Consider the following 136,685-nt stretch of genomic DNA (forward strand, 5'->3'; position numbering starts at 1 on the left):
TATAAGGATTGCCACTCCAGTTTTCTTTTGGTGTCCATTAGCATGGTAAATGGTTTTCCACGCCTCACTTTCAATCTAGGGGTGTCTTTGGGTCTAAAATGAGTCTCTTGCAGACAGCATATCGATGGGTCTTGTTTTTTAATCCAGTCTGTTAGCCTGTGTCTTTTGATTGGGGCATTTAGCCCATTTACATTCAGGGTAACTATTGAAAGATAGGAATTTAGTGCCATTGTATTGCCGGTAAGGTGACTGTTACTGTATATGGTCTGTGTTCCTTTCTGGTCCATGTTACTTTTAGGCTCTCTCTTTGCTTAGAGGACCCCTTTCAAGATTTCTTGTAGGGCTGGTTTCATGTTTGCAAATTCCTTTAGTTTTTATTTGTCCTGGAAGCTTTTTATCTCTCCTTCTATTTTCAATGACAGCCTAGCTGGATATAGTATTCTTGGCTGCATATTCTTCTCATGTAGTGCTCTGAATATATCCTGCCAGTGCTTTCTGGCCTGCCAGGTCTCTGTGGATACGTCTGTTGCCAATCTAATGTTTCTACCATTATAGGTTACATATCTCTTCTCCTGAGCTGCTTTCAGGATTTTCTCTTTGTCTCTGAAACTCGTAAGTTTTACTATTAGATGTCGGGGTGTTGACCTAGTTTTATTGATTTTGAGAGGGGTTCTCTATGCTTCCTAGATTTTGATGCCTGTTTCCTTCCCCAAATTAGGGAAGTTCTCTGCTATAATTTGCTCCATTATACCTTCTGCCCCTCTCTCTCTTTCTTTTTCTTCTGGGATCCCAATTTTTCTAATATTTCATCTTATGGTATCACTTATCTCTCGAATTCTGCCCTCATGATCCAGTAGTTGTTTATCTCTCTTTTTCTCAGCATCTTTATTTTCCATCATTTGGTCTTCTGTATCACTGATTCTCTCTTCTGCCTCATTTATCCTAGCAGTTAGCACCCCTAGTTTTTATTGCACCTCATTAATAGCCTTTTTGATTTCAACTTGGTTAGATTTTAGTTCTTTTATTTCTCCAGAAAGCGTTTCTCTAATAACTCCCATGCTTTTTTCAAGCCCAGCTAGTATCTTTTAAGTGATGATTCTGAACTCTAATTCCGACATTGTACTAATGTCCATATTGAGTAGGTCCCTGGCAGTCGGTACTACCTCTTGTTCTTTTTGTTGAGGTGATTTTTCTGCCTTGTCATTTTGTCCAGAGGAGAATAGAAGAATGAGAGAACAAAATGCTAACAGGGTAATAACGTCCCCAGATAATATACTCTAAACAAATCTGAAAAGACCTGAAGCACGGGGAAAAGAAAGGGAAAGAGAGAAAAAAGAAAAAGAAAAAGAAAAGAAAAGAAAAAGATGAAGATAAAAACAAACAGAACAAAACAAAAAAAAGAACGCAATATGATCAAATATGATCAGGCTGGTACATAGATCAGTGCTGCACACTAGATTTTGGGTGTATTTTGGACTGTTAGAAGAAAGTGCCTCCCAAAATTTTAAAGAAAGAAAATCTTATATATGTACAAAAAATAAGGGTTGCTATGATGAAGGGATGGAATATGACTGTAAAGTTGAAAATTATAAAAAATTTTATAAAAGGAATTCATAAGAAGTTGTTTGAAAAAAGAAAGAAGAGGATTTTAAAAAAATGAAAAAAAAGGGGGGGAGAGAAGGTGATCAGGCAGGAGAGTAGAAAAAAACCCTACACTAGAGATTTAGGGTATATTTTGATCTGTTAGAAGAAACTATCTGAAAATTTTAAAGAGAGAACAACATATATATATATATATATATATATATATATATATATATATATATATATATATATATATATGCCAAAAATACGGGTAACTAGTATGAAGGGATAGAATATGACTCTAAAAATGAAAAATAAAAATGTTTTTTTTTTTTAAAGATTTTATTTATTTATTCGTGAGAGACAGCGCGAGAGAGAAAGGCAGAGGGAGAAGCAGGCTCCCAAGGAGCAGGGAGCCTGATGTGGGACTCGATCCCAGGACCCTGAGATCATGACCTGAGCCGAAGGCAGACATTTAACCATCTGAGCCACCCAGGCGCCCAATAAAAATGTTTTTTAAAAAGGGGATTGATAAGATGTTGGTTGAAAGAGGGGAAAAGAAAAATGAAAAAAAAAAAAGACAGTTAAAAAAAAATTAACTTTGAAAGACTAAAGAATCATGGTAAAAAAGGCCATGAATTCCATGTGTAGTATTCCCCTAGCTCTGGAGTTCTGCCATTCTCATTGATGGGTAAACTTGGTCTTGGCTGGCTGCTCTCCCTGATCTTCTGGGGGGGGGGGGGGCTGTTGCCATTGTTCCCAAATGTCTTTGTCGGAGGCAGAATTGCCCCGCCCTTGCCCGGTCCAGGCTAGGTAATCTGCTCGGGTTTGCTCTCGGGAGATTTTGTTCCCTGCAAGCCTTCCGTACAGCTCTGGAGGCTGAGAGTGAAAATGGCGGCCTCCCAATCTCCACCCCGGAGGAGCCGAGAGCTCGGGGCCCTACTCCTCAGTATGCCCCCAGAGAAAAGCAGTCAGTCACTCCCATCTCCCCGGTCTCTGGCCGCACTCCGTGCTCACCTGGCCTGTGACCAAGTGTTTCTGTCTCTGGCACCCGACCCCGTGTGGAGTCTCCAAACCCAGCAGATCCCTGCGGTGCACTCCCACACCGCTCCTCCTGGGGGAGGAAGGGGAGTCTCCCTGGATCTGCCACTTGTTGGGTCCCTGCTGGTGGAGCAGTGGCCCGACTGTGCTGTGGATCATGGTTTATGGCAACCCCGAGCTGAGAGCCTGCACCTCAGCTCCATCTCTGCAGCTGGCTTCCCCGCTCCGATACCTGGGAGCTCTGCCACACTCAGGCACCCCCGGTCTTTCTGTGACCCCGAGGGTCCTGAGACCACACTGTCCTGCGAGGGTTCCATCGCCGCTTAGCCACTGTAGTGACGTCCCTCAGTGGAGCCGACTTCTAAAAGTTCCAATTTTATGCTCCATGGCTCTATCACTTGCCAGAAGCGGCGGACAGAGGCCTCCTCCCCCGCCGTCTATTCTCCCGAATATTGCCTCGGATTCCCTTCTCCACATGTCCTACCTTCCAGAAAGTGGTCGCTTTTCTGTTCAGAGAGTTGTTGCTATTCTTTTCTTTGAACTCTTGTTGAGTTTGTAGGTGTTCAGAATGGTTTTATCCCTATCCAGCTGAATTCCTGAGACCAGACAAAATCCAGGTCTTTTACTCCTCTGCCATCTTGCTCCGCCCCCCGAGACTGTCTTTTTTTCAATTGAATATTCTTTCCTTCTTTGGGGAGTATTAATTGACCACATAGTTGTGGGTTTATTTCTGGATTTTCTATTCTGTTCTACTGATCTATGTGATCTATATTTTTGTTCTAGTACCATATTGTTTTGATCTCAATAGCTTTGTAATATAACATGAAGTCTGGAATCATGATGGCTCCAGTTTTGCTTTTCTTTTTCAAAATTGCTTTGAGTATTTGGGGTCTTTTTTGGTTTCATACTAATTTTAAGAGTGTCTTTTTTCCAGTTCTCTGAAAAATGTTGCTGGTAATTTGTAAGTATTGCATATAATTGTAAATTGTTTTGGGTAGTACATTTTAACAATATTTGTTCTTCCAGTCCATGAGCATGGAATGTATTTCCATTTCTTTCTGTCATCTTCAAGTTCTTTCATAAGTGTTATATAGTTTACAGAGTACTGAGATTTTACCCCTTTGGTTAGATTTATTCCTAGGTATCTTATTATTCTGGGTGCAGTTATGAATGGTATGGTTTTCTTGATTTCTCTTTCTGCTGCTCCATTAACTGGTGTATAGAAATGCAACAGATTTATGCACATTAGTTTTGTATCTTGTAACTTTACTGAATTTGTATCAGTTCTAGCAGTTTTTTGATGGTCTTTGGGTTTTTTAAATAGAATATCATATCATCTGCAAATAGTGAAAGTTTTACTTCTTCCTTACTGATTTGGATTCCCTTTATTTCTTTTCGTTGTTTAATTACTGTGGCTTTCAGCAATATGATAAATAAAAGTGTTGAGCGTGAACATCCTTGTTTTTTTCCTCACCTTAGGGAGAAAGCTCTCAGTTTTTTACACACTAAGGATTATGTTAGCTGTAGGTTTTTCATTGATAGCTTTTATTATGTTGTGGTATGTTCTCTTTAAATCTACTTTTTTGAGGGTTTTTATCATGAATGGATGTTGTATTTGTCAAATGCATTCTCTGCATCTATTGAAAGGGTCATAAGGTTCTTATCCTTTCTTTTATTAATGTGGCGTATCACATTGATTTGTGAATACTGAACCACACTTGGAACCAAGGAATAAATCCCACCTGACGGTGGTTAATGATTTTTTTTCTTTTTTTTATGATGTTCAGTTAGCCACTGTATAGTACATCATTAGTTTTTGATGTAGCATTCAATGATTCATTAGTTACATATAACACCCAGTGCTCATCACAGCATGTGCTCTCCTTAATACCTATCACCCTGTTAACCCCTCTGCCCACACCTCTCCCCTCTGAAACTCTTACTTTTTTTCCCCAGGGTCCATAGTCTCTCATGGTTCTTCTCCCTCTCATTTCTCCCCCATTGGATTTCCCACCCCTTCCCTATGGTCCTCTGAGCTATTGCTTATGTTCCACATACGAGTGAAACCATATGACAATTGTATTTCTCTGCTTGACTTAATTGACTTAGCATAATCCCCTCCAGCTCCATCCATGTCAATGTAAATGATGGGTATTCATAATTTCTGATGGCTGAATAATATTCCATTGTATATATGTACCACATCTTCTTTACCAATTCCTCTGTTGAAGGGCATCTCAGCTCCTTCCACAGTTTGGCTATTGTGGACATTGCTGCTATGAACACTGGGGTACATGTGCCCCTTCTTTTCACTACATCTGTATCTTTGGGGTAAATACCTAGTAGTGCAATTTCTGGGTTGTAGGGTATCTCTATTCTTAACATCCTGAGTAACCTCCATATTGTTTTCCAGACTGGCTATACCAGCTTGCATTCCCCTTTCTCCACGTCCTCTCCAACATTTGTTGTTTCCTGCCTTATTAATTTTTGCCATTCAAACTGGTATAAGGTGGTATCTCAATGTGGTTTTGATTTGAATTTCCCAATGGCTAATAATGTTGAACTTTTTTTCATGTATCTGTTAGCTATTAGTATGTCTTCTTTGGAAAAGTGTCTGTTCATGTCTTCTGCCATTTTTTGACTTGATTATTTGTTTTTTGAGTGTCGAGGTTGAGAAATTCTTTATAGATCTTGGAAATCAACCCTTTCTCTGTAATGTCATTTGCAAATAACTTCTCCCATTCTGTGGACACCCTCTTTGTTTTGTTGACTGTTTCCGTTGCTCTGCAGAAGCTTTTTATCTTTTTTTAAAAATTTTATTATGTTATGTTAGTCACCATACAATACATCATTAGTTTTTGATGTAGTGATCCACGATCCATTGTTTTCGTATAACACCCAGTGCTCCATGCAGCGTGCCCTCCTTAATACCCATCACCGGGCTAACCAATCCACCCTCTCCCCTCCCCTCTAAAACCCTGTTTGTTTCTCAGAATCCATAGTCTCTCATGGTTCATCTCTCCCTCCAATTCCCCCCACCCATTTTTCCCTTCCTTCTCCTAATGTCCTGCATGTTATTCCTTATGTTCCACAAATAAGTGAAACCATATGATAATTGACTTTCTCTGCTTGACTTATTTCACTTAGCATAATCTCCTCCAGTCCCATCCATGTTGATGTAAAAGTTGGGTATTCATCCTTTCTGATGGCTGAGTAATATTCCATTGTATATATGGACCACATCTTCATTATCCATTTGTCAGTTGAAGGGCATCTCGGCTCTTTCCACAGTTTGGTTATTGCATACATTGCTGCTATGAACATTGGGGTGCATATGGCTCTTCTTTTCACTACATCTGTGTCTTTGGGGTAAATACCCAGGAGTGCAATTGCTGGGTCATTGGGTAGCTCTATTTTTAAATTTTTGAGAAACCTCCATACTGTTTTCCAAAGTGACTGTACCAACTTGCATTCCCACCAACAGTGTAAGAGGGTTCCCCTTTCTCCACAACCTCTCCAACATTTGTTGTTTCTTTCCCTGTCCATTTTCGCCATTCTAACTGGTGTAAGGTGGTATCTCAGTGTGGTTTTGATTTGGATTTCCCTGATGGCTAATGATGATGAACATTTTTTCATGTGTCTCTTAGCCATTTGTATGTCTTCTTCAGAGAAGTGTCTGTTCATCTCTTCTGCCCACTTTTTGACTGGATTATTTGTTTTTTGGGTGTTGAGTGTGAGTTCTTTTTTTTTTTAAGATTTTATTTATTTATTCATGAAGGACAGAGAGAGAGAGAGAGGCAGAGGGAGAAGCAGGCTCCCAAGGAGCAGGGAGCCCGATGCGGGACTCAATCCCAGGACCCTGGGACCATGACCTGAGCCGAAGGCAGACGCTTAACCATCTGACCCACCCAGGCACCCGAGTGTGAGTTCTTTATAGATTTTGGATACCAGCCCTTTATCTGTAGTGTCATTTGCAAATATCTTCTCCCATTTTGTGGGATGCCTCTTTGTTTTGTTGACTGTTTCCTTTGCTGTAGAGAAGCTTTTTATCTTGATGAAGTCCCAAAAGCTCATTTTTGCTTTTGTTTCACGAACTTTTGGAGATGTATCTTGAAAGAAGTTGCTGTGGCCGATGTCAAAGAGGTTACTGCCTATGTTCTCCTCTAGGATTTGGATGGATTCCTGTCTCACATTGAGGTCTTTCAACCACTTTGAGTTTATCTTTGTGAATGCTGTTAGAGAATGGTCGAGTTTCATTCTTCTGCATGTGGCTGTCCAATTTTCCCAGCACCATTTATTGAAGAGACTGTCTTTTTTCCATTGCATGTTTTTTCCTGCTTTGTCAAAGATTATTTGACCATAGAATTGAGGGTCCATACATGGGTTCTCTATTCTGTTCCATTGGTCTGTATGTCTGTTTTTGTGCCAGTACCATGCTGTCTTGGTGATCACTGCTTTGTAATATAGCTTGAAATCGGACAACGTGATGTCCCCAGATTTGTTTTTCTTTTTCAACATCTCCTTGGCGATTTGGGGTCTTTTCTGATTCCAAAAAAATTTTTAGGATTGTTTGTTCCAGCACTTTGAAAAATGTCATTGGAATTTTGATTGGGATGGCATTGAAGGTATAGATTGCTCTGGGTAGCATAGACATTTTAACAATGTTTATTCTTCCGATCCATGAGCATGGAATATTTTTCCATCTTTTTGTGTCTTCTTCAATTTCTTTCATGAGTGTTTTGTAGTTCCTAGAGTATAGATCCTTTACCTCTTTGGTTAGGTTTATTCTGAGGTATCTTATGGTTTTTCGCGCTATTTTAAATGGAATCGTTTCTTTAATTTCTCTTTCTACAGTTGAGTTGTTACTGTATAAGAAAGCAACTGATTTCTGTGCATTGATTTTGTATCCTGCCACATTACTGAATTGCTGGAAGAGTTCTAGTAATTTGGGGGTGGAATCTTTTGGGTTTTCCACATAAAGTATCATGTCGTCTGCGAAAAGAGAGTTTGACTTCTTCTTTGCCAACTTGAATACATTTTATTTCTTTTTGTTTTCTGATTGCTGTTGCTAGGACTTCTAGTACTATGTTGAACAACAGTGGAGAGAGTGGGCACACTTGACGTGTTCCTGATCTTAAGGGAAAGGATCTGACCTTTTCCCCATTGAGGATGATATTCGCCGTGGGTTTTTCATAGATGGATTTTATGAGCTTGAGGAATGTTCCCTCTATCCCTATACTCTGGAGAGTTTTAATCAGGAAAGGATGTTGTATTTTGTCAAATGCTTTTTCTGCATCAATTGAGAGGACCATATGATTCTTCTCCCTACTCTTATTAATGTGTTCTATCACACTGATTGATTTGTGAATGTTGAACCACGGTTGCATCCCGGGGATAAATTCCACTAGGTTGTGGTGGATGATCCTTTTAATGTATTGTTGGATCCTATTAGCTAGGATTTTGTTGAGGATTTTGGAATCCATATTCATCAGGGATATTAGTCTGAAATTCTCCTTTTTGATGGGGTCTTTGCCTGGTTTGGCGATTAAGGTAATGCTGGCCTCATAGAATGAGTTTGGAAGTTTTCCTTCTGTTTCTATTTTTGGAAACAGCTTCAGTAGAATAGGTATTATTTCTTCTTTAAATGTTTGGTAGAATTCCCCAGGGAATCCATCAGGCCCTGGACTCTTGTATTTGGGGAGGTTTTTGATCACTGCTTCAATCTCGTTACTGGTTATTGGCCTATTCATGTTGTCAATTTCTTCCTGTTTCAGTCTTGGCAGGTTATAGGTTTCCAGGAAGGCCTCCATTTCATCCAGATTGCTCAGTTTATTGGCATATAGTTGTTCATAATAATTTCTAATAATTGTTTCTATTTCCTTGGTGTTAGTCGTGATGTCTCCCCTTTCATTCATAATTTGATTAATTTGGGTCCTTTCTCTCTTCTTTTGGATAAGTCTGGCCAGTGGTTTATCAATCTTATTAATTCTTTCAAAGAACCAGCTTCTAGTTTCATTGATCTGATCTACTGTGTTTCTGGTTTCTAATTCATTGATTTCTGCTCTAATTTTAATTATTTCTCTTCTAATGCGAGGCTTGGGCGTCATTTGTTGCTTTTTCTCTAGTTCTTTAAGGTGTAGAGTTACTTGGTGAATTCGGGATTTTTCTATTTTTTTGAGTGAGGCTTGGATGGCTATGTATTTCCCCCTTAGGACTACCTTTGCAGTATCCCATAGGTTTTGGACCGATGTGTTTTCGTTCTCATTGATTTCCATGAATTAAGTTCTTCTTTGATTTCTTGATTGACCCAAACATTCTTGAGCAGAGTGGTGTTTAGCTTCCAAGTGTTTGAATTTGTGCCAAATTTTTTCTTGTGATTGAGTTCCAGTTTTAGAGCATTGTGTGTGAGAATATGCAGGGAATAATCTCAATCTTTTGGTATCAGTTGAGACCTGATTTGTGACCCAGTATATGGCCTATTCTGGAGAAAATTCCATGTGCACTCAAAAAGAATGAGTATTCTGTTGTTTTAGGGTGGAATGTTCTGTAAATATCTATGAGGTCCATCTGGTCCAGTGTATCATTCAAAGCTCTTGTTTCCTTGTTGATTTTCTGCTTAGATGATCTGTCCATTACTGAGAGTGGAGTATTGAGGTCTCCTACAATTATCGTATTGTTATCAATATGACTATTTTGGTTAACAGTTGGCTTATGTAGATGGCTGCTCCCATGTTGGGGACATAGATATTTACAATTGTTAGATCTTCTTGTTGGACAGACCCTTCAAGAATGATAGAGTGTCCTTCTGTGTCTCTTATTACAGACTTTAGTTTAAAATCTAATTTGTCTGATATAAGAATTGCTACCCCAGCTTTCTTTTGAGGTCTGCTGGCATGGAAGATAGATCTCCATCCCTTCACTTTTAGTCTCGATGTATCTTTAGTTTCAAAATGAGTCTCTTGTAGACAGCATATGGATGGGTCCTGTCTTTTTATCCAATCTGCAACCCTGTACCATTTTATGGGAGTGTTTAGGCCATTCAAGTTGAGAGTGATTATTGAAAGATATGAATTAATTGTTATCATGTTGCCTGTGAAGACGTTGTTTTTATAGATTGTCCCTGTAAATTTCTGTTGTAGATCATTCTTGGGGTCTTTCTCCTTTTATAGAACCCCCCTTAATATTTCTTGCAGGGCTGGCTTAGTGGTCACATATTCTTTCAACTTCTGCCAGTTGTGGAAGCTCTGCATCTCTCCATCCATTCTAAATGAAAGCCTTGCCAGATAAAGTATTCTTGGCTGCATGTTCTTCTCATTTAGTACCCTGAATATGTCTTGCCAGGCCTTTCTGTCTTGCCAGGTCTCTGTGGATATGTCTGACATTATTCTGATGTTCCTCCCTCTGTACGTAAGGAATCTCTTCCCCCTAACTGCCCTTAAGATGGTTTCCTTGGTTGTAAGATTTGCAAGTTTTACTATTACATGCCGGGGTGTTGGCCTGTTTTCCTTGATCTTAGGAGGGGTCCTCTCTGCCTCTAGGACTTGAATGTTTGTTTCATTCCCCAGATTAGGGAAGTTCTCAGCTACGATTTGCTCAAATATAACTTCTAGCCCTCTGTCTCTCTCCACTCCCTCCAGGATTCCAATTATTCTGACATTGGAATGCCTCATGGTGTCACTTATTTCTCTGATTCTATTTTCATGGATTCTGAGTTGTTTTTCCCTGGCCTCTTCTTTTCCCTTTTTATCTATTATACTGTCTTCCAGATCGCTTCTTCTCTCTTCTGTCTCAGTTACCCTAGCTGTTAGATTATCTAGATTGGATTGGATCTCACTGATAGCACTTTTAAGTTCTGCCAATTCACCTTTTATTTCTGCCCTTAGAGAGTCTACATTGCCATTAATTTATTTCTCCATTCTATCCATTGTCTTCACAATTGCTAGCCTGAATTCCATCTCCGACATCTTCGTTATATCTCCATCCATTTGTCTGCAGTATAAGTCACAATCTCTGAGTCTTTTCTGTTTTGGGGGCTCCTCCTCCTAGTCATTCTGTTGATGGGTGTTTGAGGGAATGTATAGAGTCCAAATTATTGACCAGAACCCAAGTAAGATGCACCTGTTTTCTTGGGACCTTAGGGTTGCTGACCTCTTGTTTTCCCAGCCCATCTTCTGGGGTCGGGGCCTGCCGCACTGTTACTCAGGCAATCCTGTTTGGGCGGAGTTGCCCTGCGCCCCTATGGCAGGGGATGCGTTCAGTGGGAATCAGTCTTTAGGGCTTTTGTTCTCTGGCGCCTTTCCCTGGCAGCTTTCCGCATCTCTTCCAGGAGTCAGAGCAGAAGAGACCATTTGCAACCCTCTGCCTCAGAGCAGAGAGATTCCAGTCTGTTCTTCAGTGAGCTCTCCAGGCCACACTGTCTCCGTTTCTGTCCATGCTGCTATAAACTGCAGCATCCTGGGTTGTGCACCCCTCCGCAGCACTCCCAGTCCTGCCTCCAGGTCGGGGCTCGTCTCTGCCCTTTGTGCTTCTAAAACCGCCAGCCGCTCCCAGTTCGCCCACGTGCAACTCCGCCGCTTGAGGTTTCCACCCTGGAGGTTGCAGTTCACCGGCGGGACCAGCTCACCGGGTTTCCGTCTCGGAGGCTGCAGTTCACGTGTGCGCGACTGTCACTCCAGGTTTCTCTCTGGGGGGTTGCGGTTCTTGTGCGCGCAACCCCGCCGGTCTGGTCCTCCACCCCGGGGGCTGCCCTAAAGTCCTTTCCTGACACTACCGGTCTGCGAGTCTGTGCCCTGTCCGCAGCGCGCGAGGCTGTCACTCACTGGCGGTGTAGGATCCCCATGGCCAGACACCCTCCCGCTGCCATTTATCCTCCGATATCTGCCTGCAGAATCATGGCTCTCCGTTTCATACCTCAAAACCAACCACCTGCGATATTCTGTTGGTAGAGATCCAGATCTTCTTACATCTCAGGCTGGTTTCGTGGGTGCTCAGAGTGGTCTGATAGATATCCAGCTCAATTCCAGGGACCAGTTGAAATAGGGTCCCCTACTCCTCCGCCATCTTTCCCCCCTCCAGAAGCTTTTTATCTTGATGAAGTCCCAAAAGCTCATTTTTGCTTTTGTTTCCCTTGCCTTTGGAGATGTGTCTTGAAAGAAGTTACTGTAGTCAATGTCAAAGAGGTTACTGCCTATGTTCTCCTCTAGGATTTGGATGGATTCCTGTCTCACATTGAGGTCTTTCATCCATTTTGAGTTTATCTTTGTGTATGGTGTAAGGGAATGGTCCAGTTTCATTCTTCTATATAGCTGTCCAATTTTCCCACCACCACTTATTGAAGAGACTGTCTTTTTTCCATTGGGTATTTTTCTTGATTTGTCAAATATTAGTTGACCATAGAGTTGAGGGTCCATGTCTGGATTCTCTATTCCTTTCCATTGGTCTATGTGTCTGTTTTTGTGCCAATACTATGCTCTCTTGGTGATCATGACTTTGTAATATAGCTTGAAGTCAGGCAACATGATGACCCCAGTTTTGTTTTTCTTTTTCTGTTGAATCTTATTAGCTAGGATTTGTTGAGTATTTTGGCATCCATGTTCATCAGGGATATTGGTCTGTAATTCTTCTTTTTGAGGTGGTCTTTGCCTGGTTTTGGGATCAGGGTAATGCTGGCCTCATAGAATGAGTTTGGAAGTTTTCCTTCTGTTCCTATTTTTTTTTTTTTGGAACAGCTTCAGTAGAATAGTTATTATTTCTTCTTTAAACGTTTGGTAGAATTCCCCTTGGAAGCCATCTGGCCCTGAACTCTCAATTTGGGGAGGTTTTTGATGACTGTTTCAATTTCATTACTGGTTATTGGTCTATTCAGATTGTCAATTTCTTCCTCTTCCAGTCTTGGTAGTTTGTAAGTTTCCAGGAAGGCATTCATTTCTTCCACATTGTTTAATTTGTTGGCATATAGTTGCTGGTAATAATTTCTAATAATTGTTTCTATTTCCTTGGTATTGGTCATGAACTCCCTCTTTCCCTCATGATTTTATTAATTTGGATCCTTTCTCTTTTCTTCTGTAAAAGTTTGACCAGTGGTTTATTGATCTTATTAATTCTTTCAAAGAACCAGCTTCTAGTTTCATTCATCTGTTCTACTGTTCTTCTAGTTCTTCTGATTTCTGCTCTAATATTTATTATTTTTCTTCTCCTGCTTGGTTTAGGCTTATTTGCTGTTTTTCTCCAGGTCCTTTAAGTGTAAGGTTAGTTTATACATTTGGGATTTTTCTAATTTTTTGAGAAAGGCTTGGATGGCTATGTATTTCCTCCTTAGGACTGCCTTTGCAGTATCCCATAGGTTTTGGACTGATGTGTTTTTGTTCTCATTGGTTTCCATGAATTGTTTAAGTTCTTCTTTAATTTCCTGGTTGACCCATTCATTCTTTAGCAGGATGCTCTTTAACTTCCAACTGTTTGAATTCCTTCCAAAGTTTTTCTTGTGACTGAGTTCCAGTTTCAAGGCATTGTGGTCTGATAACATGCAGGGAATAATCTCAGTCTTTTGGTATTGGCTGAGACCTGATTTGTGACCCAGTATCTGGTCTATTTTGGAGAAAGTTCCATGTTCACTCATGAAGAATAAGTATTCTGCTGTTTTAGGATGGAATGTTCTGTATATATTTACAAAGTTCACCTGGTCCAATGTGTCACTCAGAGCTCTTGTCTCTTTGTTGATCTTCTGTTTAGATAATCTGTCCAATGCTGAGAGTGGAGAGTTAAAATCTTCTACTCTTAATGTATTATTGTCGATCTGATTCTTTATTTTGGTTAACAGCTGGCTTATGTAGTTGGCTGCTCCCATGTTGGGGGCATAGATATTTACAATTGTTAGATTTTCTTTTTGATAGACCCTTTAAGAATGATATAGTGTCCCTCTGGATCTCTTATTACAGTCTTTGGTTTAAATTCTAATTTGTCTGATATAAGAATTGCTGCCCCAGCTTTCTTTTGAGGTTGGTTGGCATGATAAATGGTTCTCCATCCCCTCACTTTCAGTCTGGAGGTGTATTTAGATTCAAAATGAGTCTCTTGTAGCCAGCATATGGATGGGTCCTGTCTTTGTATCCAGTCTGCAACCCTGTGAAGTTTCATGGGAGCATTTAGGCCTTTCACATTGAGAGTTACTACTGAAAGATGTGTATTTATTGCCATCCTATTGTCTGTACAGTCCCTCCTTCTATGGATTGTCTCTGTAAATTTCTGGCCTACATTACTTTTGGGGTCTTTCTTCTTTTATAGAATCCTCCTTAGTATTTCTTGCAGGGCTGGCATGGTAGTCACTTATTCTTTCAGTTTCTGCTGATCCTGGAAGCTCTTTATCTCTCCATCCATTCTGAATAATAACCTTGCAGGATAAAGTATTCTTAGCTGCATGTTCTTCTCATTTAGTATCCCGAATATGTCTTCCAGCCCTTTCTGGCTTGCCAGGTCTCTGTGGATAGGTCTGATGTTATTCTGATGTTCCTCCCTCTGTATGTAAGGAATCTCTTCCCCCTAATTGCCCTTAGGATGGCTTCCTTGGTTCTAATATTTGAGTGTTACTATTACATGCCAGGGCATTGGTCTGTTCTCCTTGATCTTGGGAGGGGTCCTCTCTGCCTCAAGGACATGAATGCTTGTTTCATTCCTCAGATTAGGGAAGTTCTCAGCTATGATTGGCTCAAATATGTCTTTTAGTCCTCTCTCTCTCTCTCTCCACCCCCTCAGGGATCTCAGTAATTCTGAATTTGGAATGTTTCATGGCATCATTGATTTCTCTAAGTCTGTTCTCATGGATTTTAAGCTGTCCCAGGCCTCCTCCTGTTCCTTCCTTTCTATCAGCTTATCTTCTAGGTCACTAATTCATTCTTCTACTTCATTTACCCTAGCAGTTAGAGTATCCAACTTAGACTGCATCTCATTCATAGCATTTTTATGTTCAGCATGATTAGCTCTCATTTCTGCCCTTAGAGATTCTATGTTGCTGCTAATGGTTTTCTTAAGCCTAGCTATTGTCTTCATAATTGCTATCCTGAAGTCTATTTCTGACATCTTGCTTATATCCATATCCATTAGGTCTGTGGGAGAGGCCATTGTCTCTGGTTCTTTTCTTTGTTGGGAGTTCCTCCTCCTAGTCATTCTGTTGAGGGATGGTTGAGGGGATATACAGAGTTGAAAATATCAACCACAATCCAGGAGGCAAGATGCACCCTGGGAAAGTTTGGAGGGGTCAGAAGCCACCATCAAAAAAACACAGCCAAAATGAAACCCAAGAATAAGATTTATAAAGTTAAAAAAAAGTGGGGGCGTGAGGGGATGGGGGACTATAATCTCTCAATGTGGGCAAGGTAAGGTGTTTCAGTTCTTCCTGGGCATATTTTGTTCTCTTTGCTAGAGAGCACTACTTCCCAGAGTTACAGGGAAATTAAAACTGGTATATATAAAGGTAGTATTGAATAGAGAAAAGGACTACATTGAAGCTTATATCTATATATATTAAAAAAATAGGTGTGAAAAAGTACAAATTAAAAAGCTACTATGGAATATGTTGTATTAAACATCTAGCCCGGTGATGGGTATTAAGGAGGACACGTACTGCATGGAGCACTGGTGTTATACAAAAACAATGAATCATGGATCACTACATCAAAAACTAATGATGTATTGTATGGTGACTGATATAACACAATAAAATAAAATTAAAAGAAAATAAATAAACATCTATTTGAAATGAGAAATAGGTAAAAAGTAAAAACAGAGAAGAAACATTAGAAAGAATTTTAAAAAAGGGAAAAAAAAAGTTGTATCTGAGGAATACAGTCTGTGAAGCAACACCAGGAGCTAAATATACTATTTTTCCCCGGTGTTGGGGATTTACAGCTTTATGGGGACCCTGGGGTTGTTGTCCTCCCATTCTTCCAGCTTGTCTTCTGGAGGAGGGGCCTGCCATGTTGTTTTTCAGGCAACCCTGCTTGGGCAGAGCTGCCCTGCCCCCTATCAGGGGGCTGGTCTCCATGGAAACTTTTTTGGGGCCTTTATTCTCTGGTGGCTTTTGTTCTCTGGAGGCTTTTCATGCCTTTTTGGAGTGTCAGAGCAAAGGAAAATGTCTGCACACAGACTTCCACCCCAGGGCAGAGAAGTCACAGTCTGGTCCTCTCTGAACCCTCCAGAACACACAGTCTCCCTTTCTGTAAGTGCTGCTGAAAAGCGGTCTCCCACAGGCTGTGCCCGCCCCCAGCAACCCTCTCAGCAGTTGACTCAGGCCCCCACTTGTCTCTACACTTTGTGCTTCCAAAACCGCAAGCAGTCCAGGTCTGCGGCCCTGGGTCTGTGGGTGCAGGACCTCGTGAGCAGCCATCCCAGTCCTAGTGCGTTCCCCCTCAGCTCCTGGATCCTGAGTGTTGTTATCAGGCTCTTCCTGACCTGCCGCCACCGCTCTGCAAGCTATCCCCATTCCTGGGCACAGGATACGTTTGTGCTCAGATATTATATTACTTTCCAGTGGCCAGATTCTGGTGACTCTCTCCCCCTTCTGTTTATCCTCTGATATCTGTCCATGGAATCACAACTCCATCCTTTGTACCTCGGAGACTGCTCGTCCTCTGCCCCCATAGAGATCTAGACATATTCTTACATCTCAGGCTGATTTCATGGGTGTCCAGAATGGCTTGGTAGATATCCAGCTAATTTCAGGGGACTGGTTGAAAGGGAGTCCCCCACTCTTCCCCCATCTTGCCTCTCCCCCCGTGAATGATTTTTTAAATGTATTATTAGACTCAGTTTGCTCGTATTTTATCGAGAATTTATGTTGCATGTTCATCAGGGATATTGGCCTCTCTTTATCTGGTTTTGGTATCAAGGTAATGCTGGCTTCATATGAATTTGGAAGTTTTCCTTCCTTTTCTGTTTTTTGGAATAGTTTGAGAAGAACAGATATTACCTATTTTTAAATGTTTGGTAGGTTCACATCTGGGTTTTCTATTCTGTTCTATTGACCTGTGTGTCACTTTTGTGTCAGTACCATACTGGCCTGATCACTACAGCTTTGTAATGTAACTTGAAGACCATAATTGGAATGTCTCCAGCTGTGCTTTTCTTTTTAAAGTTGTTTTGGCTATTTGCAGTCTTCTGTGGTTCCATACAAACTTTAGGATTGTTTGTTCTAGCTCTGCTGTTGGTATTTTATAGGGATTACATTAAATGTGTAGATTGCTTTGGGTAACATAGACATTTTAACAATCTTTATTCTTCCAATCCATGAGTATGTATATTTTTCCATTTCTTTGTGTCATCTTCAGTTTCTTTCTTAAGTGTCCTATAGTTTTCAGAGTACATATATTTTAACTCTTTGGTAAAGTTTATTCTGATATATCTTATAGTTTTGGATGCAACTGTAAATGGGATTGATTCTTTGATTTCTCTTTCTGCTGCTTCATTATTAGTGTATAGAAATGTAACAGATTTCTATATGTTGATTTTGTATTCTGTGACTTTACTGAATTTGTGCATCATTACTATACAGTCAATTAATCTTTTACAAAGCAGGAAAGACTATCCCGTGGAAAAAAGACAATCCCTTCAACAAATGGTGTTTGGAAAACTACACAGCAATGTGCAAATAATGAATCTGGACCATTTTTGTGCACCATACAAAAAGATAAAACGAAATGGATTAAAGACCTAAATGTGAGACAGGAAACCCTTAAAACCATAGAGGAGAACACAGGAATAATTTCTATGATAGAGACCATAGCAACTTTGTTCTAGATGCTTCTCCTGAGGCAAAGGAAACAAAAGCACAAATCAGCTATTGGAACTGGTTCAAAATATAAAGCTTCTGCAGAACAAAGGGAACAATAACAAAACTAAAAGGCAACCTACAGAGTGGGAGAAGATATTTGCAAATGACATATCTGATACAGGGTTAGTATCCAAAATATGTAAAGAATTTATCAAACTCAACACCCAAAACTCAAACAATCCAATTAAAAATGGGCAGAAGACATGAGCAAGCATTTCTACAAAGAATACATACAGATGGCCAACAGGCAAATGAAAAGATGCTCAACATTACTCATCATCAGGGAAATACAAATCACAACTACACAGAGATATAACCTCACCCCAGTCAGAGTGGTCAAAATTAACAACACAAGATTCAAAAGTATTGATGAGGATGTGGAGAAAGGGGAAACCTCTTACACTGTTAGTGGAAATGCAAACTGGTGCAGCCACTGTGGAAAACAGTATGGCAGTTCCTCAAAAAGCTAAAAATAGAGCTACCCTATGACCAATCAATTGCAGTACTAAGTATTTACACAAATGATACAAAAATACTGTTTTGAAGGGATCCATGCATCCTGATGTTTATAGCAGCATTATCTACAATAGCTAAATTATGGAAGGAGCTCAAATGTCCACAAGCTGATGAATGGATAAAGAACATGTGGTATATATAAACAATGGAATATTACTCAGACAAAAGGAATGAAATCTTGCCACTTGCAGCAATATGGGTGGAGCTAGGGAGTACTATACTAAGCGAAATGTCAGTCAGAAAATGACGAATACCATATGATTTCATTTATATGTGGAATTTAAGAAACATAACAAATGATCATAATTTTTTTTAAAAAAAGAGGAAAACCAAGAAACAGACTCTTAACTATAGAGAACAAACTGATGGTTATAAAAGGGAAGGAGAGGGGTGGGATATGTTAAATAAGGTGATAAGGATTAAAGAGTGCACTTGTATTGAGCACCAGGTGTTGTATGTAAGTGTTGAGTCACTAAATCTTACACCTGAAACTAATATTACTCTGCATACAAACTAACTGGAATTGTAAAAAAAAAAGCTTTAAAAAACGTTTGGTAGAATTTGCCTGTAAAGCCCTCTGGCCCTTTTTGATTACTGATTACTGATTCAGTATCTTTGTTGGTTATCAGTCAAAGTTTTCTATTTCTTCCAGTCTCAAAACTGGTAATTTAAGTATATTTTTTTTTATTTGAGAGAGAGAATGAGAGACAGAGAGCAGGAGAGGGAGGAGGGTCAGAAGGAGAAGCAGACTCCCCGCGGAGCAGGGAGCCCAATGCGGGACTCAATCCTGGGACTCCAGGATCATGACCTGAGCCGAAGGCAGACGCTTAACCATCTGAGCCACCCAGGCACCCCTCAAAACTGGTAATTTATATGTTTCTAGGAATTTTTCCATTTCTTCCAGGTTGTCCAATTTGTTGGCATATAGTTTTTCATAATATTCTCTTATAATTGTTTGTATTTCAGTGACATTAGTTGTTATTTCTCCTCTCTCATTTGTGATTTTATTTATTTGGGTCCTTTCTCTTTTCTCTTTCATAAAGTCTGCCTAGAAGTTTATCAATTTTACTAATTATTAAAAAGAACCAGCTTCTGGTTATATTGATTTTTTATTTATTTATTTATTTATTTTTAATTTTATAATGTTATGTTAGTTACCACACAATAAATACATCATTAGTTTTGATGTGGTGATCCACGATCCATTGTTTTCGTATAACACCCAGTGCTCCATGCAGTACATGCCCCCTTAATACCCATCACCAAGCTAAACAATCCCCCCTCCCCTCTAAAACCCTGTTTGTTTCTCAGAGTCCATAGTCTCTCATGGTTCCTCTCTCCCTCCGAATCCCCCCCTTCATTTTTCCCTTCCTTCTCCTAATGTCTTCCATGCTATTCCTTATGTTCCACAAATAAATAAAACCATATAATTGACTTTCTCTGCTTGATTTATTTCACTTAGCATAATCTCCTCCAGTCCCATCCATGTTGATGTAAAAGTTGGGTATTCATTCTTTCTGATGGCTGAGTAATATTCCATTGTATATATGGACCACATGATTTTTAAAAATTTTTTACTTTATTCAAATTCAATTAATTAACATATAAGGTATTATCAGTTTCAGAGGTAGAGTTCAGTGATTCATCAGTTGCATATAACACCCAGTGCTCATTACATCCTGTGTCCTCCTAATGCCCATCACCTAGTTACCCCATCCCCCCACCCACCTTTCCAGCAACTTCAGTTTGTTTCCTACAATTAACAGTCTCTTATGGTTTGTCTCCCTCTCTGATTTCATCTTATTTTATTTCCCCCTTTCCCCTATGAGCCTCTTTTTTGTCTCTTAAATGACACATATGAGTGAAATCATATGATAGTTGTCTTTCTCTGGTTGACTTATTTTGCTTAGCATAATACACTCCAGTTCTGTGCACAACCTTGCAAATGTTAAGATTTATTTTTTTGATGGCTGAATAATATTCTGTTATATATATACATCTTCTTTATTCATTCATCTGTCAATGGACATCTGGACTCTTCCATAGTTTGGTTATTGTGGACATTGCTGCTATAAACATTGGGATGCAGGTGTCCCTTTGGATCACTATGTTTGTATCCTTTGTAAACAACTAGTAGTGGGATTGCTGGGTCATAAGTTAGCTCTATTTTCAGCTTTTTAGGAACTTCCATACTGTTTTCCAGAGTGGCTATACCAGCTTGCATTCCCACCAACAGTGTAAGAGGGTTCCTTTCCAACATTTGTTGTTTCCTAACTTGTAATTTTAGCCATTCTGGCTGGTGTGAGGTGGTATCTCATTGTGGTTTTGATCTGTATTTCTATGATGCCAAGTAATGTTTAACATTTTTTCATGTGTCTGCTGGCCATTTGTATGTCTTCTTTGGAGAAATGTCTGTTTGTATCTTCTGCCCATTACATGACTGGATTATTTGTTTTGGGGGTGTTGAGTTTAACAAATTCCTTATAGATCTTGGACACTAACCCTTTATCTGACAAGACATTTTCAAATATCTTCTCCCATTCTGTAGTTTGCCTTTGGCTTTGTCTATTTCCTTAGCTGTGCAAAAGATTTTTTATCTTCATGAAGTCCCTATAGCTCATTTTTTCTTTTGTTCCCCTTGCCTTTGGAGATGTGTCTAGCAAGAACTTTCTGCAGTTATGGTCAAAGAAGTTCCTGCCTGGGTTCTCCTCTAGGATTTTGATGGATTATTGTCTCACATTTAGGTCTTTCATTCATTTTGAGTTTATTTTTGTGTATGATGTAAGAAAATGGTCCAGTTTAATTCCCCTACATGTGGCTATCCATTTTTCCCAGCACCATTTGTTGAAGAAAATGTTGTTTTTTCCATTAGATATTCTTTACTGCTTTGTCAAAGATTAGTTGACCATAGAGTTGAGGGTCCATTTCTGGGTTCTCTATTGTGTTCTACTGAACTATGTGTCTGTTTTTGTGCCAGAACCATACTGTCTTGATGATTACAGCTTTGTATTATAGCTTGATGTCCAGCATTGTGATACCAGCAGTTTTGGTTTTCCCTTTCAACATTCCTTATGGTATTTGGGGTCTTTTCTGGTTCCATACAAATCTTAGGATTGTTCCAGCTCTGTGAAAAATATTGATGGTTTTTCCATAGAGATTGCATTGAATGCATAGATTGCTCTGGGTAGCATAAACATTTTCACAATATTTGTTATTCCAATCCATGAGCATGGAGTGTTTTTCCATTCCTTAGTGTCTTCCTGAATTTCTTTCATAAGTGTTCTATAGTTTTCATAGTAAGATCTTTTACCTCTTGCCTTAGGTTTATTCCTAGGTATCTTACGTTTTTGGCGCTATTGTAAATAGGATCGATTCCTTAATTTCTCTTTACTCTGTCTCATTATTAGTGTACAGAAATGCAACTGATTTCAGTGTATTGATTTTATATCCTCCACGTAAAGCACCATGTCATCTGCAAAGAGTGAGAGTTTGACTTTGCCAATTTGAATGCCTTCTATTTCTTTTTGCTGTTTGATTGCTGAGGCCAAGATTTCTAGTACTGTGTTCGGCAACAGTGCTGAGAGTGGATATCTCTGTCGTGTTCCTGACCTTAGGGGAAAAGCTCTCAGTGTTTCCCCCTTAAGAATGATGTTTGCTGTGGGCTTTTCATAGATGGCTTTTATGATATTTTATGTTCCCTCTATCCCTACACTGTGGAGAGTTTTAATCAAGAACGGATGCTATATTTTGTCAAATTTTTTTTCTGCATCAATTGAGAGGATCATATGATTCTTATTTCCTTTGTTAATGTGATGTATCAAGTTGATTGATTTATGAATGGTGAACCACCCTTGCAGCCCAGGAATAAAACCCGCTTGGTTGTGGTGAATAATCCTTTTAATGTACTTTTGGATCCTATTGGCTAGTATCTTGGTGAGAATTTTGGCATCCATGTTCATCAGGAATATTGGTCTGTAATTCTTTTTGGTGGGGTCTTTGTCCAGTTTGGGGATCAAGGTAATGCTGGCCTAGAACAAGTTTAGAAGGTTTCTTTCCTTTTCTATTTTTTGAAACAACTTCAGAAGAATAGATACTAATTTTTCTTTAAATGTTTGGTAGCAGTCCTTAGGGAGCCATCTGGTCCTGGACTCCTGTTTGTTGGGAGATTCTTGACTACTGCTTCCATTTCATTGCTGGTTATGGGTCTGTTAAGATTTTCTGTTTCTTCCTATTTCAGTTTTGGTAGTTTATATATTTCTAGGTATGCATCCATTTCTTCCAGATTGCCTAATTTGTTGGCATATTGTTGTTCATAATATGCTTTTAAAATTATTTGTATTTCTTTGGTGTTGGTCGTGATCTCTCCTCTTTCATTCATGATTTTATTAGTTTGGGTCCTTTCTCTTTTCTTTTTGGTAAGTCTGGCTAGGGGTTTATCAGTCTTACTAATTATTTCAAAGAACCAGCTCCTAGTTTTGTTGATCTGTTTTACTGTTCTTTTGGTTTCTGTGTCATTGATTTATGCTCTAATCTTTATTATTTCTCTTTTCCTGCTTGGTTTAGGCTTTATTTGCTGTTCTTTCTCCAGTTCCTTTAGGTGTAGGTTTAGGTTTGTGTATTTGAGACATTTTTGTTTCTTGAGAAAGACTTGTATTGCTATGTACTTCCCTCTCAGGACTGCCTTTGCTGCATCCCAAAGGTTCTGAACTGTTATATTTTCATTCTCATTTGATTCCATGATTTTTTTTTAGTTCTTCTTTAACTTATTGGTTGACCCGTTCATTCTTTAGTAGGATTCTCTTTAACTTACAAGTATTTGATTTCCTTCCATATTTTCTCTTGTTGTTGAGTTCAAGTGTTAAAACATTGTGGTCTGAAAATATCCAGGGAATAATCCCAATCTTTTGGTACTGGTTGAGACCTGATTTGTGACCCAGTATATGATCTATTTTGGAAAGTGTTCCATGTTCACTCAAGAATGTGTATTCTGCTGCTTTAGGATGAAATGTTCTGAATATATCTATGAAGTCCATCTGGTGCAGTGTCATCAAAGCCCTTGTTTCATTATTAATCTTCTCCTTAGATGATCTGTCCATTGCTGTGAGTGGGGTGTTAAAGTCCCCTACTCTTATTGTTTTATTATCAATATGTTTCTTTAATTTTGTTATTAATTGGATTATATAATTGGCTGCTCCCAAGTTAGGGGCATAAATATATACAATTATTAGATTTTCTTGTTAGACAGACCCTTTTATTATGATATTGTGTCTTTCTTCATTTCTTATTACAGTCTTTGGTTTAAAATCTAGTTTGTCTGATATAAGGATTGCTACACCAGCTTTCTTTTGATGTCCATTAGCATGATAAATTGTTCTCCACCCCCTCACTTTCAATCTGGAGGTGTCTTTGGGTCTAAAATGAATCTCTTGTAGATAGCATACAGATGGGTCTTTTTTTTTTTTTTCATTATGTTCAGTTAGCCAGCATATAGTACATCATAAATTTTTGTTGAAGTGTTCAACGATTCATTAGTTGCTTATAACACCCGGTGCTCATCCCAACACGTGCTCTCCTTAATACCCATCATTTCGTCCCCCCATCCCCCCCACCACCCTCCCTTCCATAACCCTCAGTTTGTTTCCTGATGTCCAGAGTCTCTCATCATTTGTCTCCCTGTCTGATTTCTTCCCATTCAGTTTTCCCTCCCTTCCACTGTGGTCCTCTGCTCTATTCCTTATGTTTCACATATGAGTGAAACCATATGGTAATTGTCTTTCTCTGCTTGGCTTATTGTATTTTGTATCCAAACTGATACCCTGTGTCTTTTGATTGGAGTATTATGTCCATTTATATTCAGAGTAATTATTAATAGATATGAATTTAGTGCCATTGTATTACATATAAAGTCACTGTTTCTGTATATTGTCTCTGGTACTTTCTGGTCTTTGTTACTTTTGGGCTCTCCCTTCCCTTAATGGATTCCCTTTAATCTTTCTTGCAGGGCTGGTTTAGTGATCACAAATTCTTTTACTTTCTGTTTGTCCTGGAAGTTCTTTATCTCTCCTTCTATTTTGAATGACAGACTTGCTGGATAAAGTATTCTTGGCTGCATATTTGTCTCATCATTACCCTGAATATATCATGCTAGTTGTTTCTGGCCTGCCCCGTCTCTGTAGATAGGTCTGCTGCCAGCCTTATGTTTCAGCCCTTGTAGGTTAAGGACCTTTTGTCTCAGGCTGCTTTCAGGATTTTCTTTTTATCTCTGAAATTTGCAAGCTTCACTCTTATATGTTGAGTTGTTGACCTATTTTTATTGATTTTGAGGGTGGTTCTCTGTGCCTCTTGGTCTTGAATGCCTGTGTCCTTCCCCAGATTAGGGAAGTTCTCAGCTATAATTTGTTCAAATAATCTTTCTGTCATTCTCTCTCTTTCCTCTTCCTCTGGGACCCCAGTGATTCTAATATTGTTTTGCTTTATGGTTTCACTGATCTCTAGTATCCTCCCCTCATGACCCAGTAGTTATTTATCTCTTTTTCTCAGCTTCCTTATTTTCCAGGATTTTCTCTTCTATATCACTAACTCTCTCTTCAGCCTCGATTATCATAGCACTTAGACCCTCCATTTTTTATTGCACTTCAATAATAGCCTTTTTTATTTCAACCTGATTAGATTTTAGTTCTTTTATCTCTCCTCTAATGGATTCTCTAGAGCCTTCTATGCTTTTTTCAAGCCCAGCTAGTATCTTTATAATCATTGTTTTGAATTCTAGTTCCGACATCTTACTTATATCTGTATTTATTGTATCCTTGGATGTGAGTTCTGCTCTTTCTTGGGGTGAGTTCTTCCATCTTGTCATTATGTCCAGAAAAGAATAGATGAAAGGGAGGGGGAATACAAATACAGAAACAATGACATCAGAAAATTATGCTCAGAAGAGAGCAGAAACCAAAAAGAAAAGAAAAGATAATAAAATCAAACAAGAAGTAGAACAGAAAAGAACAATAAACTGGATCCTGAGTATATTTTGGTCTGTTTGTTAGAAGAAACTAGATCCCAAAATAGGCAAGAAATAAAACTCGATATATATATATATATATATATATATATATATATATATATATATACACACACACACACACATAAATGTAGTTGAATACAATGAAAGGAAGCCAAAAATTAAATATATATATACTTTAAATATAAAAAAATTAAAAAGGACTTAAATAATAATTTATAAGATAGGATAATAGTTGAGAAGGATAATAAAATATAAAATTGAAGGACTAAAGAATAATAACTATACCAGAAAAATATACACTACACTAATCAGAAGAGAACTGAAACCAAATAGAAAAGAAAAGGGAAAAGTTGGGGAAAAAATGGGAATAAAATCAGGCAAGAACTCGAACAGAACAGAATGATAAACTGGATCCTGAGTGTATTTTGGTCTGTTTGTTAGAAGAAACTAGATCCCAAAATATTTAAGGAAGAAAAACGTATATATATACATATTTGTGTATATATACAAAACAAAACTTGAATACAATGAAAGGAAGCCAAAAATATATATATATATGCATACACATATATACTGTAAGTGTAAAAATGAAAATTAAAAATGTCTTTAAAATGATAAAATAAGAACATAGCTGAAAAAGATAATAAAATATAAAACTGAAGGACTAATGAATAATAAGAAGACAACCACAATTGCTATATACTTCTTTCCCCAAGAACAGGAGTTTTACAGTTATGTATGATCAGTAAACTTGGTATTAGCTGGAAGTTCCTGCTGGTTCTGGGGGAGGGGCCTGTTGGGCTGATTCTCAGGTGTCTTTGCTCCGGAGGAATTGCACTGCCTTTGGTAAGGGGCTGAGCTCAATTTAAGTGGCTCCAGAGCCAGTGGGGGAGGGCTGGAAATAATGGTGAGCTGATTTCTAGCCCAGAAGCTGAAATTTTGCTCCCTCATACTCTTCAGTGAGCCCTCACAGAAAAACAATCACTCTTGTCTCCCTGGTTTCCCTCCAAACTCTGTGTTCACCCAGCCTGTGACAGAGCATTTTTATCTCAGGCACGTGACCCTGTTTTGAGTCTCCAAACTTTTCAGACTCTTGCAGCAGGCACCCACACTGGTCCTCCTGGGGTGGGGAGGGGGGCCTCACTGCAGTTCTGCCTCTTGCTGGGCCCCTGCTTGGAGAGAGGTCACCCAACTGAGCAGTGGTTTGTGGTTTATGGCAACACTGAGCAGAAAGCTGATGCCTGGTCTCACTGTTTGTAACCAGCTTCTCTGCTCCAGTGCCTGGGAACTCTGCCAACTCAGGCACTCCTATTCTTTTTGTGACCCTGGGGATCCTCAGGCCACAATGTCCCACCTGGGATTTTGCCTTGCTTCACCTCCTTTGCAACTTTCAGGTAAATTTCTAAAAGTTCCAATTTTGAGCTCTACTGCTTTGTAACACTTTCCAGTACCTGGCTTCCAGAGGCTTCTTCCCCACCTCAGTTTATCTTCTGCTGTATCTCCTCAGATTCACATCAACACACCTTCTACCTTGCAAAAAGTGGTCGCTTTTCTATTTGTAGAATTGTAGCAATTCTTTTCTCAGATCTCCAGTTGATTTTGTAGGTTTTCAGAATGATTTGATAACTATCTGATTTCCAGGGACCAGACAAAAGAATTCCCTACTCCTCTGCCGTCTTGGAGATTGATTTCTTTTATTGTTTTTTAGTTTTTATATTATTTATTTCTCCTCTAATCTTTATTATTTTCTTCCTTCTGCTTGCTTTAGCCTTCATTTGTTGTTCTTTTGTTAGCTCCTTTAGGTGCAAGGTTAGATAGTTTATTTGAGATTTTTCTTATTTCTTGAGGTAGGCCTGTATTGCTATAAAGTTCCCTCTTGAAATTGCTTTTGTTGCATCTTAGAAGTTTTGGACCATTGTGTTTCTATTTTAATTTGTTTCCATGTACTTTTTTAATTTCTTATTTTATTTCCCGGTTTACCCATTCATTATTTAGTACCATGTCATTTGAACTCCATGTATTTGTGGTCTTTCCAAATCTTGTCTTCATTAGCATTGTGGTCAGAAAAGATGCATGGTTTGACTTTGATCTTCTTGAGTTTGTTGAGGCTGGTTTTGTGGGCTAATATGTGACCTATTCTTTGAAATGTTCTATATGCACTAGAAAATAATGTATATTTTGCTGTTTTATGATGAAATGTTCTGAATATATTGGTTAAATCCATCTGTTCCAATGTGCCATTCAAAGTCATTGTTTCCTTGTTGATTTTCTGTTTAGATGATCTGCCCTTTGATGTAAGTGGGGTATTAAAATTCCCTACTATTTTTGTATTATCTATTAGTATCTTTATGTTTGTTATTAACTGTTGTTTTATGTATTTGGGCACTCTTCAGTTGCATTCATAAATATTTATAATTATTATATCTTCTTGTTGGATTGCCCCCTTTATTACTATATAGTGCTCTTCTTTGTCTCCTGTTATAGTCTTTGTTAAGTCAGTTGTGTCTGAAATAAATATTGCTACTCCAGCTTTCTACAGACTATCATTTGCAAAATTGATGTTTCTCCATTCCTTCACTTTCAATTTTAAGGTGTCTTTTGGTCTCAAATGAGTCTTGTAGGCAACTTATTGATGGGTCTTTTTTTTTTTTTTTTATCCATCTGTCACCTTATGTCTTTTGATTTGAATGTTTAGTCCATTTACATTCAAAGTAATTATTGATAGGTATGTCTTTATTGCCATATTATTACTTGTTTTGTGGTTGTTTCTGAAGATTTTCTCTTATCTTTTCTTGTCTTTCTGTCTCTCGTGGTTTGCTGATTTTATTTAGTGATGTATTTGGGTTTCTTTCTCTATTCTTTGCATATTTCTTAGTGGTTTTTGATATATGCTTACCTATAGGTTTGTGTATAATGTCTTCTGCATATAGAAGTCTGTTTTAGGTTGATTGTCATTTGAGTTTGAACCCATTCTTCACTTGTACTTTCCACATTTTAGGTATATGTTACTATATTTTATAACATTTTTTAAAGTTCCTTGACTATTTTTTACATAAATATTCATTTTTGCTGTTTTCATGTTTCCTACTTTTATACTGTCACTTTTGGTCTGCCCTTTCTACTCAAAGAGTCCCCTTTAGTATTTCTTGTAGGGCTGGTTTAGTGGTCACAAACTCCTTTAGTTTTTGTTTGGGAAATTCTTTTTCTCTCCTATTCTGTGATAGCCTTGCTGGGTAGAATATTCTTGGCTGCAAATTTTCCCATTTAGCACTTTGGATATATCATGTCCTTCGCTTATTGCTTGAAAAATTTCTGATGAAAATCTCCTGGGTTTTCCCTTGTAAGTTAATGACTTCTTTAATCTTGCTGTTTTTTTTTTTTTTTTCTTTATCACTATATTTTGCAAGTTTAATTATAATATGTCTTGGTGTGGGTCTGCTTTTGTTGATTTTGATGGGAGTTCTCTGTGCTTCCTAGATCTGGATATCTGTTTCTTTCCTCCAATTAGAGAAGTTTTCTGCTACTGTTTCTCAAATAAATTTTCTGCCCCTCCCCCCTTTTCTCTCTTCTTCTGGAACTCCTACAATACAAATAATATTACATTTGATGGAGTCACTGAGTTCCCTGTCTATTCTCATTTTGTGTAATTCTTTTTTTCTCTCTTTTGTTCAGCCTGATTACTTTCCATTACTCTGTATTTTAGGTTACTAAGTCATTCCTCTGTTTCTTCCTCCCTGCTATTCATTTCATCAAGTTTGTTTCTCATTTCATTTGCTGAGCCCTTTATTTCTGCTATGTTATTCCTTATCTCTGTTAAGGATCTCACTGATCCTTAACTCTTTCCTCAATTCCAGTATCTTTATTATCATTACTTTAAATTCTCTATCAGACATGTTACTTATATCTGTTTCACTTAGATCTCTGGCTGTGGCCTTGCCCTATTCTTTTATTTGGAATAAATTTCTCTATATCCTCATTTTGTCTGCCTTTCTGTGTCTGTTTCTCTGTTAAGAAAGTCAGCTGTGTCTTCTGCTACTGAAAGTAGTGACTCTATGAAGAAGAGGTCCTGAGGTGCCCTGCAGTGCAGTGTCCCCTGTTCACTAGAACCTTGCACTTCAGAAGAGTATCCTCTGTGTATTGCTTATATCTGCTGTTGCGTCTGAGTCACTTTTCCTTTCAGTGATGTTGTTTGCACTGACTCTCTACCTGTTGTGGGCTGTGCTTTCTCTCTGTGGTGTTAGTGGACCCAGTCAGGCCAGGTCTGAGGGGGTGTGCCCACTGGGGAACTTGGGAATGGCATGGTGGTATTAGCAAAATTTGTGCTGGGGCACTACTCCCATGCTGGATCCTTGGAATAGTTTTGGCACCTGGGAGTTGAGTGCTGGGGCTACCAGAGCTTGAGAGTAGGCATGGGGCAATGCTTGGGCCTGGTGCTGTGGCTGGGTGCCATACACAGTTGTAACTGTGCACCTGGTGGCTGGTCAGGGTGCATGCATGGCTTTTACAACATTTTTCCTGAGCTCAGGGCAAAGGCCAACAGGCTTGGAGTGGGCTAGTCCTCAGACTCATGGGCATGGTACACTTCCACCAGGTCAGGCAGCAAGTCTGTACAGCCCTGCCTCTGGCAGGTGGCTCTGCGTTTTTGCTGGGGCCAGGGGGGCAAAATGGCCCCTGTCAAGTCCCTCATTTTTTGAGAAGTCCTGCAACATGCTCCAAAATCTTTATGAATAGATCTGTCTCCTGTTTTTTCCCTGCATTTTGAAAACTGCCAATTTTTGTTGCCTCTCCATGCAGGCTGCTGTCTCTTTAAGGACAGTAACCCAGCTATCACTCACGTTCCCTGCTTGCCCAGTCCTGAGTCAGCAGACTTTTAAGGTTCTAAGCTCCAAGTACCACTGGTTTTATAAGCTCATGGAATTTAGCTCCTTTGGTTTTTAAAGCCAAACATAGGAATTAGTCTTCCCTGTGTGAGTTCCTTTGTATAAGCACCCATTTCTCTGTCCTCTTCACATGCACAGCCCCCTCCCTCCTGTGGTCAGCATCCAGCTTTGCCTTTCTGACCTTCCTAAATTTTCAGCTGCAGCTTCTTCTCTATATTTAGTTGTGGAGTTCATTCTTCCAGTCTTTGGATTGTTTTCTGGTTTGTTGATTTGGATGTGGATGATATCTAATTGAAAATGTGGGATGGGGTGAACTCAGGTCCTCCTACTCTGCCATCTTCCCAGGGGTTTCTCACTTTTTTTTTTTTTTTGTCGCTCACTTTTAAACACTTTTCCCAACCCCACCCCTTGTAGGTGACTGACTTCATTGTTGGGTGCTTTATCCTTTTTGTGTGTCTTTTCATAGAGACAGGCAAAATATGGTTATTATTTACCATTTCTCTTTTCTTAACCAAAATGTAGCATAGTGTCTATTCTATTTTGCAATTGCTTTTTTTAAATTTAATTTAATTTTATTATGTTATGCCACTCTATGTTTTTTTTAACTCAGTTTAATTCATTCACATTGCAGGTAATTATTGGCAGGTAAGAACTTAGTATTGCCATTTTGTTAATTATTTTCTGTTTGAATCTTGTCTTACTGCTTTTCTTTTGGTTTGATGATTTTTTGTAGTTGTATGGCTTATTTACTCTTTAGCTTTTGTATATTTACTATAAGTTTCTCTTTGTGGTCACCATGAGGCTTACATTGAACTACTTATAGTTATAATGGTCTGATTTAATCTGATAATAACCTCAATTGCATACAAAAGATCTACACTTTTATTACTAGGGTTCAAGTGATTTATATGCCATTGTACAGTATTACAATATTCTGTTTGTCTATATTCTTAACTTTACTAGTGAGATTTGTACATTCATATGCTTTTTTGCTTCTGTTTAGTGTTTATTTTTTCAACTTGAAGAATTTCATTAATGATTTCTTTTTTTTTTAAAGATTTTATTTATTCATTTGAGAGAGAGACAGTGAGAGAGGGAACACAAGCAGAGGGAGTGGGAGAGGGAGAAGCAGGCTTCCCACGGAGAAGGGAGCCCAATGTGGAGCTCGATCCCAGGATCCCCGGACCATGACCTGAGCCGAAGGCAGACACTTAACGACTGAACCACCCAGGTGCCCCTCATTAATGATTTCTTGTAAGGCAAATCTAGTGGTGACAAACTCCCTCATTGTTTTGTTTAATTGGGAAAGTATTTTTCCTTCACTAAAAAAATCTTTTGTGAGATATACAGGCTACCAACTATGATATTAATAAGTCATGGGAATGCAAGTATAGCATAAGGATTATAGTCAATTAAATTTTAATACCATTGTATGAAGACACATAGTAGCTACACTTGTGGTAAGCATAGCATAACATATAGAGAAGTGGTATCACTGTGTTGTACATCTGAAACTAACATAACACTGTGTGTCAACTATATTCAAATAAAAAAGGGGGAAATGTTTATTCTTTTTAAAGAAATCTTGCAAATGATACATGTTAAAATATAAAAAATAAATTTAAAATATTAAATTTTTAAAAAGTTTCTTCAGGTTTAATATTCTTGGTTAGCAATTTTTTTTTCTTTCAGTATTTTAACTATATCATCCCTTTGTCTCCTGACATGCAATATTTCTACTGAGAAATCTACTTATAGTCTTATGGGAGTTCCCTTGTATGTGGTAGGTTGCTTATGTCTTGCTGTTTTCAAAATTCTCTCTTTGTCTTTGAATTTGACAGTTTAATTGTAATGTATCTTGGTATAGACCTATTGGGTCCAATCTACTTGGTGACTTTTGGGCTTCATTAATTTCATTTCCCTCCCCATCAGCTATTATTTGTTTAAATAGAGCATCTACCCCTTTTTGTCTCTCTTCTTCTGGGACTCCCAAAATGTAAATATTGTTTTACTTCATGATATTCTGTACTTCTGTAGGCTTTCTTTACTCATTTTAATTCATTTACCTTTTTGTCCCTCTGACTAGGTAATATCAAGTGATTAGTCTTCAAGTTCACTGATTCATTCTTCTGTTAGGTTGAACATGCTGTTGAATTTCTCTATTGAAATTTTTGTGCAGTCATTGTATTATTCATCTCTAAGATTTCTGTTTGATTTTTATAGTTTTAACTTTTTTTGGTTGTTCATGTATTATTTTCCTGATTTCATTCAGTTGTCTATGTATGTTCTTTTTTAGTTCCCTGAGCTTCTTTCAGACAATTATTTTATGTTCTTCATCAGGATGTTTGTAGGTATGTTTCTTTAGAATTGGTTATTGGGGCTTTATTTGTTTCCTTTTGTAGTGCTATATATCCCTAATCCTTTCTGATCTTTGTATCCTCATATTGGTGTGTGCACACTTGAGAAAGTAGTAACCTTTTCCATTCTTAGCTTAGCTTAGCAGGGAAAAGTCCTTCACCAATCAGCCCAGCCTAGGATTCTGGGTAGACCAGTATTAGCATCCATGTACCAGCAGGGCAAGGCACCTGTGCTGTGAGGTTGGGTGAGGACACTGGCTGGGCTATGCAGTTGCAGAGGACACTGAATGGGTTGTCTAGTCAGATGGTGATCCTGGCTGGGCTCCTTCATTAGGCAGGGCCCCTGAATGGGCTCTGTGATTTGGCAGGGCTACTGGTTGAGCTCTAAGTTTCAGTGGAGCTGCCTACCTAGGCAGGACTGCTGGCTGGGCTACACAGTTGGGTGTTTTGGTGACTCAGCTCTTGAGGCCAGCAGAAGTGCTGATTAGGGTCTATGGTGGTTCAGGCTGGGCTCCCTGGTTGTTTGGGGGGGTTGGCTGGGGGCATTCCTTATTGTAGCAATGCTGCTGTAAAGAGCTCTGGTTGTCCAAACTGCTGGTGGGGGCACAGGGCTTCTGCTAAGAACTGCAGCACCCATTAGCCCATGTCCCTGTGAGCCCAGGTCCCTTTTCCTTGTTTCTAACAGTCCACATGTGGTCTACCAATTCTAATTCCCTCCTGTCCCATGTGAGACAAGAGAGAAGTGGATATCTTAGTGTACAAAACACTGGAGAAGTTGGATGTATGTCTTAGCCTCTTCTTCCCCCGCTGGAGAAATCATGTGCCAAGGAGATCTTTCTCAGTGTGGTACTGTGCCAGCTTGGAGGAAGGGTGACAAGAACAAAGTAAAACCTTTACTCTGCCCATTTTTAATGTTTTAAATTAGTTTTTGCATTCCCCTGTGTGCTAAAACATTACCTTTGAGGCCTGGGATTCTCACAAAGGCATTTTTGTTGTATATTTGCTAAACTGATTTTTCTGTAAAGGAATTAGGGCCAGAGACCTCCTATTCTGACATTGCGGATGTCACTATAGATTAGCCTTCAGTCTTTTTTTTATTTTATTTTATTTATTTGACAGAGAGAGAGACAGTGAGAGACGAAATACAAACAGGGGGAGTGGGAAAGGGAGAAGCAGGCTTCCAGCTGAGAAGGGAGCCCAATGCGGGGCTCAATCCCAGGACCCTGGGATCATGACCTGAGCTGAAGGCAGACGCTTAATGACTGAGCCACCCAGGGGCCCCTAGCCTTCAGTGTTAACGTAAATATTTGTATTGTTAATAAATATCCTCATATTGGTGTGTGCACACTTGAGAAAGTAGTAAAAACTTTCACAAAAGAATTTGTTTGTGGTCTATTGTGCAACCATCCAACTTTGAAAGAATAAAGGCTTTTCAACATTGACAGCAATTAAAATATTACATGGGAAATTAATTACTGATTTATTAGGATCATTGAAAATTCTCTAAAATATTTATATTATTTATTTTAAAACTTATATTTGAAAACAGGATAAAATATTTTTTTAAAAAGGAATTTTTAGAGTAAGCTATGAAAAGAAGTATACTAAGTTTTGGACTGGTAAAATGAAACGCCTATTACTCATATCCAGGAGCTTTGAATGATAACTTTGGAAACATCTAACTCTCTAAGAATTAGAAAATTAGAATTCAAGAGGAGCTAAGAAGAGTACCATAGAAAAATGGGAATTACATTATAGGACTTTTCTTTTACCTCAATCATATATATGGGTGGCTTTTTCATAAAATCAACCAACTCATTCATACAGAAGGAATATGTTGAAAATTTTGAAATCTTGTAATGCTTGTATTGGATTAAATAATTCAAGAAATAGGGCGCCTGGGTGGCTCAGATGGTTAAGCGTCTGCTTTCGGCTCAGGTCATGATCCCGGGGTCCTGGGATCGAGTCCCACATCGGGCTCCCTGCTCCTTGGGAGCCTGCTTCTCCCTCTGCCTCTCTCTCTGTCTCTCATGAATAAATAAATAAAATCTTTAAAAAAAATAATAATAATTCAAGAAATAATGCAAAGATGTGTTGTTTGTCAGAAAAGTTCTTTACAGAGAACACATAAGATAAGTCTAAGGCCAATGTTACCTGGAGTATGATGACAATTGGACTTAACTGAGACTCCAACTTTCAAAGGTATTAAATATTTTTAGTAATGTTATATATAATGTCCATATGGCCACAAATGTGTCTGTGGGCTAAAGCTGATACTCAAATTGTGAACAGTGCCTTACTAAATTATATCATCTAAACTTTTAGAATTCCTAAACATGAAGAATTCCATAAGAAGTCATTTTATTTTATTTTTTTATTATGTTCAATTAGCCAACATATAGTACATCATTAGTTTTTGATGTAGTGTCCAATGATTCATTAGTTGTGTATAACACCCAGTGCTCATCACCTCACATGCCCTCCTTAATACCCATCACCCAGTGGTCATTTTATATTTGTGGCAATTCAGGAGCTTTGTAATATCCTACAAGTATTCAAAATTTGGCTACTTGCAATCATCTCCAAACTTCAGGACAAGTAGAATGAATAAACCATATCCTAAGCAATTATTGAACTAAATTGTATCAAGCCAATGTCTCACATTAACCCAAAGCCTTACAACTGTTTTTATTAAAAATAATATTAACTCTCTGTTGTAAGCATGGTATTTCTTTCTTTGAGTTTGAAAAATCTATAAATTTAGGGTTTAAGCCTACCGTATTATGTGATTTAAAAAAAAACAGTCATGATCGTATATAACACTTAATGAGTTTGTGGGTTTCCTTGGGCTAATTATGCCATCATGTGACCAGGTGCTGAAAAAAATCTCCCTGAGGAGATGTGTTATCATCATTGAACAGGAGACCTGGTCTCTATTAAAGTGTTACACTGACAGACTGATGGTCATCCATTAAATGGAGTCCTACCAAATACCAGACGATGTTGATAAACACACTACCATTAAGGTAAAGGAGAAACCTAGGTGGATGCATGTTTCACATGTGAGACCAACACATATAATTGAGCAGGCTTTAATCCTTATTAAGCACTTTAAGGATAAATTCTTTAGTTACTTATAATAATATGAAAGCTGAAGAGAAAGTTCCTCTAATTGGAGAGATAAGCTGATTTCTTAATTTTTTTCTTAATTATCTTGCCCTTATGATTTTATTTTTGATTTTTATTTTTTACAATATTCTATTTAAATTCAAGTTAGTTCATGTATAGTGTAGTATTAGTTTCAGGGGTAGAATTTAGTGAGTCATTGGTAGCATATAACACCCAGGGTTTATTACACCAAGTGCCCTCCTTAATGCCCATCACCCAATTACCCTATCCCCCACCCACTCCCTTCCAACAACCCTCAGTTGTTCTCTATAGTTAAGAGTCTCTCATGGTTTGCTTCCTTCTCTTTTTCCCCTTCTCCTGTGTTCATCTGTTTTGTTTCTTACATTCCATATATGAGTGAAATTATATGGTATTTGCCTTTTCCTAACCAACATTTGTTGTTTCCTATATTGTTAATTTTAGCCATTCTGATCTGTGTGTGGTTTTGATTTGTATTTTCCTGATGATGAGTGAGAAAACATTACTTTAAAAAATTTTTTTTATTGTTATGTTAATCACCATACATTACATCATTAGTTTTTGATGTAGTGTTCCATGATTCATTGTTTGTGCATAACACCCAGTGCTCCATGCAGAATGTACCCTCTTCAATACCCATCACCAGGCTAACCCATCCTCCCACCCCCCTCCCCTCTAGAACCCTCAATTTGAGAAAACATTACTTTTTAAAGTTTATTGAAAGTATATGAGAATTTTTCAGAGCTATGGTTCCTACTCCATTTTGTGAGTTTCTTTGGTCAAAATATGCAAGTATACATATTTACACTAATTATTGTATTTTCCTTTGTTCTGTTTTTGTCAAGACTGTAAGACATTGAAAAGGACTTACAACATACTACAACAGCTTATTGGCCATGATATGAAAACTTCTTTTATGGTTACAAAGGATTCATAAAGTGACCACAATTTCAAGTGTCCTGACATCTGATTTCTAGATCCAGAGTTTCATATGGCTGAAAGAGTAAGATTTATTTGAGTTTATATGCAATGAACCATGACAAATACCCTGACATAACTTCTTGACTAGATACAATAAGATTAACCAATGAAAGTCTCCCATGTCTGCAAACACCACCTGAATGTTTATCCAAACTTAAGAAACCTGTATATAATGTCCTTTTTCTTTTTTTTCTTTGAAAAAGCCTCGTTCAAAGAGGCCTCAAAAAATTGAGTAAAAACTCGCAACTGTTCTTCTCCACGGAAATCTGTAGTAAAAGGCAAAAGATTTATATGATCTGAAGAGAAACCAGAGTATTATAATGTCCTTTTTCTGCTTGTGAATGAAAGCTGCATCAACTCTGTAAGAAGTAATTTTTTTTTTCAGAAATGATCATAATAATTGCTTAACATAGAGTATGGATAAATCGTGAGTCCATGAGAGATGTAGTAAAACATTTTGTAATCTGTCTTACAACTTACAACAAATGACTCTAAAAAAAGTGCGCTGTTTGTTGCCACAGAATTAACCTATGTCAGCCAAGTGCTCATGATGGTATATGGCAAAAGTCATGTCTATTTTGGCATCACAAATTGCAAAATCTATCTCTGATGAGCATAGACAGGTCAAAGTGTGTAATTTTGCAGGTAATGCTGTAGTTGGATCAAAGATGAGAACTCATATTATCTTCTAGAGAAGTGATGACCTAAAAATCATGTTCAGAAATTTTACGCTGAGGCCCAATGTAGTCAGTAATGCTAAAGCAAAAGGTTGAAGAACCATATTTCCCTTCTAGAGAAATGGGTTTTGGGTCTTCAAGCAACAAGTCCATTCAGGGAAACTTCTCTATAGGTTTCATGATAACAACACATCCTCAAGTTTAAGCTATATTTGGTGAGCCATATTTAGTCACAGAGGGCCATCCTCAAGGCTAGTCCTTAGCTATATTTTTCTCATCATGTTATTCAGTTGGAAGTTCTGGAAAGAATTTTGCTGTTGCATTAAAATTCAAAGTGAGTAGATGTGTTTGATCATAGATACAGGTGACACAGAAAATTAGACTATATAAGAGGTCTGACTTAAGAAGATAAATAAGTGACTACTTTCAGAAAGCTAAGTGTTGTAGATGTTTGATTTCTGTCTGGGAGTCAGGCAACTGGGATAGCATCGCTGGAAACATTTTAATTATACCTGAAATGGATCACACTCCAAATAGAGGAAATATTTCCCTCACTACCCAGCCGCACCCCCTCAGGAAACATTACCATCTATCTGTGCAGAGGTTGAAAATTAACTCTAATATACTGAAGGGATAATAACTGCTGGGATCATCATCAGATCCTCAAAACAAATTCCTCTAAGGAAGGATCATGTCCATAGCATCCAGAGAGTGAAATGCAAGAATTAATCTGCCAATCGGTCTTGGCTAAAAGACACTTGAGTATTCAGATAACTACATCATGGCCCCTGAGGATTATTAGGTCTTTAAAATATCAGTGTAAGGAACCGTGGGTTATTGGTGATGCCAGTTTTTCCTAATTGGCACCTTAATCTGTTTAGCTTTGCCAAATGGAACACTAGCTTCACATTTGAAGTTCTTCTTCTCAAGACACAGATCCTTTAGAAATGGCACCATAAAGGAAAAAAAAAAAACAGTTTTGGAAGTACTTATATAAATATTATGTTGAGATTTTGGAGCCATAGTATCATCTACATCATGAGGTCTTGTTTGCCCAAAGTACAGAAATAAATATATATATTACAAAGAAAAATTTTTGCAGTGCTGATTGGAAGATGTTAGTAAGAACATGAAAGAGGAGTCTGAACAAAAAGAATGTATTTTAGGCCATGACCTAAAAAACCTCATGCAAAGTTTTGCCTCAGTGATGGGTAGTGAACACATTTTCAAGACTCCATAAAACTAATTCTACATAATTTTACAAGGTCATTTTATGGGTATTCATGGCCAATAGCCAAGCCCAATTATCCACATACCACTATTGCTGTGTAAACAAAAAATGGATCATAGGGAACTTGATTTTACCAGACACATCATGACTGCTTTTCCAATCTAGAAGCTTGTTTGTAAACAAGGACTTCTCCTTTATGGTGAATGAATGGTGCTTAGCATTTTCATAAGGTAAATTTATATTTATTCTTCAGGTATTAATTAATTGATTAACTAATTAATTTACAAATTTCTTTTTTATTCATTCATTCATTCATTGTTTTATGCATTATCACTGGGGAAATCATAGAATTTCAGACTTGAGATAACCTCAAGGCAATCCTTTGTGCTATACAATGTCTATAAGATTCCATGTACCTAACAAATGTTAATATTTTAGGCTTTATTACATGATCCATGTTTCCCCAAAGGAGCCTTCATTTGGAACAATTCCATACCTCTTTTTCCCTCATTGTGTCTTCAGTTGAACATTCAAGCAATGGTTGTCATAATATGAGGTGAGTTGATGCATTTGATCATAGATACAGGACACAAAAAAGCTAGGGCAGAAGAGTAAGCCCATGTAAAGGCAATAAATATGTTTGACTCCTTTTGGAAAACTAAATAATAGAGGATTGATTTTGTCCTGTGTCATCCTGACATGATAGAATCTCTGGAAAGCATAACTTAGTTATTTTTAAAGAAATGTGTAAGATGGCAGTGGAGGATATCTGTCCTTCATGGCCACTGGGAAACATGACACAAGTCAGTATGTGTCCAGGTTGAGGAAATATATCAAATACACTTCAGAGATGACAACAGTGAGAGTCTGCATTTGAGTCTCAGACCACTTCTTCTAGAAAAGTTTGACATCCATGGTGGTCAGAGGCTGAGATGCAAAAATTCATCCCATGGATCTTAGTTGGAGGACACTGAAAAGAATTCATATAGCTTACTTGTGACTCTGGTGGATTGACAAAACTTCTTATGACAATTTAAGAAATTATATATATATATACTATATGTTGACTAATTGAATTTAAATGAAAATAAGCAAAAATTTGTGAGCTATTGGTATTGCCAGTTGTTCATGATGGGAACTCTGACCAAATAAGTTTTACCCAATAAGGACACTGGTGTTCAAAGTACTTGGAAAATAAATCTATGTCTTAAAGAATGAAACAAACAGGAATACAAAAACTATTTCAAAGGTACTTTTGTAGAAATAAATAGGAAATTCTTCAAAATATGAAAGGAACTCCCTCATGACTTCATGTTCCTTTGATCACATAGGCTCACCTTACACCAGGATGATGGAGTATATGAATCACAATTTAAATGCTATTAGCAGAATATGGAAGGAAAACATAAAAAAAAAAACATGACTTTTGAAAAATAGACTGAAAATTGCCTTGATCATAAGGAACAAGTATATTTTAGTGATGGGAAATATGTTTTACTGAAAAACAATTCCATATAAAATCACACTGACACTTCATGAGAGAGAAATTATTGTACTAAGAAAATGAAATTGAAGCCAAAAATAAATGAGCCTAAAAAGTAAAATTATTGAAAATGCAGAGAGTTTAAATAATGAATCAGAAGAGCTAGGCCTACTTGTGACAGAACAGATAGATGGATGGATAGATAGATGATAGATAGATAGATAGATAGATAGATAGATAGATAGATAGATAATAGAGGATAGATAGATGATAGATGATGATGATAGATAGATAGATAGATAATAGATAGATAGATAGATAGATAAATGATAGATGATAGATAATAGAGATATAGAAACATAAACGAAGACTAGGGGCCAATTTACAATGTTTTTAAGAAAGTAGATATGTATGGATTTGCCAATACACAATAATTATACATCCATTGGTTCACTTATTATGAACATATTCATGTATTAAATGGTTTATACAGATATAAAGAAAAAGAACACAAAAAATAACGCAGATAGAAAGGTTGTTCTGACAAATATCCTACTTCTCATTAAACAGATTACTTCTGAAAAGGAAGAAAAGCAACATACCCACACAAATGCAACACCACCGAGCTCCAAGAAGAGGCCCAAAATCGTGTGTGCATGGGCATCATGCTCTGTAGTAAGCCCGGCATTCTGCTTGGACAATGTGGCAAGGGAGATCTTCCATGGTGTTCCATGCCCTATCAAACCCTGTTCAAAACGAAACATGGTACAACCTTGAATGCCACAAGGGGCTTATTCCGCGCAGCTTCCAAGACTGGGCCACACCAACTGGGGCTCCCAAACAAAAACCCAGTAAATCATGGCCGAAAAATATAAACTTCAGGAACCCTGTGTGCCTGGCTTTCCACACGGTCGGGGGTGGGGGTGAACATTAACAATACTCAAAATCTCTTGGAGACCAAATGTTCCATTCATATGGGATCAAAGAAAAGGCACAGATTTTCAGGAATGCTATGCTTCAATCACAAATCCAAGGTTAAAAACACAGATCTGAAGACTGGCAGCTTGTGGGGGCAGGGGCATGTGCCAAGGAGCAGGGCGTTTTGACAGCTGGCTTACCCCTCTCCCCAGATGCCATCCCCAGATGAAGATCCTGCCCTGAGGGCCAAGTCTTGCTAGGCCCAGCCCTGGCAAGAGGCCCAATGTCTCAAGCTCTTGCACCACCTCCAGGGCATCCCAATCTACAGTAAGCAACCCCGGTAAGCAGGTTTGGGGGATGGATAGCACCCGCCCATATTGCCAGTGCCTTGCTTGGGTCAATGATGAGAACTCATATTGTCCTGAAGAGAGATGATGACCTAAAAATCATGCTCAATAAGATTACGCTGAGTCCCAATGGAGGGGACCATTCTGGAGTCAGCATCCCGAGAATGCTTAGGGTGATGGGGGAGTACTGAAGTTTGGGGCTTGAGGCGACCAATCCCTTGAGGCTCCCCACTGTGGCTGTGGACTGACTGTGGGTCTCCAGGTGCCTAAGAGGGGCTCAGGCCTTCAGACTTGCCTACCAACACATTCCCTCCCAGGACGACTCCCGGGGAGCCATTGCTTAGCAACCCTGGGCTCCTTGTGTCTTTCAGTGGGCAATGGTGACCAGGGTCTCAGCACAGCCTCAATCATAGCATGTGAGTGGAAGCCACTGGGTTTGGAGGGAGGCCACAGATGCCATTGGAGTGGATTTGGGAGGCCCGTGTCTGGGTGGAGGCCGCATGGTCATGGGGTCGGGAGCCCTGGATGTCTGGAGAGGGTGGGCTTACCACTTGAAGGTCCACCCTTGGGCCATCCAAGGTGCAGGGGAAGCGAAAGTTTGGCCAGGTCCCTGACAAGGAACGGAAAGTGCAGGGATGCTGCAGTGAGCCCATGTTCAGCTCAGGGCTCATGCTGCTTCACGGTGTACCCCATGGGCCCATCCAGATGGTGGACGTGGACCCCTTGGGGCCACAGGCAGTTATCTCCCATAGCCCTGGGCTGTTCCTGAAGCCCTGGGACTTGGCCAGTTGCCCTGGGCAGGAGAGCCCAGAGCTCCTTTCATGCGTTGACTCCCAAGGATCTTGGGGCCCCTTGGGGCAGCTGGGGAATTCCCCTCCCTGATCCCTTTGGCCATTGAGACAGGAAGGCCCCATTAGGCCTAGGAGGGGAATCTCAAGTCCCTGCAGGCAAGAGGCGATGACCCTGGGCCTCTTGCGGCAGCACTCTAGACCTGAGGGAGTGATCACAGGGAAGATGCCCAACAGGTGCAGGGAGAGGTCCCCCCTGCATGGTGGGCAGTGGGCAGCATGCCTTTGTTGTACGCATGCAGTTGGCCCAGCATCTATTCCTCTGCCTTGGGGGCCCTGGAGACCGTGGCTCCTCATGTGCTCAAGGGCATCTGCCCAGCAGTGGATGCCACAGATGGCCAATCGGTGGGAGGGTGAATGCCTGGCCCTACCTACCAGGGCACACCCCCTTCATGCTGGGCCCTGTGACCACACATGTTAACTCTCGGGAGCCTGTATGCCGGGAATTCTGGGGGGCAGCATCAGCAAGGCTCAGCTCCCCTGGGGGGAGCCACACTCTCCATTGTTTTGGGGTCCAGGTATGGGCAGCTATAGCCTGTAGCCTGCCCCTTATTTGTGGATCCCACCGTGTGCCAGCCAGCCTCAGGCCTTGCCACGTGGTGCCAGGCTTTTGGGACTGGCAGCTCTCGGCCACAGGGGCAGGTGCCCCAGAGCAGGGCGTTCTGACAGCTGGCCTACCCCTCTCTCCCCAGATCCTGTACCCAGACGAAGATCCCACTCTGAGAGCAAAGTCTTGCTAGGCCCAGCCCTAGCAAGAGGCCCAACGTCAGGTGCCAACATACCCCAACGGGGCATCCTGCTCTACAGTAAGCACCCCTGGTAAGTAGGTTTGGGGGATGGGGAGTGCCTTCCCAGGTACCAATGCTTTGCTTGGGTCAATGATGAGAACTCATATTGTCTTGAAGAGAGATGATGACCTAAAAATTATGCTCAATAGGATTACGCTGAGGCCCAGTGGAGGGAACCATCCCCGGGTCAGCATCCCGACGATGCTTGGGGCCCTGGGGGAGCACCACAGTTTTTGGCTTGAGGTGACCGATCGCTTGGAGTTCCCCGCTGTGGCTATGGTCTGACTGTGGGCCTCCAGGTGCCCAAAGGTGCTCAGGCCTTTGGCCTTGCCTGCCGACTCATTCCCCCTACCAGGACGCCACCCAGAGAGCCATTGCTTAGCAACCCTGGTCTCCTTGTGTCTTTCAGTGGGCCATGGTGTCTAGGGTCTCGGTGCAGCCTCAACCATGGCAGGTGAGTGGAAGCCACTGGGCTTGGAGGGAGGCCACAGACACCATCGTGGTGGGTTAGGGAAGCCCATGCCTGGGAGGCGGCCATGTGGGCATCGGGCCAGGGGCCCTGGAAGTCCGGAGAGGGTGGACTTACCCCTTAAAGGTCCGCCCTTGGGACATCCCATGTGCAGGGGAAGTGAAAGGTTGGCTGGGTCCCTGACAAGGACCGGAAAGTGCAGTGACACCGCCGTCAGCCCATGTTCAGCTGAGGGCTCTTGCTGCTTCATTGTGTGCCCCATGAACCCATCCAGATGGAGGATGTGGGCACCTTGGGGCCACTAGCGGCTGTCCCCCTCAGCCCTGGGCTGTTCCTGAAACCCAGGCCCTTGGCAAGGTGTCCATGGTGAGAGAGTCCAGAGCTCCAGTTGCATGCACCTGACTCCGAAGGAGCTTGGGTCCCCTTGGGGCAGCTGGGGAATTCCCCTCTCTGATCCCTTGGGCCACCGAGACACAAAGGGCCCACCAGGCCTAGGAGGGAAATCTCAAGTCCCTGGGCGCAAGAGGCGATGGTCCTGGGCCTCTCACGGTGGCACTCTAGGCCTCTGGGAGTGATCCCAGGGAATAGGCCCAGCATGTACCAGGAGAGGGCCCCCCTGCATGGCGGACAGTGGGTGGCATGCCTTGATTGCATGCATGCAGTTGGCCCAGCATCCATTCCTCTGGCCTGGGAGTCCTGGGGGCCATGGCTCCCTGTGTCCTCGAGGGAACCAGCCCAGCTCTGGGTGCCATAGATGGCCAATCAGTGGGAGGGCGAGGGTCTGGCCCTACCTACCAGGGCAAGCACACTTCATGCCAGGTCCCACGCTCACAGGGTGCTACATCTCTGGAAGCCTGTGTGCCAGGCCTTCTCCTGGGGGGCAGCATCAGCAAGGCTCAGCTCCCTCTAGGGCCACGGTCTCCATTGTTTCAGGGTCCAGGTATGGGCCTCTCTGCTCCGGTAGCCTACCCCTTGTTTGCAGTCTCCTGCTGTGTGCCGGCTGGCCTCAGGCCTTGCCATGGGGCGCCAGGTGTTCGGGAGTGGCAGCTCTTGACTAAGGGCAGGTGACTCAAGTCAGGGCATTTTGAAAGCTGGGCTACCCCTCTCTCCACAGATCCCATCTCCAGACGAAGATCCTGCCCTGAGGGCCAAGTCTTGCTAGGCCCAGTCACAGCAAGAGGCCCAGTGTCTTGTACACCTGCAACCCCCTTCCAGAGTATCCCGCTCTACAGTAAGCACCCTTTAAGCAGGTTCAGGGGATGGGAGAGTGCCTGACAGTGTCACCACTGCCTTGCATGGGTCAAATATGAGAACTCATATTGTCTCGAAGAGAGGTGATGACCTCAATATCATGCTCAATAGGATTATGCTGAGGCCCAATGGAGGGGACCATCCCGGGATTAGCATCCTGAGGATGCTCGGGGCCCTGGGGGAGCACCACAGTTTGGGGCTTGAGGCGACCAATCTCTTGAGGCTTTCTGCTGTGGCTGTGGTCTGACTGTGGGTCTCCAGGTGCCCAAGAGGGGCTCAGGTGTTCGGCCTTGCCTGCTGAACCATTCCCCCTCCCAGGACGCCTCCCAGGGAGCCATTGCTTAGCAACCCCGGTCTCCTTGTGTTTTCCAGCAGGCCATGGTGGCCAGGGTCTCGGCACAGCCTCAACCATAGAAGGTGAGTGGAAGTCACTGGGTTTGTAGCGAGGCCGCAGATGCCATTGGAGTGGGTTTGGGAGGCCCATGTCTGGGTGGCTGCTGCATGGGCATTGGGTAGGGGACCCTGGATGTCTGGAGAGGGTGGACTTCCCCCTTGAAATCCTGCCCTTTGGCCATCCTACTTGCAGGGGAAGGGAATGTTTGGCTGGGTCCCTGACAAGGACCGGAAAGTGCAGGGACACCGCCGACAGCCCACGTTCAACTGAGGGCTCTTGCTGCTTCATGGTGTGCTGCATGGGCCCCTCCAGATGGTGGACATGGGCCCCTTGGGGCCACTTGCTGCTGTCCCCCTTGGCCCTGGGCTGTCCCTGAAGCCCAGGGCCTTGGCAGGATGCCCCAGGCAGGAAGCCAAAGCTCCTGTGGCATGCACCCGACTCCAAGGAGCTTGAGCCCACTCGGGCAGCTGGGAGCTTCCCACCCCAATCCCTGGGCCACCGAGACAGGAAGAGCCCAACAGGCCTAGGAAGGGAATCTTGACACCCTGGGCAAACAGAAGATGGCTTTGGGCCTCTTGCCATGGCACTCTAGACCTGAGGGAATGATCCCAGGAAGAGGCTAAGCAGGTGCAGGGAGAGAGCCCCCTTGCATGGTGGGCAGTGGGTGGAATGCCTTGGTTGTGTGCAGGTGGTTGGCCCGGCATCCTTTGCTCTGCCCTGGGGGCCCTGGGGGCTGTGGCTCCCCTTGTCTTCGAGGGCACCTGCCCAGCTCTGAGTGTCACAGATGGCAAATACGTGGGAGGGCAAGGGCCTGGCCCTACCTACCAGGGTATGTACCCTGCATGCCGGGCCTTGTGCCCACAGCATGCTACCTCTTGGGAAGTGTGTGTGCCGTGCCTTTTGGGGGGCAGCCTCAGCAAGGCTCAGCTCCCTTGGGGGCCATGCTCTCTATTGTTTCAGGGTCCAAGTAAGAGCATCTCTGCTCCTGTAGCCTGTCCCTTCCTTGTGGTCCCCCCCATGTACCCACTGACCTCACACCTTGCCATGTGGCACCAAGCTTTCAGGACTAGCAGCTCTTGGCTGAAGGGGCAAGTGCCCTAGAGAAGGGCATTTTGACACCTGGCCTACCCCTCTCTCCCCAGATCATGTCCCCAGACAAAGATCCCACCCTGAGGGCCAAGTCTTGCTAGGCCCAGACATGGCAAGAAATGCAACATCTTGTGCCTCTGCCCCACCCCCCAGGGGCATCCCACTGTACAGTAAGCATCCCTGGTAAGCAGGTTCGGGGGACGGGAGAGCACCTGCCTGCATAACGACTGTCATGCTTGGGTCAATGGTGAGAACTCATATTGTCTCAAAGAGAGATGATGACCTCAATATCATGCTCAATATGATTATGCTGAGGCCCAATGGAGGGGACATCCTGGGGTCAGCATCCCGAGGATGCTCAGGGTCCTGGGGGAACACTGCAGTTTGGGGCTTGAGGCGACTGATCCCTCGAGGCTCCCTGCTGTGACTGTGGACCTACACGTGCCCAAGAGGGGCTCAGGACTTTGGCCTTGCCTGCCGATCCATTCCACCTCCCAGGACGCCTCCAGGGGAGCCATTGTTTAGCAACCCTGGTCTCCTTGTTTCTTTCAGTGGGTGGTGGTGGCCAGGGACTCGGTGTGGCCTCAACCATGGCTGGTGAGTGGAAGCCACTGGACTTGGAGGGAGGCTGCAGATGCCATCAGGGTGGGTCCGTGAGTCCACTGTCTGGGTGGCGGCCACATGGGCATCAGGCCGGGAGCCCTAGATATCCAGAGAGGGTGGAGTTCCATCCTTGTGCCATCCCACATGCAGGGGAAGTGGAAGTTTGGCCGGGTCCCTGACAAGGACCGGAAAGTGCAGGGAAGCCATAGTCAACCCACGTTCAGCTGAGGGCTCTTGCTGCTTCATGGTGTGCCCCATGGGCCTGTCCAGAGGGTGGACGTGGGCCCCTTGGGGCCAATGGTCCGTGTCCCCCTTGGCCCTGGGCTGTTCTTGAAGCCCAGGCCCTTGGCAAGTTGCCCTGGGAGAGAGAGCCCAGAGCTCCTGTAGCATGCACCTGACTCCCAGGGATCTTGGGGCCCCGTGGGCATCTGGGAAGATCCTCTACCCAATCTATTGGACCGCCAAGACAGGAAGGGCCTGTTGGGCCTAGGAAGGGAATTTCAGTCCCTGGGTAAAACAGGCAATGGCATGGGCCTCTCAATGCGGCACTCTAGACTTGAGGGAGTGATCCTGGGGAAGAAGGCCAGCAGGTGCCAGGAGAGGGCCCCCTACACGGGGGGCAATGGGCGGCATGCCTTGGTAGCGTGCATGCAGATGTCCTGGCATCCATTCCTCTGCCCTGGGAGCCATGGGGCAATGGCTCCCTGTGTCCTCGAGGGCACCTGCCCAGCTCCAGGTCCACAGATGGCCAATCCATGGGAAGGCAAGGGCCTGACCCTACCTACCTGGGTACGCACCCTTCATGCCTGGCCTCATGTCCACAGCGTAATCCTATTGAGCATGATTTTTAGGTCATCATCTCTCTTCGAGACAATATGAGTTCTCATCATTGATCCAAGGAAGGCACTGGCGACACAGGCGGGCGCTCTTGGGAAGCCTGTGGGGCTTCTGGGAAGGCAGCATCAGAAAGGCTTGGCTCTCATGGGGGCCATGCTCTTTGTTGTTTAGGGATCCAGGTATGGGCATTACTGCTCTTGTAGCCTGCTCCTTCCGTGCTGTCCCCCACGATATGCCAGCTGCCTCACGCTTTGCCACACAGTGCCAGGCTTTCCAGACTGGCAGCTCTTGGCTACAATGGCAGGTGCCCTGGAGCTGTGCATTTTGACACCTTGCCTACCTCTCTCTCCACAGATCCTGGCCCCAGACAAAGATCCTGCTCTGAGGGCCAAATCTTGCTAGGCTCAGCCACTGCAAGATGCCCAACAACTCGTGCCCCCCCCTCCCCCCAGGCATACCCCACTTCAGCAAGCACCACCGGTAAGCAGGTTCGGGGGTGGGAGAGCTCCTGCCTGTGTTGCCAGTGCCTTCCTGGGATCAATGATGAGAACTCATGTTGTCTCGAAGAGAGATGATGACCTAAAAATCATGCTCAATAGGATTACGCTGAGGCCCAGTGAGGGGATCATGCCGTGGTCAACATCCCGAGGATGCTTGGGGCCTTGGGCAAGTGCTGCAGATTGGGGTTTGAGGTGACCGATCCCTCAAGGCTCCCCACTGTGGCTACGAACTGACTGTGGGCCTCCAGGTGCCCACGAGAGGATCAAGCATTTGGCCTTGACTGCTGACCCATTCTTAGTCCAGGGATGCCTTCCGAAGAGCCATTGCTTTTCAACCCTGATCTTGTCTTTCATGAGCTGTGGTGGCCAGTGTCTCGGCATGGCCACAACCATGGTAGGTGAGTGGAATCAAGTGTGCTTGGAGGGAGGCCACAGACGTTGTTGGGGTGGGTTCATGAGGCCCGTGTCTGGGTGGTGGCTGCATGGGAATAGGGCTAGGAACCCTGGATGTCCGGAGAGGGTGGACTTCCCCCTTGATGGTCTGCCCTTGGGCCATCCCACATGCAGGGGAAGCGAAAGATGGGCCAGGTCCCTTACAAGGACCGGAAAGTGCAGGGACGCCACCGTCACCCAGTTCAGCTGAGGGATCTTGCTGCTTCATGGTGTGCCCCATGTGCCCATCCAGATGGTGGACGTGGGCCCCGTGGGACCACTGGTGGCTCTCCCCTCAGCCCTCAGCTGTTCCTGAAGCCCTGGCACTTGGCAAGGTGCCCTGGGCAGAAGGGCCCAGAGTTCCTGTCGCATGCACCTGACTTCCTGTCGCATGCACCTGACTCCAGGGGTTTGGGCCCCCTCGGGGCAGCTGGGAGCTCCCCTGCCTGATCCCTCGAGCTGCTGAGAGAGCAAGGGCCCACTGGGTCTAGGAGGGGAATCTCAAGAACCTGGGCACAACAGGCAATGGCCCTGGGGCTCCCGCCCTGACACTCTAGACTTAAAGGAGTTATCCAGGGAAAAAGTCTCAGCAGGGGCAGGGAGAGCCCCCCACCCTGTACGGCGGGCAGTGCACAGCATGCTTGGTTGCATGCATGTGTTTCACCCAACATCCATTCCTCTACCCTGGGGAACATGGCGGCCATGGCTTCACATGTCCTCGAGCGCACCTGCCCAGCTCTGGGTCTCACAGATGGCCAATCCGTGGGAAGGTGAGGCCTTGGTCCTACCTACCAGGACAAGCTCCTTGCACACCGTGCCCTGGTCCCACACTGTGCTACCTCTCAGAAAGCCTGTGTGCCAGCCTTCTCCTGGGGGGCAGCCTCAGCAAGCCTCGGCTCCCTTGGGGGCCACACTCTCCATTGTTTTGGGATCCAGGTATGGGCATCTTGGCTCCTGTAGCCTGCCCCTTTCTTGTGGTTCTGGACATGTGTCAGCTGGCCTCACACCTTGTCATGCGGCACCAGGATTTCGGGACTGGCATCTCTTGGCTGCAGTGATAGGTGCCCCGGAGAATGGCATTTTGACATCAGGCCTAAACCTCTCTCATCAGATCATGTACCCAGACGAGGATCCTGACCTGAGGGCCAAATCTTCCTAGGCCCAGCCCTGGCAAGAGGCCCAGTGTCTCCTCCCCGGCACCATCCAGGGTAATCCACTCTACAGTAAGCTCCCCTGGTAAGTGGATTCAGGGGACAGAAGAGTGCCCGCCTGCATTGCTACTGCCTTGCTTGGGTCAATGATGAGAACTCATATTGTCTCGAAGACAGATGATGACCTAAAAATCATGTTCAATAGGATTACACTGAGGCCCAATGGAGGGGACCATCACTGGGTCAGCATCCCAAGGATGCTCAGGGCCCTGGGGGAGAGCTGCTGTTTGGAGCTTATAGTGACCATTCCCTCGAGGCTCCCCGCTGTGGGTGTGGTGTGACTGTGGGCCTCCAGGTGCCAAAGAGGTGCTCAGGCCTTCTGCCTTGCCTGCTGACTCATTCCCCCTCCAGGACGCCTCCCAGGGAGCCATTGCTTAACAACCCTGGTCCCCTTGTGTCTTTCAGTGGGCCATGGTGGCCAGGGTCTCCATGTGGCCTCAACCATGGCAGGTGAGTGGAAGCCACTGGGCTTGCAGGGAGGCAGCAGATGCCATCAGGGTGGGTTCAGGAGGCCCATGTCTGGGAGGCGGCTGCATGGCCATTGAGCCGGGAACGCTGGATGTCCAGATAGGGTGGGTGTCTCCATTAAAGGTCCCCCCTTGGACCATCCCACACGCAGGGGAAGTGAAAGGTTGGCCAGATCCCTGACAAGGACCAGAAAGTGCAGGGATGCCACCGCCCACGTTCAGCTGAGGGCTTTTGCTACTTCATGGTGTGCCTCATTTCCCATCCAGATGGTGGACTTTGGCCCCTTGGGGGCCACTGGTGGCTGTCCCCCTCAGCCCTGGGATGTTCCTGAAGCCTCGCCCTTGGCAAGGTGCTCTGGGCAGTGGAGCCCAGAGCTCCTGTTGCATGTAACCGACTCTCAAGGAGCTTGGGCCCTCTCAGGGCAGCTGGGGAGCACCCTCCATGATCCCTTAGGCCACTGAAGCAGGAAGGGCTTACTAGGACTTGGAGGGGAATCTTGAGTCCCTGGGCAAAACAGGCGATGGCCCTGTGCCTATTGTCGTGACACTCTAGACCTGAAGGAGTGATCCAGAAGAGGCCCAGCAGGTCCAGGGAGAGGGCTCTCTTGCATGGCGGGCAGTGGGCAGCATGCCTTTGTTGTGTGCATGCGGTTGGCCTGGCATACATTCCTCTGCTTAAGGACCCTGGGGGCCATGGATCCCATGTCCTTGAGGGCACCTGCCCAGCTCCAGGTGCCACAGATGGCCAATCCATGGGAGGGCAGGGGCTTGGCCCTACCTACCAGGGTACTCACACTTCATGCTGGTTCCAGCCCCCACAGTGTGCTACCTCTCAGGAAGCCTGTGTGCTGGGTCTTCTTGGGGGGCAGCATCAGTAAGAATCTGTTCCCTCAGGGGCCACACTCTCTGTTGTTTTGGGGTCCAGGTATGGGCATCTCTGCTACTGTAGTCTGCCCTTTCCTTGGGGTCCCCTGCCGTGTGCCAGCCAGCCTCAAGCCTTCCCATGTCCTGCCGTGGTTTCAGACTGTCAGCTCTTGGCTGCAGGGACAGTGCCCCAGTGCAGGATGTTTTGACACCAAGGCTACCTCTCTCTCCCCAGATCCCGTCCCAGATGAAGATCCTAGTCTGAGGGTCAAGTCTTGCTAGGCCCTGCACCTGCAAATAGTCCAACGTCTCTTGCCCCCATCCCCGCTCATCCAGGGCATCACGCTCTAAGTAAGCACTCCGGTAAGCAGGTTCGGGGGATGGGAGAGCGCCTGCCCACGTCACCACTGCCTTACTTGGGTCAATGATGAGAACTCATATTGTCCCAAAGAGAGATGATGAGCTAAAAATCATGCTTAATAGGATTACGCTGAAGCCCAATGGAGGGGACCATTCCTGGATCAGCATCCTCAGGATGCTCAGGGCCCTGGGGAATGCTGCAGCTTGGGGCTTGAGGTGACCGATCCCTCGAGGTTCCCCCTGTGGCTGTGGCCTGTGGGCCTCCAGGGACCCAAAGGGGTTAAGGCCTTCAGCCTTGCCTGGCCACTCCTTCCCCCTCCCAGGATGCCTCCCAGGGAGCCATTGCTTGTCAACCCTGGTCTCTTTGTGTCTCTCAGCGGGCCATGCTGGCCAGGGTCTCAGTGCAGCCTCAACCATGGCATGTGAGTGGAAGCTCCTGTGTGTGGAGGGAGGCTGCAAATGCCTTCGTGGTGGGTTCGGAAGGCCCGTGTCTGGGAGGTGGCTGCATGGGCATCAGGCCAGGTGCCCTGGATGCCCGGAAATGGTGGACTTCTCCCTTGATGATCCGCCATTGGAACATCCCACATGCAGGGGAAGCTAAATGTTGTCAGGGTCCCTGACAAGGACTGGAAAGTGCAGGGACACTGCTCTCAGCCCACATTCAGCTGAGGGAACTTGCTGCTTCACGGTGTCCCCCATGGGACAATCCAGATGGTGGATGTGGGCCCCTTGGGGACACTAGTAACTGTCCCCCGTGGCCCTGGGCTGTTCCTGAAGCTCTGGCCCTTGGTAAGGTGTCCCTGGCTGGAGAGCTCAGAGCTCCTTTGCATACTTTGGCTCCCAAGGGGGCAGCTGGGGAGCTCCCCTCCCCGATTCCTTTGGCCGCTGAGACAGGAAGGGCCCACAGGTCCTAAGAGGGAAATCTCGAGTCCCTGGACACAACAGGTGAGAGCCTGGGCCTCTCATGGCAGTATTCTAGACCTGAGGGAGTGATCACAGGGAAGAGGCCCAGCAGGTGCAGGGAGACACTCCCCCTTGTACAGAGGACAGGGGATGGCCTGTCTTGGTTGCATGCACACTTTGTTGGCCTAGCATCCATTCCTCTGGCCTGGGGGCCCTGGGGGCAGTGTTTTCCTGTGTCCTCGAGAGCACCTAACCACCTCCAGGTAACAGAGATGGCCAACGGTGGGAGGCCAAGGGCCTGGCCCTACCTACCAGGGCATGCACCCTTCATGCTGGGCTGGGGGCCCATCATGTGCTACGTCCCAGGAAGCCTATGGGCCTGGCCTTCTCCTGGAGGCCAGCATCAGCAAAGCTTGGCTCCTTTGGGGGCCACGCTCTCCTTTGTTTCGGGGTCCAGGTATGGGCATCTCTGCTCCTGTAGCCTACCCCTTCCTTACGTTCCTCTGCCGTGTGCTGGGCATCCTCATGCCTTGCCACGCATTGCCAGGATTCTGGGAGTGGCAGCTCTTGGCAACAGGGGCAGGTACCCCGGAGCAGGGCGTTTTGAGACCTGGCCTACCCCTCTCTCCCCAGAGTGTGTCCCCAATTGAAGATCTTGCCCTGAGGGCCAAGTATTGCTAGGCCCAGCACCGGCAAGAGGCCCAATGTCTCATGTCTCTCCATGACCCCTGGATAACCTGCTCTACAGTAGGTACCCCTGATGAGCAGTTTTGGGGGATGGAGAGCGCCCATTCGGGTCGCCACTGCCTTCCTTGGGTCAATGATGAGAACACATATTGTCTCAAAGAGAGATGATGACCTAAAAATCATGCTCAATAGGCTTACTCTGAGGCCCAATGGAGGGGCCAATCCAGGATCAGCATCCTGAGGATGCTGGGGGCCCTGGGGGAGCACTGCAGTTTGGGGCTTGAAGCGACCTATCCCTTGAAGCTCCCCATATTGGCTTTGCCTTACTGTGGGCCTCAAGGTGCCCATGAGATCAAGCCTTCGGCCTTGCCTGCCGACCCATTCCCCCTCCTAGGACGCCTCCCAGGAAGTCATTGCTTAGCAACCCTGGGCTCCTTGTGTCTTTCACTGGGCCATGGTGGCCAGGGTCTCTGTGCAGCCTCAACCATGGCAGGTGATTGGAAGCCACTGGCTTGGTGGGAGGTCCCAGACACCATTGGGGTTGTTTTGGGAGGCTGGGTCTGGGTGGCGGCCGCATGGGCATCAGGCTGGGAGCCCTGGATGTCAGGAGAGGGAGAACTTCCCCCTCAAAGGTCCACCCTTGGATCATTCCACGTGCAGGGGAAGTGAAATGTTGACCGGGTCCCTAACAAGGACCAGAAAGTGCAGGGACGATGCTGTCAGCCAACTATCAGGTGAGGGCTCTTGCTGCTTCATGGTGTGCCCCATGGGTCTGTCCAGATGGTGGACGTGGGCCCCTTGGGGCCATTGGCGGCTGTCCTTCTCAGCCCTGGGTTGTTCCTGAAGCCACAGCCGTTGGCAAGATGCCCCAAGCGTGAGAGCCCCGAGCTCCTATTGCATGCACCTGACTCCCAAGGAACTTGGTCCCTCTTGTGGCAGCAGGAGAGCTTCCCTTCCTGATCCCTTGGGCCACTGAGACTGGATAGGGCCTGCCGGGCCTTGGAGGGGAATCAAGAATCCCTGGACGCAACAAGTGATGGCCCTGGGCCTCTCTCTGGGGCACTCTAGTCCTGAGGGAGTGTTCCTAGGGAAGAGGCCCAGCGGGTGCAGGAAGAGGCCTCCCCTGCATGGTGGACAGTGGGCGGCCCTCCTTGATTGGGAGCACGTGTTTGGCCCGGCACTCATTCCTCTTCCCTGGAGGCCCTGGGGAAGCACCTGCCCATCTCCGGGTGCAACAGATGGCCAATCCATGGGATGGCGAGGGCCTGGCCCTAGCTACCACAGCATGCATACTTCACGCCCGGGCCTGCGCCCACAGCGTGCTACCTCTCGGGAAGACTATGTGCTGGGCCTTCTGCTGGTGGCAGCATCCACAACACTCGGCTCCCTCGGGGGCGACCCTCTCCATTGTTTAGGCGTCCAGGTATGGGCATCTCTGCTCCTGTAGCCTGCCCCTCCTTGCGGTCCTCTGCCGTATGCTGGTCTGCCTAATGCCTTGCCATGCAGAACCAAGCTTTCAGAACTGGCAGCTTTTGGCAGCTGACACAGGTGCCCCACAGCAGGACATTTTGACACCTAGACTACTACTCTCTCCACAGATCCTGTCCCTAGATGAAGTTCCTGCCCTGAGATTCAAGTCTTGTTAGGCCAAGCCCTGGCAGGAATCCCAACGCCTTGGGTCCCCACCCCCCACCAGGGCATCCCACTCTACAGTAAGCACCCTGGGTAAGAGGTTTCAGGGGGTGGGAGAGGGCTTGCTGGCATTGCCATTACCTTGCTTGGGTCAATGATGAGAACTCATATTGTCTTGAAGAGAGATGATGACCTAAAAATCATGCTCAATAGGATTACACTGAGGCCCAGTGGAGGGACCATCTCGGAGTCAGCATCCTGAAGATGCTCAGGACACTGGGGAAGTGCTGCAGTTTGGGGCTTGAAGTGACCAATCCCTCAAGCCTCCCCGCTTTGGCTGTGGCTTGACTGTGGCCCTCCAGGTGCCCAAGAGGTGCTTGGGGCTTTGGCCTTGCCTGCAGACCCATCCCCCTTCCAAGGACACCTCCCGGGGAGCTACTGCTTAGCAGCCCTGGTCTCTTTGTGTCTTTCAGCAGGCCTTCATGGCCAGGGTCTCGGTGTGGCCACAAACGTGGCAGGTGAGTGGAGCTACTGGGCTTCGAGGGAGGCCATAGCTGCCATCCATAGTGGGTGCGGGAGGCCTGTGTCTGGGGGCAGCCACATGAGGGTTGGGTTGGGAAACCTGGGTGGCCGAAGAGGGTGGATTTCCCCATTGAAGGTCCACCCTTGGGCCATCCCAGGTGCAGGGGAATCAAAAGAATGGCCAGGTCCCTGACAAGGGCCGGAAAGTTCAGGGATGCCGCTGTCAGGCAACGATTAGCTGAGGGACCTCCCTGCCTCACGGTGTGCCCCATGTGCCCATCCAGATGGTGGATATAGGCCCCTTGGGGCCACTGGCGGCTGTCCCCCTTGGTCCTGGGGTGTTCATGAGGCCCCAGTCCTTGGCAAGTTGCCCTGGGCTGGAGAGCTCAGAGCTCCTGTCGCATGCACCCAACTCCCAAGGAGCTTGGGGCCCCAGGACAACTAGGGAGCTCCCATCTGCAATCCCTTGGGTTGCCGAGACAGGAAGGGCCAACCTGGCCTAGGAGGGTAATCTTGAGTCCCTGGGCACAACAGGTGATGTCCTTGGGCCTATCGTCAGGTCACCTAAGATCTAGGGAGTGATCCTGGTTATGAGGCCCAAGAGGTGCAGGGAGAGGGCCCCCGTGCACAGCGAGAATGGGCGGGATGTCTGGTTGTGAGCATGCCTTTAGCTGAGCAACCATTCCTCTGCCCTTGGGACGCTGAGGGCCATGGGTCCCCATGTCCTCGAAGGCACCAGCCCAACTCTGGGTGTCAGAGATGGCCAATTCGTGGGATGGCAAGAGCCTGACTGTACATACCAGGGCACCCACCCTTCATGCCTGGCCCAGATTCCACAGTGTGCTACCTGTCAGGAAGCCTGTGTGCCAGGCCTTCTGGGGGGCAGCATCAGCAAAGCTTGGCTCTCATGAGGGCCACACTCTCTGTTGTTTTGCGGTCCAGGTATGGGCATTTCTGCTCCTGTAGCTTGCCCCTTCCATGCGGTCTCCCACCTTATGCTGGCCAACCTCACACCTTGCCACACAGCACCAGGGTTTCCAGACTGGCAGCTCTTGGCTACAATGGCAGGTGCCCCAGAGCACTGCATTTTGACACATTGGCTACCCTTCTCTCCCCAGATCCTGTCGCCAGACGAAGATCCTGCCTTGAGGGCCAAGTTTTGCTAGGCCCAGGCACTGCAAGATGCCCAATGTCTCCTGCCTCCACCCCTCCCCCTGGACATCCCACTCTACATTAAGCACCCCTGGTAAGCAGGTTCGGGGGACGGGAGAGCACCCCACATCACCACTGCCTTCCTTGGATCAATGATGAGAACTCATAATGTCTCAAAGAGAGATGATGACCTAAAAATCATGCTCAATAGGATTACGCTGAGGCCCAATGGAGGGAAAAATGCCAGGGTCAGCATCCCGAGGATGCTCGGGACCCTGGGAGAGTGCTGCAGATTGGGGCTTGAGGCAACCATTCCTTCAAGGCTCCCCACTGTGGCTATGAACTGACTGTGGGCCTCTAGGTGCCCACAAGTGGATCTAACCTTTGGCCTTCTCTGCTGACCCATTCTACCTCCAAGGACACCTACTGAAAGCCATTGCTTTGCAACCCTGATCTCTTTGTGTCTTTCAGAGGACCATTGTGGCCAGTGTCTCTGCGCAGCCACAACAATGGCAGGTGAGTGGAAACCACTGCACTTGGAGGGAGGCCGCAGATGTCGTTGGGGTGGGTTGTGAGGGAATATGGCTGGAAGCCCTGGATGTCCAGAGAGGGTGGACTTCCCCCTTGATAGTCTGCCCTTGGGCCATCCCACATGTAGGGGAAACAAAAGTTGGGCCGGGTGCCTTACAAGGACTAGAAAGTGCAGGGATGCTGTCATCACCCAGTTCACCTGAGGGATCTTGCTGCTTCATGGTGTTCCCCATGGGCCCATCCAGATGGTGGACATGAGCCTTGTGGGACCACTGGTGGTTGTCCGCCTCAGCCCTTGGCTTTTGCTGAAGCCCTGGCACTTGGCAAGGTGTCCTGGGCAGAAGAGCCCAGAGTTCCTGTCACATGCACCCGACTCCCAAGGAGTTTGGGCCCCCTCAGGGCAGCTGGGAGCTCCCCTCCCTGATCCCTTGGGCTACTGAGACAGCAAGGGCCCACCGGGTCTAGGAGGGGAATCTCAAGTTCCTGGGAACAACAGGCGATGGCCCTGGGGCTCTCGCCCTGACACTCTAGACCTAATGGAGTTATCCAGGGGAAGAGACTCAGCAGGTGCAGGGAGAGGCCCCCCACTGCGTGACAGGTAGTGCACTCACTGCATGCCTTGGTTCCATGCACATGTTTGGCCCAGCATCCATTCCTCTGCCCTGGGGACCCTGGGGGCCATGGCTTCCCATGTCCTCTAGGGCACCTGCCCTCGAGGGTGTCATAGATGGCCAATCCATGGGAGGGTGGGGCCTTGGCCCTACCTACAAGGACAAGATCCCTCCATGCCATGTGTCGCTCCCAAACCATGCTACCTCTCAGGTAGCCTGTGTGCTGGGTCTTTTCCTGGGGTACAGCCTCAGCAAAGCTCGGCTCCCTCAGGGGCCACGCTTTCCATTGTTTTGGGGTCCAGGTATGGGCATCTCGGCTCCTGTAGATTGCCCCTTTCTTGCAGTTCCTGCCATGTGCCATCCGGCCTGAAGCCTTGCCAGGGGGTGCCACAATTTTGGGACTGGCAGCTCTTGGCCACAGGGGTAGGTGCCCCAGAGAATGGCGTTTTGACACCAGGCCTACTGTCTCTCCCCAGATCACGTATCCAGACAAAGATCCCACCTTGAGGGCCAAATCTTCCTAGGCCCAGCCCTGGCAACTGGCCCAATGTCTCCTGCCCTGACACCCTCCAGGGTAATCCACTCTACAGTAAGCTCCCCCGGTAAGTGGATTCGGGGGACAAGGGAGTGCCTCCCTACATTGCTACTGCCTTCCATGGGTGAATGTTGAGAGCTCATATTGTCTCAAAGAGAGATGATGACCTCAAAATCATGCTCAATAGAATTATGCTGAGTCCCATTGGCAGGGTCCATCCGAGGTCAGCATCCTGAGGATGCTCGGGGCCCTGGGGGACCACTGCAGTTTGGGGCTTGAGGTGACCAATCCCTCGGGGGTCCCTGCTGTGGCTATGGACTGACTGTGGGCCTCCAGGTGCCCAAAGGTGCTCAGGCTTTTGACCTTGCCTGCCGACTTATTCCTCCTACCAGGATGCCTCCAAGGGAGCCATTGCTTCGCAATTCTGGACTCCTTGTGTTTCTGCGGTCTGTGGTGGCCAGGGTCTCCATGTGGTCTCAACCACGGAAGGTGATTGGAAGCCATTGGGCTTGGAGGGAGGTCAAGAAGCCATAGGGGTGGGTTTGGGAACTGGTATCTGGGTGGTGGCTCCATGGGCTTAGGGCTGGTTGCCCTGGATTTATGGTGAGGGTGGACTTACCTCTTGAAGGTCCACCCTTGGGCCATCCCACCTGCAAGGGAAGGGAAAGTTTGGCCATGTCCCTGACAAGGACCGGAAAGTGCAGGGACACCACCGTCAGCCCACGTTCAGCTGAGGGCTCGTGCTGCTTCATGTGATGCATTGGCCTGTCCAGATGGTGGACCTGGGACCCTTGGGCCACTGGCGGCTGTCCCCCTTGGCCCTGGGCTGTTCCTGAAGCCCTGGCCCTTGCCAAGGTGACCCAGGTGGGACAGCCCAGAGCTTCTGTCACACGCACCCAACTTCCAAGGAGCTTGGGCCTCCTCGGACCAGGTAGGGAGCTCTCCTCCTTGATCCCTTGGGCTGTCAAGACAGAAAGGGCCCACCAGGCCAAAGAGGGGAATCTTGAGTTTCTGGGTACAACAGGCGATAGCACTGGGCCTCATGCAGCGGCACTCTAGACCTGAGGTAGTGATCCCAGGAAGAGGCCCATCAGATACAGGGAGAGGGCCCCCCTGCAAGGGGTCAGTGGGCAGCATGACCTGGTTGCAGGCATGCAGTTGGCCTGGTATCCATTCCTCTGCCCTGGGGACCCTGGGCCATGGCTCTCCATGTCCTTGAGAGCACCTGCCAGGCTCAGGGTTCAACAGATGGCCAATACATGGGAAGGCGAGGGCCTGAACCTACCTACCAGGGCACGCACCCTTCACAGCTGGCCCCCCACACACAGCGTGCTACCTCTCGGGAAGCGTTTGTGCCATGCCTTCTTCTAGGGGGCAGCATCAAAAAGGCTTGGCTCCTTCAGGGGCCACACTCTCCATTTTTTCGGGGTCCATGTATGGCCATCTCTGCTTCTATAGCCTGCCCCTTCCTTAAGGTCACCCACTATGGGCTGGCTGGCCTAAAGCCTTGCCACGGGGCACCAGGCCTTCGGGACCAGCACTTTGTGGCTGCAGGGGCAGGTTCCACACAGCAGGGCGTTCTGACACCTGGCCTACCCCTCTCTCCCCAGATCATGTCCCCAGATGAAGATTCCGCCCTGAGGGCCAAGTCTTGCTAGGCCCAGCCCCTGCAAGGGGCCCAAAGTCTCATGACTCCGTCCCCCCCGGGGCATCCCGCTCTACAGTAAGCACCCCAGAAAGCAGTTTCGGGGGACAGCATAATGCCCGCCTATGTCGTCACTATCTTCCTTGGGTCAATGATGAGAACTCATATTGTCTCAAAGAGAGATGATGACCTAAAAATCATGCTCAATCGGATTACGCTGAGGCCCAATGGAGGGTCAAACCTGGATCAGCATCCCAAGGATGCTGGGGGCTCTGGGGGAGCACTGCATTTTGGGGCTTGAAGTGACCGATCCCTTGAAGCTCCTCATGTTGGTTGTGCATTACTGTGGGCCTCAAGGTGCCCACAAGGGGATCAAGCCTTCTCCCTGCCTGCCGACCCATTCCCCCTCCTAGGACACCTCCCAGGGAGTCATTGCTTAATGACCCCGGGCTCCTTGTTTCTTTCACTGGGCCATGGTGGCCAGGGTCTCTGTGCAGCCTCAACCATGGCAGGTGATTGGAAGGCACTGGCTTGGTGGGAGGTCTCAGACACCACTGGGGTGGTTTCGGGTGGCCAGGGTCTCAGTGTGGCCACAAACATAGTAGGTGAGTGGAGTCACTGGGCTTCGAGGGAGGCCATAGACACCGTCCGGAATGTGTGCAGGAGGCCTGTGTCTGGGGGCGCCCACATGAGGGTCAGGCTAGGAAACCTGGATGGCTGGAGAGGGTGGATTTCCCCATTGAAGGTCCGCCCTTGGGCCATCCCAGGTGCAGGGGAATCAAAAGAATGGCCAGGCCCCTGACAAGGACCAGAAAGTGCAGGGACGCCACTGTCAGGCAACGATTAGCTGAGGGACCTCCCTGCCTCACGGTGTGCCCCATGTGCCCATCCAGATGGTGGATATAGGCCCCTTGGGGCCACTGGTGGTTGTCCCCCTCAGACCTGGGGTGTTCATGAGGCCCCGGACCTTGGCAAGTTGCCCTGGGCCAGAGAGCACAGAGCTCCTGTCACATGCACCCAACTCCCAAGGAGCTTGGGCCCCCTCGGGGAACTGGGGAGTTCCCCTCTCCAATCCCTTGGGCCGCCGAGACAGGAAGGGCCAACCTGACCTAGGAGGGTAATCTTGAGTCCCTCGGCACAACAGGCGATGTCCTTGGGCCTATCGTAGCAGCAATCTAGATCTGAGGGAGTGATCCCAGCAATGAGGCCCAGCGGTGCAGGGAGAAGGCCCCCGTGAACAGTGGGAATGGGCGGCATGCCTGGTTGTGAGCACGCTGTTAGCGCAGCATCCATTCCTCTGCCCTCAGGACCCTGAGGGCTGTGGGTCCCCATGTCCTTGAGGGCACCAGCCCAATTCCGGGTGTCAGAGATGGCCAATCTGTGGGAGGGCGAGGCTCTAACTGTACATACCAGGGCACCAACCCTTTATGCCTGGCCCAGAGTCCACAGCGTGCTACCTCTCAGGAAGCCTGTGGGGCTTCTGGGGGGCACCATCAGCAAAGCTCAGCTCTCATGAGGGCCATGGTCTTTGTTGTTTCGTGGTCTAGGTATGGACATTTCTGCTCCTGTTGCTTGCCCTTTCTGTGCGGTCCCCCACCGTATGCCAGCCGGCCTCACACCTTGCCATGTGATGCCAGGATTTCTGGACTGGAAGCTCTTGGCTACAATGGCAGGTGCTGGGAGCAGTGGGTTTTGACACCTCGCCTACCCTTCTTTCCCCAGATCCTGTCCCCAAATGAGGATCCCACCCTGAAGGCCAAGTCTTGCTACGCCCAGGCACTGCAAGATGCCCAAAATCTCGTGCCCCCACCCCTCCCCCTGGACATCCCACTCTACATTAAGCACCACTGGTAAGCAGGTTCGTGGGACAGGGGAGTGCCCACCTGCGTTGCCACTGCCTTCCTTGGGTCAATGATGAGAACTCATAATGTCTTGAAGAGAGATGATGACCTAAAAATCATGCTCAATAGGATTACTCTGAGGCCCAATGGAGGGGATCATGCCGTGGTCAGCATCCTGAAGATGCTCAGAGCTGCAGATTGGGGCTTGAGGTGACCATTCCCTCAAGGCTCCCCACTGTGACTATGAACTGACTGTGGGTCTCCAGGTGCCCATGAGTGGATCAAGCCGTCGGGCTTGCCTGCCGACCCATTTGTCCTCCAAGTACCCCTCCAGAGGAGCCATTGCTTTGCAACCCTGATCTCCTTGTGTCTTTCTCGGGCCATGGAGGCCTGTGTCTTGGCACGGCCACAACCAGGGCAGGTGAATGGAAGCCACTGCACTTGGAGGGAGGCTGCAGATGTCATTGGGGTGGGTCATGAGAGAATATGGCTGGGAGCCCTCGATGTCCAGAGAGGGTGGACTTCCCCCTTGATGGTCCGCCTTGGGCCATCCCACATGCAGGGGAAACGAAAGATAGGCCAGGTCCCTTACAAGGACGAGAAAGTACAGGGATGCCACCGTCACCCAGTTCACCTGAGGGATCTTGCTGCTTCATGGTGTTCCCCATGGGCCCATCCAGATGGTGGATGTGGGCCGTGTGGGACCACTGGCGGCTGTCCACCTCAGCCCTTGGCTTTTGCTGAGGCCCTGGCACTTGGCAAGGTGTCCTGGGCAGAAGAGCCCAGAGTTCCTGTTGCATGCACCCGACTCCCAAGGAGTTTGGGCCCCCTCAGGGCAGCTGGGAGTTCCCCTCCCCAATCCCTTGAGCTACTGAGACAGGAAGGGCCCACCGGGTCTAGGAGGGGAATCTCAAGTCCCTGGGCACAACAGGTGATGGCCCTGGGGCTCTCGCCCTGACACTCTAGACTTAATGGAGTTATCCAGGGGAAGAGACTCAGCAGGTGCAGGGAGAGGCCCCCCACTGCGTGGCAGGCAGGTAACAGCATGCCTTGGTTGCATGCATGTGTTTGGCCCAGCATTCATTCCTCTACCCTGGGGACCCTGGGGTCATGGCTTCCCATGTCCTGGAGGGCACCTGCCTAGCTTCGGGTGTCATAGATGGCCAATCCATGGGAGGGTGAGGCCTTGGTCCTACCTACCAGGACAAGCTCCTTGCATACCATGCCCTGCTCCTACACCGTGCTACCTCTCAGATAGCCTGTGTGCTGGCCTTCTCCTGGGGGGAAGCCTCAGCAAGGCTTGGCTCCCTGGGGGGCCATGCTCTCTGTTGTTTTGTGGTCCAGGTATGGGCATCTCGGCTCCTGAAGCCTGCTCCTTTCTTACGGTTCCCGCTGTGTGCCATCCAGCCTGAACCCTTGCCAGGCGGTGCCACAATTTTGGGACTGGCAGCTCTTGGCCACAGGGGTAGGTGCCCCAGAGAATGGCGTTTTGACACCAGGCCTACCATCTCTCCCCAGATCACGTACCCAGATGAAGATCCCGCCCTGAGGACCAAATCTTCCTAGGCCCAGCCCTGGCAACTGGCCCAATGTCTCCTGCCCTGACACCCTCCAGGGTAGTCCACTCTACAGTAAGTTCCCCTGGTAAGCCGATTCGGGGGACAAGAGAGTCCCACCTGCATTGCTACTGCCTTCCATGGGTGAATGTTGAGAGCTCATACTGTCTCGAAGAAAGATGATGACCTAAAAATCATGCTCAATAGGATTACACTGAGGCCCATTGGCAGGGTCCATCCGACGTCAGCATCCTGAGGATGCTCAGGGCCCTGGGGGACCACTGCAGTTTGGGGCTTGAGGTGACCGATCCCTTGGGGGTCCCTGCTGTGGCTATGGACTGACTGTGGGCCTCCAGGTGCCCAAAGGTGCTCAGGCTTTCGGCCTTGCCTGCTGAATTATTCCTCCTAACAGGATGCCTCCAAGGGAGCCATTACTTCGCAATCCTGGACTTCTTGTGTTTCTGCGGTCTGTGGTGGCCAGGGTCTCCATGCGGTATCAACCATGGAAGGTGATTGGAAGCCATTGGGCTTGGAGGGAGGCCAAGAAGCCATAGGGGTGGGTTTGGGAGACTGGTATCTTGGTGGCAGCTGCATGAGCTTAGGTCTGGTAGCCCTGGATTTATGGTGAGGGTGGACTTACTTCTTGAAGGTCCACCCTTCGGCCATCCCACCTGCAAGGGAAGGGAAAGTTTGGCCTTGTCCCTGACAAGGACTGGAAAGTTCAAGGACACCACCGCCAGCCCACGTTCAGCAGAGAGCTCATCCTGCTTCATGTTGTGATGCATTGGCCTGTCCAGATGGTGGACCTGGGCCCCTTGGGCCACTGGCAGCTGTCCCCCTCAGCCCTGGGCTGTTCCTGAAGCCCTGGCCCTTGCCAAGGTGACCCAGGTGGGACAGCCCAGAGCTTCTGTTGCACGCACCCAACTCCCAAGGAACTTAGGCCTCCTCGGACCAGGTGGAGAGCACTCCTCCTTGATCCCTTGGGCTGTCAAGACAGAAAGGGCCCACCAGGCCAAAGAGGGGAATCTTAAGTTCCTGGGTGCAACAGGCAATGGCCCTGTGCCTCACGCAGTGGCCCTCTAGACCTGAGGAAGTGATCCTAGGAAGAGGCCCATCAGATAAAGGAGAGCGCCCCCCTGCAAGGGGTCAGTGGGCGGCATGACCTGTTTGCATGCATGCAGTTGGCCCTGTATCCATTCCTCTGCCCTGGGGACCCTGGGGCCGTGGCTCTCCATGTCCTCAAGGGCACCTGCCAGGCTCGGGGTGTGACAGATGGCCAATACATGGGAGGGCGAGGGCCTGGACTTACCTACCACGGCACGCACCCTTCATGACCGGCCCCACACCCACAGGTTGCTACCTCTTGGGAAGCATGTGTGCTGTGCCTTCTTCTGGGGGGCAGCATCAACAAGGCTCATTTCCTTCAGGGACCATACTCTCCATTTTTTTCAGGGTCCAGGTATGGGCATCTCTGCTCCTATAGCCTGCCCCTTCCTTAGAGTCACCCACTATGTGCCGGCCAGCCTAAAGCCTTGCCATGGGATGCCAGGCTTTCGGGACTGGCACTTCTTGGCTGCAGGGGCATGTGCCATGCAGCAGGGTGTTCTGACACTTGGCATACCCCTCTCTTCCCAGATGGAATCCCCAGACAAAGATTCCTCCCTGAGGGCCACATCTTGCTAGGCCCAGCCCCTGCAAGAGGCGCAAAGTCTCATGACTCCATCCACACCCCCCCCGGGGCACCCCACTCTACAATAAGCACCCCAGAAAGTAGGTTCAGGGGATGGCATAACACCCACTGCGTCGTCACTGCCTTGCTTGGGTCAATGATGAGAACTCATATTGTCTCTGAAGAGAGATGATGACCTAAAAATCATGCTCAATAGGATTACTCTGAGGTCCAATGGAGGGTACCATGCCGGGATCAACATCCCAAGGTTGCTTGGGGTCCAGGGGGAGTGCTGTAGTTTGGGGCTTGAGGTCACGGTTCCCTCAATGTTCCCCACTGTGGCTGTGGTTTTTCTCTGGGCCTCCAAGTGCCCAAAGGGTCTCAGGCCTTCGACCTTCCCTGCTGACCCATTCCGCCTCCCAGGACACCTCCTGGGGAGCCATTGTTTAGCACCTGGTTCTTGTGTCTTTCAGTGGGCCATGGTGGCCAGGGTCTCTGCACGGCTTCAAACATGGCAGGTGAGTGGAAGCCACTGGGCTTAGAGGGAAGTGGCAGATGACATTGGGGTGGGTTCGGGTACCTGTCCCTGGATGGTGGCTGCATGGACATCGGACTGGGAGCCCTGGATGTCTGTAAAGGGTGGACTTCCCCCTTGACAGTCCGCCCTCAGACCATCTCATGTGCAGAGGAAGGAAATGTTTGGGTGGTTCCCTGACAAGGACCGGAAAGTGTAAGGGCACCAACGTCAGCCCACGTTCAGCTGAAGGCTCTTGTTGCTACATGGTGTGCCCCATGGGCCCATCCAGATGGTGAGACGTGGGCCTCTTGAGCCACTGGCATCTGTCTACCTGGGCCCTGAACATTCCTGAAGCACTGGTCCTTGGCAAGTTGCCCCAGGTGGGAGAGCCCAGAGCTCCTGTCGCATGCACTTGACTCCCAAGGAGTTTGGGCCCACTTGAGGCAGCTGGGGAGCTCCCCTCTTGATCCCTTGGGGTGCATAGACAGGAAGAGCCCACTGGGGCTAGGAGGGGAATCTCGAATCCCTAGGCACAACAGGCGATGACACTGGGCCTATGGTCGTAGCACTCTAGACCTGAGGGAGTGATCCCAGGAAGAGGCCAAACAGGTGCAGGGACAGGGTCCCCCTGCATGGCAAACAGTGGATGGCATGCCTTGGTTGCATGGACGTGATTACCCTGGCATCCATTCCACTGACCTTGGGGCCCTGGGGGCCATGGATCCCCGTGTCCTCAAGGTCACTTGCCCAACTCCAGGTGCCAGAGATGGCCAATCTCTGGGAGGGCAAAGGCCTGGTCCTACCTACCAGGGAATGCACCCTTCAAGACCGGCTCCCCAACCACAGTGTGCTACCTCTTGGGAAGCGGTATGCCAGGCCTTCTGGGCGGCAGCATCAGCAAGGCTCGGCTCCCTCAGGGGCCACACTCTCCATTGTTTCAGGGTCCAGGTATGGGCCTCTCTGCTCCTGTAGCCTGCCCCTTCCTTTCGGTTCCCCGATGTGTGCTGGCAATTCTCACAACTTGCCATGTGGCACCAGGCTTTCCAGACTGGCAGCACTTGGCCACAGGGACAAGTGCCCCAGTGCAGAACATTTTGACAGCTGGCCTACCCCTCACTCCCCAGATGCCATCCCCAGATGAAGACCCCGCCCTGAGGTCCAAGTCTTGCTAGGCCAAGCCCCAGCAAGAGGCCCAACATCTCGTGCCATCACTCCCCTCCCAGGGCATCCCGTTCTACAGTAAACACCCAGGGTAAGCTGGTTCGGGGGATGGGAGAGCACCTGCCTGCATTTCCATTGCCTTGCTTGGGTCAGTGATGAGAACTCTTATGTCTTGAAGAGAGATGATGACCTGAAAATCATGCTCAAAAGGATTACACTGAGGCCCAATGGAGGGGACCATCACTGGGTCAGCATCCAGAAGATGCTCATGGCCCTGGGGGAGAGCTGCTATTTGGGGCTTATAGCGACTGTTCCCTCAAGGCTCCCCACTGTGGCCGTGGTGTGACTGTGTGCCTCCAGGTGCCCAAAGGTGCTCAGGCCTTCTGCCTAGCCTGCCGACTCATTCCCCCTCCCAGGATGCCACCCAGGGAGCCATTGCTTAACAACCCTGGTCCCCTTGTGTCTTTCAGTGGGCCATGGTGGCCAGGGTCTCCATGTGGCCTCAACCATGGCAGGTGAGTGGAATCACTGGGCTTGCAGGGAGGTCGCAGATGCCATCAGGGTTGGTTCGGGAGGCCTGTGTCTGGGAGGCGGCCCTATGGCCATTGGGCCGGGAGCCCTGGATGTCTGGAGAGAGTGGACTTACCCCTTAAAGGTCCCCCCTTGGGCCATCCCATGTTCAGGGGTAGTGAAATGTTGGCCGGGTCCCTGACAAAGACCAGAAAGTGCAGGGATGCCACCGTCAGCCCACATTCAGCTGAGGGCTCTTGCTGCTTCATGGTGTGCCCCATTTCCCATCCAGGTGGTGGACTTTGGCCCCTTGGGGGCCACTGGCGGCTGTCCCTCTTGGCCCTGGGGTGTTCTTGAAGCCTCAGCCCTTGGCAAGGTGCCCCGGGCAGGAGAGCCCAGAGCTCCTATCACATGCAACCAACTCTGAAGGAGCTTGGTCTCCTGCAGGGCAGCTGGGGAGCACCCTCCTCGATCCCTTAGGCCGCTGAAGCAGGAAGGGCTTACCGGGACTTGGAGGGGAATCTCAAGTCCCTGGGCACAACAGGCGATGGCCCTGCGACTATCGTCATGGCACTCTAGACCTGAGGGAGTGATCCAGAAGAGGCCCAGGTGTAGGGAGAGGGCTCTCTTGCATGGCAGGCAGTGGGCGGCATGCCTTGGTTGCATGCATGCGGCTGGCCTGGCATCCATTCTTCTGCCTTAAGGACCCTGGGGGCTGTGGCTCCCCATGTCCTCGAGGGCACCTGCCCAGCTCCGGGTGCAACAGATGGCCAATCCATGGGAGGGCAGGGTCTGGCCCTACCTACCAGGGTACTCACACTTCACAACGGTTCCAGCCCCCACAGCATGCTACCTCTCAGGAAGCCTGTGTGCTGGGCCTTCTTGGGGGGCAGCATCAGCAGGAATCTGTTCCCTCAGGGGCCACACTCTCTGTTGTTTTGGGGTCCAGGTATGGGCATCTCTGCTACTGTAGCCTGCCTTTTCCTTGGGGTCCCTGCCGTGTGCTGGCCAGCCTCAAGCCTTGCCATGCACTGCCATGGTTTCAGACTGTCAGCTCTTGGCTGCAGGGACAGGGCCCCGGTGCAGGATGTTTTGACAGCTGGCCTACCCCTCTCTCCCCAGATCCTGGCCCAGATGAAGATCCTGGCCTGAGGGTCAAGTCTTCCTAGGCCCTGCAAGGAGCCCAATGTGTCTTGCCCCCATCCACGCTCATCCGGGGTGTCATGCTCTAAGTAAGCACCCTGGTAAGCAGGTTCGGGGGATGGGAGAACGCCTGCCCACGTCACCACTGCTTTGCTTGGGTCAATGAGGAGAACTCATATTGTCCCAAAGAGAGATGATGACCTAAGAATCATGCTTAATAGGATTATGCTGAAGCCCAATGGAGGGGACCATTCTTGGATCAGCATCCCCAGGATGCTCAGGGCCCTGGGCAGTGCTACAGCTTGGGGTTTCAGCTGACCCATCCCTCGAGGCTCCCCCCTGTGGTTGTGGCCCCCTCCAGGGGCCCAAAGGGTTTAAGGACTTCAGCTTTGCCTGGTGACTCATTCCCCCTCCCAGGACGCCTCCCGGGGCGCCATTGTTTGTCAACCCTGGTCTCTTTGTGTCTCTTAGCGGGCCATGCTGGCCAGGGTCTCAGCACATCCTGAACAATGACAGGTGAGTGGAAGAACCCTGGGCATTGAGGGAGGCTGCAGATGCCTTTGTGGTGGGTTCAGGAAGCCCATGTCTGGGAAGCGGCCACATGGGAATCAGGCCAGGAGCCCTGGATGTCCAGAGAGTGTGACATTTCCCTTGAAGGTCTGCCCTTGGGCCATCCCACATGCAGGGGAAGTTAAATGTTGTCAGGGTCCTGGACAAGGACTGGAAAGTGCAGGGATGTTGCTGTCAGTCCATGTTCAGCTGAGGGACCTCGCTGCTTCATGGTGTGCCCCATGGGACCATCCAGATGGTGGACATAGGCCCCTTTGGGCCACTGGTGGTTGTCCCAAATGGCCCTGGGCTGTTCCTGAAGCCCTCAACCTTGGTAAGGTGTCCCGGGCTGGAGAGCTCAGAGCTCCTTTCACATACATCGACTCCCAAGGGACTTAGGCCCCCTTGGGGCAGCTGGGGAGTTCCCATCCCTAATCCCTTTGGCTGATGAGACAGGAAGGGGTCACTCGGCTTAGGAGGGGAATCTCGAGTCCCTGGGTGCAACAGGCTATAGCCCTGGACCTATCACAGCAGCAATCTAGACCTGAGAGATTGATCTGAGGGAAGAGGCCCAGCAGGTACAGGGAGATGTCCCCCTTGTACGGCGGGCAGTGGGAGGCATGCCTTGTTTGCGTGCACATCTTGTTTGCCCAGCATCCATTTCTCTGCCTTGTGGGCCCTGGGGGCAGTAGCTCCCTATGTCCTCAAGAGCACCAGCCCAGCTCTGGGTGCCACAGATGGCCAACAGTGGGAAGGCAAGGGCCTGGCCCTACCTACGAGGGCATGCACACTGCACATTGGGCTGCATGCCCACTGCGTGCTACCTCTCAGGAATCCGATGTGTCGAGCCTTCTCCTGGGGGCCAGCATCAGCGAAGCTTGGCGCCCTTGGGGGCCATGTTCTCCATTGTTTCTGGGTCCAGGTATGGGCATCTCTGCTCCTGTAGCCACCCCTTCCTTGTGTCCCTCCACCGTGTGCCAGGCTGCCTCATGTGTTGCCAGGCATTGCCAGGATTCCAGGAGTGGATCCTCTGGGACACAGGGGTAGGTTCTCTGGAGCAGGGCATTTTGAGAGCTGGCCTACCCCTCTCTCCCCAGATTGTGTCCCCAGTTGAAGAACCTGCCTTGAGGGCCAAGTTTTGCTAGGCCCAGCACCAGCAAGAGGCCCAACATTTCATGCCCCCGCACCCCCACTGGGCATCCTGCTCTACAGTAGGCACCCCTGAGGAGCAGTTTAGGGGACGGTGAGCACCCTAAACTGGTCGCCACTGCCTTCCTTGGGTTATGCGGCACAAGGCTTTCAGACTGGCAGCTTTTGGCCACTGAGGCAGGTGCCCCACAGCCCCACATTTTGACATTTAGCCTAGGACTCTCTCCACAGACCTGCCCTAGACCAAGTTCCTGCCCTGAGTTCAAGTCTTGCTAGGCCAAGCCCCGGCCGGAATCCTAACGTCTTGGGACCCCATCCCCACAGGAGCATGCCACTCTGCAGTAAGCACCCCGGGTAAGCAGGTTCAGGGGGCAGGAGAGGGCTCGCCGGCATCGCCATTGCCTTGCTTGGGTCAATGATGAGAACTCATATTGTCTCGAAGAGAGATGATGACCTAAAAATCATGCTCAATAGGATTATGCTGAGGCCCAATGGAAGGGACCATCTCAGAGTCAGCATCCTGAGGATGCTCAGGGCCCTGGGGGAGCGCTGCAGTTTGGGGCTTGAAGCGACCAATCCTTCAGGCTTCCCCGCTTTGGCTGTGGCCTGACTGTGGGCCTCCAGGTGCACAAGAGGTGCTCGGGTCTTCAGCCTTGCCTGCCGACCCATCCCCCCTCTCAGGATGCCTTCCGGGGAGCCATTGCTTAGCAACCCTGGTCTCTTTGTGTCTTTCAGCAGGCCTTTGTAGCCAGGGTCTCAGTGTGGTCACAAACATGGCAGGTGAGTGGAGCCCCTGGGCTTCGAGGGAGGCCATAGATGCCACCTGGAGTGGGTACCGGTGGCCTGTGTCTGGGTGGCGGCCACATGGGGGTCGGGTTGGGAAACCTGGTGGTCAGAGAGGGTGGATTTCCCCATTGGAGGTTTGCCCTTGGGCCATCCCAGGTGCAGGGGAATCGAAGGATTGGCTAGGCCCCTGACATGGAGCAGAAAGTGCAGGGATGCCACTGTCAGGCAACGATTAGCTGAGGGACCTCCCTGCTTCACAGTGTGCCCCATGTGCCCATCCAGATGGTGGATATAGGCCCCTTGGGGCAACTGGAGGCTGTCTCCTCGGGCCTGGGGTGTTCATGAAGCCCCGGACCTTGGCATGTTGCCCTGGGCAGGAGAGCTCAGAACTCCTGTCGCATGCACCCGACTCCCAAGGAGCTTGGGCCCCTCGGGGCAACTGGGGAGTTCCCCTCTCCAATCCCTTGGGCTGCTGAGACAGGAAGGGCCAACCTGGCCTAGGAGAGTAATCTTGAGTCCCTGGGCACAACAGGTGATGTCCTTGGGCCTATCATCATGGCACTCTATATCTGAGGGAGTGATCCGGCGATGAGGCCCAGCAGGTGCAGGGAGAGGGCTCCTATGCAGGGCGGGAATGGCGGCATGCCTGGTTGCGAGCATGCTGTTATCCCGGCATCCATTCCTCTGCCCTTGGGACCCTGAGGGCCATGGGTCCCCATTGTCCCTGAGGGAACCAGCCCAACTCCGGTGTCAGAGATGGCCAATCTGTGGGAGGGCGAGGGCCTGACTGTACATACCAGGGCACCCACCCTTCATGCCTGGCCCAGAGTCCACAGCGTGTTACCTCTCTGGAAGGCTGTGTGCCAGGCCTTCTGGGGGGCAGCACAGCAAGCTTCGGCTCTCATGGGGACCACGCTCTCTGTTGTTTCGAGGTCAAGGTATGGGCATTTGCTCCTGTAGCTTGTCCCTTCCATGCAGTCCCATGCTGTATGCCAGCCGGCCTCACACCTTTCCATGTGGCGCCAGGCTTTTCGGACTGGCAGCTCTTGGCTATAATGCAGGTGCCATGGATCAGTGTGGTTTGAGACCTTGCCTACACCTCTCTCTCCAGATCCTGTCCCCAGATGAAGATCCTGCCCTGAGGGCCATTTCTTCCTAGGCCCAAGCACTATAAGACACCCAATGTCTCGTGCCCCCACCCCCCTGGGCATTCGCTCTACAGTAAGCACCCCGGTAAGCTGGTTTGGGGGAGGGGTGAGTGCTTGTCTGCATCGCCACTGCCTTCCTTGGGTCAATGATGAGAATTCTTAATGTCTTGAAGAGATATGATGACCTAAAAATCATCCTCAATAGGATTACGCTGAGGCCCAATGGAGGGAATCATGCCGGAGTCAGCATCCTGAGGATGCTTGGGGCCCTGGGAGAGCGCTGCAGATTGGGGCTTGAAGGAACCGTTCCCTGAAGGCTCCCCACTGTGACTATGAACTGACTGTGGGCCTCCAGGTGCCCACGAGTGGATCACGCCTTTGGCCTTGCTTGCCAACCCATTCTTCCTCCAAGGACGCCTCCTAAGAGCCATTGCTTTGCAACCCTGATTTCCTTGTGTCTTTCTCAGGTCATGGTGGCCACTGTCTCAGTGCAGTCACAACCATGGCAGGTGAGTGGAAGCCACTGCATTTGGAGGGAGTCCACAGATGTTGGGGTGGGTTGTGAGGCCCGTGTTTAGGTGGCTGCCGCATAGGAATATGGTGGGGAGCCCTGTATTTCTGGAGGGTGGACTTCCCCCTTGAAGGTCTACCCTTGGGTCATCCCACATGCAGGGGTAGGGAAAGATGGGCTGGTTCCCTTACAAGGAGTAGAAAGTGCAGGGACACCGCTGTTACCCAGTTCAGCTGAGGGATCTTGCTGCTTCAAGGTGTGCCCCATAGGCCCATCCAGATGGTGGACATGGGCCCCTTGGGACCACTGGTGGCTGTCCCCCTCAGCCCTCAACTGTTCCTGTAAACCCGGCACATGGCAAGGTGCCCTGGGTGGAAGAGCCCAGAGTTCTTGTCACATGCACCTGACTGCAAAGAAGCTTGAGTCCCCTTGGGGCAGCTGGGAGCTCCCCTCCTTGATTCCTTGTGCTGCTGAGACAGCAAGGGCCCACCGGGACTAGGAGGGGAATCTCAAGTCCCTGGGCACAACAGGCGATGGCCCTGGGGCTCTTGCACTGACACTCTAGACCTGATGGATTTATCCAGGGGAAGAGGCTCAGCAGATGCAGGGAGAGGCCCCCTATTTGGGTGGCAGGCGTTGCGCTACATGCCTTGGTTGCGTGGATGTGTTTAGCCCAGCATTCATTCCTCTACCCTGGGGACCCTGGCGGCCATGGCTCCCTGTGTCTTCGAGGGCAGCTGCCAGGCTCGGGGTGCAACAGATGGCCAATACGTGGGAGGGCAGTAGGTAGACCTACCTACCAGGGCACGCACCCTTCATGACAGCCCTGCACCCACAGCATGCTACCTCTCGGGAAGCATGTGTGCCATGCCTTCTTCTGGGGGGCAGCATCAACAAGACTTGGCTCCTTTGGGGGCCAAGCTCTCCTTTTTTGGGGGTCCAGGTATGGGCATCTTGGCCCCATAGCCTGCCCCTTTTTTGCGGTTCCCACCAGATGTTGGAGGGCCTCATGCCTTGCCCCGCAGCACCAGGATTTCAGGACTGGCAACTCTTGGCCACAGGGGTAGGTGTCCCAGAGAATAGCATTTTGACACCAGGCCTATCCTCTCTCCCCAGATCATGTACCCATACGAGGATCCTGCCCTGAGGGCCAAATCTTCCTAGGCCCAGCCCTGGCAACTGGCCCAAAGTCTCCTGCCCTGACACCTTCCAGGGTAATCTGCTCTACAGTAAGCTCCCCTGGTAAGCAGATTCAGTGACAGGAGAGTGCACACCTGCATTGCTACTGCCTTGCTTGGGTCCATGATGAGAACTCATATTGTCTCGAAGAGAGATGATGACCTAAAAATCATGCCAAATAGGATTACGCTGAGGCCCATTGACAGGGTCCATCCCGAGGTCAGCATCCCGAGGATGCTCGGAGCCCTGGGGGAGCGCTGCAGTTTGGGGCATGAGGAGACCGATCCCTCGGGGGTTCCCGCTGTGGCTATGGTCTGACTGTGGGCCTCCAGGTGCCCAATGGTGCTCAGGCCTTCGGCCTTGACTGCCGACTAATTCCCCCCACCAGGTCGCCTCCCAGGGAGCCATTGCTTAGCCATTTGGGACTCCTTGTGTCTTTCCATGGGCCATGGTGGCCAGGGTCACAGTTCGACCAGCCCCGCACCCACAGCATGCTACCTCTCGAGAAGCGTGTGTGCCGTGCCTTCTTCTGGGGAGCAGCATCAACAAGGCTTGGCTCCTTAAGGGACCAAGCTCTCCATTTTTTCAGGGTCCAGGTATGGGCATCTCTGCTCCTATAGCCTGCCCCTTCCTTGTGGTCACCTGCTGTGTGCTGGCTGGCCTAAAACCTTGCCACGCAGTGCCAGGCTTTTGGGACTGGCACTTCATGGCTGCAGGGGCAGGTGCCACGCAGCAGGGCATTCTGACACCTGGCCTACCCCTCTCTCCCCAGATCACGACCCCAGATGAAGATTCTGCCCTGAGGGCGAAGTCTTGCTAGGCCCAGCCCCTGCAAGAGGCTCAAAGTCTCGTGACTCTGTCGCCCACTGGGGTATCCAGCTCTACACTAAGCACCCAAGAAAGCAGGTTCAGGGTATGCATTGCACCATCCTGCGTCATCACTGCCTTGCTTGGGTCAATGATGAGAACTCATAGTGTCTCGAAGAGAGATGATGACTTAAAATCATGCTCAGTAGGATTACGCTGAGGCCCATTTGTAGGGTCCATACTGAGGTCAGCATCTCGAGGATGCTCGGGGCCCTGGGGGAACGCTGCAGTTTGGAGTTTGAGGTGACCAATCCCTTGGGTGTCCCCGCTGTGGCTGTGGTCTGACTGTGGGCCTCCAGGTGCCCAAAGGTGCTCAGGCCTTCGGCCTTGCCTGCTGACTCATTCCCCCTACGAGGACGCCTAGCAGGGATCCATTGTTGGCAATCCTGGACTCTTTGTGTCTTTCCACAGGCCATGGTGGCCAGGGTCACAGTTCGGCCTCAACCATGGCAGGTAATTGGAAGCCACTGGGCTTAGAGGGAGGCCGAGACGCCATAGGGGTGGGTTTGGGAGGCTTGTATCTGGGCGGCAGCCATATGGGCTCGGGCTGATAGCCCTGGATATAAGGAGAGGGTGGACTTACCTCTTGACAGTCCGCCCTTGGGCCATCCCACCTGCAAGGAAAGGGAAAGTTTGGCTGTGTCCCTGACAAGGACCTTAACATGCAGGGACACTGCCCTCAGCCCACGTTTAGGTGAGGGCTCATGCTGCTCACGTTGTGACACATTCACCTGTCCAGATGGTGGACCTGGGCCCCTTGGGCCACTGGTGGCTGTCCTCCTTGGCCCTGGGCTATTCCTGAAGCTCCGGCCATTGCCAAGGTGACCCGGGTGGGACAACCCAGAGCTTCTGTCCCACGCACTTACTCCAAGGAGCTTGGGCCTCCTCGGACCAGCTGGGAAGCTCTCCTCCCTGATCCCTTGGGCTGTCAAGACAGAAAGGACCCACCAGGCCAAGGAGGGAATCTTGAGTTCCTGGGTGCAACAGGCAATGGCCCTGGGCCTCTTGCAGCGGCACTCTAGACCTGAGGTAGTGATTCCGGGAAAAGGCCCAGCAGGTGCAGGGAGAGGGCCTCCTGCAAGGGGGTCAGTGGGTGGCATGACCTGGTTGCACGCATGCAGTTAGCACAGTATCCATTCCTCTGCCCTGGGAACCCCAGGGGCCTTGCCTCCCCATGTCTTTGAGAGCAGCTGCCAGGCTCAGGGTGCGACAGATGGCCAATCCATGGGAAGGCGAGGGCCTGGACCTACCTACCAGTGCATGCACCCTTCACGACCAGCCTCACGCCCACAGTGTGCTACCTCTCAAGAAGCGTGTGTGCCATGCCTTCTTCTGGGGGGCAGCATCAAAAAGGCTCAGGTTCTTCAGGAGCCAAGCTCTCTGTTTTTTCGGTGTCCAGATATGGACATCTCTGCTCCTATAGTCTGCCCGTTCCTTGTGGTCACCCGCTGTGTGCCAACCTGCCTAAAGCCTTGCCACGTCATGCCAGGCTTTTGGGACTGGCACTTCGTGGCTGCAGGGGCAGGTGCCATGCAGCAGGGCGTTCTGACACCTGGCCTACCCCTCTCTCCCCAGATCATGTCCCCAGACGAAGATTCTGCCCTGAGCGTGAAGTCTTGCTAGACCCAGCCCCTACAAGAGGCTGAAAGTCTTGTGACTCTGTCGCACACTGGGGCATCCCGCTCTACACTAAGCACCCCAGAAAGTAGGTTCGGGGGACGTCATAGCACCCACCTTCATCGTCACTGCCTTGCTTGGGTCAATGATGAGAACTCATATTGTCTCAAAGAGAGATGATGACTTAAAAATCATGCTCAATAGGATTACGCTGAGGCCCAATAGAGAGAACCATGCCAGGTCAAATTCTCAAGGTTGCTTAGGGTCCTGGGAAATGCTGTAGTTTTGGGCTTGAAGTGACGGCCTTGAAGATCCCTGCTGTGGTGGTGGCCTTACTGAGCCCCCCAAAGGGACTCAGGCATTTTACCTTCCCTGCTGACCCATTATCCCTCCCAGGACACCTCCTGTGGAGCCATTGCTTAGCACCTGGTTCTCCTTGTGTCATTCAGTGGGCCGTGGTGGCCAGGGTCTCTGCACGGCCTCAAACATGGCAGGTGAGTGGAAGCCACTGGGCTTGGAGGGAAGCGGCAGATGCCATAGGGGTGGGTTCAGGTGGCCCGTGTCTGGGTGGCGGTGCTATGGACATCAGGCCAGAGGCCCTGGATGTCTGTAGTGGGTGAGAGTCACCCTTGGACCATCTCATGTGCAGAGGAAGGAAAAGTTTGCGTGGGTCCCTGACAAGGACTGGAAATTGTAAGGGCACCAATGACAGCCCACATTCAGCTGAGGGCTCTTGCTGCTTCACGGTGTGCCCCATGGGCCCATCCAGATGGTGGATGTGGGGGTCTTGGGCCACTGGCGTCTGTCCACCTTGGCCCTGAGCTATTCCTGAAGCCCTGGCCATTGCCAAGGTGATCGGGGTGGGACAACCCAGAGCTGTTCCTGAAGCAATGGCCCTTGGCAAGTTGCTCTGGGCAGAAGAGCCAAGAGCTCCTGTCACATGAACTTGACTTCCAAGGAGCTTGGGCCCACTCGGGGCCGCTGGGTGGCTCCCCTACTGATTCCTTGGGCTGTGGAGTCAGGACGAGCCCACTGGGCCTAGGAGGGGAATCTCAAATCCCTAGGCTCAACAGGCGATGGCCCCGGGCCTATGGTCGCAGCACTCTAGACCTGAGGGAGTGATCCAAGGAAGAGGCCAAACAGGTGCAGGGATAGGGTCCCCCTTCACGGCAGACAGTGGGAGGCATGCCTGGTTGCGTGTACATAATTACCCTGGCATCCATTCCTCTGACCTTGGGGCCCTGAGGGCCGTGGTTCCCCATGTCCTCAAGGTCACTTGCCCAACTCCGGGTATTACAGATGGCCAATCCCTGGGAGGGCTTGGGCCTGGTCCTACCCACCAGGGAACGCACCCTTCATGCCCAGCCCCCTGCCAACAGTGTGCTACCTCTCGGGAAGTCTGTGTGCAGTGCTTTTTCCTGGTCAGCAGTATTAGCAAGCCTCAGCTCCCTCAGGGGCCACACTTTCCGTTGTTTTGGGGTCAGGTATGGGCATCTCTGTTCCTGTAGCCTGCCCCTTTCTTGCGGTCCCCTGATGTATGCTCGCAATTCTCACAACTTGCCATGCAGCACCAGGCTTTCAAGACTGGCAGCTCTTGGACGCAGGGACAGGTGCCCTGGGAAAGGACATTTTGACACTGCTCTACCTCTCTCTCCCCAGATGCTGTCCCCAGGTTAAGATCCCACCCTGAAGTGCAAGTCTTGCTAGGCTAAGCCCTGCAAGAGGCCCAACATCTCATGCTATCACCCCCCTCCCAGGGCATCCCGTTCTAGAGTAAACACCCAGGGTAAGCTGGTTCGGGAGATGGGAGAGCATCCACCTGCGTAGCCAGTGCCTTGCTTGGGTCAATGATGAGAACTCATATTGTCTCGAAGAGAGATGATGACCTAAAATTCATGCTCAATAGGATTACGCTGAGGCCCAATGGAGGGAATCACGCCAGGGCCAGCATCCCGAGGATGCTTGGGGTCCTGGGAGAGTGCTGCAGATTGGGGCTTGAAGCAACCTTTTCCTCAAGGCTCCCCACTGTGGCTATGAACTGACTGTGGGCCTCCAGGTGCCCACAAGTGGATCAAGCCTTCAGCCTTGCCTGCCAACCCATTATTCCTCCAGGACGCCTCCTGAAGAGCCATTGCTTTGCAACCCCGATTTCCTTGTGTCTTTCTCGGGCCTTGGTGGCCATTGTCTCAGCACAGCCACAACCATGGCAGGTGAGTGGAAGCCACTGCACTTGGAGGAAGGCCGCAGATGTCATTGGGGTGGGTCATGAGGCCCGTATCTAGGTGGCTGCTGCATGGGAATATGGCTGGGAGCCCTGTATGTCCAGAGAGGATGGACTTCCCCTTGAAGGTCTACCCTTGGGCCATCCAACATGCAGGGGAAGTGAAAGATAGGCAGGGTCCCTTACAAGGACCGGAAAGTGTAGGGATGCTGCCGTCACCCAGTTCACCTGAAGGATCTTGCTGCTTCAAGGTGTGCCCCATGGGCCCATCCACTTAACCAACTGAGCCACCCAGGCGTCCCCCATGGGCCCATCCAGATGGTGGACATGGGCCCCTTGGGACCACTGGCAGCTGTCCCCCTCAGCCCTCAACTGTTCCTGCAGCCCCGGCACTTGGCAAGGTGCCCTGGGTAGAAGAGCCCTCCAGAGTTCCTGTCACATGTACCCAACTCCCAAGGAGCTTGGGTCCCCTTGGGGCAGCTGGGAGCTCCCCTCCCTGATCCCTTGGGCTGCTGAGACAGCAAGAGCCCTCTGGGTCTAGGAGGGGAATCTCAAGTCCCTGGGCAAAAAAGGTGATGGCCATGGGGCTCTCGTCCTGACACTCTAGACTTAATGGAGCTATCCAGGGGAAGAGGCTCAGCAGGTGCAGGGAGAGGCATCCCATTCCCTATGGGCAGTGGCTGCATGCCTTGGTTGTGTGCATGTGCTTGGCCCAGCATCCATTCCTGTACCCTGGGGACCCTGGGAGTGATGGCTTCCCGTGTCCTTGAGGACACCTGCCCTCAAGGGTGTCACAGATGGCCAATCCGTGGGAGGGTGAGGCCTTGGCCCTACCTACCAGAACAGGCTCCCTGCACGCCAAGCTTTGCTCCCACACACTGCTACCTCTCCAGTAACCTGTGTGCCGGCCTTCTCCTGGGGGCAGCCTCAGAAAACCTCTGCTCCCTCGGGGGCCACGCTCTCCATTGTTTTGGGGTCCAGGTATGGGCATCTCGGTTCCTGTAGCCTGCCCCTTTCGTGCAGTTCCCACCATATGCCGGTGGGCCTCATGCCTTGCCATGCAGCACCAGGATTTCGGGATTGGCAGCTCTTGGCCACAGGGGTAGGTGCCCTGCAGAATGGCGTTTTGACACCAGGCCTACACTCTTTCCACAGATCATGTACCCAAAGATCCTGTCCTGCGGGCCAAATCTTCCTAGGCCCACCCCTGGCAACTGCCCCAACATCTCCTGCCCTGGCACCCTCCAGGGTATTCTGCTCTACAGTAAGCTCCCCTGGTAAGCAGATTCGGGGGACAAGGGAGTGCCCCCCTGTGTTGCTACTACCTTCCTTGGGTCATGATGAGAACTCATATTGACTCGAAGAGAGATGATGGCCTAAAAATCATGCTCAATAGGATTACGCTGAGGCCCATTGGAAGGTTCCATCCCGAGGTCAGCATCCCGAGGATGCTCGGGGCCCTGGGGGAGCACTGCAGTTTGGGACTTGAGGTGACTGATCCCTTGGGGGTCCCCACTGTGGCTATATTCTGACTGTGGGCCTCCTGGTGCCCAAAGGTGCTTAGGCCTTTGGCCTTGCCTGCCAACTCATTCCCCCTACGAGGATGCCTCCCAGAGAGCCATTGCTTAGCAATCCTGGGCTCCTTGTGTCTTTCCGCGGGCCGTGGTGGCCAGGGTCTCAGTTCGGCCTCAACCAAGGCAGGTGATTTGAAGCCCTGGGATTGGAGGGAAGCCAAGACGCCATGGGGTGGGTTAGGAAGGCTGGTATCTGGGCGGTGGGTGTATGGGCTTTGGGCTGGTAGCCCTGGATATAAGAAAGGGTGGACTTACCTCTTGAAGTTCCTCCATTGGGCCATCCCACCTTCAAGGAAAGGGAAAATTTGGCTGTGTTCCTGACAAGGACCTTAACGTGCAGGGACACTGCCATCAGCCCACATTCAGCTGAGGGCTTGTGCTGCTTCACGTTGTGACGCATTGGCCTATCCAGATGGTGGACCTTGGCCCCTTGGGCCACTGGCGGCTGTCCCCCTCGGCCCTGGGCTGTTCCTGAAGCCCCAGCCATTGCCAAGGTGACCCGGGTGGGACAGCCCAGAGCTTTTGTCCCACACACCTAATTCCAAAGAGCTTGGGCCTCCTCGGACCAGCTGGAGAGTTCTCCTCCCTGATCCCTTGGGCTGTCAAGACAGAAAGGGCCCACCAGGCCAAGGAGGGGAATCTTGAGTTCCTGGGTGCAACAGGCGATGGCCCTGGGGCTCTCGCAGCAGCTCCCTAGCCTTGAGGTAGTGATCCCGGGAAGAGGCACAGTAGGTGCAAGGAGAGGGCTCCCCTGCAAGGGGAGCAATGGCGTCATGACCTGATTGCATGCATGTGGTTGGCCCAGTATCCATTCCTCTGCCCTGGGGATGCTGGGGGCCATGGTTCCCCATGTCTTTGGGGGCACCTGCCAGGCTTGGGGTGCGACAGATGGCCAATCCGTGGGAGGGCAAGGGACTGGACCTAACTACCTACCAGGGCACGCACCCTTCATGACCGGCCCCGCGCCCACAGCGTGCTACCTCTTGGGAAGTGTGTGTGCCGTGCCTTCTTCTGGGGGGCAGCATCAAAAAGGCTCGGCTCCTTCAGAGGCCAAGCTCTCCATTTTTTCGGTGTCCAGGTATGGGCATCTCTGCTCCTATAGCCTGCCCCTTCCTTGTGGTTACCCTCTGTGTGCCGGCTGGCCTAAAGCCTTGCCACACGGCACTAGGCTTTCGGGACTGGCACTTCGTGGCTGTAGGGGCAAGTGTCACTCAGCAGGGCATTCTGACACCTTGCCTACCCCTCTCTCCCCATCATGTTCCCAGACGAAGATTCCGCCCTGAGGGCCACATCTTGCTTGGCGCAGCCCCTGCAAAAGGCCCAAAGTCTTGTGACTCTGTCCCCACCCCCGCCCCCCACCGGGACATCCCGCTCTACAGTAAGTACCCCAGAAATCAGGTTCGGAGGACGCCCTAATGCCCGCCTTCATCATCACTGCCTTGCTTGGGTCAATGATGAGAACTCATATTGCCTTGAAGAGAGATGATGACCTAAAAATCATGCTCAATAGGATTACGCTGAGGCCCAAAGGAGCGGACCATGCCTGGGTCAACATCTGAAGGTTGCTTGGGGTCCTGGGGGAGTGTTGTAGTTTGGGGCTTGAGGCGATGGATCCCTTGAAGGATCCCTCGAAGTTCCCCGCTGTGGCTGTGGCATTTCAATGAGCCTCCAAGTGCCCAAAGGGCCTCAGGACTTCAAACTTCCCTGCTAACCCTATCTGCCTCTCAGGACAAATCCTGGGGAGCCATTGTTTAGCACCTGGTTCTCCTTGTGTCTTTCAATGGACCTTGGTGGCCAGGGTCTCCGTATGGCCTCAAAAATGGCAGGTGAGTGGAAGCCACTGGGATTGGAGGGAAGCAGCAGACGCCACTGGGGTGGGGTCGGGTGGCCTGTGTCTGGGTGGCTGCACTTGGACATCGGACTGGGAGCCCGGGATACCTGTAGTGGGTGGATTTCCCCCTTGAAAGTCCGCCCCTGGACCATCTCATGTGCAGGGTAAGCAAGGGTTTACGTGGATCCCTGACAAGGACCGGAAAGTGTAAGGTCAGCTTATGGCCACAGGGACAGGTGCCCTGCTGTAGGACATTTTGACACCTGGCCTACCCCTCTCTCCCCCGATCCTTTCCCAGATGAAGATCTCGCTCTGACGACCAAGTCCTGCTTGGCCCTGCCCCTGCAAGGAGCCCAACATCTCTTGCCCCCATCCTCCCTCAACTGGGATGTCCAACTCTACAGTAAGCACCCCGGTAACCAGGTTTGGGGGTGGGAGAGCACCTGCCCATGTCACCATTGCCTTGCTTGGGTCAATGATGAGAACTCATATTGTCTCGAAGAGAGATGATCACCTAAAAATCATGCTTAATAGGATTACGCTGATTCCCAATGGAAGGGACCATTCCCGGATCAGCATCCCCAGGATGATCAGGGCCCTGGGCAGTGCTGCAGCTTGGGGCTTGAGGTGACTGATCCCTCGACGCTCCCCCCTGTGGCTGTGGCCCCCTCCAGGGGCCCAAAGGGGTTAAGGCCTTCAGCCTTTTTGGCCACTCATTCCCTCTCCCAGGATGCCTCCCAGGGAGCCATTGCTTGTTAACCCTGGTCTCTTTGTGTCTCTTAGCGGGCCATGCTGGCCAGGGTCTCAGCACATCCTGAACAATGACAGGTGAGTGGAAGAACCCTGGGCATTGAGGGAGGCTGCAGATGCCTTTGTGGTGGGTTCAGGAAGCCCATGTCTGGGAAGCGGCCACATGGGAATCAGGCCAGGAGCCCTGGATGTCCGGAGAGTGTGGACATTTCCCTTGAAGGTCTGCCCTTGGGCCATCCCACATGCAGGGGAAGTTAAATGTTGTCAGGGTCCTGGACAAGGACTGGAAAGTGCAGGGACATCGCTGTCAGCCAACGATCAGCTGAGGGACCTCGCTGCTTCATGATGTGCCCCATGGGCCCATCCAGATGGTGGATGTGGGCCCCTTTGGGCCACTGGTGGTTGTCCCCAATGGTCCTGCGCTGTTCCTGATGCCCTCGCCCTTGGTAAGGTGTCCGGACTGGAGAGCTCAGAGCTCCTTTTGCATACATTGACTCCCAAGGGACTTAGGCCCCCTTGGGGCAGCTGGGGAATTCCCATCCCCAATCCCTTTGGCCGATGAGACAGGAAGGGCACACCAGGCCTAGGAGGGGAATCTTGAGTCCCTGGGTGCAACAGGTGATAGCCCTGGGCCTATCACAGCAGTAATCTAGACCTGAGAGATTGATCTGAGGGAAGAGGCCCAGCAGGTACAGGGAGATACCCCCTTGTACGACAGGCAGTGGGCAGCATGCCTTGTTTGCATGCACATCTTGTTTGCCGAGCATCCATTTCTTTGCCTTGTGGGCCCTGGGGGCAGTGGCTCCCCATGTCCTCAAGAGCACCTGCCCAGCTCCGGGTGCCACAGATGGCCAATGGTGGGAGGGCAAGGGCCTGGCCCTACCTACGAGGGCATGCACACTGCACACTGGGCTGCATGCCCACAGCGTTCTAACTCTCAGGAATCCGATGTGCCGAGCCTTCTCCTGGGGGCCAGCATCAGCAAGGCTTGGCTCCCTTGGGGGCCATATTCTCCATTGTTTCTGGGTCCAGGTATGGGCATCTCTGCTCCTGTAGCCTACCCCTTCTTTGTGTCCCTCCACCGTGTGCCAGGGGGCCTCAAGTGTTGCCACGTGTTGCCAGGTTTCTGGGAGTGGACCCTCTGGGACGCAGGGGCAGGTACCCTGGAGCAGGGCGTTTTGAGCGCTGGCCTACCCCTCTCTCCCCAGATTGTGTCCCCAGTTGAAGAACCCGCCCTGAGGGCCAAGTCTTGCTAGGCCCAGCACCTGCAAAAAGCCCAACATTTCATGTCCCCGCACCACCACGCGGCAACCTGCTCTACAGTAGGCACCCCTGAGGAGCAGTTTGGGGGACAGAAAGCGTCTGCTCTGGTCACAACTGCCTTCCTTGGGTTACGTGGCACCAGGTTTTCGGAACTGGGAGCTTTTGGCCACTGAGGCAGGTGCCCCACAGCAGGACATTTTGACACCTAGCCTATGACTCTCTCCACAGATCCTGCCCCAGACCAAGTTCCTGCCCTGAGTTCAAGTCTTGCTAGACCAAGCCACAGCCAGAATCCCAACTCTTGGGTTCCCATCACCCACCGGAGCATGCCACTCTGCAGTAAGCACCCAGGGTAAGCAGGTTCGCGGGGGCAGGAGAGGGCTCGCCGGCATCGCCATTGCCTTGCTTGGGTCAATGATGAGAACTCATATTGTCTTGAAGAGAGATGATGACCTAAAAATCATGCTCAATAGGATTATGCTGAGGCCCAATGGAAGGGACCAACTCAGAGTCATCATCCTGAGGATGCTCAGGGCCCTCGGGGAGCACTGTAGTTTGGGGCTTGAAGTGACCGATCCCTCAGGCCTCACCACTTTGGCTGTGGCCTGACTATGGGCCTCCAGGTGCACAAGAGGTGCTCGGGCCTTCAGCCTTGCCTGCCAACCCATCCCCCCTCTCAGGATGCCTTCCGGGGAGCCATTGCTTAGCAACCCTGGTCTCTTTGTGTCTTTCAGCAGGCCTTCGTGGTCAGGGTCTCAGTGTGGTCACAAGCATGGCAGGTGAGTGGAGCCCCTGGGCTTCGAGGGAGGCCATAGACGCCATCTGGAGTGGGTACGGGTGGCCTGTGTCTGGGTGGTGGCCACATGGGGGTCTGGTTGGGAGACCTGGATGGTCGGAGAGGGTGGATTTCCCCATTGAAGGTCCGACCTTGGGTCATCCCAGGTGGAGGGGAATTGAAAGATTGGCCGGGTCTCTGACATGGACCAGAAAGTGCAGGGACACCACTGTCAGCCAACAATCAGCTGAGGGACCTTGCTGCTTCACGGTTTGCCCCATGTGCCCATCCAGATGGTTGATATAGGCCCCTTGGGGCCACTTGTGGCTGTCTCCTTGGACCTGGGGTATTCATGAAGCCCCAGACCTTGGCAAGTTGCCCTGGGCTGGAGAGCTCAGAGTTCCTGTCGCATGCAGCCGACTCCCATGGAGCTTGGGCCCCTCGGGGCAACTGGGAGTTCCCCTCTCCTATCACTTGGGCCACTGAGACAGGAAGGGCCACCTGGCCTAGGAGGGTAATCTTGAGTCCCTGGGCACAATAGGCAATGTCCTTGGGCCTATCATCGCGGCACTCTAGATCTGAGGGAGTGATCCCAGTGATGAGGCCCAACAAGTGCAGGGAGGGGGCCCCTGTGCACAGTGGGAATGGGCAGCATGCCTGGTTGTGAGCATGCTGTTATCCCGGCATCCATTCCTCTGCCCTTGGGACCCTGAGGGCCATGGGTCCCCATGTCCTTGAGGGCACCAGCCCAACTTCAGGTGTCAGAGATGGCCAATCTGTGGGAGGGCGAGGGCCTGACTGTACATACCAGGGCACCCACCCTTCATGCGTGGCTCAGAGTCCACAGTGTGCTACCACTCTGGAAGGCTGTGTGCTGGGCCTTCTGGGGGGCAGCACAGCAAATCTCAGTGCTCATGGGGGCCACGCTTTCTCTTGTTTTGTGGTCAAGGTATGGGCATTTCTGCTCCTGTAGTTTGTCCCTTTCATGTGGTCCCCTGCCATATGCTGGCCAGCCTAACAGCTTGCCACGCAGCCGCAGGCTTTACACACTGGCTGCTCTTGGTTACAATGGCAGGTGCCACGGAGCAGTGCATTTTGACACCTCGCCCACCCCCCTCTCCCCAGCTCGTGTCCCCAGACGAAGATCCTGCCCTGAGGTCCAAGTCTTGCTAGGCTCAGACACTGCAAGATGCCCAATGTCTCATGCCCCCACCCCGCCCCCCGGGCATCCCTCTCTACAGTAAGCAACCCCAGTAAACTGGTTCGGGGGAGGAGTGAGTGCCTGTTTCATCGCCACTGCCTTCCTTGGATCAATGATGAGAACTCATAATGTCTCAAAGAGAGATGATGACCTAAAAATCATGCTCAATAGGATTACGCTGAGGCCCAAGGGAGGGGATCATGCTGGGCTCAGCATCCTGAAGATGCTCGGGCCCCTGGGTGAGCACTTCAGATTGGGGCTTGAGGCAACTGTTCTCTCAAGGCTCCCCACTGTGGCTATGAACTGACTGTGGGCCTCCAGGTGACCACGAGTGGATCAAGCCTTCGGCCTTGCCTGCTGACCCATTCTTCCTCCAAGGATGCCTCCTGAAGAGCCATTGCTTTGCAACCCCGATTTCCTTGTGTCTTTCTCGGGCCTTGGTGGCCATTGTCTTGGTGCAGCCACAACCATGGCAGGTGAGTGGAAGCCACTGCACTTGGAGGAAGGCCGCAGATGTCATTGGGGTGGGTCATGAGGCCCTTATCTAGGTGGCTGCCGCATGGGAATATGGCTGGGAGCCCTGGATGTCTGGAGAGGGTGGACTTCCCCTTGAAGGTCCACCATTGGGCATGTGAAAGATGGGCTGGGTCCCTTAGGACTAGAAAGTGCAGGGACACTGCCGTCACCCAGTTCAGTTGAGGGATCTTGCTGCTTCAAGGTGTGCCCCATGGGTCCATCCAGATGGTGGACGTGGGCCCCTTGGGACCACTGGCGGCTGTCCCCCTCAGCCCTCAACTGTTCCTGTAGCCCCAGCACTTGGCAAGGTGCCCTGGGCAGAAGAGCCCAGAGTTCCTGATGCATGTACCCAACTGCCAAGGAGCTTGGGTCACCTCAGGGTAGCTGGGAGCTCCCCTCCCCGATCCCTTGGGCTGCTGAGACAGCAAGTGGCCCTCTGGGACTAGGAGGGGAATCTCAAGTCCCTGGGCACAACAGGCGATGGCTCTGGGCCACTCTAGATCTGATGGAGTTATCCAGGGGAAGAGGCTCATCAGATGCAGGGAGAGGCCCCGCCCCACTTGCATGCCTGGCAGTGTGCTACCTGCCTTGGTTGTATGCATGTGTTTGGCTCAGCATTCATTCCTCTACCCTGGGGACCCTGGGGGCGATGGCTTCCCATGTCCTCGAGGACACCTACCCTCGAGGGTGTCACAGATGGCCAATCCGTGGGAGGGTGAGGCCTTGGCCCTACCTAACAGGACAAGCCCCCTGCACGCCATGTCTCGTTCCCATATCCTGATAACTCACAGGTAACCTGTGTGCCAGCCTTCTCCTGGGGGGTAGCCTCAGCAAGGCTTGGCTCCCTTGGGGGCCATACTCTCCATTTTTGCAGGGTTCAGGTATGGGCATCTTGGTCCTGTAGCCTGCCCTTTTCTTGCAGTTCCCACTGTATGCCAGACAGCCTCACGGCTTGCCATGTGGCACCAGTATTTCAGGACTGGCATCCCTGGCTGCAGGGGTAGGTGCCCGGGAGAATGGCGTTTTGACACCAAGCCTACCCTCTCTCCCCAGATCACGTACCCATACAAGGATCCTGCTCTGAGGACCAAATCTTCCTAGGCCCAGCCCTGGCAAGTGGCCCAACATCTCCTGCTCTGACACCCCCAGGGTAATCCACTCTACAGTAAGCTCCCCCGGTAAGCGGATTCAGGAGACAGGAGAGTGCCCACCTGCATTGCTACTGCCTTGCTTGGGTCCATGATGAGAACTCATATTGTCTCGAAGAGAGATGATGACCTAAAAATCGTGCTCAATAGGATTATGCTGAGGCCCATTGGCAGGGTCCATCCCAAGGTCAGCATTCTGAGGATGCTTGGGGCCCTGGGAGAGTGCTACAGTTTGGGGCTTGAGGTGACCAATCCCTTGGGGGTCCCCACTGTGGCTATGGTCTGACTATGGGCTTCCAGGTGCCCAAAGGTGCACAGGCCTTCGGCCTTGCCTGCCGACTAATTCCCCCCACCAGGACGCCTCCCAGGGAGCCATTGCTTAGCAATCCTGGACTCCTTGTGTTTTTCCATGGGCCGTGGTGGCCAGAGTCACAGTTCAGCCTCAACCATGGCAGGTAATTGGAAGCCACTGGGCTTGGAGGGAGGCCGAGATGCTGTAGGGGTGGGTTCGGGAGGATGGTATCTGGGCGGCAGCCGCATGGGCTTCGGGCTGGTAGCCCTGGACATAAGGAGAGGGTGGACTTACCTCTTGACAGTGCACCCTTGGGCCATCCCACCTGCAAGGGAAGGGAAAATTTTGCCATGTCCCTGACAAGGACGGGAAAGTACAGGGAAACCACCGTCAGCCCACGTTCAGCTGAGGGCTCATGCTGCTTCACGTTGTGATGCATTGGCCTGTCCAGATGGTCGACCTGGGCCCCTTGGGCCACTGGTGGCTGTCCCCCTCGGCCCTGGGCTGTTCCTGAAGCCCTGGCCATTGCCAAGATGACCCGGGTGGGACAGCCCAGAGCTTCTGTCCCACACACCTACTCCAAGGAGCTTGGGCCTCCTTGGACCAGCTGGGAAGCTATCCTCCCTGATCCCTTGGGCTGTCAAGACAGAAAGGCCCACCAAGCCAAAGAGGGGAATCTTGAGTTCCTGAATGCAACAGGCGATGGCCCTGGGGCTCTCACAGCAGCTCCCTAGCCCTGAGGTAGTGATCCCGGGAAGAGGCCCAACAGGTGCAAGGAGAGGGCCTCCCTGCAAGGGGAGTAATGGGCGTCATGACCTGGTTGCATGCTTGTGGTTTGCCCAGTATCCATTCCTCTGCCCTGGGGACGCTGGGGGCTGTGCCTCCCCATATCTTCAAGGGCACCTGCCAGGCTCGGGGTATGACAGATGGCCAGTCCGTGGGAGGGCAAGGGCCTGGACCTAACTACAAGGGCATGCACCCTTCACGACTGGCCCCATGCCCACAGCGTGCTACCTCTCGAGAACCGTGTGTGCCATGCCTTCTTCTGGGGGGCAGCATGAAAAAGGCTCGGCTCCTTCAGGGGTCAAGCTTTCCATTTTTGGGGGGTCCAGGCATGGGCATCTCTGCTTCTATAGCCTGCCCCTTCCTTGCAGTTACCCACTGTGTGCCAGCAGGCCTAAAGCCTTGCCACACGGTGCTAGGCTTTCGGGACTGGCACTTCTTGGCTGCATGGGCTGGTTGCATGCAACAGGGCATTCTGACACCTGGCCTACCCCTCTCTCCCCAGATCGTGTCCCTAGATGAAGATTCTGCCCTGAGGGCCACGTCTTGCTAGGCCCAGTCCCTGCAAGAGGCCCAAAGTCTCATGACTCTTCCCCCACCCCCCACCGGGGCATCCTGCTTTACAGTAAGCACCCCAGATATCAGGTTCAGGGGATGCCCTAATGCACACCTGCATCATCACTGCCTTGCTTGGGTCAATGATGAGAACTCATATTGTCTCAGAGCGAGATGATGACCTAAAAATCATGCTCAATAGGATTACGCTGAGGCCCAATGGAGGATACCATGCCGGGATGAACATCTGAAGGTTGCTTGGGGTCCTCGGGGAGCACTGTAGTTTGGGGCTTGAGGTGATAGATCCCCCAAAGTTCCCCACTGCGGCTGTGGCCTTTCAATGGGCCTCCAAGTGCCCAAAGGGCCTCAGGCCTTCGAACTCCCTTGATCACCCTATCCGCCTCCCAGGACAACTGGAAAGCCATTGCTTAGCACCTGGTTCTCCTTGTGACTTTCAGCTGACCATGGTGGCCAGAGCCTCTGCACGGCCTCAAACATGGCAGGTGAGTGGAAGCCACTGGGATTGGAGGGAAGCAGCAGACGCCATTGGGGTGGGGTCGGGTGGCCCGTGTCTGGGTGGCTGCACATGGACATTGGACTGGGAGCCCTGGATATCTGTAGCAGGTGGATTTCCCCCTTGTAAGTACGCCCTTGGACCATCTCACGTGCAGGGTAAGCAAGGGTTTGCGTGGGTCCCTGACAAGGACTGGAAAGTGTAAGGTCACCAACGTCAGCCCACGTTCAGCTGAGGGCTCTTGTTGCTTCAGGGTGTGCCTCATGGGCCCATCCAGATGGTGGACGTGGGCCCCTTGGGCCACTGGCATATGTCCACCTTGGCCCTGAGCTATTCCTAAAGCACTGGCCCTTGGCAAGTTGCCCCGGGAGGGAGAGCCAAGAATTCCTGTCACATGCAGTCGACTCCCAAAGAGCTTGGGCCCGATTTGGGCAGCTGGGGAGCTCCCCTCTTGATCCCTTGGGGCGCATAGACAGGAAGAGGCCACCGAGCCTAGGAGGGGATTCTCGAATCCCTAGGTGCAACAGGCGTTGGCCCTGGGCCTATGGTTGCAGCACGCTAGACATGAGGGAGTGATCCCTGGAAGAGGCCAAACAGGTGCAGGAACAGGGTGCCCTTGCACAGCGGACAGTGGGTGGCATGCCTTGGTTGCATGGACGTGATTACCCTGGCATCCATCCCTCTGACCTTGGGGCCCCAGGGGCTGTGACTCCCTAGGTCCTCGAGGTCACTTGCCCAACTGCAAGTGTCACAGATGGCCAATCCCTAGGAGGGTGAGGGCCTTGTCCTAACTACAAGAGAATACACCCTTCTTGCCTGGCCCCTCAACCACAGGGTGCTACCTTTCGGGAAGCCTGTCTGCCCAGCCTTCTCCTGGGTGGCAGCATCAGCAAGGCTTGGTTCCCTCGGGGACTACATTCTCCGGTTTCAGGGTCCAGGTACGGGCATCTCTACTCCTGTAGCCTGCCCCTTCCTTTCAGTCCCCCAATGTGTGCTGGCAATCCTCACGACTTGCCACATGGCACCAGGCTTTCAGGACTGGCAGCTCTTGGCCACAGGGACAGGTGCCCCAGTGCAGGACATTTTGACAGCTGGCCACCCCTCTCTCCCCAGATGCCATCCCCAAGATGAAGATCGCTCCCTGAGGTCCAAGTCTTGCTAGGCCAAGCCCTGGCAAGGGGCCCAACATCTCGTGCCATCGCCCCCTTCCCAGGGCATCCTGTTCTACAGAAAGCACCCTGGGTAAGCCAGTTCAGGGGATGCGAGAGTGCCCCCGTGTGTCGCCATTGCCTTGCTTGGGTCAATGATGAGAACTCAGTTTGTCTCGAAGAGAGTTGATGACCTAAAAATCATGCTCAATAGGATTACACTGAGACCCAGTGGAGGGGACCATCCCCAGGTCAGCATCGAGAAGATTCTCAGGGCCCTGGGGGAGAGCTGCTGTTTGGGGCTTGAAGCGACCAATCCCTTCAGGCTCCCCGCTGTGGCTGTTGTCTGACTATGGGCCTCCAGGTGCCAAAGAGGTGCTCAGGGCTTCTGCCTTGCCTGCCGACTCATTCCCCCTCCCAGGATGCCTCCCAGGGAGCCATTGCTTAACAACCCAGGTCCCCTTGTGTCTTTCAGTGGGCCGTGGTGGCCAGGGTCTCCATGTGGATTCAACCATGGCAGGTGAGTGGAATCCACTGGCCCTGGAGGAAGGCCGCAGATGCCATCCGGGTGGGTTCGGGAGGTCCGTGTCTGGGAGGCAGCCACACGGGCGTTGTGCTGGGAGCCCTAGATGTCTGGATAGGGTGGATTTCCCCATTGAAGGTCCTCCCTTGGGCCATCGCATGTGCAGGGGAAGTGAAAGGTTGGCGGGGTGCCTGACAAGGACTGGAAAGTGCAAGGACGCCGCCGTCAGTCCACGTTCAGCTGAGGGCTCCTGTTGCTTCATTTTGTGTCCCATGGACCTGTACAAATGGTGGACTTTGGCCCCTTGGGGCCACTGGCAGCTCTCCCCCTTAGCCCTGGGGTGTTCCTGAAGCCCTGGCCCTTGGCAATGTGCCCTGGGCAGGAGAGCCCAGAGCTCCTGTCACATGCAACCGACTCTCAAAGAGCTTGGGCCCCCTCAGGGCAGCTGAGGAGCACCGTCCCTGATCCCTTAGCCTGCTGAAGCAGGAAGGGCTTACCAGAACTTGAAGGGGAATCTCGAGTCCCTGGGCACAACAGGCAATGGCCCTGGGCCTATCGTGGTGGCACTCTAGACCTGAGGGAGTGATCCAGAAGAGGCCCAGCAGGTGCAGGGAGAGGGCTCTCTTGCACGGCGGGCAGTGGGCGGCATGCCTTGGTTGCGTGCATGTGGGTGGCCTGGCATCCATTCCTCTGCCTTAAGGACCCTGAGGGCCGTGGCTCCCCTTGTCCTCAAGGGCACCTGCCCAGCTCCAGGTGCCACAAATGGCCAATACGTGGGAGGACGAGGGCCTGACCCTACCTACCAGGGCACTCACCCTGCATGCCCAGTCCTGTGCCCACAGCTTGCTACCTCTCAGGAAGCCTGTGTGCTGGGCCTTCTTGGGGGGCAGCATCAGCAAGAATTGGCTCCCTCAGGGGCCACACTCTCCATTGTTTTGGGGTCCAGGTATGGCTTCCTCTGCTCCTGTAGCCTGCCCCTTCCTTGCAGTCCCCCGCATGTGACGGCCAGGCTCAAGCCTTGCAACACACTGCCACGGTTTTGGACTGTCAGCTTACGGCCACAGGGACAGGTGCCCTGGTGTAGGACGTTTTGACACCTGCCTACCCCTCTCTCCCCAGATCCCGTCCCAGGTGAAGATTTCACTCTGAGGGCCAAGTCCTGCTTGGCCCTGCCCCTGCAAGGAACCCAACGTCTCTTGCTCTCATCCCCACTTAACCAGGACGTCCAACTCTACAGTAAGCATGCCAGTAACCAGATTCGGGGGATAGGAGAGCACCTGCCTGCATCATCACTGTTTTGCTTGGGTCAAAAATGAGAACTCATATTGTCTCGAAGAGAGATGATCACCTAAAAATCATGTTTAATAGGATTATGCTGAGTGGAAGCCCCTGGGCCTGAAGGGAGGCTGCAGATGCCTTTATGGTGGGTTCGGGAGGCAGGTGTCTGGGATGTGGCCTCATGGGAATCGGGCCAGGAGACCTGGATGTCCAGAGAGGGTTGACTTCCCCCTTGAAGATCCACCCTTGGACCCTCCCATGTGTAGGGGAAGTTAAATGTTGTCAGGGTCCTAGACAAGGACCAGAAAGTGCAGGGACACCACTGTCAGCCCACGTTCAGCTGAGGGACCTCGTTGCTTCATGGTGTGCCCCATGGGACCATCCAGATGTTGGACGTAGGCCCCTTTGGGACACTGGTGACTGTCCCAAATGGCCCTGGGCTGTTCCTGAAGCCCTCAACCTTGGTAAGGTGTCCCGGGCTGGAGAGCTCAGAGCTCCTTTTGCATACGTTGACTCCCAAGAGGCTTGAGCCCCCTTGGGGCAGCTGGAGAGTTCCCTTCCCTGATCTCTGTGGCTGCTGAGACAGGAAGGGCCCACCAGGCTTAGGAAGGGAATCTCATGTCGCTGGGTGCAACAGGCGATAACCCTGGGCATATCACGGTGGCACTCTAGACCTGAGGGATTGATCTGAGGGAAGAGGCCCAGCAGGTACAGGGAGATACCCCCTTGTACAGCAGGCAGTGGGCGGCATGCCTTGTTTGCATGCACATCTTGTTTGCCGAGCATCCATTTCTCTGCCTTGTGGGCCCTGGGGGCAGTGGCTCCCCATGTCCTCAAGAGCACCTGCCCAGCTCCGGGTGCCACAGATGGCCAATGGTGGGAGGGCAAGGGCCTGGCCCTACCTACGAGGGCATGCACACTGCACACTGGGCTGCATGCCCACAGCATTCTACCTCTCAGGAATCCGATGTGTCGAGCCTTCTCTTGGGGGCCAGCATCAGCAAGGCTTGACGCCCTTGGGGGCCATATTCTCCATTGTTTCTGGGTCCAGGTATGGGCATCTCTGCTCCTGTAGCCTACCCCTTCCTTGTGTCCCTCTGCCGTGTGTGGGGCGGCCTCACGTGTTGCCACGCGTCTCCAGGGTTCCAGGAATGGACCCTCTTGGATGCAGGGGCAGGTACCCTGGAGCAGGGCGTTTTGAGAGCTGGCCTACCCCTCTCTCCCCAGATTGTGTACCCAGTTGAAGAACCCGCCCTGAGGGCCAAGTCTTGCTAGGCCCCGCACCTGCAAGAAGCCAAACATTTCATGCCCCCGCACCACCGCGCGGCAACCTGCTTTACAGTAGGCACCCCTGAGGAGCAGTTTGGGGGATGGAGAACGTCCGCTCGGGTCACAACTGCCTTCCTTGGGTTACGTGGCACCAGGCTTTTGGAACTGGGAGCTTTTGGCCACTGAGGCAGGTGCCCCACAGCAGGACATTTTGACACCTAGCCTATGACTCTCTCCACAGATCCTGCCCCAGACCAAGTTCCTGCCCTGAGTTCAAGTCTTGCTAGGCCAAGCCACAGCCAGAATCCCAACTCTTGGGTTCCCATCACCCACCAGAGCATGCCACTCTGCAGTAAGCACCCAGGGTAAGCAGGTTTGCAGGGGCAGGAGAGCGCTCGCCGGCATCGCCATTGCCTTGCTTGGGTCAATGATGAGAACTCATATTGTCTCGAAGAGAGATGATGACCTAAAAATCATGCTCAATAGGATTATGCTGAGGCCCAATGGAAGGGACCATCTCAGAGTCAGCATCCTGAGGATGCTCAGGGCCCTGGGGGAGCGCTGCAGTTTGGGGCTTGAAGCGACTGATCCCTCAGGCCTCACCACTTTGGCTGTGGCCTGACTGTGGGCCTCCAGGTGCCCATGAGGTGCTCGGGCTTTTGGCCTTGCCTGCCGACCCATCCCCCCTCCCAGGATGCCTTCCGGGAGCCATTGCTTAGCAACTCTGGTCTCTTTGTGTCTTTCAGTGGGCCTTGGTGGCCAGGGTCTCAGTGTGGTCACAAACATGGCAGGTGAGTGGAGCCCCTGGGCTTCGAGGGAGGCCATAGATGCCATCTGGAGTGGGTACAGGTGGCCTGTGTCTGGGTGGCGGTCACATGGGTGTCGGGTTGGGAAACCTGGATGGCAGGAGAGAGTGGATTTCCCCACTGAAGGTCCGACCTTGGGCCATCCCAGGTGCAGGGGAATTGAAAGATTGGCCAGGTCCCTGACATGGACTAGAAAGTGCAGGGTCACCGCTGTTAGGCAACGATCAGCTGAGGGACCTCACTGCTTCACGGTGTGCCTATATGCCCATCAAGATGGTGGATATAGGCCCTTTGGGGCCACTTGTGGCTGTCTCCTCGGACGTGGGGTATTCATGAAGGCCAGACCTTGGTGAGTTGCCCTGGGCCAGAGAGCCCAGAGCTCCTCTCACATTCACCTGACTCCCAAGTAGCTTGGGTCCCCTCGGGGAACTGGGGAGTTCCCCTCTCCAATCCCATGGGCCGCTGAGACAAGAAGGACCAACCTGGCCTAGGAGGGTAATCTTGAGTCCCTGGGCATAACAGGCGATGTCCTTGGGCCTATTATCTCGGCAATCTAGATCTGAGGGGGTGATCCCAGTGATGAGACCCAGCAGGTGCAGGGAGAGGGCCCCTATGCAGGGTGGGAGTGGGCAGCATGCCTGGTTGGGAGCACGCTGCTATCCCGGCATCCATTCCTCTGCCCTCAGGACTCTGAGAGCCGTGTGTCCCCATGTCCTCGAGGACACCAGCCCAACTCCGGATGTCAGAGATAGCCAATCCATGGGAGGGCAAGGGCTTAACTGTACATACCAGGGCACCCACCCTTCATGCCTGGCCCAGAGTCCACAGCGTGCTACCTCTCAGGAAGTCTGTTTGCCAGGCCATCTGGGGGGCAGCATCAGCAAGGCTCAGCTCTCACGGGGGCCATGCTCTCTGTTGTTTTGTGGTCATAGTATGGGCATTTTTGCTCCTGTAACTTGCCCCTTCCATGCCGTCTCCTGTCTAATGCTGGCTGGCCTCACACCTTGCCATGCAGCACCAGGCTTTCTGGACTGGCAGCTCTTGGCTACAATGGCAGGTGCCGCAGAGCAGTGTGTTTTCATACCTCACCTACACCTCTCTCCCCAGATCCTCTCCCCAGATGAAGATCCCACCCTGAGGGCCAAGTCTTGCTAGGCCCAGACACTGCAAGACGCCCAACGTCTCATGCCCCCACCCCCCCACCGGGCATCACGCTCTACAGTAAGCATCCCCAGTAATCATTTTCGGGGGATGGGTGAGTGCCTGTCTGCATCACCACTGCTTTCCTTGGATCAATGATGAGAACTCATAATGTCTCGAAGAGAGATGATGACCTAAAAATCATGCTCAATAGGATTACGCTGAGGCCCAATGGATTAGATCATGCTGGGTTCAGCATCCTGAGGATGCTCGGGGCCCTGGGCGAGCGCTTCAGATTGGGGCTTGAGGCAACCATTCCCTCAAGGCTCCCACTGTGGCTATGTACTGACTGTGGGCCTCCAGGTGCCCACGAGTGGATCATGCCTTCGGCCTTGCCTGCCAACCCATTCTTCCTCCAAGGATGCCTCCTGAAGAGCCATTGCTTTGCAACCCCGATTTCCTTGTCTTTCTTGGGCCGTGGTGGTCATTGTCTCGGCGCAGCCTCAGTGAAGCCACTGCACTTGGAGGGAGGCCGCAGATGTCGTTGGGGTGGGTCGTGAGGCCCGTGTCTAGGTGGCTGCCCCATAAGAATATGGCTGGGAGCCCTGGATGTCCAGAGAGGGTGGTCTTCCCCTTGAAGATCCGCCCTTGGGCCATCCCACATGCAGGGGAAGCGAAAGATGGGCTGGATCCCTTACAAGGACTAGAAAGTTCAGGGACGTTGCCATCACCCAGTTCAGCTGAGGGATCTTGCTGCTTCATGGTGTTCCCCATGGGCCCATCCAGATGGTGGATGTGGGCCCTTAGGGACCACTGGTGGCTGTCCCCCTCAGCCCTCAACTGTTCCTGAAGCCCTGGTACATGGCAAGGTGCCCTGGGTGGAAGAGCCTAGAGTTCTTGTCACATGCACCCGACTGCCAAGGAACTTGGGCCCCCTCCGGGCAGCTGGGAGCTCCCCTCCTCGATCCCTTGAGCTGCCAAGACAGCAAGGGCCCACCGGGTCTAGGAGGGGAATCTCAAGTCCCTGGGCACAACAGGCGATGGCCCTGGGGCTCTCGCCCTGACACTCTAGACCTGATGGAGTTATCCAGCGGAAGAGGCTCAGCAGGTGCAGGGAGAGACCCCCTGCCCTTGCGTGGCGGGCAGTGCGCTACATGCCTTGCTTGCATGCGTGTGCTTGGCCCAGCATCCATTCCTCTACCCTGGGGACCCTGGGGGCCACGGCTTCCCATGTCCTTGAGGACACCTGCCCTTGAGGGTGTCATGGATTGCCAATCAGTGGGAGGGTGAGGCCTTGGCCCTACCTACCAGGACAAGCTCCCTGCACACCATGCCTCGCTCCCACACCCTGCTACCTCTCAGGTAGCCTGTGTGCCAGCCTTCTCCTGGGGGGCAGCCTCAGCAAGGCTCGGCTCCCTCGGGAGCCATGCTCTTCATTGTTTTGGGGTCCAGGTAGGGGCATCTCTGCTCCTGTAGCCTACCCCTTTCTTGCAGTTCCCACCATATGCTGGCAGGCCTCACACCTTGCCATGTGGCACCAAGTTTTGGGAATGGCAGCTCTTGGCTGCAGGGGTAGGTGCCCCGGAGAATAGTGTTTTGACACCAGGCCTACCCTCTCTCCCCAGATCATGTACCCAGATGAGGATCCTGCCCTGAGGGCCAAATCTTCCTAGGCCCAGCCCTGGAATAGGCCCAACATCTCCTGCCCTGACACCCACGCGAGGGCCTGGACCTACCTACCAGGGCACGCACCCTTCACTACTGGCCCTGCACACACACACAGCGTGCTACCTTTTGGGAAGCTTGTGTGCCATGCCTTCTTCTGGAGGGCAGCATCAAAAAGGCTCGGCTCCTTCAGGGCCCCGCTCTCCATTTTTTCAGGGTCCAGGTATGGGCATCTCTGCTCCTATAGCCTGCCCCTTCCTTGGAGTTACCCACTAATTGCTGGCTGGCCTAAAGACTTGCCATAGGATGCCAGGCTTTTGGGACTGGCACATCTTGGCTGCAGGGGCAGGTGCCATGCAGCAGGGCATTCTGACACCTGGCCTACCCCTCTCTCCCCAGATTGTGTCCCCAGACGAAGATTCTGCTCTGAAGACCAAATCTTGCTAGGCCCAACCCCTGCAAGAGGCCCAAAGTCTCGTGACTCCATCCACCCACCCCCGCCGGGGCATCCCACTCTACAGTAAGCTCCTCTGGTAAGTGGATTCCAGGGACAGTATAACGCCCACCTGGGTCATTACTGCCTTGTTTGGGTCAATGATGAGAACTCGAAGAGAGATGATGACCTAATAATCATGCTCAATAGGATTATGTTGAGGCCCAATGGAGGATACCATGCCATGGTCAACATCCCAAGGTTGCTTGGTGTCCTGGGGGAGCTCTGTAGTTTGGAGCTTGAGGTGACAGTTCCCTCGAAGTTCCCCACTGTGCCTGTGGCCTTTCTGTGGCCTGTGGCCTTTCTGTGGGCCTCCAAGTGCCCAAAAGTCCTCAGACCTTCGACCTTCCCTGATGACCCATTCCACCTTCCAGGACACCTCCTGGGGAGCTATTGCTTAGCACCTGGTTCTCCTTGTGTCTTTTAGTAGGCCTTGGAGGCCAGGGTGTCCATGCGGCCTCAAACATGGCAGGTGAGTGGACCACTGGGCTTGGAGGGAAGCGGCAGATGCCATTGGGGTGGGTTCAGGTGGCCCGTGTGTGGGTGGTGGCACATGGACATTGGCCTGGAAGCCCTGGATGTCTGTAGCGGGTGGACTTCCCCCTTGAAAGTCTGCCCTTGGACCATCTCATGTTCATAGGAAGCAAAGGTTTGTGTGGGTCCCTGACAAGGACCAGAAAGTGTAAGGGGGCCAGCATCAGCCCACATTCAGCTGAGGGCTCTTGCTGCTTCATGGTGTGCCCCATGGACCCATCCAGATGGTGGATGTGGGCCCCTTGGGCCACTGGCATCTGTCCACCTGGGTCCTGAGCTGTTCCTGAAGCACTGGCCATTGGCAAGTTGCCTTGGGCGGGAGAACCCAGAGCTCCTGTTGCATGTACTCGACTCCCAAAGAGCTTGGGCCCACTTGGGGCAGCTGGGGAGCTCCCCTCCCAATCCCTTGGAGTGCATAGACAGGAAGAGCCCACCGGGCCTAGGAGGGGATTCTTGAATCCCTAGGCACAACAGGCGATGGCACTGGGCCTATGGTCGCAGCACTCTAGACCTGAGGGAGTGATTCAAGTAAGAGGCTAAACAGGTGTAGGGACAGGGTCCCCCTGCATGGAGGACAGTGGGTGACATGCCTTGGTTGCATGGAAGTGATTACCCTGGCACCCATTCCTCTGACCTGGGGCCCTGGGGGCCATGGATCCCCGTGTCCTCGAGGGCATCTGCCCAACTCTGGGTGCCACAGATGGCCAATCCGTGGGAGGGGGAGGTCCTGGCCCTACCTACCAGGGCACACACCCTTCACGTCCGGCCCACTGCCCACAGTGTGCTACCTCTCAGGAAGCCTGTGTGTCAGGCCTTCTTGGGGGCAGCATCAGCAAGGCTCGGCTCCCTTGGGGGCCATACTTTCCGTTTTTTGGGGTCCAGGGATAGGTATCTCTGCTCCTGTAGCCTGCCCCTTCCTTGCGGTCCCCTGATGTGTGCTGGCAATTCTCACAACTTGCAAAGGGGCACCAGACTTTTGGGACTGGCAGCACTTGGCCGCAGGGGCAGGTGCCCCAGTGCAGGACATTTTGACAGCTGGCCTACCCCTCTCTTTCCAGATGCCATCCTAGAATTAAGATCCCGCCCTGAGGTCCAAGTCTTCCTAGGCTAAGCCCCATTAAGAGGCCCAACATTCTGTGCCATTGACCCCTTCCCAGGGCATCCCGCTCTACAGGAAGAACCCTGGGTAAGCCAGTTTGGTGGACAGGAGAGTGCCCACCTGTGTCGACATTGCTTTGCTTGGGTCAATGATGAGAACTCATATTGTCTCAAAGAGAGTTGATGACCTAAAAATCATGCTCAATAGGATTACACTGAGGCCAAGTGCCTCAACAATGGCAGGTGAGTGGAAGCCACTGGCTTTGCAAGGAGGCCACAGATGCCATCGTGGTTGGTTTGGGAGTCCTGTGTCTGGGAGGTAGCTACATGGGCTTCGGACCAGGAGCCCTGGATATATGGAGAGGGTGGACTTACCTCTTGAAGGTCCGCCCTTGTGCCATCCCACCTGCAAGGAAAGGGAAAGTTTGGCCATGTCCCTGACAAGGACCTTAACATGAAGGGACACTGCCGTCAGCCCACGTTCAGCTGAGGGCTCATGCTGCTTCACGTTGTGATGCATTGGCCTGTCCAGATGGTGGACCTGGGCCCCTTGGGCCACTGGTGGCTGTCCCCCTCAGCCCTGGGCTGTTCCTGAAGCCCCAGCCATTGCCAAGGTGACCTGGGTGGGACAGCCCAGAACTTCTGTCCCACACACCTACTCCAAGGAGCTTGGGCCTCCTTGGACCAGCTGGGAAGCTCTCCTCCCTGATCCCTTGGACTGTCAAGACAGAAAGGACCCACCAGGCCAAAGAGGGGAATCTTGAGTTCCTGGGTGCAACCGGCGATGGCCCTGGGCCTCTCGCAGTGGCACTCTAGACCTGAAGTAGTGATTCCCCTCCCAGCAGGTGCAGGGAGAGGACCCCCTGCCAGGGGAGCAATGGGTGTCATGACCTGTTTGCATGCATGTGGTTGGCCCAGTATCCATTCCTCTGCCCTGGGAACCCTGGGGGCCATGCCCCCCCATGTCTTCGAGAGCATCTGCCAGGCTCGGGGTGCAACAGATGGCCAATCTGTGGGAGGGCGAGGGCCTGGACCTACCTACCAGGGCATGCACACTTCACAACCGGCCCCGCACCCACAGCGTGCCACCAAGAGAGGAAGGGCCCACCAGGCCCAGCAAGGGAATCTGGAGTCCTAGACACAATAAGCGATGTCCCTGGGCCTATCGTCACGGCACTCTAGACCTAAGGGATTGATGCTGGTGAAGAGACCCAGCAGGTGCAGGGAGAGGGCATCCCTGCATGGCAGGGAGTGGGCTGCATGCCTTGGTTGTATGCACACAGTTGGCCCAGCATCCATTCTTCTGCCTTGGGAGCGCTTGGAGGCCATGGCTCCCCATGTCTTCGAGGGCACCTGCCCTGCTCTGGGTGCCACAGATGGCCAATCAATGGGATGGCGAGGGCCTGGCCCTAGCTACCACAGCATGCACACATCACGCCAGGCCCTGTGCCCACAGCATGCTACCTCTCGGGAAGCCTATGCACCAGGCCTTCTCCTGGGGCAGCATCTGCAACACTCGGCTCCCTTGGGGGCCACCTTCTCCATTGTTTAGGGGTCCAGGTATGGGCATCTCTGCTCCTGTAGCCTGCCCCTCCTTGCAGTCCTCTGCTGTGTGCCAGCCTGCCTAACACCTTGCTATGTGGCACCAGGCTTTCGGAACTGTCAGCTTTTGGCAGCTGGGGCAGGTGCCCCAGAGCAGGACATTTTGACACCTAGACTACCACTCTCTCCACAGATCTTGTCCCCAGAAGAAGTTCCCGCCCTGAGATTCAAGTCTTGCTAGGCCACGGCCAAGCAGCAACCCCAACGTCTTGGATCCCCACCCCTCACCGTGGCATCCCACTTTACAGTAAGCACCCCCGGTAAGCAGGTTCATGGGGCAGGAGACAGCTTTCCCGCCATTGCCTTGCTTGGGTCAATGATGAGAACTCAATTTGTCTCAAAGAGATATCTAAAAATCATGCTCAATAGGATTACACTGAGGCCCAATGGAAGGGACCATCTCGGGGTCAGCATCCTGAGGATTCTCAGGGCCCTGGGGGAGCGCTGCAGGTTGGGGCTTGAAGTGACTGATCCCTCAGGCTGTGGCCTGACTGTGGGCCTCCAGGTGCAAGAGGTGCTTGGGCCTTCGGCCTTGCCTGCTGACCCATCCCCCTCCCAGGACGCCTTCTGGGGAGCCATTGCTTAGCAACCCTGGTCTCTTTGTGTCTTTCAGCGGGCCTTGGTGGCCAAGGTCTCGGTGTGGCCACAAACATGGGCAGGTGAGTGGAGCCACTGGGCTTCGAGGGAGACCATAGACACCGTCTAGAGTGGGTTCGGGAGGCCTGTGTCTGGGTGGCGGCCACATGGTGGTCGGGCTTGGAAACGTGGATGTCTGGAGAAGTGGATTTCCCCATTGCAGGTCCGCCCTTGGGCCATCTCAGGTGCAGGGGAATTGAAAGATTGGCCCAGTCCCTGACAAGGACTGGAAAGTGCAGGGACGCCGTTGTCAGCCAACGATCAGCTAAGGGACCTCACTGCTTCACAGTGTGCCCCATGTGCCCATCCAGATGGTGGATATAGGCCCCTTGGGGCCACTGGCAGTTGTCCCCCTTGGACCTGGAGTGTTCATGAAGCCCCAGACCTTGGCATGTTGCCTAGGGCAGGGGAGCCCAGAGCTCCTGTCGCATGCACCTGACTCCCATGGAGCTTGGGCCCCCTTGGGGTACCTGGGGAGTTCCCCTCTCCAATCCCTTGGGCCACTGAGATATGAAGGGCCAACCTGACCTAGGAGGGTAATCTTGAGTCCCTGAGCGCAACAAGCAATGTCCTTGGGCCTATCATCGCGGCACTCTAGATCTGAGGGAGTGATCCCATGGATGAGTCCCAGCAGGTGCAGGGAGAGGGCCCCCGTGCATGGCGGGAATGGGCGGCATGCCTGGTTGGGAGCATGCTGTTGGCCTGGCATCCATTTTTCTGCCTTCGGAACCCTGAGGGCCAGGGGTGCCCATGTCATCGAGGGCACCAGCCCAACTCTGGTGTCAGAGATGGCCAATCCATGGGAGGCCGAGGCCCTGACTGTACATACCAGGGCACCCACCCTTCATGCCTGGCCCAGATTCCACAGTGTGCTACCTCTCAGGAAGCCTGTGTGCCGGGCCTTCTGGGGGCAGCATCAGGAAAGCTCAGCTCTCATGAGGGCCATGCTCTCTGTTGCTTCGTGGTCGAGGTATGGGCATTTCTGCTCCTGTAGCTTGCCCCTTCCATGCAGTCCCCCTGCTGTATGCCGGCCGGCCTCACACCTTGTCACACGGCACCAGGGTTTCCAGACTGGCAGCTCTTGGCTACAATGGCAGGTGCCCCGGAGCAGTGCGTTTTGACACCTTGTCTACCCTTCATCCCCAGATCCTGTGCCCAGATGAAGATCCCGCCCTGAGGGCCAAGTCTTGCTAGGCAGAGCCAGTCCAAGACGCCCAACGTCTCGTGCCCCCACCCCTCCCTCTGGGCATGCCGTTCTACAGTAAACACCCCTGGTAAGCAGGTTCGGGGGAGGGGAGGGTGCCTCCCTGCGAAGCCACTGCCTTCCATGGTCAATGATGAGAATTCATATTGTCTCGAAGAGAGATGATGACCTAAAAATCATGCTCAATAGGATTACGCTGAGGCCCAATGGAGGGAATCATGCCAGGGTCAGCATCCCGAGGATGCTCTGTGCCCTGGGCGAGTGATGCAGATTGGGCTTTGAGGTGACCGTGCCCTCAAAGCTCCCCACTAAGGCTATGAACTGACTGTGGGCCTCCAGGTGCCCATGAGGGGATCAAGTCTTCGGCCTTGCCTGCCGACCCATTCTTCCTCCAAGGACGCCTCCTAAAGAGCCATTGCTTTTCAACCCTGATCTTGTGTCTTTCAGAGGACCATGGTGGCCAGTGTCTCTGTGCAATGACAACCATGGCAGGTGAGTGGAAGCCACTGCACTTGGAGGGAGGCCGCAGATGTCATTGGGGTGGGTCGTGAGGCCCAGGACTGGGTGGCGGCAGCATGGGAATATGGCTGGGAGCCCTGGATGTCTGGAGAGGGCGGATTTCCCCCTTGAAGGTCCACTCTTGGGCCATCCCACATGCAGGGGAAGCAAAAGATGGGCCGGGTCCCTGAGAAGAACTGGAAGGTGCAGGGACACTGCCATCGCCCAGGTCAGCTGAGGGATCTTGCTGCATCAAGGTGTGCCTCATGGGCCCATCCAGATGGTGGACGTGGGCCCCTTGGGACCACTGGCAGCTGTCCCCCTCAGCCCTTGGCTATTCCTGAAACACTGGCACATGGCAAGGTGCCCTGGGCAGAAGAGCCCAGAGTTCCTGTTGCATGCACCCGACTCCCAAGGAGCTTGGGTCCCCTCAGGGGAGCTGGGAGCTCCCCTCTCTGATACTTTGGGCTGCTGAGACAGGAAAGGCCCACCAGGTCTAGGAGGGGAAGCTCATATTCCTGGGCACAACAGGCGGTGGCCCTGGGGCTCTCGCCCTGACACTCTAGACTTAATGGAGTTATCCAGGGGAAGAGGCTCAGCAGGTGCAGGGAGAAGCCCCTCCTTGTGAGGCAGGCAGTGGGCTGCATGCTTTGGTTGCTTGCGTGCGTTTGGCCCAGCATCCATTCCTCTACCCTGGGGACCCTGGGGGCCATGGCTTCCCGTGTCCTCAAGGACACCTGCCCGGCTCCAGTTGTCACAGATGACCAATCTGTGGGAGGGTGAGGCCTTGGCCCTACCTACCAGGACAAGCTCCCTTCATGCCATGGGTTGCTCCCACACCATGCTACCTCTCAGGTGGTCAGTGTGCCAGTCTTCTTCTGGGGAGCAACCTCAGCAAGGCTTGGCTCCCTCGGGGGGTATGCTCTCCATTGTTTTGGGTTCCAGGTATGGGCATCTTGGCTCCTGTAGCCTGCCCCTTTCTTTTGGTTCCCACCATATGCCAGCCGGCCTCATGCCTTGCCATGTGGCACCAGGATTTCGGAACTGGCAGCTCTTGGCTGCAGGGGTAGGTGCCACAGAGAATGGCGTTTTGACACCAGACCTACACGTCTCTCCCCTGTACCCAGACAAAGATCCCGCCCTGAGGGCCAAATCTTCCTAGGCCCAGCCGTGGCAACAGGCCCAACGTCTCCTGCCCTGGTACCCTCCAGAGTAATCCACTCTACACTAAGCTCCCCTGGTAAGTGGATTCGGGGGACAGGAGAGTGCCCACCCTCATTGCTACTGCCTTGCTTGCGTCAATGATGAGAACTCATATTGTCTCGAAGAGAGATGATGACCTAAAAATCATGCTCATTAGGATTACACTGAGGCCCAATGGAGGGGACCATGCCTGAGTCAGCATCCAGTAGATGCTCGCGGCCCTGGGGGAGAGCTGCTGTTTGGGGCTTATAGCAAAAGTTCCCTCGGGGCTCCCCGCTGTGGCTGTGGTCTGACAGTGGGCCTCCAGCTGCCCAAAGGTGCTCAGGCCTTCGGCCTTGCCTGCCAATTCATTCCCCCTCCCAGGACACCTTCTGGGGAGCCATTGCTTAGCAATCCTGGACTCCTTGTGTCTTTCAGTGGGCCATGGTGGCCAGGGTCTTGGTGCAGCCTCAACCATGGCAGGTGAGTGGAGCCACTGGGCTTGGAGGGAGGCCGCAGACACCATAGGGGTAGGTTCGGGAGGCTGGTATCTGGGCGGCAGCCACATGAGATTAGGGCCGGGATCCCTGGATATATGGAGAGGGTGGACTTACCTCTTGAAGGTCCACCCTTGGGCCATGCCACCTTAGGGTAAGGGAAAGTTTGGCCGTGTCCCTAACAAGGACCTTAAAGTGCAGGGACACCGCCATCAGCCCATGTTCAGCTGAGGGCTCGTGTTGCTTCATGTTGTGACACATTGGCTTGTCCAGATGGTGGACCTGGGCCCCTTGGGCCACTGGCAGCTGTCCCCCTTGACCCTGGGCTGTTCCTGAAGCCCCGGTCATTGCCAAGGTGACCCGGATGGGACAGCCCAGAGCTTCTGTCGCATGCACCCAACTCCCAAGGAGCTTGGGCCTCTTCGGACCAGCTGGGGAGTTCTCCTCCCTGATCCCTTGGGCTGTCAAGACAGAAAGGGCTCACCAGGCGAAGGAAGGGAATCTTGAGTTCCTGGGTGCAACAGGCAATGGCCCTGGGCCTCTTGCAGTGGCACTCTAGACCTGAGGTAGTGATCCTGGGAAAAGGTCCAGCAGGTGCAGGGAGAGGGCCCCCCTGCAAGGGGGGCAATGGGTGGCATGACCTGGTTGCATGCATGGGGTTTGCCCGGTATCCATTCCTCTGCCCCGGGGACCCTGGGTGCTGTGGCTCCACATATCCTCGAGGGCACCTGCCAGGCTCGGGGTGCGACAGATGGCCAATCTGTGGGAGGGCGAGGGCCTGGACCTACCTACCAAGCCATGCACCCTTCACGACCGGCCCTGCACCCACAGCGTGCTACCTCTCAGGAAGCGTGTGTGCTGTGCCTTCTTTTGGGCAGCATCAACAAGGCTCAGCTCCTTCAGGGGCTACACTCTCCATTTTTTTGGAGTCCAGGTATGGGCATCTCTGCTCCTATAGCCTGCCCCTTCCTTGCGGTCACCCACTATGTGCCAGCTGGCCTAAAGCCCTGCCATGCGGTGCTAGGCTTTCGGGACTGGCACTTGTTGGCTTCAGGAGCAGGTGCCACGCAGCAGGGCATTCTGACACCTGGCCTAACCCCTCTCTCCCCAGATCGTGTCCCCAGATAAAGATTCCTCCCTGAGGGCCATGTCTTGCTAGGCCCAACCCCTGCAAGAGGCCCAAAGTCTCGTGACTCTGTCCACTCCCCCCCATGGCATCCCGCTCTACAGTAAGCACCCCAGAAAGCAGGTTTGGGGGATGGCATAATGCCCACTGCGTTGTCACTGCCTTGCTTGGGTCAATGATGAGAACTCATATTGTCTCGAAGAGAGATGATGACCTAAAAATCATGCTCAATAGGATTATGCTGAGGCTCAATGGAGGAGACCATGCTGAGTCAACATCCGAGGTTGCTTGTGGTCCTGGGGGAGTGCTGTAGTTTGGGGCTTGAGGCAATGGATCCCTCGAAGTTCTCCGCTGTAGCTATGGCCTTACTGTGGGCCTCCAAGTGCCCAAAGGACCTCAGGCCTTCGACCTTCCTTGCTGACCCATTCTCCCTCCCAGGACACCTCCCATGGAGCCATTGCTTAGCACCTGGTTCTCCTGTGTCTTTCAGTGGGCAGTGGTGGCCAGGGTCTCCACAAGACCTCAAACATGGCAGGTGAGGGGAAGCCACTAGGCTTGGAAGGCAGCGGCAGATGCCATTGGGGTGGGTTTGCATGGCCCATGTCTGGGTGGCGGCTGCATGGACATCGGACTGGGAGCCCTGGATGTCTGTAGCAGGTGGACTTCCCCCTTGAAAGTCCGCCCTTGGACCATCTCATGTGCAGGGGAAGCAATAGTTTGCATGGGTCCCTGACAAGGACTGGAAATTGTAAGTGCGCTAACATCAGCCCACATTCAGCTGAGGGCTCTTGCTGCTTAATGGTTTACCCCATGGCCCCATCCAAATGGTGGATGGGGGCCCATTGGGCCACTGGCATTTGTCCACCTCGGCCCTGAGCTGTTCCTGAAGTGCTGGCTCTTGGCAAGTTGCCCCCGGTGGGAGAGCCCAGAGCTCCTGTCACATGTACTCAACTCCCAAAGAGCTTGACCCCACTCGGGGCAGCTGGGGAGCTCCCCTCCTGATCCCTTGGGCCATAGAGACAGGAAGAGCCCACCGGGTCTAGGAGGGGAATCTCGAATCCCTGGGGCAACAGGTGGTAGCCCTGGGCCTCTCACAGCATCACTCTAGACCTGAGGGTGTGATCCAGGGAAAGAGGCCCCGCAGGTGCAGGGGGACGCCCCCCTTGTACGGCAGATAGTGGGTGGCATGCCTTGGTTGCATGCACACGTCTTTGGCCCAGCTTCCATTCCTCTGGAATGACAGGTGAGTGGAGCCACTGGGCTTCGAGGGAGGCCATAGATGCCATCTGGAGTGGGTTCAGGAAGCCTGTGTCTAGGTGGCGGCCCCATGGGGGTCAGACTGGGATCCCTAGATGGCCGGAGAGGGTGGATTTCCCCATTGAAGGTCCAACCTTGGGCCATCCCAGGTGCAGGGGAATCAAAAGATTGGCTGGGTCCCTGACATGGACCAGAAAGTGAAGTGTTGCCGCTGTCAGGCAACGATCAGCTGAGGGACCTCGCTGATCCACAATGTGCCCCATGTGCCCATCCAAATGGTGGATATAGGCCCCTTGGGGCCGCTGGTGGCTGTCCTGCTTGGACTTGCAGTGTTCATGAAGCCCCAGACCTTGGCAAGTTGCCCTGGGCCAGAGAGCCCAGAGCCCCTGTCACATACACCCAATTCCCAAGGAGGTTAGGCCCCCTCAGAGCAACTGGGGAGTTCCCCTCTCCAATCCCTTGGGCCACCAAGACAGGAAGAGCCAACCTGGCCTAGGAGAGCAATCTTGAGTCCCTGGGCGCAACAGGCAATGTCCTTGGGCCCATCATCGCAGCACTCTAGATCTGAGGGAGTGATCCTGTTGATGAGGCCCAGCAGGTGCAGGGAGAGGGCCCCCATGCATGGTGGAAATGGGTGGCATGCCTCGTTGTGAGCATGCTGTTGGCCCAGCATCCATTCCTCTGCCCTTGGGACCCTGAGGGCCGTGGGTCCCCATGTCCTTGAGGGCACCAGCCCAACTTCAGGTGTCAGAGATGGCCAATCTGTGGGAGGGCGAGGGCCTGACTGTACATACCAGGGCACTCACCCTTCATGCCTGGCCCAGAGTCCACAGCATGCTACCTCTCGGGAAACCCGTTTGCTGGGCCTTCTGGGGGCAGCATCAGCAAGGCTCGGCTCTCATGGGGACCACGCTCTCTGTTGTTTCGTGGTCCAGATATAGGCATTTCTGCTCCTGTAGCTTGCCCCTTCCATGCGGTACCCCACCATATGCTAGCCAGCTTCACACCTTGCCACATGACACCAGGCTTTCCGGACTGGCAGCTTTTAGCTACAATGGCAGTTGCCACAGAGCAGTGCATTTTGACACCTCGCCTACCGCTCTCTCCCCAGATCCTGTCCCCAGATGAACATCCCGCCCTGAGGGCCAAGTGTGCTAGGACCAGCCACTGCAAAACGCCCAATGTCTTGTGTCCCCACCCCCCCCCCAGGCATCCCACTCTACAGTAAGTACCCCTGGTAAGCAGGTTCGGGGGATGGGAGAGCACCCCACGTCACCACTGGCTTCCTTGGGTCAATGATGAGAACTCATATTGTCTTGAAGAGAGATGATGACCTAAAAATCATGCTCAATAGGATTACACTGAGACCCAATGGAGGGGACCATCCCGGAGTCAGCATCCCGAGGATGCTCTGTGCCCTGAGCGAGCACTGCAGATTGGGGCTTTAGGCAACTGTTCCCTTAAGGGTCCCTGCTGTGGCTGTGAACTGACTGTAGGTCTCCAGGTGCCCAGGAGTGGATCAAGCCTTGCCTGCCAACCTGTTCTTCTTCCAGGGACAGCTCCCGTAGAGCCATTGCTTTGCAACCCTGATCTCCTTGTGTCTTTCACGGGCCATGGTGTCCATTGTCTCGGTGCAGCCACAACTATGGCAGGTGAGTGGAAGCCACTGGGCTTGGAGGGAGGCTGACAGACATCATTGGGGTGGGTTCGTGAAGTCCATGTCTGGGTGGTGGCCACATGGAAATCGGGCTGGGGACCCTTGATGTTGGGAGAGAGTGGACTTCCCCTTGAAGGTCCACCCTTGGGCCATCCCTCATGCAGGGGAAATGAAAGATGGGCCGGGTCCCTGACAAAGACTGGAAAGTGCAGGGACATCACCGTCGCCCAGTTCAGCTGAGGGATCTTGCTGCTTCATAGTGGGCCCCATGGGCCAGTCCAGATGGTGGACGTGGGCACCTTGGGACAACTGGCTGCTGTCCCCCTCAGCCCTCGGCTGTTCCTGAATTCCCTGCACATGGCAAGCTGCCATGGGCGGAAGATCCCAGAGATCCTGTCACACGCACCTGACTCCCAAGCAGCTTGGGCCCCCTCAGGACAGCTGGGAGCTCCCCTTCCCCATCCCTTGGGCTGCCATGACAGGAAAGGACCACCAGGTCTAGGAGGGGAATCTCAAGTCCCTGAGCACAATGGGTGATGGCCCTGGGCCTCTCGCCCTGACACTCCAGACCTGAGGGAGTGATTCATGGGAAGAGGCTTAGCAGGTACAGGGAGAGGACACCCCTGCCCGGCAAGCAGTGTGGAGCATACCTTGGTTGCATGCACATGTTTGTCCCCCCATGTCCCCCCCATTGCTCTGCCCTGGGGACTCTGGGGGCCGTGGGTCCCATGTCCTCAAGGGCATCTGCCCACCTCCAGGTGTCACAGATGGCAAATCCGTGGGAGGGTGAGGCCTTGGCCCTACCTACCAGGACAAGCTCCCTGCACGCCATGCCCCGCTCCCATACCGTACTACCTCTCAGGGAGTCTGTGTGCTGGCCTTCTCCTGGGGGACAGCCTCAGCAAGGCTCAGATCCCTCAGGGGCCATGGACTCCATTGTTTCGGGATCCAGGTATGGGCATCTCCCGTCCTGTAGTCTGCCCCTTTCTTTGGGTTCCCACCATGTGCCAGGTGGCCTCATGCCTTGCCATGTGGTGCCAGGATTTCAGGACTGGCAGCTGTTGGCCTCAGGGACAGGTGTCACAGTGCAGGACATTTTGACAGCTGGCCTACGCCCTCTCTCCCCAGATGCCATCCCCAGATGAAGATCTAGCCCCGAGGTCCAAGTCTTGCTAAGCCAAGCCCCGGCAAGAGGCCCAAAGTCTCATGCCCCCACCTCCCTCCCAGGGCATCCCACTCTACCGTAAGCACCCTGGGTAAGTAGGTTTGGGGGATGGGACAGCACCTGCCTGCGTCACCATTGCCTTGCTTGGGTCAATGATGAGAACTCATAATGTCTCGAAGAGAGATGATGACTTAAAAATCATGCTCAATAGGATTACACTGAGGCCCAGTGGAGGGGACCATCCCAGAGTCAGCATCCCGAGGATTCTCGGGGCCCTGGGGGAGTGCTGCAGTTTGGGGCTTGAAGTGACCAATTCCTCAAGGCTCCTAGCTTTGGCTGTGCCTTGACTGTGTGCCTCCAGGTGCCCAAGAGGGGCTCAGACCTTTGGCCTTGCCTGCCAACCCATCCCCCCTCCCAGGACACCTTCTGGGGAGTCATTGCTTAGCAATCCTGGTCTCCTTGTGTCTTTCAGCAAACCATGGTGTCTAGGGTCTTGGTGCGACCTTGACAATGGCTGGTGAGTGGAAGCCACTGCACTTGGAGGGAGGCCGCAGACATCGTCGGGGTGGGTTCATGAGGCCCGTGTCTGGGTGGCGGCCACATGGGAATCGGGCCGGGATCCCTGGATGTCCGGAGAGGGTGGACTTCCCCCATGAAGGTCCGCCCTTGGGCCATCCCACATGCAGGGGAAGGGAAAGATGGGCTGGTTCCCTGACAAGGAGTAGAAAGTGCAGGGACGCCGCCATCACCCAGGTTAGCTGAGGGATCTTGCTACTTTACGGTGTACCCCATCGGCCCATCCAGATGGTGAACATGGGCCCCTTGGGACCACTGGTGGCTGTCCCTCTCAGCCTTCAGCTGTTCCTGAAGCTCTGGTGCTGGCAAGTTGCCCTGGGCAGAAGAGCCCAGAGCCCCTGTCACATGCACCCAACTCCCAAGGAGCTTGGGCCCCCTCGGGGCAGCTGGGAGCTGCCCTCCCTGATTCCTTGGGCTGCCGAGAGAGGAAAGGACCACTGGGTCTAGGAGGGGAATCTAAAGTGCCTGGGCACAACGGGCAATGGCCCTAGGCCTCTCACCCTGACACTCTAGACCTGAGGGAGTGATTCATGGGAAGAGGCTCAGCAGGTGCTGGGAGAGGCCCCCCCTCTCCCAGCAGGCTGTGAGCAGCATGCCTTGGTTCTGTGCACATGTTTGGCCCAGCATTCATTCCTCTGCCCTGGGGACTCTGGGGGCCATGGCTCCCCATGTTCTTGAGGGCACCTGCCCAACTCCAGGTGCCACAGATGGCCAATAAGTGGGAGGGCGAGGCATTGGCCCTACTTACCAGGACACGCACCCTGCAAGCTGGGCCCCGCTCCCACACCATGCTACCTCTTGGGAAGCCTGTGTGCCAGGCCTTCTCCTGGGGGGTAGCTTCAGCAAGGCTTGGCACTCTCGGGGCCATGGTCTCCATTGTTTCAGGGTCCAGGTATGGGCATCTTTGCTACTGTAGCCTGCCACTTCCTTGTGGTCCCCTGCCATATGCCGGCAAGCCTAACACCTTGACAGTGGTGCCAGGATTTTAGAACTTGCAGGTCTTGGCCGCAGGTGCAGGTGCCCCAGACCAGGGCATTTTGACACCAGATTTACCCCTCTCTCCCCAAATCCCATCCCCAGATGTAGATCCAGCCCTGAGGGCCATGTCTTGCTATGTCCAGCCCCTGCAAGAGGCCCAAAATCTCATGCCCCTGCCCCACCCCACCCCCCGGCATCCTGCTATACAGTAAGCACCCCAGTAAGCAGGTTTGGGGGACAGGAGAGTGCCAAACCGTGTCACCACTGCTTTGCTTGGATCAATGATGAGAACTTATATTTTCTAGAAGAAAGAAGATTCATCCTCCCAGGACTCCTCCCAGGGAGCCATTGCTTAGCAACACTGGTCTCCTTTTGTCTTTCAGTGGGCCATGGTGGCCAGCGCCTTGACAGGGGCCTCAACCATGGCAGGTGAGTAGAAGCAACTGGGCTTGGAGGGAAGCTGCAGACGCCATTGGGGTGGATTTGGGAGGCCCATGTCTGGGTACTGGCTGCATGGACATTGGACCAGGAGCCCTGGATGTCTGTAGAGGGTGCACGTCACCCTTGAAAGTCCGCCCCTGGACCATCTCATGTGCTGGGGAAGCAAAAGTTTGCGTGGGTCACTGACAAGGGCCAGAAAGTGCAGGGACACCGCCGTCAGCCCACGTTCAGCTGAGGGCTCTTGCTGCTTCATGGTGTACCCCATTGGCCCACCCAGATGGTGAACGTGGACCCCTTGGGCCACTGGTGTCTGTCCACCTTGGCCCCGAGCTGTTCCTGAAGTGCTGGCCCTTGGCAAGTTGCCCCGGGTCGGGGAGCCCAGAGCTCCTGTAGCATGCACTCAACTCCCAAGGAGCTTGGACCCAATCAGGGCAGCTGGGGACCTCCCCTCCTGATCCCTTGAGCTGCGGAGACAGGAAGGGCCCACTGGGCCTAGGAGGGGAATCTCAAATCCCTAGGTGCAATGGGCAATGGCCTTGGGCCTATAGTCGCAGCACTCTAGACCTAAGGGACTGATCCCAGGAAGAGACCCAACAGGTGCAAGGAGAGGGCCCCTTGCATGGCGAGCAGTGGGCGGCATGCTTTGGTTGTGTGGACACGGTTACCTGGCATCCATTCTTCTGCCCTTGCGGCTCTGGGGGCTATAGCTCCCAATGTCCTCGAGGGCACTTTACGAGCTCCAGGTTCCACAGATCGCCAATCCGCGGGAGGGCAAGGGCCTGGTCCTACCTACCAGGGAATGCACCCTTCACGCCGTGCCCCCCACCCACAGTGTGTTACCTCTCGGGAAGTCTGTGTGCCAGGCCTTCTGGGAGGCGGCATCAGCAAGGCTCAGCTCCCTCAGGAGCCATGCTCTCCATTGTTTTGGGGTCCAGGTATGGGCATCTCTGCTCCTGTAGCCTGCCACTTCCTTGTGGTCCCTCGCTGTGAGACAGGTAGCCTTATGCCTTGTCACATGGCACCAGGCTTTTGGGACTGAAACTCTTGGCCACAGGAACAGGTGTCCCAGTGCAGGACGTTTTGAGAGCTGGCCTGCCCCTTTCTTCCCAGAGGCTGTCCCCAGGTGAAAATCCCGCCCTGAGGTCCAAGTCTTGTTAGGCCAACCTCTGGCAAGAGGCCCAACATCTAATGCCATTGCCCCCCTCCTGGGGCATCCCGCTCTACAGTAAGCACCCTGGGTAAGCTGGTTTGGGGGACGGGAGAGTGCCCGCCTGCATCACCATTGCCTTGCTTGGGTCAATGATGAGAACTCATATTGTCTCGAAGAGAGACGATGACCTAAAAATCATGCTCAATAGGATTACACTGTGACCCAATGGAGGGGACCATCCCCATGTCAGCATCCAGAAGATGCTCGGGGTCCTGGGGGAGTGCTGCAGTTTGGGGTTTGAAGCGACCATTCCCTCAAGGCTCTCCATTGTGGCTGTGGTCTGACTGTGTGCCTTGGGCCATCTGCCCTTGGGCCATCCCATGTGTAGCCAAAGTTTGGCCAGGTCCCTGACAAGGACCGGAAAGTGCAGGGATGCCGCCGTCAGCCCACGTTCAGCCGAGGGCTCTTGCTGCTTCAGTTGTGCCCCATGGGCCCATCCAGATGGTGGACATGGGCCGCTTGGGGCCACTGGCGTCTGTCCCTCTTGGCCCTTGGGTGTTCCTGAAGCCCCAGCCATTGGTAGTGTGCCCCAGGTGGGAGAGCCCAGAGCTCCTGTAAAAAACACCTGACTCCCAAGGCGCTTGGGCCCTCTCAGGGCAGCTGGGGAGCTCCCCTCCCCGATTCCTTGGGCCGTCAAGACAGGAAGACCCCACCTGGCCTAGGGGGGGAATCTCGAATCCCTGGGCACAACAGTTGATGGCCCTGGGCCTTTCATCATAGCACTGGAGACCTGAGGGAGTGATCCTGGGGAAGAGTCCCAGCAGGTGCAGGGAGAGGCCTCCTGCATGGAGGGCAGTGGGCAGTATGCCTTGGTTGCGTGCATGCAGTTTGCCTGGCATCCATTCCTCTGCCCTTGGGGCCCTCAGCGCTGTGGCTTCCTGTGTCCTTGAGGGCATGTGCCCAGCCCGGGTGCCACAGATGGCCAATCCTTGGGAGGGTGAGGGCCTTGCCCTACCTACTAGGGCATGCACCCTTCACACCTGACCCTGCACCCACAGTGTGCTACCTCTCTGGAAGCCTGTGTGTCAGGCCTTCTGGGGGCCATCATCAGCAAGGTTCAGCTCCCTCGGGGGCCGCACTCTCCATTGTTTCGGGGTCCAGGTATGGGCATCTCTGTTCCTGTAGCTTGCCCCTTCCTTGCAGTCCCCCACTGTATGCCAACCAGCCTTAGACCTTGCCACTCGCTGCCAGGCTTTTGAGATTGGCAGCTCTTGGCCACAGGAGCAGATGCCCTGGAGTAGGGAGTTTTGACAGCTGGCCTACCACTCTCTCCCCAGATCCCATGTCCAAGGACCCTTCTACACCTTTCAGCCCCTGCAAGAAGCCCAAAGTTCATGCCCCTGCCCGCCCCCCCGGGGCATCCCATTCTACAATAAGCATCCTGGTAAGCACATTCAGGGGATGGGAGAGCACCTGCCCATGTCACCACTGCCTTGCTTGGGTCAATGATGAGAACTCATATTGTCCCAAAGAGAGATGATGACCTAAAAATCATGGTCAATAGGATTACGCTGAGGCCCAATGGAGGGGACCATCCTGGGGTCAGCATCTCGAGGATTCTTGGGGGGCCCTGGGGGAGCACTGCAATTTGGGGCTTGAGGCAACAGATCCTTCGGGTCTCCCTGCTGTTGCTCTGGCCTGTCTGTGGGCCTCCAGGTGCCCAAGAGCTACTCCAGCCTTTGGCCTTGCCTCCTGACCCATTCCTCCTCCCAGGACACCTTCTCATGAGCCAATGCTTAGCAACCCTCATCTCCTTTTGTCTTTCAGTGTACCTTTGTGGCCATCATCTTGGCATGGCCTCAACAATGAGATTTGATTCGATGCCTCTGGAGCTATTTGAAGGTCTCAGATGTAAACAGTTGGTGGGAAGTTCCACATGATGCAGCTTCGGCACTTCTCTCTTGGTGGGACACCTTCATGGCCAGTGAGGGTTGACTTCTCCTTGAATGTCCTCCTTTGTCCTTTGGCAACTCCACCTGATGAGTACATTTGGCCATCCTCCTGACATGGTCTCGAATATCCAGGGAGATCTCCACTCTGCCACCAATCTCCTACTACATTTCCCACCCCCTGCCATCGAGTTCTCAGCTTTAGCAACCTCTGTTTGATGCTGGTCTCTTTCAGGAAATGCCATTTTATTTTGAAGAGAATTTGTTTGTCCGGTGAGGTGTGGTGAATCAGGCCTTTGTCCCTGCTGTCCACTTTTGGTGTTTCAGGAAATTGCCTGTACTGAGGCTCCCAGCTGGAGGTTTGCAGCTGGATCCCCCTAGCCAGCCTTCAGAAGAGGGGAAGCCATCCCCTGAGGGGTGCTTCCTGTTTTCTTATGAACAACACTGTTTTTTCTGGACAATTTCTTGCAGATTTCTGGCAGATTACAATCCAATTGTAATCTCTGACTGAAACACAGCTAGATAATCATCAAATCATACTGAAATAGCAGGAATTCTTATCCTTCTCCACAGCAGCTTAGACAGAGAAGGCCATGTGGCCAAAATTAGGATGCATTGAGACATGATTTTTGGTAGAATTGGATCCCTGAGATCCTGGCCAGTTTGGGCCTCTCATCATGGAAAAGGCAAGAGAGAGTGGAGTTCATGTGGCAACATCTAGAGAAATACATCCCCCTACATTGCCTGGGAAAAGCTTAGAGGCTCATTTTTGTTGTTTTTGTAGCCAGAAGCTTTTGAGGACTGTAGTTTTATATTTGGCGGGCTTTTTTTGTGATTGATATTTGAGGGCACTGTCCTTGTCCTGGAGAAAAGGCAAGCAATCTACCCTGGCCAAATGGTGGGCCCTGAGTATCACCTGGGCACAGTTGTGGGCGATTATTTGCTCCTCTTGGACCATATTTGTGGTAGGTCACTTTCACAGAGTGGCCTCTTAGGATACAAAGGATCCAGTGATTTCCATTTCCCTTCTACACCTTTCAGCATAAATGCAGAGTCACCTGCCAAGTGCCGCTCATCCCTGACATTGGCTGCATAGTTGCTTGCTCCACATCCTAGGACACTGTGCTCTTCTTTGTTAAATATCCCGTAGTTCCAGCACACTGAATCCCTCCCCCAGAAGTCCAGGACAGTCTCTGTCCACACTCTATACCTAAAGCCTGGATTTTTAAATGATATCCAGCTTGGTTGGGATAGAATATGGATGGCACTCTGTTGCTCCTGGAGAGAAAGCAGGAAAACAACCTGGAGTTGGACAGTGTGAAAACAGTGACTGAAAAATACCTAAGACATTCATGGGGGAGATAATTTGCTCTTCTTAGAGTGCTTCCCTGAGGAAAGCAAGCACTAAGACCCCTTTCCAGGGACAGAGGAGCTGGCTGGGACTGTTTCCCTTCCCCACCCCTCAGTATAAACATAGAACCAGCTTCCATAAATAGCACAATGCCTACAGTGACTTCCTAACCCACTTATTCAGGTCACGCACCCCTTTGCTATGCCAGCACTGCCCTTGTAGTACAAATTCGCTTCACTCCCAGTGTGGAGGACCCCTTCTTCAGAAGACCAGCATAAACCCCTAATCACACCACATCTTCTGACCATAGAGTTCTGCAAAGCCTCCGTGCTATCAGAAGTAGCATCAGATCTCATTTAACATGGAAACCAGAGCACACCTAGTTAAAACTCACCCACTCTGACCAAGTTCCAAACACTACCTACTGAAGAGCCTCTGAAGATGACTGGCCTGCAGGATAGAGCAGCCAAAACACAGCAGCAGAGTGCATGCAGCACACAACAGAGACACTCCCTGAAGCACCAGGCGCTGGATATTATATGAATTTCTTCTTAACAAAGCCATTACTTTCAGAAGCAGGAAATATAACAGGCTTTTCTAACTCAGAGAAGAAAACAGAGGCTTAGACAAAATCCCAAGACAGTGTAATTCATCCCCCAAGAAAGAACAAGATAAGGTCATGGCCAGAGATCTAATCAAAACAGATATAAATAATATGCCTTATGGAGAATTTAAAGTAATAATCACCAACATACTCACTGGGCTTGAGAAAAGCATAAAAGACAACAGGGAGGCCCTTACCACAGAGATAAAAAAGTTAAAAAAAACAGTCAGAAATTAAAAATTCAATAACTGAGATTCCAAACTGATGGGATGTAATGACCATGAAGATGAAAGAAGCAGAGGAACAAATAAGTGATATGGAAGACAAAATAATGGGAAACCATGAAGCTGAAAAAAAAGAGAAAGAAAAATTATGGAACACAAAAGTAGATATAGGGTATTCAGTGTCCCTGTAAAGTGTAATAACATTTGTATTATAGGTGTCCAGATTAAGAACAGAGGCAAAAGCGGACAGAAAATTTAATTGAGGAAATATTAGCTGGAAACTTCCCCAATCTGGGGAAGGAAACAGATATCCAAATCCAGGAGGAACAGAGACCTCCTGTTAAAATCAACAAAAGCAGGCCAACACCATGACCTATCATATTTAAACTTGCAAATTATAGTGACAAAGAAAAGATGTTAAAGCAGCACGACAAAATAAGTACCTAACTTATAAGGAAAGACCCATAAACCTAGCTATATATCTTTCCACAGAAACGTGGTAAGCCAGAAGAAAGTGGCATGATATATTCAACATGCTGAATCGGAAATATCTGCTGCAAAGAATACCCTATCCACAAAAGCTATTAGTCAGAGTAGAAGGAGAGAAAAAGAGTTTCCCAGACAAAACTAAAGAAGTTTGTGACCACTAACTCAGCCCTGCAAAAAAATATTAAAGGAGACTCTTTGAATAGAAAGGAGAGACCAAAAGTGACAAAGACTAGAAAGGCAAAGAGAATCTCCAGAAACAATGACAAAACAAGTAATAAAATGGCATTAAATACATATCTGCCAATAATTACTGAATGTAAATGGACTAAACACCACAACCAAAAGATCTGGAATGTCAGAATGGATAAAAATCCAAGACCTGTCTATATTCTGTGCACGAGACTCGTTTTAGACCTAAAGATTGAAAGTGAGGGGATGGAGAAATATTTATCATGCAATAGCACATCAAAAGAAAGAATAGCAGTACTTATATTCAACAGACTAGATTTTAATCCAAAAACTGTAACAAGAAATGAATGAAGAAAGGTACTATATCATAATAAAGGGGTCTATCCAACAAGAAGATCTAACATTTGTAAATATTTATGCTCCCAAATGGGGGGACACAGATATATAAAACAATTAATAACAAACATAAGGGACTCATTGATAATAATACAATAATAGTAAGGGATTTTTTTTTATTCTTATGTTAATCCCCATACATTACATCATTAGTTTTAGATGAAGTGTTCCATGATTCATTGTTTGTGTGTAACACCCAGTGCTCCATGCAGAATGTGCCCTCCTCAATACCCACCACCAGGCTAACCCATCCTCCCACCCCCCTCCCCTCTAGAACCCTCAGTTTGTTTTTCAGAGTCCATCGTCTCTCATGGTTCGTCTACCCCTCCGATTTCCCCTGCTTCATTCTTCCCCTCCCGCTACCTTCTTCTTCTTTTTTTTTCTTAACATATATTGCATTATTTGTTTCAGAGGTACAGATCTGAGATTCAACAGTCTTGCACAATTCACAGTGCTTACCAGAGCACATACCCTCCCCAGTGTCTATCACCCAGTCACCCCATCCCTCCCACCCCACCCCCCACTCCAACAACACTCAGTTTGTTTCCTGCGATTAAGAATTCCTCATATCAGTGAGATCATATGATACATGTCTTTCTCTGTTTGACTTATTTCACTCAACATAATACCCTCCAGTTCCATCCAAGTCGTTGCAAATGGCAAGATCTCATTCCTTTTGATGGCTGCATAATATTCCATTGTATATATATAGCACATCTTCTTTATCCATTCATCTGTCAATGGACATCTTGGCTCTATCCACAGTTTGCCTATTGTGGACATTGCTGCTATAAACATCAGGGTGCATGTACCCCTTCGGATCCCTACTTTTGTATCTTTGGGGTAAATACCCAGTAGTGCAATTGCTGGATCATAGGGTAGCTCAATTTTCAACTTTTTGAGGAACCTCCATACAGTTTTCCAGAGTGGCTGCACCAGCTTGCATTCCCACCAACAGTGTAGGAGGGTTCCCCTTTCTCCGCATCCCCGCCAACATCTGTCGTTTCCTGACTTATTAATTTTAGCCATTCTGACTGGTGTGAGGTGGTATCTCATTGAGGTTTTGATTTGGATTTCCCTGATGCTGAGGGATATTGAGCACTTCTTCATGTGTCTGTTGGCCATTTGGATGTCTTCTTTGGAAAAATGTTCATGTCTTCTGCCCATTTCTTGATTGGATTCTTTGTTCTTTGGGTGTTGAGTTTGATGAGTTCTTTATAGATTTTGGAGACTAGCCCTTCATCTGATATGTCATTTGCAAATATCTTCTCCCATTCTGTCGGTTGTCTTTTGGTTTTGTTGACTGTTTCCTTTGCTTTGCAAAAGTTTTTATCTTGATAAAGTCCCAATAGTTCATTTTTGCCCTTGCTTCCCTTGCCTTTGGCGGTGTTTCTAGGAAGAAGTTGCTTTGGCTGAGGTCAAAGAGGTTGCTGTCTGTATTCTCCTTTAGGATTTTGATGGACTCCTGTCTCACATTGAGGTCTTTCAACCATTTGGAGTCTACTTTTGTGTGTGGTGTAAGGAAATGGTCCAGTTTCATTCTTCTGCATGTGGCTATCCAATTTTCCCAACACCATTTGTTGAAGAGACTGTCTTTGTTCCATTGGACATTCTTTCCTGCTTTGTCGAAGATTAGTTGACCATAGAGTTGAGGGTCCATTTCTGGGCTCTCTATTCCGTTCCATTGATCTATGTGTCTGTTTTTGTGCCAGTACCATGCTGTCTTGATGATGACAGCTTTGTAATAGAGCTTGAAGTCTGGAATTGTGATGCCGCCGACTTTGCTTTTCTTTTTCAACATTCCTCTGGCTATGCGGGGTCTTTTCTGGTTCCATATAAATTTTAGGATTATTTGTTCCATTTCTTTGAAAAAAGTGCATGGTATTTTGATGGGGATTGCATTGAATGTGTAGATTGCTCTAGGTAGCATTGACATCTTCACAATATTTGTTCTTCCAATCCATGAGCATGGAACGTTTTTCCATTTTTTGTGTGTCTTCCTCAATTTCTTTCAGGAGTATTTTATAGTTTTCTGAGTACAGATCTTTTGTCTCTTTGGTTAGATTTATTCCTAGGTATCTTATGGTTTTGGGTGCAATTGTAAATGGGATCGACTCCTTAATTTCTCTTTCTTCTGTCTTGTTGTTGGTGTATAGGAATGCCACTGACTTTTGTGCATTGATTTTATATCCTGCCACTTGACTGAATTCCTGTATGAGTTCTAGCAGTTTTGGGGTGGAGTCTTTTGGGTTTTCCACATAAAGTATCATATCATCTGCAAAGAGTGTGTGTTTGACTTCTTCTTTGCCAATTTGGAGGCCTTTGATTTCTTTTTGTTGTCTGATTGCTGTGGCTAGGACTTCTAATACTATGTTGAATAGCAGTGGTGATAGTGGACATCCCTGCCGCGTTCCTGACCTTAGGGGGAAAGCTCTCAGTTTTTCCCCATTGAGAATGATATTCGCTGTAGGTTTTTCATAGATGGCTTTTATGATATTGAGGTATGTACCCTCGATCCCTATACTCTGAAGTTTTGATCAAGAAAGGATGCTGTACTTTGTCAAAAGCTTTTTCTGCATCTGTTGAGAGGATCATATGATTCTTGTTCTTTTGTTAATGTATTGTATCACATTGATTGATTTGCGGATGTTGAACCAACCTTGCAGCCCAGGGATAAATCCCACTTGGTCATGGTGAAAAATCCTTTTAATGTACTGTTGGATCCTATTGGCTAGTATTTTGGTGAGAATTTTTCCATCCATGTTCATCAGGGATATTGGTCTGTAATTCTCCTTTTTGATGGGGTCTTTGTCTCGTTTTGGGATCAAGGTAATGCTGGCCTCATAAAATGAGTTTGGAAGTTTTCCTTCCGTTCCTATTTTTTGGAACAGTTTCAGAAGAATAGGTATTAATTCTTCCTGAAATGTTTGGTAGAATTCTCCTGGGAAGCCATCTGGCCTTTTTTTTATTGGGAGATTGTTTTTGTTTATTGGGAGATTTTTGATGACTGCTTCAATTTCCTTAGTGGTTATAGGTCTGTTCAGGTTTTCTATTTCATCCTGGTTCAGTTTTGGTAGTTGATACATCTCTAGGAATGTATCCATCTCTTCCAGGTTATCTAATTTGCTGGCATAGAGTTGCTCATAATATGTTCTTATAATTGTTTGTATTTCTTTGGTGTTGGTTGTCATCTCTCCTCTTTCATTCATGATTATGTTGATATGGGTCATTTCTCTTCTCTTTTTGATAAGTCTGGCCAGGGGTTTATCAATCTTGTTAATTCTTTCAAAGAACCAGCTCCTAGTTTTGTTGATCTGTTCTACTGTTCTTTTAGTTTCTATTTCATTGATTTCGGCTCTGATCTTTATTATTTCTCTTCTCCTGCTGGGTTTAGGCTTTATTTGCTGTTCTTTCTCCAGCTCCTTTAGGTGTAGAGTTAGGTTGTGTACTTGAGACCTTTCTTGTTTCTTGAGAAAGGCTTGTATTGCTATATACTTTCCTCTTAGGACTGCCTTTGCTGCATCCCAAAGATTTTGAACAGTTGTGTTTTCATTTTCATTGGTTTCCATGCATTTTTTTAATTCTTCTTTAATTTCCTGGTTGACCCATTCATTCCTCAGTAGGATGCTCTTTAGCCTCCATGAATTTGAGTTCTTTCCGACTTTCCTCTTGTGATTGAGTTCTAGTTTCAAAGCACTGTGGTCTGAAAATAGGCAGGGAATGATCCCAATCTTTTGGTACCAGTTGAGACCTGATTTATGACCTAGGATGTGATCTATTCTGGAGAATGTTCCATGGGCACTAGAGAGAATGTGTATTCCGTTGCTTTGGGATGGAATGTTCTGAATATGTCTGTGAAGTCCATTTGGTCCAGTGTATCATTTAAAGTCTTTATTTCCTTGTTGATCTTTTGCTTAGACGATCTGTCCATTTCGGTGAAGGGGATGTTAAAGTCCCCCACTATTATTGTATTGTTGTCGATGTGTTTCTTTGCTTTTGTTATTAATTGCCTTATATTTTTGGCTGCTCCCATGTTAGGGGCATAGATATTTACAATTATTAGATCTTCTTGTTGGATAGATCCTTTAAGTATGATATAGTGTCCTTCCTCATCTCTTATTACAGTCTTTGGTTTAAAATCTAATTTGTCTGATATAAGGATTGCCACCCCAGCTTTCTTTGGGTGTCCATTAGCATGGTAAATGGTTTTTCACCCCCTCACTTTCAATCTGGGGGTGTCTTTGGGTCTAAAATGAGTCTCTTGCAGACAGCATATTGATAGGTCTTGTTTTTTAATCCAGTCTGTTAGCCTGTGTCTTTTGATTGGGGCATTTAGCCCATTTACATTCAGGGTAACTCTTGAAAGATAGGAATTTAGTGCCATTGTATTGCCTGTAAGGTGACTGTTACCGTATATTGTCTGTGTTCCTTTCTGGTCTATGTTGCTTTTAGGCTCTCTCTTTGCTTAGAGGACCCCTTTCAAGATTTCCTGTAGGGCTGGTTTTGTGTTTGCAAATTCCTTTAGTTTTTGTTTTTCCTGGAAGCTTTTTATCTCTCCTTCAATTTTCAATGACAGCCTAGCTGGATATAGTATTCTTGGCTGCATATTTTTCTCATTTAGTGTTCGGAATATATCCTGCCAGTCCTTTCTGGCCTGCCAGGTCTCTGTGGATAGGGTTGTTGCCAATCTAATGTTTCTACCATTGTAGGTTACATATCTCTTCTCCCGAGCTGCTTTCAGGATTTTCTTTTTGTCTATGAGACTCGTAAGTTTTACTATTAGATGTCGGGGTGTTGACCTATTTTTATTGATTTTGAGAGGGGTTCTCTGTGCTTCCTGGATTTTCATGCCTGTTTCTTTCCCCAAATTAGGGAAGTTCTCTGCTATAATTTGCTCCATTATACCTTCTGCCCCTCTCTCTCTTTCTTCTTCTGGGATCCCAATTATTCTAATGTTGTTTCATCTTATAGTATCGCTTATCTCTCGAATTCTGCCCTCGTGATCCAGTAATTGTTTATCTCTCTTTTTCTCAGCTTCTTTATTTTCCATCATTTCATCTTCTATATTAGTGATTCTCTCTTCTGCCTCATTTATTCTAGCACTTAGCGCCCCCATTTTTTATTGCACCTCATTAATAGCCTTTTTGATTTCTATTTGGTTGGATTTTAGGTCTTTTACTTCTCCAGAAAGGGTTTCTCTAATAACTTCCATACTTTTTTCAAGCCCAGCTAGTGTCTTTAAAGTGATGATTCTTAACTCTAGATCTGACATCGTACTAATGTCTGTATTGAGTAGGTCCCTGGCAGTCGGTACTACCTCTTGTTCTTTTTGTTGAGGTGATTTTTTCCGTCTTGTCATTTTGTGCAGAGGAGAATAGATTAATGAGAGAACAAAATGCTAGCAGAGTAACCACGTCCCCAGAAAATATACTCTAAACAAATCAGAAAAGACCTGATGCAGTGGGATAAGAAAGGAAAAGAGAGAAAAAAGAAAAAGAAAGATAAAGATAAAAACAAAAAACAAACAAAACAAAACAACAACAACAACAAAAAACAGAATGTGATCAAATATGATCAGGCTGTTGTATAGATCAGTGCCACACACTAGATTTGGGGTGTATTTTGGTCTTTTCGAAGAAAGTGTCTCCCAAAATTTTAAAGAAAGAAAAATTTACATATGTACAAAAATAAGGGTTGATATGATGAAGGGATGGAACATGACTGTAAAAATGGAAATTATAAAAAATTTTATAAAAGGAATTGATAAGAAGTTGTTTGAAAAAAGAAAGAAGAGGATTTAAAAAAGAAAAAAGAAAAAAAAAGGGAGAGGATGTGATCAGGCAGGGGAATAGAAAACACCATATACTAGAGATTTAGGGTATATTTTAATCTGTTAGAAGAAACTATCTCAAAATTTTAAAGAGAGAACAACTTATATATATAAGCCAAAAATATGGGTAACTATTAAGGGATAGAATATGACTCTAAAAATGAAAAATAAAAATGTTTTTTTTTTAAAAAGGGATTGATAAGATGTTGGTTGAAAAAGGGGAAAAGAAAAATTCAAAAAGAAATAAAAAGACAGACAGTTAAAAAAAAAATTAACTTTAGAAGACTAAAGAATCATGGTAAAAAAGCCGTGAATTCTATGTGCAGTAGTCCCCTAGCGCTGGCGTTCTGCCGTTCTCATTGATCGGTAAACTTGGTCTTGGCTGGCTGTTCTCGCTGATCTTCTGGGGAGGGGCCTGTTGCCGTGGTTTCCAAATGTCTCTGCTGGAGGTGGAATTGCCCCGCCCTTTCCCCCTCCAGGCTAAGTAATCTGCTCGGGTTTGCTCTCCAGAGCTTTTGTTCCCTGCGAGCTTCCTGTACAGCTTTGGAGGCGGAGAGTGAAAATGGCGGCCTCCCAATCTCTGCCCCGGAGGAGCCAAGAACTCGGGGCCCTGCTCCTCAGTGAGCCCCCAGAGAAAAGCCGTCAGTTACTCCCGTCTCCCCAGTCTCCGGCCGCACTCCGTGCTCGCCCGGCCTGTGACCGCGCGTTTCTATCTCTGGCACCCGACCCCAGGTGTTGTCTCCAAACCCAGCAGATCCCTGCAGTGCACTCCCGTGCGGCTCCTCCCAGGGGAGGAAGGTTAGTCTCCCCGGATCTACCGCTTGTTGGGTCCCTGCTGGAGGAGCAGTGGCCCGACTGTGCTGCGGATCACGGTTTATGGCAACCCCAAGCTGAGAGCCCGCGCCTGGGCTCCGCCTCTGCAGCCTGCTTCCCTGCTCCGTTACCTGGGAGCTCTGTCACACTCAGGCACCCCCGGTCTTTCTGTGACCCCGAGGGTCCTGAGACCACACTGTCCCGGAGGGTTCCACCCCCCGCTTAGCCACCCGAGTGACGTCCCTCAGCGGAGCAGACTTTTAAAAGTTCCGATTTTGTGCTCCAAGGTTCTATCACTTGCCAGAAGCGGCTGACGGAGGCCCCTCCCCCGCCGTCTATCCTCCCAAATATTGCCTCGGATTCACTTCTCTGCACGTCCTACCTTCCAGAAAGTGGTCGCTTTTCTGATGAGAGAGTTGTTGCTCTTCTTTTCTTCGATCTCCTGTTGAGTTTGTAGGTGTTCAGAATGGTTTGATCCCTACCCAGCTGAATTCCTGAGAGGAGACGAAATCCAGGTCTCCTACTCCTCCACCATCTTGCTCCGCCCCCCCAATAGTAAGGGATTTAAACACCCCACTTACATCAATGAACAGATATCTAAGTAGAAAATCATCAAGGAAACAATGGTTTTGAATGTGGACCAAATAGACTTACCATATATATTCAGAACATTCCACCCCAAAGCGGCAGAATACACATTCTTTTCAGATGCACATGGGACATTCTCCAGGATAGGTTACATGCTAGTTCATAAATCAGGTCTCAACAAGAACAAAATGACTGAGATCATACCATGCATATTTTCATATGTTTCATATGATGCTATGAAACATGAACTGAACCACAAGAAAAAAACTGGAGAAGACTGCAAATACATGAAGGTTAAGCAAAATGCTACTAAACAACAAATTGATCAACAAGGAAATCAAAGAAGAAAAAATACATGGAAACAAATGAAAATGAAATCACAACAGTCCAAAATCTTTGTGATGCAGCAAAAGTGGTCTTAAAAAGACATAGATAACAATTCAGGCCTACATTAAGAAGCAAGAAAAATATCAAATAAAAAACCTAACCTCACACCTAAAGGAGCTCAAAAAGAATTTTTTTAAAGCCTAAAACCAGCAGAAGGGAAATAATAAAGACCAGAGCAGAAATAAATGATATAGAAACTAAAAAAACAACAGATCAGTGAAACCTGGAGAAGGTTCTTTGAAAAAAAAATAATAAATTAAACTCTTAGACTTATCAAAGACAAAAGCAAATGGACACAAGAAGTAAAATCACAAATGAGAGAGGAGAAATAACCAACACCACAGAAACATAAACAATTATAAAAGGATATTATATAAAACTACATGGCAACAAGTTGGACAAACTGGAAGAAATGGATAAATTCCTAGAAACATATAAACCACCAAAACTGAAACAGGAAGAAATAGAAAACCTTAACAGATGGATAACCAGCAAAAAAATTGGACCAGTAATCAGTACTCTCCCAATAAACAAAGTTCACAGCCATGTGTCTTCACAGTTTAATTCTATGGAACATTTAAGGAAGAGTTAATATGTATTCTTCTCAAAATATTTAAAAAAATAGAAATGGAAGGAAAACTTCAAAATTCATTCTATGAGGCCAACATTACACTGATAACAAAACCAGATAAAGATTCCATTAAAAACCAGAACTACAGGCCAATATCATTGGTAAACATGGAGGCAAGAATTCTAAGTAAAATATTAGCAAATCGAATCCAACAATACATTAAAAGAATCATTTGAGATAAGCAAGTGTGATTTATGCCTGGGCTGCAAGAGTGGATCACTATTCACAAATCAATCAACATGATACGCCACATTAATAAAAGAAAGGATAACAACCATATGATCTCAGTAGATGCAGAAAAAGCTTTTGGCAAAGTACAACATCCATTCTTGATTAAAAAAAAAAAAAAAAAACCTCAACAAAGTAGAGTTAGAGGGAACATACCTCAACATAATAAAGTCCATAAATGAAAAACCCGCTGGTAAGATCCTCAATGGGGAGGGCGCCTGGGTGGCTCAGTTGGTTAAGCGACTGCCTTCAGCTCAGGTCATGATCCCAGGGTCCTGGGATCGAGTCCCGCATCGGGCTCCCTGCTCTGCGGGGAGCCTGCTTCTCCCTCTCCCACTCCCCCTGCTTGTGTTCCCTCTCTCGCTGTGTCTCTCTCTGTCAAATAAATAAATAAAATCTTAAAAAAAAAAAAAGATCCTCAATGGGGAATAATTGAGAGCTTTAATCTATGATCAGGAACAAGGCAAGGATATCCAGTCTCACCACTGTTATGAAACATAATACTGGAAGCAATCAGAAAACAAAAAGAAATAAAAGGCATCCAAGTCACCAAGGAAGAAGTAAAACTTTCAATATTTGCAGATGACATGATACTCTATATAGAAATTCCAAAACTCCACCAAAAAAATTGCTATTATTGATACACAAATTCAGTAAAGTCACAGGATACAAAATCAATGTACAGAAATCTGTTGCCTTACTATACACGAATAATAAACAGCAGAAAGAGAAATCAATGAATCCATCCCATCTACAACTGTACCAAAAATCATAAGAATAAACCCAACCAAAGAGGTAAAATATGCGTACTCTGAAAACTATAAACCACTGATGAAAGAAATTGACAATGACACAAAGAAATGGAAAAACATTCCATGCTCATGGTTTAGAAGAATAAATATTTTTAAATTGTCTATATTACCCAAAGGAATCTGCACATTTAATGCAATCACCATCAAAATATGACCAGCAGTTTTCACAGAGTTAGAAAAAGAATCCTAACACCCAGTTACCCCCTCCCCCCACACCTCCCCTCCAGCAATCCACACTGATTATAATGAGCGCTGGGTGTTATATGAAACTGATGAATCACCAAACTCTATGTCAGAAACTAATAATACACTATATGTTAATTAAATTGATTTTAAATTTTAAAAAAGGAAAAGAATCCTAAAATTTGTATGGAACCACAAAAGACCTTGACTAGCCAAACCAATCTTGAAAATGAAAAGCAAAGCTGGTGGCATCACAATTCTGGACTTCAAGTTATATGACAAAGCTGTAGTGATCAAGACAGTATGGTTCTGGCACAAAAACAGACACATAGATCAATGGAACAGAATAGAGAGCCCAGAAATGAACCCTCAATTCTATGGTCAACTAATCTTCGACAAAGTAGGAATGAATATCCAATGAAAAAAAGACAGTCTCTTCAACAAATGGTGTTGGGAAAACTGGACAGCCACATGCAGAAGAATGAAACTGAACCACTTTCTTACACCACACACAAAAATAAAATCAAAATGGATGAAAAACCTAAATGTGAGACAGGAAACCAAAATCCTAAAGGAGAACACAGGCAGAAACCTCTTTGACATTGGCTATAGCAACTTCTGACTAGATATGCCTCTGGAGAAGGGGGAAACAAAAGCAAAAATAAACTGTTGGGACTTCATCAAGTTAAAATGCTTCTACACAGCATAGGAAACAATTAACAAAACTAAAGGCAACCTACAGAATGGGAGAAGATATTTGCAAATGACCTATCTGATAAGGGGTTTATATTCAAAATCTACAAAGAACTTATCAAACTCAACATACAAAAAAAAAAAATCCAGTTAAGAAACAGAAATCATGAATAGACACTTTTCCAAAAAAGACATGCAGATGACTAACAGACAAATGAAAAGATGTTCATCATCATTCATCATCAGGGAAATACAAATCAAAACCACAATGAGCTACCACCTCACGTCTGTCAGAATGGCTAAAATTAATAACACAGGAAATAATAGATGTCGGCAAGGATGCAGAGAAAGGGGAACCCTCTTACACTGTTGGTGGGAATGCAAACTGGTGCAGACACTCTGGAAAACAGTATGAGGTTCCTCAAAATGTTCAGAATAGAAGTACCATATGACCCAGCAATTGCACTGTCTTAGAGAAAGACAAATACCATATGATTTCACTCGTATGTGCTATTTAAGAAACCAAACAGATAACCATTTGCAAAGGAGAAAAAAAGAGAGAAGGAAGCATGCCATAAAAGAATCTTAATGATAGAGAACAAACTGAGGGTTGATGGAGGGACGTGGGTGGGGGAAGGGTTAAATGGGTATTAAGGAGGGCATTTGTTATGATGAGCCCTCAGTGTTATATGTAAGTTATGAATCATTAATGTTACTCCTGAGACCAATATTACACTATATATTAACTAACTAGAATTTAAAAAAAAAATTATTAACATATAATGTGTTATTTGTTTCAGGGATACAGATCTGTGATTCATCAGTCTTACACAATTCACAGTGCTCCCATAGTACATACACTCCCCAATGTCCATCACCCAGCCACCCCATCCCTCCCACCCCTTTCCAGTCCAGCAATCCTGTTTGTTTCCTGAGATTAAGAGTCTCTTATAGTTTGTCTCCCTCTCTGGTTTCATCTTGTTTCATGTTCCCCTCCCTCCCCCTATGATCCTCTGTCTTGTTTCTCAAATTCCTCATATCAGTGAGATCATATACTTGTCTTTCTCTGATTGACTTATTTTGCTTAGCATAATACCCTCTAGTTCCATCCATGTTGCAAATGGCAAGATTTCATTTTTTTAATGGTGGCATAATATTCCACTGTATATATATACACAATATCTTCTTTATCCGTTCATCTGTTGATGGACATCTAGGCTCTTTCCATAGTTCATTGCTGCTATAAACATTGGGGTTCATGTGCCCCTTCGGATCACTACATTTGTATCTTTGTATATATATACCACCTCTTCTTTATCCATTCATCTGTTGATGGACATCTTGGCTCTTTCCACAGTTTGGTTATTGTGGACATTGCTGCTATAAACATAGGCTATAAACACAACCCTTTCTGATCCCTACTTTTGTATCTTTGGGGTAAATACCCAGTAGTGCAACTGCTGGGTCATAGGGTAGCTCTATTTTCAACTTTTTGAGGAACCTCCATACTGTTTTCCAGAGTGGTTGCACCAGCTTGCATTCCCACCAACAGTAGAGGAAGGTTCCCCTTTCTCCGCATCCTCGCCAACATCTGTCATTTCCTGACTTGTTAATTTTAGCCATTCTTTTTTTTTAAGATTTTATTTTATTTATTTGAGAGAGAGAATGAGAGAGAGAGCACATGAGAAGGGGGAGGGTCAGAGGGAGAAGCAGACCCCCTGCTGAGCAAGGAGCCTGATATGGGACTCAATCCCGGGACTCCAGGATCATGACCTGAACCGAAGGCAGTCGCTTAACCAACTGAGCCACCCAGGCGCCCAATTTTAGCCATTCTGACTGGTGTGTGGTGGTATCTCATTGAAGTTTTGATTTGGATTTCCCCGATGCCATGTGATGTTGAGCACTTTTTCATGTGTCTGTTGGCCATTTGGATGTCTTCTTTGCAGAAATGTCTGTTCATCTCTTCTGCCCATTTCTTGACTGGATTATTTGTTCTTTGAGTGTTGAATTTGATAAATTCTTCATAGATTTTGGATACTAGCCCTTTATCTGGTATGTCATTTGCAAATATCTTCTCCCATTCTGTCGGTTGTCTTCTGGTTTTGTTGACAGTTTCCTTTGCTGTGAAAAAGCTTTTTATCTTGATGAAGTTCCAATAGTTCATTTTTGCCCTTGCTTCCCTTGCCTTTGGCGATGTTTCTAGGAAGAAGTTGTGGCTGAGTCGAAAAGGTTGCTGCCTGTGTTCTCCTCTAGGATTTTGATGGATTCCTGTCTCACATATAGGTCTTTCATCCATTATGAGTCTATTTTTGTGGGTGTAAAGAAATGGTCCAGTTTCATTCTTCTGCATGTGGCTGTCCAATTTTCCCAACACCATTTGTTGAAGAGACTGTCTTTTTTCCATTGGACATTCTTTCCTGCTTTGTCGAAGATTAGTTGACCATAGTGTTGAGGGTCCATTTCTGGGCTCTCTATTCTGTTCCATTGATCTATGTGTCTGTTTTTGTGCCAGAACCATACTGTCTTGATCACTACAGCTTTGTCATATAACTTGAGTCCAGAATTGTGACGCCACCAGCTTTGTTTTCTTTCTCAACATTCCTCTGGCTATTCGGGATCTTTTCTGGTTCCATACAAATTTTAGGATTATTTGTTCCATTTCTCTGAAAAAAGTGGATGGTATTTTGATAGGGATTGCATTAAATGTGTAGATTGCTCTAGGTAGCATAGACATTTTCACAATATTTGTTCTTCCAATCCATGAGTATGGAACGTTTTTCCATTTCTTGTGTCTTCCTCATTTTTTTCATGAGTATTCTATAGTTTTCTGAGCTCAGATCCTTTGCCTCTTCGGTTAGATTTGTTCCTAAGTATCTTATGGTTTTGGGTGCAATTGTAAATGGGATCAACTCCTTAATTTCTCTTTCTTCTGTCTTGTTGTTGGTGTATAGAAATGCAACTGATTTCTGTGCATTGATTTTATATCCTGCCACTTGACTGAATTCCTGTATGAGTTCTAGCAGTTTTGGGGTGGAGTCTTTTGGGTTTTCCACATAAAGTATTATATCATCTGCAAAAAGTGAGAGTTTCACTTCTTCTTTGCCAATTCAGATGCCTTTTATTTCTTTTTGTTGTCTGATTGCTGAGGCTAGGACTTCTAGTACTATGTTGAACAGCAGTGGTGATAGTGGACATCCCTGCCGTATTCCTGACCTTAGAGGAAAACCTCTCAGTTTTTCCCCATTGAGTATGATATTCGCTGTGGGTTTTTCATAGATGGCTTTTATGATATTAAGGTGTGCACCTATCCCTACAATTTGAAGTTTTACTCAAAAAACGATGTTGTATTTTGTTGAATGCTTTTTCTGCATCTATTGAGAGGATCATATAAGGGGCTCACCTTAACTCTTTTTCTCTTATTGTTTCTTTTATTTATGTATTAACTAACTAGAATTTAAATAAAAATTTGAAACTACAAAAAAGCGACCTATCTAGTAAGAAGTTGCTACAGACAATGTCAAAGGGGTTAGTGCCTGTGTTCTCTAGGATTTTAATGCTTTCCTGCCTCACATCTAGGTCTTTCACACAAATTGAATTTATTTTTGTGTATGGTGTAAGAAAGTGGCCAGGTTTCATTCTTTTGCATGTTGCTGTCCGATTTTCCCAACACCATTTGTTGAAGAGACCATCTTTTCCCATCTTTTTCATATTTGTTCTTCCAATCCATGAGCATGGAATTTTTTTTTTTTCCATTTGTTTGTGTCTTCCTCAGTTTCTTTCAGAAGTGTCTATAGTTTTCAGGGTACATATCTTTTACTTCCTTGGTTTATTCCTAGGTATCTTATTGTTTGTTTTTGGTGCAATTGCAAATGGGATCAATTCCTTGGTTTCTTTTCCTGCTGCTTCATTATTGGTGTATAGAAATGCAACAGATTTCTGTACATTGATTTTGCATCCTTTGACTTTACTAAATTCATGTATCAGTTCTAGTAGGTTTTTGGCTTTCAGGTTTTCTATATAAAGTATCATGTCATCTGCAAATACTGAATCTTTTACTTCTTCTTTGCCAATTTGAATGCCTTTTATTTCTTTTTGTTGTCTGATTGCTGAGGCTATGATTTCCAATACTATGTTACATAACAATGGTGAAAGTGAACATCCATCTTGCTCCTGACCATAGAGGAAAAGCTCTGTTTTTCCCCATTGAAATTATATTAGTTGTGGGTCTTCCATTTATGGACTTTATGATGTTGAGGTATGTCCAGGATTCCTACTTTGTTGAGGGTTTTTACAAGAATGGATGCTGTATTTTGTCAAATGTTGTTTCTGCATTTATTGAGAGGATCATAGGGCTCTTTTACTTTCTTTTTGAATGTGATGTTTCACATTGACTGATTTGCAAATATTGAACCACCCTAGAACCCAGGAATAAATCCCATTTAATCGTAGTGAATAATTTTTTTAAAGATTTTATTCATTTATTTATTTTGAGAGAGAGAGAGAGCAGGGGGCGAGCAGAGGGGAGGGAGAGGAAAAGGAAGGGGGAAAGAATCCCAAGCAGACTCCATGGTGAGTGCAGAGCCCAGCATGGGGCTTGATCTCATGACTCTGAGATCATGACCTGAGCCAAAACCAAGAATCAGATGCTTAACCAACTGAGCCACCCAGGTGCCATGGTGAGTAATTTGTTTAATGTACTGTTGGGTTTGATTTGCTGGTATCGTGTTGAGATTTTTTGCATCCATGTTCATCAGATATTGTTCTATAATTCTCTTTTTTTGTGGGGTCTCAGTTTTGGAATCAAGGTAATTCTGGCCTCATAGAATGAGTTTGGAAGTTTTCCTTCCATTTCTATGTCAGAAGAATAGGTATTAATTCTTTAAAGTTTGGTAGAATTCCTCTGGGAAGCCATCCAGCCCTATACTCTTGTTTCTTGGGAGATTTTTTGCTACTGATTTAATTTCATTGCTAGTCATGGGTTTAATAAATTTTCTGAGCCTTGGTATTATCTCCAACATTCATAATCTTATACATGAGTATAGGAGTAGACATATTCATCCCAATTATTATGTTTTTGTGGTGATGGTGGGACATGGATGAGGACTGTTAACATAAAAACAATGGTTTATCAGCCACAGCTGAAAATTCCCATAAATTGGTTGAAAGATTAAAGAAAAACACAATTGTGGTTATTGTTATCTTGTTTTCTAAAAATAAGTTTCATGTGGATTTATTGTTTCATTTTTTTAAGATTTTATTTATTTGTCAGAGAGAGAGAGCACAAACAGGGGTGAGCAGCAGGCAGAGGGAGAAGCAGCCTCCTGACTGAGCAAGGAGCCCAATGCGGGACTCAATCCCAGGACACTGGGATCATGGCCTGAGCCAAAGGCCGACCCTTAACCAGCTGAGTCACCTAGGCATCCCTGTTGTTTCATTTTATCCAAGTTGAAATGCAATGGACCATGTCAAGTGTTGCTGATATGGCTCCTTGATCAAATATGCCAAAAATGATCAATGAGATGCTCTTATTTCAACATGACATCGCCTAATTAGTTTTCCAAAGTCAAGAAACTTATATGCTTTGTCAAACTTTTGTTTGGTGAATTAATGTCAAATAGTCTATGTAATGGGTCATTTTTGCAGAAATGATTATATTGGTCCATTATAGAGAAGCATGCATGAGCCCCATGCGCATGAGAGATGAAGTGCTTTGTTTTGACAGCATTGTTATTCCTGTCTACCTAGATTATGACTCCAGAGGAAGAACCCTGTTGGTCTCACTGTCGCTGGGGCAATCTGTAACATCCAGGAGTCCAACATGCAATACAATGAAACTCCTAATCACCTTGGCTTCATAGTTTCCTGTATCCATCTTTGGTAAGCATAGTTAGGTTCAAGTATACATATGCTTGGGGAATCCTGTGCTGCATCAATTTTGAAACCTCATGTTGTATTGAAAAGATTTGTTTACCTAAAAGTCATGTTCAATGGCATTACACTGAGGCTCACTCTAGGTTTACAATCCTGAGACAGAATTTTAAGGATACTTGTTTTTCTTCTACAGGTATTGTATTTTTTATTTATCAGCAAATCACTTAAAGGAAACTTATAATTTCTAAACCTATCCTCTTCAAATTACACAATAACTCATCCTTTTCATTTTTTTCAATGGTTGATAAGTTCTAATAATTTGACACATTTGGGGCTCACCTTAACTCTTTTTCTCTTATTGTTTCTTTTGGTAAGATGTTTCACAAGATATCCATCATTAAATTGATGAGATGTGTTAGTCTTGGTCATAAATACCTTCCAAGTAGACTTTCAGGCTTATAAAGTTTCAATCTAAGGCAGTTAGATTTACTCATTTGAGTAACTTAAATATCCATATGTTTTCCTACTCAATGTATGACTGAACTACTTGATTTGATCCCAAGAAAATATCTTTAATTTTTACCTGAACTTAGTGTTTTTAACAATGAGGGATTTTTTCATTCTTTGGTATTCAATCCAGTGTGAGATATATATTTGAATATATAAACAAATAGACTAATTTTCATGATTGATGCTATAAGTTTCTAATGATGTTAGGCTGCTTTGGGGTTACTGAAGGTCTCTGACAATGAAAAAAATAATGTAAGATGTGGTAATTTGCTTTGCCCATATATGTTAAGATGGAATCCATTGATAAAGAAACCTGTATATGGGTTTCCTGAGCTAATGAATACAATACATTCAATTCCATGTGCCCTAATATCTGATATCCAAATCCTGAGATTTATGTGGTTTTAAGAGTGTCAGTGCTTTATGAGCATTCATATACAATAAACCATGTCAGATGTTAGTGTTATGACTTTCTTGACTATATAGACAAGGGATGATCAATGAAATTCTCTTGACTCTACATAAAGACACTGGATTGCTTCTCCAAAGTCAAGTGACCTGTAAGTTTCATACTCATTAATTTTTGTTAATCAATGAACTAAACTCTGAAATGAGGTGGGTTTTTTTTTTAGTACTAACATTTTTCTCATTTAATGAAAAACATGCACAACCCATATGCACCAGAGAGAGGTAGTTCTCCCTTTAATAACAGTTCTGGTTTTTGTCCTCTTAGATAATGATATGGAAAAACATTCTGCGGCATGTTGTGACTGGAGCAATTGATATCACCCAAGGATCATGTAATAAGTACACGCTAACTCCAATTCACTTTAGCACCAGGGTTTTAAGACTTGCTGGTAAGGTAATCAGGTCCAGGTTTGTGTATGCATGGGAAGTGTCATGGCTTTTGACAATGATGGGACCTTAAATTGTCTCGAAGAGAAATAACTTAAAAGTTATGCTCAATAGAATTAAACAAGCTAGAATTCAATGACAATTCTGGGACAGATAATAGTAACTCTTTATTTCCCTTCTAGGAGAATTTTATCTTGAATTTGATATAATAAAATTTCATGAATAACTTGTTTGCCCAACATTATCTATGTACCTATAAATAAACAAACATCTCTTATTCCTTAAGCTTTGTTTCAGATATTTGCATTTTCTAAAACTATGGCATTTTCAGATTTCATTTCTTAGCTCTTTTTATCTCATTTTTGTTTCAGTAAGACTTGATTTCAAGAAATATAACATTCCATTATAAGAGATCAGTGGCTTCTTTTGACATACATATTTCATATAAACATTGAACTAGTGAAGATTTACACCTAAGGCAGTTTTATTCACTCAGGAAAACTGAATATCAATATGTTTTTTTTTCTTCTTGATATGATCCTCTTAACAAAATATGTAATTTTTATATGAACTTCAGATAATTGAATGTTGAACAATTGTTTGATTTTTTGTTACCTAGTCCAAAATGCAATATTCATTTAGGTGTAAATAAATGTCTAGAAAAAAATTTGCTCTATTATTATGGGATTCTAATGTTGCTTTGGTTTCTCATAAACTTTCCCATAACTGCAGTACTGTGCTAATAGAGGAGATTGTGAGATTCAGTAATGTGCTTTGCCTCTTAAACTTAAATTGAATAATTTGATGACCAAATTGATACCTATAATACTTAAATTGGATAATTTGATGACTAAACTTTATCTTATGGGTATCATGTGACCCCATTGTTTTCAGAAAAATAAAAATGTATGCTATAAATGATGACAGTTGTTCCTGATATGGACTTTGAAATGACTAAGTTCACCAATTCAGTCATCATGAACCCTATTATGGGTTCTTCTCAGTGAGTTAATGACCTACTTGATGACATCTTCTTCAAAAATGTTTATTGTTTACTGAAATTTTATTTAAATAATGGAACATTTTTACTCATGTTTACTCTATGGTATGACATGTGATATTACAGGGTATCCAATGTCAAGAAAACTGTATGCTTTGTCTTAATGTTGATGAATCAATTATTTAGAGCCTTAGTAAT

General features: G+C 49.3%; 45 non-coding genes and 4 pseudogenes across 45 annotated transcripts; 47 read left to right on the forward strand and 2 right to left on the reverse strand.

Annotated features, from left to right (window-relative positions):
* Nucleotides 1-36,549: 36,549 nt before the first annotated feature.
* Nucleotides 36,550-36,664, reverse strand: LOC123862543 (U5 spliceosomal RNA). Its single transcript, XR_006795248.1, has one exon. It is a non-coding gene; the product is annotated as a U5 spliceosomal RNA (small nuclear RNA).
* Nucleotides 36,665-37,007: 343 nt separating this feature from the next.
* Nucleotides 37,008-37,088, forward strand: LOC123862669 (small nucleolar RNA SNORD115). Its single transcript, XR_006795352.1, has one exon. It is a non-coding gene; the product is annotated as a small nucleolar RNA SNORD115 (small nucleolar RNA).
* A 3,963-nt stretch (nt 37,089-41,051) lies between these two features.
* On the forward strand, nt 41,052-41,132 carry LOC123862628 (small nucleolar RNA SNORD115). Its single transcript, XR_006795320.1, has one exon. It is a non-coding gene; the product is annotated as a small nucleolar RNA SNORD115 (small nucleolar RNA).
* A 1,592-nt stretch (nt 41,133-42,724) lies between these two features.
* LOC123862617 (small nucleolar RNA SNORD115) lies at nt 42,725-42,805 on the forward strand. Its single transcript, XR_006795310.1, has one exon. It is a non-coding gene; the product is annotated as a small nucleolar RNA SNORD115 (small nucleolar RNA).
* Nucleotides 42,806-44,406: 1,601 nt separating this feature from the next.
* LOC123862662 (small nucleolar RNA SNORD115) lies at nt 44,407-44,487 on the forward strand. The gene has a single exon (XR_006795349.1). It is a non-coding gene; the product is annotated as a small nucleolar RNA SNORD115 (small nucleolar RNA).
* Nucleotides 44,488-46,081: 1,594 nt separating this feature from the next.
* Nucleotides 46,082-46,162, forward strand: LOC123862661 (small nucleolar RNA SNORD115). The gene has a single exon (XR_006795348.1). It is a non-coding gene; the product is annotated as a small nucleolar RNA SNORD115 (small nucleolar RNA).
* Nucleotides 46,163-47,261: 1,099 nt separating this feature from the next.
* On the reverse strand, nt 47,262-47,342 carry LOC123862663 (small nucleolar RNA SNORD115). Its single transcript, XR_006795350.1, has one exon. It is a non-coding gene; the product is annotated as a small nucleolar RNA SNORD115 (small nucleolar RNA).
* Nucleotides 47,343-47,817: 475 nt separating this feature from the next.
* Nucleotides 47,818-47,898, forward strand: LOC123862639 (small nucleolar RNA SNORD115). Its single transcript, XR_006795330.1, has one exon. It is a non-coding gene; the product is annotated as a small nucleolar RNA SNORD115 (small nucleolar RNA).
* A 1,608-nt stretch (nt 47,899-49,506) lies between these two features.
* LOC123862632 (small nucleolar RNA SNORD115) lies at nt 49,507-49,587 on the forward strand. The gene has a single exon (XR_006795324.1). It is a non-coding gene; the product is annotated as a small nucleolar RNA SNORD115 (small nucleolar RNA).
* Nucleotides 49,588-51,175: 1,588 nt separating this feature from the next.
* LOC123862647 (small nucleolar RNA SNORD115) lies at nt 51,176-51,256 on the forward strand. Its single transcript, XR_006795337.1, has one exon. It is a non-coding gene; the product is annotated as a small nucleolar RNA SNORD115 (small nucleolar RNA).
* Nucleotides 51,257-52,834: 1,578 nt separating this feature from the next.
* LOC123862651 (small nucleolar RNA SNORD115) lies at nt 52,835-52,915 on the forward strand. The gene has a single exon (XR_006795341.1). It is a non-coding gene; the product is annotated as a small nucleolar RNA SNORD115 (small nucleolar RNA).
* Nucleotides 52,916-54,487: 1,572 nt separating this feature from the next.
* LOC123862618 (small nucleolar RNA SNORD115) lies at nt 54,488-54,568 on the forward strand. The gene has a single exon (XR_006795311.1). It is a non-coding gene; the product is annotated as a small nucleolar RNA SNORD115 (small nucleolar RNA).
* Nucleotides 54,569-56,159: 1,591 nt separating this feature from the next.
* On the forward strand, nt 56,160-56,240 carry LOC123862643 (small nucleolar RNA SNORD115). Its single transcript, XR_006795333.1, has one exon. It is a non-coding gene; the product is annotated as a small nucleolar RNA SNORD115 (small nucleolar RNA).
* A 1,572-nt stretch (nt 56,241-57,812) lies between these two features.
* Nucleotides 57,813-57,893, forward strand: LOC123862665 (small nucleolar RNA SNORD115). Its single transcript, XR_006795351.1, has one exon. It is a non-coding gene; the product is annotated as a small nucleolar RNA SNORD115 (small nucleolar RNA).
* Nucleotides 57,894-59,480: 1,587 nt separating this feature from the next.
* LOC123862631 (small nucleolar RNA SNORD115) lies at nt 59,481-59,561 on the forward strand. The gene has a single exon (XR_006795323.1). It is a non-coding gene; the product is annotated as a small nucleolar RNA SNORD115 (small nucleolar RNA).
* A 1,679-nt stretch (nt 59,562-61,240) lies between these two features.
* On the forward strand, nt 61,241-61,321 carry LOC123862630 (small nucleolar RNA SNORD115). The gene has a single exon (XR_006795322.1). It is a non-coding gene; the product is annotated as a small nucleolar RNA SNORD115 (small nucleolar RNA).
* Nucleotides 61,322-62,874: 1,553 nt separating this feature from the next.
* On the forward strand, nt 62,875-62,955 carry LOC123862659 (small nucleolar RNA SNORD115). The gene has a single exon (XR_006795346.1). It is a non-coding gene; the product is annotated as a small nucleolar RNA SNORD115 (small nucleolar RNA).
* A 1,597-nt stretch (nt 62,956-64,552) lies between these two features.
* Nucleotides 64,553-64,634, forward strand: LOC123862654 (small nucleolar RNA SNORD115). Its single transcript, XR_006795344.1, has one exon. It is a non-coding gene; the product is annotated as a small nucleolar RNA SNORD115 (small nucleolar RNA).
* A 1,591-nt stretch (nt 64,635-66,225) lies between these two features.
* On the forward strand, nt 66,226-66,305 carry LOC123862655 (small nucleolar RNA SNORD115). Its single transcript, XR_006795345.1, has one exon. It is a non-coding gene; the product is annotated as a small nucleolar RNA SNORD115 (small nucleolar RNA).
* A 1,583-nt stretch (nt 66,306-67,888) lies between these two features.
* LOC123862660 (small nucleolar RNA SNORD115) lies at nt 67,889-67,969 on the forward strand. Its single transcript, XR_006795347.1, has one exon. It is a non-coding gene; the product is annotated as a small nucleolar RNA SNORD115 (small nucleolar RNA).
* A 1,870-nt stretch (nt 67,970-69,839) lies between these two features.
* On the forward strand, nt 69,840-69,920 carry LOC123862619 (small nucleolar RNA SNORD115). Its single transcript, XR_006795312.2, has one exon. It is a non-coding gene; the product is annotated as a small nucleolar RNA SNORD115 (small nucleolar RNA).
* Nucleotides 69,921-71,504: 1,584 nt separating this feature from the next.
* LOC123862642 (small nucleolar RNA SNORD115) lies at nt 71,505-71,585 on the forward strand. Its single transcript, XR_006795332.1, has one exon. It is a non-coding gene; the product is annotated as a small nucleolar RNA SNORD115 (small nucleolar RNA).
* Nucleotides 71,586-73,171: 1,586 nt separating this feature from the next.
* On the forward strand, nt 73,172-73,252 carry LOC123862646 (small nucleolar RNA SNORD115). Its single transcript, XR_006795336.1, has one exon. It is a non-coding gene; the product is annotated as a small nucleolar RNA SNORD115 (small nucleolar RNA).
* Nucleotides 73,253-74,006: 754 nt separating this feature from the next.
* On the forward strand, nt 74,007-74,086 carry LOC123862645 (small nucleolar RNA SNORD115). The gene has a single exon (XR_006795335.1). It is a non-coding gene; the product is annotated as a small nucleolar RNA SNORD115 (small nucleolar RNA).
* A 1,591-nt stretch (nt 74,087-75,677) lies between these two features.
* LOC123862621 (small nucleolar RNA SNORD115) lies at nt 75,678-75,758 on the forward strand. The gene has a single exon (XR_006795314.1). It is a non-coding gene; the product is annotated as a small nucleolar RNA SNORD115 (small nucleolar RNA).
* A 1,621-nt stretch (nt 75,759-77,379) lies between these two features.
* On the forward strand, nt 77,380-77,460 carry LOC123862626 (small nucleolar RNA SNORD115). The gene has a single exon (XR_006795318.1). It is a non-coding gene; the product is annotated as a small nucleolar RNA SNORD115 (small nucleolar RNA).
* Nucleotides 77,461-79,091: 1,631 nt separating this feature from the next.
* Nucleotides 79,092-79,171, forward strand: LOC123862652 (small nucleolar RNA SNORD115). Its single transcript, XR_006795342.1, has one exon. It is a non-coding gene; the product is annotated as a small nucleolar RNA SNORD115 (small nucleolar RNA).
* Nucleotides 79,172-80,778: 1,607 nt separating this feature from the next.
* Nucleotides 80,779-80,859, forward strand: LOC123862620 (small nucleolar RNA SNORD115). Its single transcript, XR_006795313.1, has one exon. It is a non-coding gene; the product is annotated as a small nucleolar RNA SNORD115 (small nucleolar RNA).
* A 774-nt stretch (nt 80,860-81,633) lies between these two features.
* Nucleotides 81,634-81,714, forward strand: LOC123862653 (small nucleolar RNA SNORD115). Its single transcript, XR_006795343.1, has one exon. It is a non-coding gene; the product is annotated as a small nucleolar RNA SNORD115 (small nucleolar RNA).
* A 1,871-nt stretch (nt 81,715-83,585) lies between these two features.
* On the forward strand, nt 83,586-83,666 carry LOC123862623 (small nucleolar RNA SNORD115). Its single transcript, XR_006795316.1, has one exon. It is a non-coding gene; the product is annotated as a small nucleolar RNA SNORD115 (small nucleolar RNA).
* Nucleotides 83,667-85,259: 1,593 nt separating this feature from the next.
* On the forward strand, nt 85,260-85,340 carry LOC123862644 (small nucleolar RNA SNORD115). Its single transcript, XR_006795334.1, has one exon. It is a non-coding gene; the product is annotated as a small nucleolar RNA SNORD115 (small nucleolar RNA).
* A 1,562-nt stretch (nt 85,341-86,902) lies between these two features.
* LOC123862648 (small nucleolar RNA SNORD115) lies at nt 86,903-86,983 on the forward strand. Its single transcript, XR_006795338.1, has one exon. It is a non-coding gene; the product is annotated as a small nucleolar RNA SNORD115 (small nucleolar RNA).
* A 1,601-nt stretch (nt 86,984-88,584) lies between these two features.
* Nucleotides 88,585-88,665, forward strand: LOC123862635 (small nucleolar RNA SNORD115). The gene has a single exon (XR_006795327.1). It is a non-coding gene; the product is annotated as a small nucleolar RNA SNORD115 (small nucleolar RNA).
* Nucleotides 88,666-90,258: 1,593 nt separating this feature from the next.
* On the forward strand, nt 90,259-90,339 carry LOC123862634 (small nucleolar RNA SNORD115). Its single transcript, XR_006795326.1, has one exon. It is a non-coding gene; the product is annotated as a small nucleolar RNA SNORD115 (small nucleolar RNA).
* Nucleotides 90,340-91,935: 1,596 nt separating this feature from the next.
* On the forward strand, nt 91,936-92,021 carry LOC123862667 (small nucleolar RNA SNORD115; annotated as a pseudogene).
* Nucleotides 92,022-93,600: 1,579 nt separating this feature from the next.
* LOC123862627 (small nucleolar RNA SNORD115) lies at nt 93,601-93,681 on the forward strand. Its single transcript, XR_006795319.1, has one exon. It is a non-coding gene; the product is annotated as a small nucleolar RNA SNORD115 (small nucleolar RNA).
* Nucleotides 93,682-95,274: 1,593 nt separating this feature from the next.
* Nucleotides 95,275-95,355, forward strand: LOC123862638 (small nucleolar RNA SNORD115). The gene has a single exon (XR_006795329.1). It is a non-coding gene; the product is annotated as a small nucleolar RNA SNORD115 (small nucleolar RNA).
* Nucleotides 95,356-97,378: 2,023 nt separating this feature from the next.
* Nucleotides 97,379-97,449, forward strand: LOC123862664 (small nucleolar RNA SNORD115; annotated as a pseudogene).
* Nucleotides 97,450-99,058: 1,609 nt separating this feature from the next.
* On the forward strand, nt 99,059-99,139 carry LOC123862650 (small nucleolar RNA SNORD115). The gene has a single exon (XR_006795340.1). It is a non-coding gene; the product is annotated as a small nucleolar RNA SNORD115 (small nucleolar RNA).
* A 1,688-nt stretch (nt 99,140-100,827) lies between these two features.
* Nucleotides 100,828-100,902, forward strand: LOC123862666 (small nucleolar RNA SNORD115; annotated as a pseudogene).
* Nucleotides 100,903-102,481: 1,579 nt separating this feature from the next.
* LOC123862641 (small nucleolar RNA SNORD115) lies at nt 102,482-102,562 on the forward strand. Its single transcript, XR_006795331.1, has one exon. It is a non-coding gene; the product is annotated as a small nucleolar RNA SNORD115 (small nucleolar RNA).
* Nucleotides 102,563-104,150: 1,588 nt separating this feature from the next.
* Nucleotides 104,151-104,231, forward strand: LOC123862649 (small nucleolar RNA SNORD115). Its single transcript, XR_006795339.1, has one exon. It is a non-coding gene; the product is annotated as a small nucleolar RNA SNORD115 (small nucleolar RNA).
* Nucleotides 104,232-105,829: 1,598 nt separating this feature from the next.
* Nucleotides 105,830-105,910, forward strand: LOC123862633 (small nucleolar RNA SNORD115). Its single transcript, XR_006795325.1, has one exon. It is a non-coding gene; the product is annotated as a small nucleolar RNA SNORD115 (small nucleolar RNA).
* Nucleotides 105,911-108,206: 2,296 nt separating this feature from the next.
* On the forward strand, nt 108,207-108,287 carry LOC123862622 (small nucleolar RNA SNORD115). Its single transcript, XR_006795315.1, has one exon. It is a non-coding gene; the product is annotated as a small nucleolar RNA SNORD115 (small nucleolar RNA).
* A 1,598-nt stretch (nt 108,288-109,885) lies between these two features.
* Nucleotides 109,886-109,966, forward strand: LOC123862625 (small nucleolar RNA SNORD115). The gene has a single exon (XR_006795317.1). It is a non-coding gene; the product is annotated as a small nucleolar RNA SNORD115 (small nucleolar RNA).
* A 3,061-nt stretch (nt 109,967-113,027) lies between these two features.
* Nucleotides 113,028-113,108, forward strand: LOC123862637 (small nucleolar RNA SNORD115). The gene has a single exon (XR_006795328.1). It is a non-coding gene; the product is annotated as a small nucleolar RNA SNORD115 (small nucleolar RNA).
* Nucleotides 113,109-114,383: 1,275 nt separating this feature from the next.
* On the forward strand, nt 114,384-114,464 carry LOC123862629 (small nucleolar RNA SNORD115). Its single transcript, XR_006795321.1, has one exon. It is a non-coding gene; the product is annotated as a small nucleolar RNA SNORD115 (small nucleolar RNA).
* A 19,713-nt stretch (nt 114,465-134,177) lies between these two features.
* Nucleotides 134,178-134,258, forward strand: LOC123862670 (small nucleolar RNA SNORD115). The gene has a single exon (XR_006795353.1). It is a non-coding gene; the product is annotated as a small nucleolar RNA SNORD115 (small nucleolar RNA).
* A 1,287-nt stretch (nt 134,259-135,545) lies between these two features.
* On the forward strand, nt 135,546-135,609 carry LOC123862673 (small nucleolar RNA SNORD115; annotated as a pseudogene).
* Nucleotides 135,610-136,685: the final 1,076 nt, after the last annotated feature.

Source organism: Mirounga angustirostris, unplaced genomic scaffold (genome assembly GCF_029215605.1).
Source record: "Mirounga angustirostris isolate CCGP_5_RB_7025 unplaced genomic scaffold, mMirAng1.0.hap1 SCAF_9, whole genome shotgun sequence".
Taxonomy (NCBI): Eukaryota; Metazoa; Chordata; class Mammalia; order Carnivora; family Phocidae; genus Mirounga; species Mirounga angustirostris.